The following is a 138,128-nucleotide window of genomic DNA, read 5'->3' as shown; positions in this document are numbered from 1 at the left end:
CCTTTCCTCCTCCTCTTCTTCAGAGTCTCTCACCATAGATGGCTTTCCAATCACTCTAGCAATAGTTTCTTCTTCTTCAATCTCAGGCACTGGGGCCTTGTTCTTTTCTGCAGTAGGTATGTTTCTGGTGCTTCTCTTTGGTGCAGACTTGGAAGCTTGAGCTAGAGCTTTGGGGGCAGTCTTGGACTTTGATGGAGCGGCCCCAGACTTGATGGCATCCCCCATCAGCTTTTGACACTTGGCAGGAGGTGCATCTTGCTTTTCCTCCTCCTCTTCTTCAAAGTCTCTCACCATAGATGGCTTTCCAATCACTCTAGCAATAGTTTTCCTGACCCTTTCCTTTCCTTCCTTTCCACCAGCATCTTCTCTTGTCTCAAGAGTAAACTCCATGGTTTCTTGTGTTGATGCTCTAGCTTTGGACATTGGCACTCTTCTGGCAGGAGCTTTCTTCTTCATGACTGGCTTGGTGTTAGCAGCAGCACCATATTCCTTCTTGAGCACTTTCTTCTTTGAGTTCACCTCCTCAACTTCAAAATCCTCATCCTCTGAATCTGAGGTTTTCTTCTTCCTCTGCCTTGTTGTTGCCTTAGGTAGGTTGCTGGGAGTGCTTCTGCTCCCCTCATCATAGCTGCTAGAGGGACTAGTGCCCTCACTCATGTTGACTTGTTCCTCAGACTTGTTCTGGCTATCACTCTGGTCTGACATGGCTGACACTGCAAGCTGACCTTGTGAATAGTTATAGATGAGGTAGAATGGATGAGCATCACAAAGTGCAGAGTTTTTGCAAAACAATTGAGTCAAAAAATTAGTTTTAGTTTTCTACAGAAAGCATTTCGGAGCTACCAATTTGTGAACTCGGTGACACCGAAGCAACAATCTATGTCTAAACTAGTGATCTCGGTCAGACCGAGGCACAGTTCGGTGACACCGATATTGCTAGGGTTTCACAAAGTTCTGAACTCGGTCACACTGATTTGTAAGTTTCAGTCAGACCGAAAATCACAAGTGCAATGGCCTAAGCCAAATCGGTGAGACCAATTTCTACAACTCGGTTTGTCCGAGATGGGTCCGGCAGAAACCTAACCCTAAATTTTCAAATAAAATATAGACTAAAGGATGTTTGCTGGATAGGATGATCTCAAACGTGTCAAGAACCATGGCATTGTCTGTGTGCTAAGAATCGGACTGAGAAAACACAGAGGGTCGAACTCATACCCTAATTTGGCGATGAGCTCGCTATGAATCGCTCAGACCGAAATGCATAGAGAGGTTTTGGAAGTTTAAGTCTATGACAAAATGGTGACTTCGAGTGCTCCTCACCCAGAGGGTTTGAATCTGACTTGATCAAACTTTGTGGTGTAGCATGAATAGAGTTTGAGACGAGAAAAGCATAGATAGCTAGAGGGAGTTCTTAGGCATTCTTGTCCATCCATTTGGCAAAAGAAAAGAAGCCAAACAATCAAAGCAACAAATGGATGTCCTCGAATGAGAAAAATATGCAATCAACATGCTCACACAATAAAATGGCAAATGAAATATGTGGCAAAGCATGCATAATCACTCTAGCATCTATCAAGCAATTGGCGATGACTAGGTCATCTATATATGAGTATATTAACGTAGGAGTCAAATTAGGACATTTGATCATAGGTCATACTCATCGTTTAAGCACAAGTGGGGTTACCAGTTTTACATAAAGCATCATTGTGTTCACACCATTAGAGTTGCTTTAGCCCAATTTTTAGAGTAAAGCTCCCCCTAGATGTGATATCCCCCCTAAGAGGGATGAACTAACCTTGGGTTTTGTCGATGATGACTTCATGTAGGTGTTGAAGATGTGGATGCTCATTGTTGATGTAGATCATTTGGAGCAATCCATTGGAGTGAGTTGCACTTTCAATACCTACATGGGTTAGTCCCACAAGGAACAAACAAATATATCCATAGACATAGAGTGAATCACACACAAGATGATGTCCATGAAATCATTAGATTACCTTGTCCCTTGTCTTACCAACCAGAGGGTTTGTGACTCCTTGAACTAGTTCAAGATGTGGAAGTTGTTCGCATTTGTCCTTGCCAAAATGAATATGAGTGAAGTATGTTGGCGGAATCACCCTCAAGAACTCTCTAGTTCTTCTTCTTCGGGTTCCATGTCATCTTGGTGGGAATCCTTGGGGTTGTAGGTGTACATGATGAAGTAGAACTTGATGTACACTTGGGAACCCACTTGACCAAGGCCTTTGGAGCATCTTCAAATGCATCAATCTCCTCTTGAAGCTTTTCCTTGGCTTTTAGCTTGTGGTCGTGTGGTGGAAGATCATCTTGAGCTTGTGTCCCCTTGAAGGAAGTAGGATCATACTTCTCTTGTTGAGGAACAAACTTCGTCTTGGGTTATTGATCGTCTTCCCACTCAACTCCATTGGCATTGAACTTTCATTCAAAACCAACACCTTGATTCTTCCGGTGCCTTCCTTGCTTCCGTACAATTTCCTCAAATTGTTTACTTCCGACAAGGCTCTTGTAAACACCTTTCTCTATAATTCCCTTCAATAAGCTATTTTCTTTCTCAAGTGTAACTTGGCTAAGAGAATCATTAGTGGAATCAAGAGAACTACTAGAAGAAACAATATTGGATTTAGCATGATTGTTGTTACTACTAGAAGAAGAATCTTTCTTACTCTTGTTGCTAGATTTTACTTGTGGCATGTAAGTAGACAAGAGTAAACACTTGGCAATATAAGAAGAACCTTTCTTCTGAAGATCATCATTGATGGCTTCTAAGAACCCATGTTCTTGCTCAAGATTGAGCTTCTCGAAGCGTAGCTTCTCATGAGTTTTTAAAAGTTCTCGATGATCTTCTAAAGTAGTTTCATGAGCTAACTTAAGAGTGTTTAGTTATTTAGTTAGATGCTCAATCTCCTTATTATCATTGTCATTCATTTCATCTTGATTAGCATGATTAATAGCATTTTCATCATAGTATTCATCACTAGAGTTGTCAACAAGTAAATCATCATCACCCAGCAAATCATCTTCATCACTATTGAAATCAACATACTCGGGGTGTGATACCTTGGGGCCTTTAGCCATGCAACATCTTCCAATTCCTTCATTTGGTCACTCAAATATGTCATAGGAGTTGGTTGACACAAGTGCTAGACCGGCAACACCTTCATCTTGAGTATATTCGGAGTTGGAGTGATAACTTCTCTCGGAGTGGTGGTCAGAGTCGGAACAGATACCCATTCACCAACATGAGCTTGATGTCTGAGTTTTGTGTAGCTCTTTGATGACGTTTCCTTCCTTTTCGAATGCTCGCTTCTTCGAGAGGTTCTTCGTTCATAGCGATCATCTCTACTCCTTCTCTCTCTTGGTGGTGATTCTTCCCTCTTGCTTCCCCATTTAGGTGAGTCTTCTCTTCTTTTGTAGGGAGCCATACACTCATTGGAGTAGTGTCCGGGCCTTCCACAATTGTAGCAATTTCACTCATGACTAGAAGATCTTTTGTCATTGTAGGACCTTGACTTGGAACTCCTTTCCTTGCTTCTACTCTTGTAGAACTTGTTGAAGTCCTTCACCATTAAGCTCAATTCTTCATTGAAGGCTTGTTTCTCATTTGATGATGTAGGAGCATCACATGAGGCTTTGTAAGCACCACTAGACTTGTTGTGAAGCTCTTCTTTATCCTTGAGTGACATCCCATGCGCAACAATTCTTCCAATGACTTCGGTTGGCTTGAGATCTTTGTAATTTTGCATCATTTGGATCAAAGTGCACATGGTATCATATTTTCCATCCAAGGCTTTTAGGATATTCTTGATGATTAATTTGTCGGTCATCTCTTCACTTCCTAAGTCGGCAATCTCATTTGTGATGAGAGCAAGCCTAGAGTACATTTCACTGACACCTTCACCATCCTTCATTTTGAACTTGTCAAGCTGACTTTGAAGCACATCCAACTTGGATTCCTTGACGGAGTCAGTACCTTCGTGCATATAAATCAAGGTATCCCAAATTTTCTTTGCATTCTCAATAGGGGTGGGCATATAAACCGATGAACCGAACACCGAACCGAAGCCGACACCGAAAAAACCTAATTTCTGGTTTTTAATGCTATCACAGAAAAAATCGGTTTTTAGGTCTGCTAACCGAACTTAATTCTGTCGGTGCAGGAGTTTCTTGTGGTTAACCAAGGACACCAAAATAACCGTGCTCGAGCACTTCTCCCGCCCTCACGCTCACGTGTCGCTAAGCCTGAATTTTTTTCACGCTAGGACCAGGTAGCCTTCGTGCGACAGCGACAGAGACTTTGGCATGGGCCAAGCCAACTACTCCTACATGTGTGTGATGCCCAAGTTACCGTGGGCTTTTGTTTCCAGCGTGTGGCCAGTTTCCAAGTATGTGCACGTACGTACGAGAAGCACCAGAGGGCAGAGGTGCTGGTGGTTGTTGTAGTGCTGGTTTGTTTAGTCCCACCTCGTCCAACCAAAGATAATCGTGTGAGGACCTCAGCTATATAATAGAGAGCACAGGTGGAGGAAACAACGCATCTAAAATTATTTCAACACATACAACAAGTACAGTATAAACCGTATACCGAACCAAATATCTCGGTTAACCGAATTTTCGGTTAGTCATATTTTGAAGTCTTTTTCGGTTTCTAGCTCTATTAACCGAATTTAAAAATTAACCGAATGGTAGAAACCAAAAAATCGGTTTATACCGAATGCCCATGCCTAATTCTCAAGACAACTGATTTTGTTGAATTCTTTGGGGCACAATCCGTTGAAGAGGATATCACAAGCTTGAGCATTGTATTGCAGCATCTTCAATTCTTCCATGGTAGCTTCAGGATTTGGTTCTCTACCATCAAAGAATTCACCTTGCAAACCAATACACACAATGGACCAAACGGCGGGGTTACGTCCAAGATATGCATTTTCATCTTATGTTTCCAACTAACAAAATTAGTACCATCAAAGTAAGGAACTCTACGGTGGTAATTTCCCTCGCTAGACGCCATACTCTCCTAGGTTGTGAAACCAAAGGCTATGATCACCAAAGCTATGGAAATCAAGGCAAATGGAGACCAAAGCTCTGATAACACTTGTAGAATCGAAAGTATGTCTAGAGGGGGGTGATTGGACTACTTGACCAAATAAAAATCTAGCCTTTCCCAATTTTAAGTCTTGGCAGATTTTAGCAACTTAACACTCAAGCAATCAACCTAGACATGCAATTCTAAGAGTATAGCAGCGGAATGTAAATCATTGCATATGAAGGTAAAGGGGAGGAGTTTGGAGGGAGCAAACGCAATGTACACACAGAGATTTTTGGCGTGGTTCCGATAGGTGGTGCTATCATACATCCACGTTGATGGAGACTTCAACCCACGAAGGGTAACGGTTGCGCGAGTCCATGGAGGGCTCCACCCACGAAGGGTCCATGAAGAAGCAACCTGTCCATCCCACCATGGCCATCTCCCACGAAGGACTTGCCTCACTTTGGTAGATCTTCACGAAGTAGGCGATCTCCTTTCCCTTACAAACTCCTTGGTTCAACTCCAAAATCTTGACGGTGGTTCCCAAGTGAAACCTAACCAATCTAGGATACACCACTCTCCAAAAGGTAATATATGGTGTGTTGATGATGAACTCCTTGCTCTTGTGCTTAAAATGATAGTCTCCCCAACACTTAACTTCTCTCACAAATTTGGCTATGGTGGAAAGATGATTTGAGTGGAAAACAACTTGGGGAAGGCTAGAGATCAAGATTCTTGTGGTTGAATTGGAATGTCTTGGCCTCAACACATGAGTAGGCGGTCCTCTCTCAGAAAATGAATGCTGGAAGTGTAGGCACGTTCTGATGTCTCTATCCACAAATGAAGAGTGGGTGGAGGGGTATATATAGCCTCCACACAAAATTTAGCCGTTACACACAGATTCCCAAACTCGGTGAGACCGGATAGTGAAACTCGATCAGACCGATTCAGTTCAAAATGCGAACGTTAGACTTTTTGGTGGGACCGACATGATCAACTCGGTGGGACTGATGTGCTAGGGTTAGGGCATAACTTGATCTCGGTGAGACTGATCACATGAACTCGGTGGGACCGATTTCAGTAATAGGCAAACAGAGAGTTGGTCAGGCAAACTCGATGGGACCAATCGCTCATTTCGGTGAGACCAAAACGTTACGAAGGGAAACAGAGAGTTTGCAATCCCATCTCGGTGAGACCGAGATCCCTATCGGTGAGACCAAAGTGATTAGGGTTTGTGGCAATGGCTATGTCAAAAGAACTCGGTGGTGACGGATAGATCAAATCGGTGGGGCCGAGTTTGACTTTAGGTTTAGGACATATGTGGATATGATAAAGTGGTTGAGTGTTTTTGAAGCATATCACTAAGCATTTTGAGCAAGTAAGCCATTAAGCAACACCTCATCCCCTTTTAATAGTATTGGCTTTCCTATGGACTCAATGTGATCTTGGATCACTTAAATAAAAATGTAGAGTCTTGAGCTTTTTGCCTATATGTGTCCTTTGCATTTTGAGGGGTCCACATCTCTAGTCCATGCCATGCCAATCATTGAACTTTCTGAAATGGTCATCTTGAAAGAGTATTAGTTAAATGAGCTATATGTTGTTCAGAATTACCAAAACTACCCAAGGATTAGTTGCACTTTTAGGGCCTAACCCCTTGGCCTAACCATATCATCCTATATATCCTTTACCTCCGGGCCATTCCGGAGCTCCTCGTCATGTTCATTATCTCATCTAGGACTCTGAACAACATTCGGTCACCAACATACATAAATCATATAATACTATATCATTAACGAACGTTAAGCGTGCGGACCCTACGGGTTCGAGAATGATGTAGACATGACCGAGATGCTTCTCCGGTCAATAACCAATAGCGGTACATGGATGCCCATATTGGTTCCTACATATTCTACGAAGATCTTTATCGGTCGAACCTTTAATTATGACAACATACTTAGATCCCTTCGTTCGTCGGTTTGTTACTTGCCCGAGATTCGATCATCGGTATCTCCATACCTAGTTCAATCTTGTTACTGGCAAGTCTCTTTACTCGTTACGTAATACATCATCCCGTAACTAACTTCTTAGTCACTTTGCTTGCAAGATTCTTGTGATGATGTATTACCGAGAGGGCCCAGAGATACCTCTCCGTCACATGGAGTGAAAAATCCCAGTCTTGATCCATGCCAGCCCAACAAACACCTTCGGAGATACCTGTACCCAGTTATGTTGTGACATTTGATGGCACACAAGGCATTCCTCCAGACCCCAGGAGCTGCATGATCTCATGGTCAAAGAAACATGTATTTGACATTAATAAAGAAGTAGCAATAAACTGAATGATCGTATGCCATGCTAATGGTGGGGCTTTTCCATCACATCATTCTCCTAATGATGTGGTCCCGTTATCAAATGACAACTCATGTCTATGGTTAGGAAACCTTAACCATCTTTTGATCAACGAGCTAGACTAGTAGAGGCTCACTAGGGACACGGTATTTGTTTATATATCCACACATGTATTTAAATTTCTGGTCAATACAATTCAAGCATGAATAATAAACCTTTATCATGAATAAGGAAATATAATAATAACAACTTTATTATTGCCTCTAGGGAATATTTCCATCAACTAGCTGGTAACCCACAAGTAGAGGGGATCGTTTGTAGCCTTCTTTGATAAATAAGAGTGTCGAACCCAACGAGGAGCTAAAGTTAGAACAAATATTCCCTCAAGTTATATCAACCACCGATACAACTCTACGCACACTTGACATTTGCTTTACCTAGAACAAGTATGAAACTATCTTGCAAGAATAAAACTACGAGTACTTTGCGAGAATAAAACTATGAATAAATTGCAAGGTAATAAAAGTGGATAGCTTTTGTCAAAAAGAAAGTCATTTGTCCCTAGGCAATCAATAACAAGTACCGGTAATCATTATTGTAATTTTATATGAGGGAGAGGCATGAGCTAACATACTTTATCTACTTGGATCATATGCACTTATGATTGGAACTCTAGCAAGCATCCGCAACTACTAAAGATCATTAAGGTCGTGAAACCCAACCATAGCATTAAGTATCAAGTCCTCTTTATCCTATATGCAACAACCCACCTACTCGGGTTTAAGCTTCTGTCACTCTCGCAACCCACCATAAGCGAATCATGAACGTATTGCAACACCCTACAGTGGGGGGGCCCTCATGTTTGCGCGAGACGGAGGGCACCGTAGGACAGCACCATAGACAAAATATACAATCATACCAACCAAGATCACGATTAACCCACAGGACAAAACGAATCTAATCAAACATCATAGGATAACCATAGATCATTGGGAAATAATATATGGAGTTGCGCACCATGTTTAAGTAGAGATCACAGCAGGGAGAAGGGGTGTTACACCGCTGCATAGAGGGGGAGAAAGTTGGTATTGACGGTAGCAAGATTGTTGATGTAGATCGCCGTCACGATCCTTACCCCGGTGGCACTCCGGCACCACCGGGAGAGAGGGGGAGAGAGCCCCCTCTTTCTTCTTCTTCCTTGGCCTCCCTCCTAGATGGGAGGAGAATCCCTCCTCTGGTCCATGGCCTCCATGGCGGCGGAGGGGTGGGAGCCCCTCCGAGATTGGATCACCCTCTCTGTTCTCTTCTGTTTCGCGCTCCCCAGATCGGGCCCTTCACGGTTTCTTAAATTCCCGGAGATCCGTAACTCTGTTTGCGCTGAAATTTCTACACAATTTTTTTCCATAAATTATCTTTCTTTTTCCAGAAGAAGGGCTCCAACCGACATTCTAGGAGGGCACGATACACCAGGGCGCGCCTGGGCCCTAGTGGCGTGCCCTGGTGGGTTGTGCTCACTGTGGGCCTCTGTTTGCATTGATTCCACCTCCCAAAAATCACATAAATTCCAAAATAATTCTCCGTAGATTTTTATCGCATTTGGACTTCATTTGATATGAATTATCTATGATACAAAAAACATGCAAAAAAACAGGAACTGGCACTGGGCACTGGATCAATAGGTTAGTCCAATAAATCATATAAAAAGTTGCCAAAAGTATGTGAAAGTTGTATCAAAATTATAGAGGGGGAGAAGGGAGAAGGGGTGTTACACTGCTGCATAGAGGGGGAGAAAGTTGGTATTGACGGTAGCAAAATTATAGATACTACGGAGACGTATCAGCATCCCCAAGCTTGATCATAAACTTGATGTGGAATGCTACCTAACATAAACTTGATCATATATCTAGTCATGGCATGAATATTAAGACATAAGTGATTCAAAGCAATAGTCTATAATTTGACATAAAGACATCAATACTCAGGCATCCCAATAAACAATCATGTCTTTCAAAATATCAATGCTAAAGTAAGTTATCCCCACAAAATCATATAATCTTGTCATGCTCTGTCTTCTTAACACAAAGTATTTATCATGCACAACCCCGATGACAAGCCAAGCAATTGGTTCATACTTTTTAATGCGCTTTAGCTTTTTCAACCCTCACATAATACATGAGCGCAAGCCATGGATATAGCACTACGGGTGGAATAGATTATGATGATAGGGATAAATATAAAGAAGACAAAAAAAGTAAGAAAGTCTCATATCGACGCGGCTAACCAACAGGCTATGGAGATGCCCATCAATTGATATCAACATGAGGAGTAGGGAATGCCATGCAACGAATGCACTAAGAGCTATTAAGGACAGTATAACCACACCTTTTTCGAGCCCTCTCACGCACCGACAAATTTAGGCCGTTGGATTGCTCCTCTCGGCCATCCCTGGCCGTTGATGGCACTTTTTCTCTCGCGTGGGCTCTTACTGGGCCGGTTCGATCTGTCCTGGGGCAGCTATTCCCGTGGACGAATCCAAAGCATCTGGTTCACTAATATTCTCGAACGTTGGATGAAGAACGAATGAATATGATTCTGCTCCGCCCCCTGATAAAAAGATTCTGCTCCGTGTATTCGTAGCCCCACCTAGGCATCCACTTCCCTCACCTTCTCGCACACACCTCGACTCCACACCCTGGATCCCTCAGATGCGCCGCCACTGCCGTCGTCACCAAGAGAGAGAGATGGAGAGAGAGAGAGTGTGTGCTAGCGATGGCAATGGCAGGCCAAACGGATTTCCAAGCACATGCGAAGTGTAGCCGCTGAGATCGCTGCCCTTCTAGATCTCCAAATCTTGCACGAAAGAAGGATCATGGGGATGGCGGCGGTGGCGGCCGGAGTCACTTCCTCCATCATCCACAGGTAACATGTCTATAAACCTCTCCTCCTTCTGTGCATACCCTGTTTTCTATGAATAGCTTACTCGATTTGGTCTCAGAGATGGTCAAATCGAAGAAGAAGAGGAGAGGCTGAGCATGTGCGTCACTGCCGTCCAGGAAGACGATGTATCCGAGCTTGCCATCACCGCCCCATCGCAGGAAGAGGTGCCCTCATAGGTTGTCGAGGCCGAAGGCGACCACAAGACAAACCTCGAGGAGGTGAGGTGAACGACATAGGGCACAGGGGAGGACACCAACCGATTGCGCGTGGAAGACCGGAAGCCAACGTGCAGGTTAATCTCGGCAGCACCCCACCCCTCTATATCCAAGATTTGGTAATGTTAATGACCTTTCTGAACATATGGGTAGGGAGAACGTGAACCTGCAAAACCAAATAAGAAAATGGGCATTGACGCTACTATGATTTGTCATGTGCTAATGAAATTTGCAACCCAAATTTATCAAAGAATGGAGATCTCACTTCATCCATAAGGACGAGTTGGCGACGCTGGGCGGCGATGGCCAAGATGATGTGGATCGGCAACTGGACGCCGGCACTAGGATAGGGCAGATCGACACTCCTTTTCTCTCTCTACTTGTCAGCCTCTCGAATGTCCTGGAAGGAGCTAAGGATTGATATTTTGTTATCGTGCTAGCGATTATCTCTCTCAACCATCGCTCCAACCTTTTTCTGCAGTGAGCAACGGTCGATGACTAGGGTGACATCCACAACAAGGCGGAGCAGGTACAGGAAATTAGCAATCAGGGAAGCTTCCTCGAGAATCTTGTTGTTTAGAAGTTCATGCATGGATCGAGTCATGTAATAGTTAGTTTTGATTAGCATATGTATTACAGTCTGCCATTAGTTCTATTGGTCCTATATTTCTGTCAGTTCAGTGGATGTCTTAGCTTGGTCCTCGTTGCGTACTCGTGGTGTGCTTTCTATGACTGGTTTGACGATGATTTATGCTGAACTATTTTATTCAACTTCATGGATGTGTTTCTTGACCCTGTTCTGAATCTTTCTAATTCTTGGGTGTATGTGTGCATGTATATGTTTTTGGTATTATCTATTAAAATATTCATTTGAAGTAAAATGGCATACTTATAAATTTAATTAATTTTCATATCTTCATTTCTCATTTCTTATGTTGCAAAAATTGGAAGTTATGAGGTAATTCCGTAATTGCGCTACAGCCAACTAGAGGCATAACGTTGTCGGCTGCCACAAGAGCGAAAGTCCGTCAGGCAGTGCCTCTGTGGGGTCTCCCAGCCAATGACGATGAAATGAAGCTACAAGACCAGCCTGCTCCGTCTAGGGATGCGGCAACCATCAACGGAAACAAATTCCTATTCTTGAGCCTTGAGTTCTCTCCTCTCCCAGCTTGCACTCGTGACTGGCCGGAGAGCAACTACTGCGTTCATGGTAGGAGATATTGATTCTTGGTTTGCGTTCTCTGTTTGTCAATCTTGAATTTGATTATTTGGTCATGATGCTCACACTGTTAATTTATTGATCTCCTAGGTTTCATCAAAGTTTCCACCATTCTGATTCTTCTTCTGGTAACTCTGAGTGTTCAATGCAATTATAGAGTGAAGAGGGATTGGTAACTAAATTATTGTTTGTTCTGCAACTCCAGAATATTGTAGCATTGCTGCACTATTTTTGGCATGTCCCTATATTGCCATTGGATGCCAAGCGGAAAGTCTCAGTTATCTAACAAACTAAATAGATACTAGAGGAATTTCTTGTCTCCATAATAATTTTTTAGCTATCCACGGGAACATTTTGGTTGTTGCTCAGATGACTTATAAGTTATTTTTGTAGTTTCTAAACAGTATGTTCATCTAATCTTTACAATGCTTCCAAGTTCTGGTAGCAGTATAAGATGTTTGCTTACATTAAGCAATACTTATAATATACACAATTCTTTCCTCAAAGTTTATCCCAAATATTAGTGATATACATTTTGTTTATATGAAGAATCGATGGAGTTTGCTTTAGAAGGTATTAAAAATGCTTATTAAAAGTTTCTACAACCTATTCTACATCAATATCTGATTTAAATGTTATAGGCTCGGTTTTGCCCGAAGGCATTTCCCCTACTATATATATGAAACAATGCATGTATAATTAATGAGAAGCAGTTACCTGTTATATGACATGTCAGACATGGCGTCTTTGGGAGGTCTGTGAAGATTTCGTTAATGCACTATGTATACAATCTATGATGACAATTTATGTCGATTGATGCATGATTATTTGTGACGCTGCTTATTTTCCATCTCGACAGTACTGATTAGTTATATTTATTTACTAAGTGTAGATTGTTTTGTTGTCATCCAAAGCCACTTAGTGCATCTGAACAGTTTTTTTACTAAATATATATAATATGTATCTCCATTACTAACTAATAAGATACTTATGTTGAAAAAAAATTATGTTTCATGTGTGGGCATCCATATATTTATTGCACAAAAATACGGGTGCGGCAACGCGCACCGTCAATGATCTAGTAAGTATATGAAAGCTCCATATGAAAACTAAGTGGGTGTGCATCTAATCCTATAATGAAATATTCCCACTAGTATATGAAAGTGACAGCATATGAGACTCTCCATATGAAAAACATGGTGCTACTTTGAAGCACAAGTGTGGTAAAGGATACTAACAATGCCCCTTCTCTCTTTCTTTCTTTTTCTTTTTTTTCTTTTTTTTTCTTTTTTTTCTTTTCCCTTTTTTCTCTCATTGTCCAGAGTCTCATCCTGACTTGTGGGGGAATCATAGTCTCCATCATCCTTTCCTCACTGGGGCACTGCTCTAAAAATGATGATCATTACACTTTTATTTACTTATAACTCAAAAGAGATAAAAATTACAACTCGATACCTATAACAAAATATGACTCTATATGAATGCCTCTGGCAGTGTACCAGGATGTGCAATGATCTAGCATAACATGTATAAAATGATGCACGGTGGCTGAGCCACAACTACTATGTTAGCTATACGATCATGCAAAGCAATATGACAATGAATGCTCAAGTCATCAAAACGGAAGCGGTGGAAGTTGCATGGCAATATATCTCGGAATGGTTATGGAAAGGCCATAATAGGTAGCTATGGTGGCTGTTTTGAGGAAGATATAATAAGGCTTATGTGTGATAGAGCATATCATATCACGGGCTTTGGATGCACCTGCGAAGTTTGCACTGACTCTCGAGGTGATAAAGGGCAATGCACGGTACCGTAGAGGCTAGCAAATTGCGGAAAGGTAAGAGTGTGTATAATCCATGGACTCACATTAGTCATAAAGAAATCATATACTTATTGCAAAAGTTTATTAGCCCTCGAAGCAAAGTACTAGTACGCATGCCCCTAGGGGGATAGATTGGTAGGAAAAGACCATCGCTCGTCCCCGACCGCCACTCATAAGGAAGACAATCAATAATAAATCATGATCCAACTTTCGTAGCATAACGAGAGACTATACATGCATGCTTCGGGAATCACAAACCTTAACACTAATATTCTTACTAACCATAACCGTTTACTAGTACCCCCCACATACTCCATCTCTATATCACAAAACTATTGCAAGGAATCAAACATATCATATTCAGTGATCCATAAGTTTTATGTAGGATTTTATGACTAACCATGCAAATGACCAATTCCTGTTGGCTCTCTAAATGGATATAAGTGAAGCATGAGAGTTTAATTCTTTCTACAAAAGATTATGCTCTTACAAATATAATTGAAGCAAAAGAGCATTCTGCGAACATCGGTTTTCTATGTGAAGAGAAATAGGCAATCCAAATTCAAATGATATAAGTGAAGCACATGAAGCATTTTATAAAGCCATGCTCAAAAGATATAAGTGAAGTGCAATGAGCATTCTATAAATCAACCATGAACTATCTCATACCAGCATGGTGCATAAAAGAAAAATGAAAATTAAATGCAAAAGACGCTCCAAGATTTGCACATATCACATGAGCGAAACAAAGACGAAAACATACCGATACTTGTTGAAGAAAGATGGGATGCCTTACGGGGCATCCCCAAGCTTAGACGCTTGAGTCTCCTTGAATATTTACTTGGAGTGCCTTGGGCATCCCCAAGCTTGATCTCTTGCCTCTCCTCCTTCTCCTCATATCGAGACCTCCTAGATCTTTGATCACTTCATCCACACAAAACTCAACAGAAAGTTCGGTAAGATCCGTTAGTACAATAAAGAAAATAACTACTCTAAGTACTGTTGCAAACCAATTCATATTTTGTTTTTTCATTGTAGCTACTGTAATATAACTTTTCCATGGCTCTACCACCAATAAAAATCGATAGTTTCATCAAAACAAGCAAAACAATGCATCAAAAATAGAATCTATCTTAAACAGGACAGTCTATAGTAATATGAACATTCACCATACTTCTGGTACTCCAAAAATTCTGAAAAAACTATGACAAAATAAACAATTTTTATAGCAAGACTGTGCAAAAAGTTTCAGAACCTTTCATCGTTCTAGTAAAAAAATGTAAAATCGCGCTCTACAGCCAAAGTTTCTGTTTTTGCACTCCACATACCAACAAGCAATCTACTCATCCTAAAGGAAAATCTTGGCACATTATTTTCATAATACAATGGAATTGTACAAGGGGATAATTATTTTTGTTGAAAATTTTCTGTAATTCAAGATTCACAAAGTTTCCATGGGCATGAACAAAGTTCAAGGCATGCTCCCGCTTCCACGGTGCTCGTCCTTCTCACTTTCACTTTTTTTTGTGAAGTTTTAAGTTCCCCTCTATATTTTTTGTTTTTAAACTTTATAAAAGAACTCAACAGAAATGAATTACTCTCTAAAACTTCCGGGTTGTCTCCCTAGATGCGCTTTCTTTGAAGCCATTAAGGTAGACATGAAGTGCTCAAGTAATGGATCCACCCGGATCCCAAGGTATATCAAAGACAATTTGAATTAACAATGATTTGGCATTTAGTAGTGAGCACAAAGCAACATATATCAAGCAATGACGAAGTCTAACTCTCTTCCTATGCATCGGCATGTCATACAAGAACAATTCATGCACATCAAGTAAAGGCCAATACATAGCATAAGTAGTTTCTTGCAATTCTCTCGTGTTGAAAACATAGAGATGTGGAGATGTAGTTCCTCTCTCATAATAATTGCAAGTAGGAGCAAGAACATGCATATTATATTCATCAAAATCATCATGTGCAACGGTAAAAGGCAACCCATCAATATAATCCTTAATAAGAACAAACTTCTTCGATATAGTGTAGTTTAGAGAATTCAAAAAGATAATAGGACTATCGTGTATGGGTGCAATAGCAACAATTTCATTCTTAACATAAGGAACTATAGTAAGTTCATCTCCAATAGCATAATTCATATTGGCATCTTGGCCACAAGCATAGCAAGCATCATCAAAAAGGGATATTTCAAACGAATCAATGGGATCATATCAATTATCATAGCATTCATCCTTCGGTAAGAACGAAGGGACATTAACAATGTATGAGTTGAAGAGTTACTCTCATAAGAAGGTGGGCACGGGTGATCAATCCTCTCTTCCTCCTTTTGTTCTTCGCTCGCCTCATCATATTTTTCATCCAACGAGCTCACAGTTTCATCAATTCCTTCTTCCATAGACTCCTGCAAAATATTAGTCTCTTCTTGGAAGCGGATACTTTCTCAATAAACGCATCAATATATTTATAATTATCATAGCAATATTTAAGGATAATAAAATTTTAGGTCTATAAACATCATCATAAAAGCTTCATACTTTAAAAATAAAGATTCAATTTCATAAGCACCCTTAAAAGAAACAAATTCTTCTTTGTTCCACATCATAGTAATCATATATACCATTCGCATAAGAAGCCAAGGTTTCACTATCAATAAATTTGCATGAAAAGGGAAGGTGTGGAGCATTCATCATAGAGCAACAAGTAAAATCATATCTCAAGCATAGATTCCAAGCATACCAATGCAACATATCAATTTGATCCCATAAAAGTGTCCCTTTTGGTGTCAAGTGATAATCCCTAAAGTATTCACGTTGATCCAACGTGTCTCCCATTATCATGTCGAATGGGGTTTTCTCAGGATTATAAAAGTATTGCATAATATGTTTCACATAACGAGCATCAATGGTTTTAGGAGGATCCCCATCTCCATGAGTAGCAACTACCACTAATTTTTTTTGGTGTTTCGTGTTCCGTATCCATAACTAAAGATAGAGAACAACTTAGAACATAAAATAAAAACTACTTAGTGATAAAGCGAACAAGCACACACGAGAATATACACCCCACGCTATTGCTCCCTGGCAACGGCGCCAGAAAAAGGTCTTGATAACCCACAAGTATAGGGGATTGTTTGTAGCCTTCTTTGATAAATAAGAGTCTCGAACCCAACGAGGAGCTAAAGGCAGAACAAATGTTCCCTCAAGTTATATCGACCACCGATACAACTCTACGCACACTTGACATTTGCTTTACCTAGAACAAGTATGAAACTATCTTGCAAGAATAAAACTACGAGAACTTTGCAAGAATAAAACTACAAATAAATTGCAAGGTAATAAAAGTGGATTGTCAACAAGAAAGTCATTTGTCTCTAGGCAATCGATAACAAGTACCGGTAATCATTCTTGTAATTTTATATGAGGGAGAGGCATGAGCTAACATACTTTCTCTACTTGGATCATATGCACTTATGATTGGAACTCTAGCAAGCATCCGCAACTACTAAAGATCATTAAGGTTATGAAACCCAACCATAGCATTAAGTATCAAGTCCTCTTTATCCCATACGCAACAACCCACCTACTCGGGTTTAAGCTTCTGTCACTCTCGCAACCCACCATAAGCGAATCATGAACGTATTGCAACACCCTATAGCGGGGGGCCCTCACATTTGCGCGAGATGGAGGGCACCGTAGGACAGCACCATAAACAAAATATACAATCATACCAACCAAGATCACGATTAACCCACATGATAAAACGAATCTACACAAACATCATAGGATAACCATAGATCATTGGGAAATAGTATATGGAGTTGAGCACCATGTTTAAGTAGAGATTACAGCAGGGAGAAGGGGTGTTACACCGCTGCATAGAGAGAGAGAAAGTTGGTGTTGACGGTAGCAAGATTGTTGATGTAGATTGTCGTCACGATCCTTGCCCCGACGGCACTCTAGCGCCACCGGAAGAGACGGGAGAGAGCCCATCTCTTTGTTCTTCTTCCTTGGCCTCCCCCCCTAGATGGGAGGAGAGTTCCCCCTATGGTCCATGGCCTCCATGGCGGCGGAGGGGCGGGAGCCCCTCCGAGATTTGATCTCCCTCTCTGTTCTCTTCTGTTTCGCGCTCCCCAAATCTGGCCCTTCACAGTTTCTTAAATTCCCGGAGATCTGTAACTCTGATTGCGCTGAAATTTCTATACGGTTTTTTTCCATAAATTATCTTTCTTGTGCCAGAAGAAGGGCTCCAACCGACGTTCGAGGAGGGCACGATACACCAGGGCGCGCCTGGACCCTGGTGGCGCGCCCTAGTGGGTTGTGCTCACCGTGGGCCTCCGTTTGCGTTGATTCCATCTCCCAAAAATCACATAAATTTCAAAATAATTCTTCGTAGATTTTTATCGCGTTCGGACTTCGTTTGATATGGATTTTCTACGATACAAAAAACATGCAAAAAATAGGAACTGGCACTGGGCACTGGATCAATAGGTTAGTCCAATAAATCATATAAAAAGTTGCCAAAAGTATGTGAAAGTTGTATAACATTGGCATGAAACAATAAAAAATTATAGATACGACGGAGACGTATCACTAGCACATGCACATGTGTTGCAATGAGAGAAGTAATTGACATGTCCACTGAAACATCTATCAATGCGACACGACAACATCCGAACGGTGCCACCTGACAGTAGCAGGGAGACGCATGCCGAATTGTGTGCCTGTTCAAATCGACTACCTCCCTTTGTTGGGGTTATCTCAAGAAATACGCAATATTGGTGGACACCAGAAGGATTAAATTAAAATTGTAGGGCCTCTCGCTCATAGCAACAATCCCAAAATATGTTGTTACTCACAATCTCGCTTAATTTGTATTGAAGCAACCAACCATGGAAATCCAAAAAATTATTTAATTATAGCCAATTAGCCATGTTAGCCCACAAATCCATTTGACACCATGTGTGCATGCCACCTCCCTTATTAAGTCTACTCCATAACAATTAGTTAAGTTAATTAAAAGGTTATGCCCAAAAGAGAATTTTAAAGTGGTTAACATGGACAATGAATAGCATGGTTGGAAAATATGCATTTTTCTGGCCTAATTACATACAGAAATTATTTTAATACGAGTTATGGTTGCAAAGTTGTAGCATAATCATGTCTAAAATATTCTCTATAAATATTTTTTGAGACATATTCTCTGTAAATAATAAAAGTCATGAATTTAAACAGGCTAAAAATAGAGTGAACTGGGCCTACTGCAGCTGAACACAGAATAGTAACCAGCGCCCACCGTGCGAGATAACGGCTACTGGAGTTGGGGCCGACACCCAATAGAGAGGGAGGAAGGGGGAAAATATCTGGTGCACCGGAGCTTGTGGTGCTACCGGTGCACCGAACTCATATCGTGCTTTTAAAATGTTCAAGAAAATCTGAAAAACAATTAGGACACTCACACAACATCAATGTAGATTGTCACAAAATTTAAAGTCAAATTCAAAACATCACTCAAAAAATAAAAACAACAAATTCAACACTGAATAGTACATAACATTACTTGGGCATTAGATTTGGCCCATTATCACAATGATGTTAAAATTTCATTTTGTATCTCAACAACCATTTCAAATTTTATACAAAATTTTGTGACATCATAGATTGATGTTGCGTTAACATGCTCCATTTTTTTTCAGATTTTTAAAAGTATTCTATGGCATCCGGTGCACCAGCAGCACCGCAAGTGCGGGTGCACCGGATACATTCCCAAGAGGAAGGAGAGGACACTTAATGCTGAACAACGGGTTAATTAAAGAAAATACCAGGGCGGATGCACCGTGTGAAACTTTTTTTCTGTGAGTTGTAGGTTGCATCGGTGGGTAATATTTTGCAACTCCGAGGACAATTTCCATAACGAACGGGTTGAAGCAATAACCCCCTTAGTATTAGGTACAAATATAGATTCATGACAGCAATCAGCAGGTCCGAATACATGTCCATTTGTAAAACATGTTAAAATTCTTCAGTTGCAACCCATGTGCATTTGTGCTAGTCTCGATCAAAATTTAAGGCAACTTTGGTGAGGCAACAATGATGGGCACAAAACCAAACAGACCCCGCGAAGGGAATTTCTTATTCGACGCTCTCCGCGTCAAACTGTCGAGGTACCGTACACAGCGAGGACAAAAAGTGAACGACTGCACCGGCCTATCTAAGATAGACAAAGAGTAGAACGCATCTGGTTTTGGGAACCTTCTGCACTTGTTTCTACCGGTTTTGTGAACCTTCTAGCAGGTTCCTGAACCAATTTTTTGACTGTTTTTTTGGTTTCTTTTTTGTTTTCTATTTTCTGCTTATTTTTCTTTTTTTTTCTTTTCTTGTTTCTATTACTTTTTTTCGTTTTCTTTTCTTTTATGATTTTGTTTAAATTTTCGTAACTTTTAAAAATTTGTTCAGGATTTGAAAAAAATCGTTTCAAAAATTGTTCACAAATTTCTAAAAAAAATCGCAAATTGTTTGGAAAAAATGTTCGTTTTTCAAATTTTGTTCAGGACTTTAAAAAAAATGTCCCTGTTCAAATCTTTTTCTCAAATTTCAAGAAAATTTTCATATTTAAATTTTACTCGGGAGTTTAAAATACTGGTCGCATTTCATATAATGTTTGTGTAAATTTTGTTTTGGGGTTTAATACTGTTCTTAAATTTTAAAAAATGTTGATGTTTTCAAATTTTGTTCAAGACTTTGAAAAAAAGTTCGTGTATCCAAAAATTGTTTTGGAATATGAAAAATGTTCACGTTTTCAATTTCCTGGGGAGTTCAAAAAAAGTTCCTGTTTTCTAAAATTGTTTGCATTTTTCGAAATATTTGAGTCTTTTCTAATTTTGTTCACAATTTTTAAAAGTGTTCGCAATTTCACAAAACATTCAGGTTTTTTTTTCAGAATTGTTTTGCGTTCAAAATTTTGAAAACGTTCGGATCTGCACTCGGTTTGGTTCTTAAGATTCTGCGCAGCGTTGTACACAATATAGCTCGCCAGTTCAACTGGTAAACAGCATTTTGCTTGAAGCACCCGAGCGCTGCCGAACGCGCCTTTTTTTCAAGCGCAACAGTTTTCCGCTCTGTACTGTTCGCTAGCCACATGGGCCGGCCAAGTCAGGAAAGCCACCTGTGCGTGCGGTCGACGCTCTGCCGCACAGAGCGGCACATAGGATCTCCCCCCGCGAAGCGTTGCGCCGTCGGATGGAAAGTCTCCGCGACCAGGCCTCGTGCGTGCGCCGCCGGGAGTCCACGTATCCGCGGACGGGACACGCCTCCTCGAGGCAAATCAATCTGCGAAGTCGATCCCCTTCTCCGCTCGGCAAACGAATCTGCTAGCAAGTCTGATTTACCGGCGCTCTCCTTGCCGATCGAACAACTTCGTCGAAGGCTCGTCTTGTCAGTTGTTTCCCCGATTCAGTTCGGCTTCAGATCGGACGCACAGATCAGACGGCGTACAGAAAGAAAGAGAGGCATGCCAAGGCGGCCAGCGGGCGGCCGCGCAGCCAAGCGTCCTCGTCGGCGGCGCCTCTACCTTGTCACTGAAGATTGGAAACAGGGATACAGCATCCGCGAGGTAGACTTGGAGGAGGACCACGTTGCCGCCGACTCCGACTCCGACGATCAGGAGCCGCGGCGCCTACCGTCGCCGGTCCTCCGCCTGGAGGCGCCACACAACGGGCCTTGGCACTTTGCGGCGGCCTTTGGCACCAAGATCATGGCCCTGCACCTGACGCCCTGGCGCTACACCCCAATCTTCGACGTCCAGACTCGGTGCCTCACCTTCGGCCCTCCGCCGATAGGGATGGCTACGGCCCCGGTCCATGTGCCTGTCGGCGACAGCCTCTACAAGTTTGGTTTCCGCAAGTTCCACGTGCTCCACCCTCCTCCACCACGAACCGAAGTGCTCTGCTGCAACGTGCCCGAGGAGTGGTCATGGCGCTGCCTCACGCCGCCCTTCGGGGAGCATCAAGTCACCTCCCACGCCGTGCACCCCGACGGACGGACTCTCTTCGCCAGCGTCAGGGTCAAAGGGCGCGACACGGGCGACACCTTCACCTGCGACACGGGGGCGGACGCGGACGACCCCGAGTGGACGGCGCACCGCGGGTGGGAGCTGCCGTTCAAGGGCCCCGGGCACTACGACCCCAGGCTGGACGCCTGGGTCGGGCTCACCGACGACCCGGCCACCGCCGGCCACATCTGCTGCTGCCAGGTGCCGTCCCCCGACGACGTCTGCCCGTCGCCCATGGCGTGGAAGCTCAGCAGGGAGAAGCTCTTCTGCCGCGACCCAGCCGAGGCGCACGCCGGCGCGTCCCTCGTCTACCTAGGGACGGGGCACAGGAGCCGGTTCTGCCTCGTGGAGTGCCTCTCGCGGGGCTTGCGGCGCCATCAGCTTCGATTGACAACCTTCTCCCCCAGGTATCACAGGAACGGCGACCTCGGGATCAGCAAACGCCGTAGGGTTCAGTCCTTTAAGTTGCCCAACACGGGGGGTAAAGACTCTGGATTCTTGAAGAATCCAGTTGCATTCTGGTTGTAAGCGTCCTCCGTTGGTCATTGCATTCTGGTTTTAGGAGCAAGTATAATAATAAGATGATGTAAGCATTCAAGTAATGTATTTTGCTTGAGTTTTAAGAGGAGGGAGAAGATAAGCAGACTATAAGTTCATTGTCACGCAGGCTTCAAGAAACTCTATGAGATTGTGAGATGGGTCATATAATAATTGTTTGCCATTTACAGTTTCATATCCTTGTTACTATACGTTCTACGTGATACAGTTGGTGGCAGTGTTGACATGGCCGCTCTGGTTTGGAGCGTGGTGGTAGCTTTATGTCATTCTCAACAGAATGGCCATGGGCATCAGGTTGTGGATGGCTTCGGCAGTGACTCGGTTGAATGAGTATACCATCTTCGGTGAAGAAGGCCAGTTGATTTCTTTGCTGCAATCGGTTAGTGCTCCTTTCCTTCATCTGTTTCTGCTTCTGTTGGTTAGATCATGTTATAAGACAAATAATTAAGTGCCGATTTAACTGAGTCCAAATTGTTCTCAAATAAGAACTCGCATAGTCGATCTGTATGACCAGAACATTCAGCCTAGTTTTTTTACTGGATCTGGCGTCTTACAGTTGGTTGTAGACTTGTAGTTGATGTTTCTTTGCATCGCCAGCATCCTGTAGTTGTAATCTGCAGCAATCAATTTGCACAGGTATGCTACTGTATCTTGGCCAGTTGAATCCAAGTGCATTACTTGATTGCTTGAACTGATTTACCCTAGTGTGGCATTGATCATTGGTTGCTTGGGTTGCAGAAGCGAAAACATATAAAATGGGAAAGAGCACGCAAAATATAACACTGACATGTTGATTATTTCAGCAGTCATCCGAGTACGGAGTGACAGAGATACAGAGCACAGAACCATGACATGGACTTATGATCTGAACTACATTGACCTTTACCCACAACGTCCACAACCTGGACTAAGAAATACTGAGTGTCATTCTTAGCAGACTGCATCTTTATTCAATCGTTCGAGAAGCCCTTGGTAGCTTTGCTTCGTTTCTTCTTCGGATCTTTTTGACCCTTCGAGGAAAGAGTTCTTTTTGCTAAACAGGATTTTGATAGTAGATCCTCTGATTTCTCGGAAAATTCTATCCCTGATTTTATTTGTCATGTTATTGTAAACGACTTGTCCATCATTTGAGAAATAGAATCTTATTGCTGTAAAAAAAAGAGTTCTTTTTGCTGCTTGCCTGAATGCATGAAAATGGTATCAGTAGAAACTAAAAGCTTCATAATTACTCCCTCTGTATCAAAATATAAGACGCTTTTGCGGTTTAAATTAAACTACAAAAGCGTCGGTAATCCATTTCTGAGCCCGGGCTCAGCTGCACCCACCTCGACGAAAGAAATCAAAACAAATACTAGAAATATTCAAAAAATTCCAATTTTTTTGTGTGGTAGATATTTTGAGGCGTGAGCTTCGCTGCAATTTTCAAATCATTTGAACATCTGAGCAGCTCTCGGCAAAAAAGACAAATTCGGGGTCTGTAAAAATGTTTAACATTGTTCTGACCCGATTTGTCTTTTTTTCTGAGAGCTGCTCAGATGTTCAAATGATCTAAAAATTGAAGCGAATCTCACGCATCAAATTATCTACCACACACAAAAAAAGTGGATTTTTTTTCTAATATTTATTTTGATTTTTTTACTGACCGGGTGCGAATGAGTCTGGGCACCGAAACACTGCACTCCTTATATTTTGACATAGAGGAAGTAGTATCTTTGGAACAATATTCATTTTGAGCTCGAGCTAGCAGGTGGGGGCGTTGCGTTCAAGGCCACTCGTGTATGTCAGCTGACACAGTTCCAGTCTTCCAGAGAAAGAAAACTGGGCATCTTCTTGAGTCACCGAAGAAGTGCCGAGCGGCCAAAAGACCGATGGTGCCATCTTCCGTGAGACCTGGTCTCATAGAATTCAGATGGGGATGGGGTAGATGCTTTGTGATTTATGAATGTCACGTGTCATCTATCAGGATGGGTCTCACCTGCTAACCGTGAGACCTGGTCTCATATAATTTTTTTCTGTAACCCTGGCAGTTTATTTTTTGCCTAACATAGCAGCAAGTTAAGATGGCATGCTGCCTATCTGACTCCTCGTGCAAGCCTATAGAAATTGCGGGTTCTTCCCCACAATAGCTTCACCCTGCTCTCCGAAGATTGCAAATTCTGCTTCTTCGGCACTATAGTGTTCTACATCTAGGGCATGAAGCATAATCATGTATCTGTAACAGTAGATTTACAATTTATAATTGGTATTATATGCCAATTTTGTGGCGTCATAAAAATTAGCGGTTTAGGAATGGAGCATACGGGGCATCCATATAATCATTCTATTATTTTTTTCAGTTTTCCTCAGGCTCAAGCATTCCCACTATTTCAGTAACATGAGTTCTCCGTAGAGAAAAGTTTAAAATAAACTTTAAATTTGTACTCTTAGTCTAAGTTGAATCCTGACCTTATACAATCCCTAAAGCTAGCACCTTGTACTCTCTAATGCCGGTCTATCCCGGATGATTTCTGCTAAATGCTCATTTGTCATGCAGGGGAAATGGATTTTTTTTGGGGAAAGGAGGTTAAACCCCCGACCCCTGCATCAATCGATGCATACAACCATCTTTATTAATTATTCAACAAAAGACTGACAAGAACATACATCAAGCCACCCGAAGCCACCACTCACACCTACAAACTCGATAATGTGGAGTGCTCTCACCCCCATATCTAAAAGCAGTGTCATCGCCGATCCATCCACATAACGTATCGGACCGCTGACCCATCTTAATAATGTGGAGTACAGCAGACCCAAAACGCACTCGCACACCACATGCACACATTTTAGAAGCCTCCATCATCATCGGACTGTTGGCCCATCTTCAAGAGAGAGATGTGCATCATCCTTGAGCAAATTTGCTACTGAAATATGCTCTTTTTGCTTAAGTTATGCTACTGAAATATGCTCCTTTTGCTTTGAAGTGCTATTGTTTGTTACTACTATGTTTTCTTAAATATGCCGGTTTCCCGTGGGTTCCCCGTGGGTTTAGAAAACCCGACGAGTTTAGGGGATGGGCAAAAAAGTAGCGCTGTGCATGGTGACGGTGACAGGGACGGGTTTGAGATTTTCTCGTGAGGATGGGTTTGGACCGGCAAAACCCGATGGGTTTCTTTCATCCCCGTTGCCATCCTTGACTCGTGGCTTGCATCGGGGAACCTGGAGATCCACCCGCAGGGGGGGGGGAGGGGGAGGGGAGCTCCACCACATGTATAGCCAACCGTAGTGCATCCTAAGTTGTGACCCATGGCTTGGAGACGTAGTAGCTCCACCATGTGTGGCTTGAAGGATGTGTTGGAGGAGGGGAGGTAGAGATGAGGCTCGGGGCTAGGCGGTTCGGTCAAGAGGAGGGGGAGAAGAACAAGGTCAGGGCCTTCTGGATCGCTAGGAGGGGGCAGAGAGATTTTTCAGGGGAAATTGGTGCGGGACTGTTGAAATGGGGATGACATAGATTGAGAGAAAGAAGAAGATGAATATGACACATGGACCCGTGTAGTCAGTGACATTAGCATGTGATCTCGCTCAGGATTTTCCTTTTCACTATGCGCCAAACATGTATTTAGCAGAAATCAACAGGAATAGACCAGGATTAAAGAGTATAGGGTGTCAGTTTCAAGGATTTATAGGACAGGGTTTAACTCGGACTGAGAGTACGAATTGAAGGTTTATTTCAGACTTTAGTGGTGCTTGCAATCCTCATGGCAACTAAATTTGCCATCAAAACATTCGCAATTGACATCCCTCCCAGCGAACGCCAGTTGATTATCATTATCGATAAAATAATACATATATGCAGCTAGCTACTATAGATGTCGGCTATTAGCTAACATGGCAATAAGCTACAACCAACGGTTGGATGTATAATTACCCGACGCAGATAAGCTACTAACTAACTACTCTGACGCAGATGCGCAAGGGTCGCGCCATCTACCGCCTTCGGTCCTCAGCCTAAGGGGCTCCACACAATGGACCTTTGCACTTCGCAGTGGTATTTGGCACCAAAATCATGGCCCTACACCTGACGCCCAAGTGCTACGCCTCGGTCTTCGACGTTCACACTTGGTCCCTGACCTTCAGCCCTCGAACAAAAGGGATGGTTGTTGCCTCGGTCTACGTGTGTGTTGGCGGCAGTCTCTTCAAGTTAGATTTTCGCAAGTTTCACATGCTCTTCCCTCCTCAACCAGGAGTCAACTACTCTAGTGCAACATGCCCACGAAGAGGTCATGGCGCTGCCACCTGATCCCACCCTTCTGGAAGAATCCGACTGCATTCTAGTCGTAAGCATCCTGCATCGGTCATTGCATTATGGTTGTAAGCATTTATCCTCTGCATCAGTCATGCAAAAAGGGAAGAGCACACTATCTCGAGGAGGACTTGTCCATAACGCAAAAATACAAGCACTCATGCAACACTGATGCAGCGTGTTGTATGGTGGCAGTCGCCCTTGTGTTACTCAGGACATCTGCATCTCATCGATAATATAAGCATGTAATAATTTCTATTGAGCCATACATGTTGAATAAATATGTGGCAGTTGTGCTTCGTATGTTATTTGGTCCATCTCAATCTCATCAATAAAACCATGTAATGTTTATGGCATGCATCTCATGTGTAAATGCTCTATGGGCAACCAACTAATTCAGATTTGGTGAATACAAGACTGCCTCCCGATTAGCCACACCAATTGCTAGCATCCAGAGCTCTTCAAGAATTTAAGCGAACAGTGGTCCTCACGACCGACGATGGCGGGGTTTGCTTCTTAAAATTCTTGATACCAATGTGGCCAAATAAGTTCATGTCTTTAATGAACATATCTTGTGCACTTTCACCAATGTGCTTTCTCAATTGTTCACTTTTTTCACATCTACTCTATGACATGAAAATTATGATGTCATTGTAAAAAAAACTCTAGCCGAAGATAGAGATGTAGCTCTTCAATCTTAAGGAGTAAGGGTGCTCTGAGAACCGAGTACTAGCTCAATGGCCGGACGCAGTGGCAAAGCCACTTTTTGCCAATGTTTAGGAATAAGGCTGCTGAAGACAATCTGAATAAAAACCCTGAACAAGTACTTCCTCCGTAAACTAATATAAGAGCATTTAGAATACTAAAATAGTGACCTAAATGCGAGAGCGGCGATGTAGCGGATGAGCGCGCTTGCTCCTGCTACGCGTGCCAATCGAACAACGACATGTTGGGTCGCGTATTAAATGTGAACGTGGGACCAGGAGCAGCGTACGTAACATGCAACAGTGGTATAGGCTAACACTGCCGCTTAATGTGACGATGCCGTGACGACGCACCGTCTACATGTTCTGACGGTACATGGCAGGGTGTACCGGTACATAACGAGTGAGCACGTCAAAAGAAAACGGTGAGTTCGGAATGGATAAGCATATGTGGCACCGACGACTTCACCCCACCCCGCAGGAGGCGAAAGCAAGACGAAAGCCATGGCGACGGCGGATGCGGGGGCGACGGCTTGGAGTTTCTATCAGATCTTGTTGACAGCTACCTTCCATATCTCCCACTCATGCAGCGTACTGCTGCCCGCCTCTGATTTCGCCGCCTGAACTTAGTACTCTGCTCCCTTCTTTCGCATAGGTTCCCCTGCCGGATCTTCGCGGCGGCGAGTCCGTACTGGACGCTGAAACCACGCAAAGTCTGGTGTGCACCACCGCTCACTCCAGCATTGGTGATGTAGGCGACATGGCCCTGACAGTGCATTTAGATTTGAACAGCAGTTGCGAAGGGCTGATTATGTCATCCCCCAACTCAGAGCAGTCAGCTGGCAAAGACGATCCACCGGCCCTGGGCTGGACGAAAAGGTATGTATATGCATTTCTCTGCTCATGAATCAAGTATATTGTTTTTTGATTGAATGCATGGCATAACAAAAATGTTGAATCATGAGACTGCTTGCTGCTATGTAGCTACTGTATGCTAAAACTGAGTAATTAGTTAAGAAAATTTTCATTTTGACTGCATGGGAGTGATTTCTTCGGAAATTGCACAGGGTGCATGTTGGGCGAGCACCTCTAGAACAGCCACATTGTGCTGGAAGGGTGAGTGCCCTTGAAAAAACATTGAGATGCTATGCAGAGAAGAAGACTGAAACTATCGTAATTCCTGCCGTCAGAGACAACTTTGATTCACTTGGAGAGGTGCATGACTTTTACAATCTGCATTCCCAGGAAATTGGCTTTCAAATTAGATACGTAAAACTGCGTTCCCGGGAAATTGACTTTGGAATTAGATACAGAAAAACGGATTGAATGTTGAGAGAAGCAAATGTATGCAGGAGATAGCTTGCGGCTGCTCCGTGAGCACTATTTTTTGATTTCCGATTGACATAACAAACCTTGGCTGATGCATCAAAATTAATGATTTATGACCACAACAAAGGAAATCTGACATATAGATGTTTGCTACAAACATTTTGTAGGGGGTGCCGAAAAAAAGAAGAAACACACGGTCCTGCCGTTGTAGGTGCCCAGCCATGATACAATTTGCTCCGGTCGACAAAGGATGGTACATAAGTGAGCATAGAACATTCCACAATCACTCGCTTCCAGATAAATGTGGCGAGAACTGTGGAGTCGGTGGTCACAGGAAGAACACCTGCAATTATCTTAAGGTTGTTCTGCATGTTGTTGAAAATGCAACTTCAGAATGACATGCGATTTACAACTGACTTGGTTACGCTTAGAAATTTGTAGTATGTTGTTGAGGGTTCCGTAGCCATTATGTAGAAGACTAATATATCTAAATAATAAACTGTCGTCGATCAATCTGAACTGTTGTAATTAGTTTGTGTGTCTTAGTTTCCATGTGTCTGATGAACATTTGTGATGTGTGCATGATCGCCTACATTTTGAATGCATTTCCTTTCAATTAAAAAAAAAGAGAATTGTTTACTTCCTTGTCATGAAAAAACAAATCAGTTGGTTTTATTTGTGCGCCTTACTTATCCATCTGTTTCTTCCACACATCTGGGCAGTGGCAGAGCACTTGTCGCCCGAGTCAGATCACGTCGTAGTCTCGTTCTATCTCTTCTACCTCCCACTTATAATCAGACAGGCTGTTAACTAGTGAAGATATCTACCCCTCCTCCCACCGGCAGCTCGGTCGTCCCTGCCTCCTCTGGATGCAGCTCCAATGCACCTTGCGATGGGCGGTGGTCATGGCCACCATCTTCAGAACGTAAGTTGTGACGAGCATGGTGATGTTGTCGCTGCCCACGCAGTTGCTGTTTGCAGCATGTCCTCCTGGTGGTCCAGGTATGATGGTATTTCTTTTTTCATTCTGTTTTTTTCGCGCTCCCCTTGCATAGAGCGCGCCGCGAAAATTGCAGATATATGATTGCCGCTGCTTGCTTGAAGGATTCTGTGGACGACAGAGATGACTGTATATCATCGGAAGACAAAGCTCACGACAGAGAAACTGAAGTTCAGTCCCGTTATTCAGCGCGGGTGGGGAAAGCGGGGTTAAATGCAGTTGGTGGTCCGGGCCCCCTCCCGTCTTCTACCCGCTCCACCCGTTACCATGCCGTTTGCACCTATCACAAACGTTGATACAGTACCAAACCGCCGTCAAACAATGTCCTCAATGTCCGTCTGCATGCCGTGCAAACGTCGCCGCATCCGTCTAGCATACGCATTTAATTTTCGACCGTACACACCCTGTACTACCGCATCCAGCACATCTCTCGTAACCGCTGGACGCCTGGTGATACCGTGACCAGGCGAGCCCGTCCGCGCCATGGAATTTCCGATCTAAACGCTCTTATATTAGTTTAGAGAGGGAGTAGCAGTTTATAATATATCATCTTCGTTCACGTTTACCGGTTAGAGCGCCAATGTTTTGGCTTCAGCCACGAGGCGTATGGATGTCGAAAAACATTTTTTACTGAAAACAGCTCGGCCCAAGAGCAAGGGATGTTCAAAATGATTTTATACACAAAAGTAAATCCGGATAGCAACCCATCAGTAGTTCATTTTCCTTCAGTGGTACCAACCGGAGGGCGAAAATTAGTGCAAAATACCACTCGTATTAATTAAACAAACAGCTTGTTTCCAAATCATTTAAACAAAAATTGTAGAAACCGACCCAAAAATTAAAATTAACGCGCCAGGTAGGGGTCGAACCTACGGCCTTCCGCTTAGGAAACGGACGCTCTATCCACTGAGCTACAGGCGCCTTGTGATGAGAGATGCAATGGAACCATTTTAACACTGCCACCTCGTAGATGCATCTACGGAAGCCTATTTGGACGGAGCACAAACCCTTCCCGAAGCCTACTAGAAACACCGGAAGCGGCGGCGGGGACAGCACAGGGGAGGAAAGAAGCCAAGAGGCGGCGCCGCCGATCCACCCACACCGAGAGCACCTTGGTCCTTGGCCGACGACATGGCGCTGCTGATGGAGCCCGGGTCGGAGCCCCTGACGGAGGACGAGAAGGCCGACCTGGACGGCATCGCCGCCATCAAGGAGTCGGCGGCGCGCGAGTACAGGGAGGAGGGCAACCAGTTCGTCAAGAAGGGCCGGAAGCACTACCCCGACGCCGTCGACTGCTACACCAAGGCCATCGCCCAGATGGGCGCGCCCTCCGCGCCGAACCCCGACGCCTCCGTCCTCTTCGCCAACCGCGCGCACGTCAACCTCCTCCTCGGCAACCACCGCCGCGCCCTCGACGACGCCGAGGAGGCCGTCCGGCTCTCCCCCTCCAACCTCAAGGTCCGCACGCTCGCTCGCTCGCGCGCTCTAGATTACGCCTCTCCTGCTCCAATTTGTCGGATTTGGTGAGGAAGCCGCCGTGTGATGTGTGACCTTCGTGTAGCCAGGCGCACTACCGGGCGGCGAAGGCCGCGCTTGCCCTCGACCTGCTGCCGCAGGCGGCGTCCTTCTGCCGGCGGGGGCTCGAGCAGGACCCCGCCAACGAGGAGCTCAAGAAATTCCTCGCGCAGGTGGAGGCGCAGCAGCGCGAGCGAGATCTTAAAAGGGCCAAGGTTGCACAGGCCATATCCGCAGCAAAGGTCTCTTCTGTTGTGAATTGGGAGTTGAGTATTATTGGCTTAGTGTTTTCCGATGTGTGTGATTGACTGTATTAGATGCATATAGGATCTTGCTGCTGCTATAGAGAAGAGAGGGCTGAGGCTGGGGAAGGCAGCGTACCAGGAGCTGACCGGGGTAAAGAAGCCGAAGCTGGATGAGCAGGGCGTGCTCCACTGGCCGGTTCTTCTGCTCTACCCAGAGGTCATGTCGAGCGACTTTATCGAGGATTTTCCGGAGACTGATATGTTCTCGGAGCACCTTGATCTCATATCCTTGGAAAGTTACATGATACTTTTTCTGATAGTATGTACACGAATATGCATAGATACTTTCATCACAAAAGGAAGAAGGAGGAATGAATAGAACACAGATACATTACTTGGTTTCTTGAATTCCTGTTATTCTTAACTATCAAACATGTTCTCAGAAAGTTCTCCACCTTTGCCATGGGATGAGAACCATGCTTACACAAGGGACGCTATTGAGCTGTATTGTCAGGTTTGTTTACACACTTCGAATTTTAATTGAGGGTTAACCTGTAAGGCTGTACCTTCTGCAAAGTGCTAGCGCCTACAGATGATCAAATTTTCTGTATCTAAATGTCACGAGGCAGGAGTCACAACCTCTTCATACAACATGAAAACAAAACATTGATGCCCCTGTGATGTGTATATACTACACACATTGTAGAATGTCAAGATGGTAACTCTAGCCTTTGTGGCCACATTCTGAAAATTGTAGGTCCTTTTACCAATTTTAGAAGTGGCAGACTCATGTCAGAAAACTAGGAGCTATTGAAAATTCAGATTTCAATGTCATCATTTTGATCATCGTTAGCAGAAACATACAGTCCAGTTTTTGAAGTTATCTTGAAATTTAACAAATCTGTAGGCTGTTTGCTCCTTCATTTACAACTAGTATTATAGTCGACATAACTGTCACTACTTGAGAGTTAACATCTACCTTCTGCAAAGTGCTAGCACCTACAGATGTCAGATTTTCTTTTAAGTGGCATTAGGAACATGCTTCATAGAACAGTAAAACAGAACACTGATGCCTCTGTGATGTGTATATGCTACAGACATTGTCCTTCTGATTTATTTTTCACTGGGCCAAGTTTTTTCGATCCATACCTTTTTGCTACTAAGTTTTGGGGGATGCAATATAAGTTATGTTATTGCTACACTGAAGTAGTTAAGTGTTGTTGGTAAATGGATTATCTGGCAATAGAACATCGAGATGATAACTCTAGCCTCTGTGGCAACATTCTGAAAATTGTAGCATTATCCTTTACCAATTTTAACAGTGTCAGACTCATGTGAGAAAACTAGGAGCTATTGACAATTCAGATTTCAATCCTATCATATTGATCAGCATTAGCATCACTCAGTCCAGTTTTTGAAGTTATCTTGAAATTTCACAAATTTGTAGGATTTTTGCTCTTTCATTCACAACTAGTATTACAGTCAACATACCATTGTCAGTACTTTGACGCAGCTTCAGGATAGAAAAACTTTCTAGTTCCATTTCATTGCTCTGCTGGTTAACTGATTATTCCATTTGATGCACTAGGCTGGTGATGGCACACCGTTTTCCAGAAGTGAATTGTTAAAATATCTTCTGGAAGGCACTGTCGACTCAGGGTCGCTCCCAGAAAGCCTTGATGGGGAAGATGGAGAACATGGTACTGTCAAGGGCAGCACAGCTATATCATCAAGTATGTAGAACATATTCTGTAGGTTTTTTCTCTACATTTACATACAGTACGGTGTGATTCACGGTGCTAGCATTCTCTTTTTCGAAACTTCTAATGATGCTGTGATCCTGTCAATCTCAGCATGTAACATATCCAATATGCTACTAGCTAGCAGAACTACATTTACTGCAACATGCTGGTATAACGTTGCTATGCTGCACTGATAAGAAGTTGTATTCCATTTCAATGTGTGCAGGCCAGGGCTCCTCCAGTAAGTGGATCAAAGTAAGAGAAGGGAAAACTCTTCAGGAAGCGCTGCAGCATAAAGACTACATCATCCCCGCTGTACCTGGTCCGTTCCTTCAACCTGTGCATACTTTCACATTCTTACGTATAGAATGCTTGACAGTTTTCAGTGCAAATAAGAACTCCCATTAATTCCTGCATGCAGTGTTCTTTGTGGTTTCAAGGAAGTCCGCCTTCTATTCGAAGTTCAAGGCTGGGAATTGGTCTTTGCCGTAGAAGCTGCAGTTCAGTAGTTCAGTTCACCATATTCGTTGGAAGAGGCTAAGGGTGCTATGGCCTATGGATATGATCAGGAAAGAGAAGCTGGCAATTGTTAATCGCCGTATGGTCCTAGAAGGTTATACTACTTGAGAGAAGATGAGTTGTGCTTAATTGGCACTTGTGTGTCTCCCAAAGTTCCAACCACTGTTTCGTTGATGGCTCAGGAGGGAGAAACAACCGAATATGCAACTTTTCATGTGTATTTTAGTAGTGGGCATGATTGAACTTTTTGGGATTGTCATGATCATATATATACCTGCTGTTCTGTATGCCCTGAATACTGATTTCGATGCGGTTATGTTGTTCAATTTTAGTTGTGGGCATGATTTAACTTTTTGGTACTGCTCCCCGTGAATCGTGATATTCATCCTGGAAGGTTCATCTTCTCGGTCGGTATCAGTATCACGGCATCCAACCCCACATATAAGAGGGAGGAGACGCTGGTGCGTTGGGACTTGGGGTTGGGGGACGCGCTGGCGCACCGGAACCGGAGGAGCGGCAGGTGTCGCCACCTCGCCTGGAGGCCGCTGCCGTGGACATGGCTGCCACGCGCAACGAAGACAAGATATCTACGCACCGCACCGCACCGCACCGCACCGAGCTACGAGTTGAAACCCGCCGTGCCTATCGCATGTCGTGCCGCCGCCCAACACAGCCAAACGCCGCGTTTATTACCACCCGTTGGTGCTGATATATTTAGGAGCCAAGCCAACAGTCGATGTGCTCGCTCGAGGCTGTGTCACTCACAGTGTCAGTACTGGTCTTACTTCGAGTGAGTGAAGGCATCGTCATGGAGGAGGTGAGCGCCGAGGCCGCGGCCATGGCGACCGGCGCCGGAGCTGGAGGCGCGGAGGGCGCGACGATGAAGGTGGTGGCTGCGGTGGACGCGAGCGAGGAGAGCCTGCACGCGCTGTCGTGGGCGCTCGACAACGTCGTCCGTCCCCACCCCGGCGCGTCCGTCGTCGTCCTCCACGTCCAGCATCACGCCAACCACTTCGCCTACCCCGTCGCCGGGCACGGTACCGCCTGTCCCGTACAACAAGCTAGCTGACTAGCTCACACGCGTACGCATACTATACCCACATGACACGCTCATGCTAACTGACCGAGCTTGTGCATGCGGAAGCAGGCCTACAGTACGTCCCGCCCACGGCGGTGGACTCCGTGAGGAAGACGCACGAGGAGAACTCCCGGCGAGTCGTGTCCGTCGCGCTCGACCTCTGCAGGCAGAAGCAGGCGAGCGCCACGGCGGCGGTGGTGGAGGGCGACGCCAAGGAGGCCATCTGCCGCGCCGTGGAGGACATGCACGCCGACCTCCTCGTCCTCGGCAGCCGCGGCCTCGGCATGATCAAGAGGTACGTGCAAGTTCACGACGCGTGAGCATCTTCGATATCAGATTGTAGTATAGAATAACTACTAAACTGGCAGAACCTAAGATTTACTGACGTTTTCAAACCATGTGGACTGAACTAGCTTAGCTCTTTCTTCAATATGTTAAAGAAACTTGCATTGCAAATTATATTGAATGAACTCCCACAAATTTCAAAATTTTAATTCTTTGATTTGGTTGGGGTGCGCCAGGCCCAGGCAATAGTGCAACACCTGGGCGACACATGAGAGGCCCGGCAGCAAGCTACCATGGTGGACTCTCCCCCATAAAAAATAAATTTAATATCATTGTGGACACTTGGTCCACATATCAGATATTAAACTGATAAGAACAGATACTACACTTGATCTTAGCCAAAAGGCCGAGAAAGGTATGAGTTGTAGTGATGAGCTAGGTCTCATTTTATAGCCATCCTTCCTCTGCGCTGCTTCTCCGTCCGCGATGTGGTACTAAACCTGCTGCTGGCTTCTCTTCTAATATCCCGCAATACCAGCCACCTGACCTGAACCCACTGCTTGCTTGGGCCGAAACTGAGAGCCCGTAGCCGGCCTTACCGAGCCACGTCATGGGCTATTTTATTCCTGTTCCTTTTCCGTTTCCCCTTGCAGCTTGCCTCCTCTTCTGCTTTTCTCTTTGCGCCTTCCCATTTTATCCTGGTAGTATATTGAAATGCATGGCTGAAAGATATGCAATACTAGTAGTTTTTTTCTCAGGATCAAATGGCTAAAAAAATCTAATAAAACACACAGTTGTTTTGTAGTTTTTCATGTTTCTTTGCTATGAGAGCAAACCTTTATTACTGAGACGATAGTGATGTTGCTTATAAGCATATGCATAATACAGTATAAAACCCCATTGATCATCAAGCCACGCCTTGATACTGTGCTGGTGGTGTGTTGCAGGGCGTTGCTGGGCAGCGTGAGCGACTACCTCGCCCACCACGCGTGCTGCACCGTTCTCATCGTGAAGCCGCCCAACAAAGCGCACCACAAGTGAAGCTCCAACTCTGCTGCTGTCGACTAGTAGTTTATGGACTTCTTTTCTGAATGTGTCAAGTGCCTCGTGCTCCCAATAAAGATGTGATCGAGCTCATGTGCAGTGCTCTATGTACATACTAGAAAAGTAGAAAGTAGGGAATAAACTGTTTGTATGGCCGCAGGTACTTGTTGAAAAGTTTAATCTTGGTAAGTGCAGCTGTTCCGATGCATACATTGCCAATTTGCCATGGACGTCCTGTTCCTTGAAATGCAGAGTGCGCTGATGCTGCTGAGAAACAGGCACATCTCCAAGAGTTCGGTTCACCTAATACACGGCCAATGCAAGATCTATTGAAGACAAATGCTCCAGAATTCGCTCTAAAAAACTATTCAGAATTCCTATTCATAATGCAGAGCATGAATGATCGTCGAAGCGTTACTAAGCAAGCATGATTTTTTTCAAACAAGCATGTTTTCTTCTTCGAAATGGCAGGATTCCTGCATTCATTAAGAAGAAAAGAGCTGCTCGATTAATTAGGAAAAATCGGGCGAAAACCAGTTGCCCAGTTAATTCTAGAAAACCGAGCAAAAAACCGTCACAAGCGCTGAGCGGCACACACAATATATCCCATACACACCACTTCAAAAAGGGTCTCGTCGAGACGCCATCGTCATTACTCCTTCCTTAGAGGTGTCACCGTCATCCCTAAACTCTAAGCATGTTTCTTTTTAAATGGATGCAAAAGTTTCGCCTCTGTCTATCTCTACTCCTAATGGAGCAGTTGGTGAATAGTCCGGTTATTTTTCGCTGGTTTTATTTCGTCTCTCCTCCCACTTTCGTCTGGGTTTTTTTCGTCCCTCCTCCCACCTCCCTATCGACGTTAGTTTCTTATTCATCGGTTTTTTCCTCCGCTTTATTTTCATCTCACCTCCCACCACCACCCCACGTTAATTTTTTTCTTCACACTTAAAACCGAATCGTGTCTAATACTTCTTCCATTTATTCTTGCTCGATCTGGCAGGTGTCGATTCAATTTAATCATGTAAATATTTGATAATTAAGAATTCAAAAATAATACCATATACAGAAGATCACCTTCCAAACAAATCACCTCCCTCTCCGATTTATTTCTCCCACCGATCTCCTTCCATACTAATAAAGTACGCAATACATTCCTAACGAAGAGAGAAAATAAAAAAAGAAGCCCCCACCCGCACGACCCCTCCCACGCCTCCAGTGCGCCGCCACCCGCCACCACGTTGCTGCGCGCCACCCCCCACCTCCAGTGCGTCGCCTCCAGTGCCCCACCACCCACCGCCACGCTGCTGCGCACCGCCGGGCGCGGCGACGGCGATCTCCGGCCAGATCCGGCTGAGGAGGCGAGTAGGAGTCGGATCCTGTTTCGGGGACGGTGTGGAGATGATCTAGGAGGCGCGGGAGGAGGTCCAGTGGCGGGGCTTGAACTCCAAGTTCTTGGCGGCGGCGTTCCTCGCCGGTTCCGAGCGAGTGAGCTCCGCCGCGTCTTGCGGCGATGGTCGTGTTATCTCTGCAGTGGCAGTGGCGAGTCGGCGACACACAGCTGGCGCCGCGCTCCGTAGGTCAGATTCTCTCATCCCTCACCCTAGGATACCCTGGTCTCTCTCTCTGTGTGTGTGTGTGTGCAAGGGATCTTAATTAATTGTTTGCTTGGAGTTTAGGATCCAAGTACGCCCCTCTCTGTGGTGTTCACTGATTTCTTGGAGCAACAACGTGTTGTTGGAGTTGCCGAAGCATTAGATCGAAGGAAAGATGACGATGAAGGACACACAGAGGAGTGTGAGCGGTGATGGCAGCAAGGTTACCGGCGGGTATGCATGCATTAACTGACTGTACAGTGTTCCTGTGTGATGCTACTGGTTTTAACATTTGTACTGTGATGCCACTGGCAGTTTAAATAAATCTGCTATCATTTGGGATGTGAGTTGTCACAACTTGCTGTGCTCTGGTGTTCGGCTCAAAATTGCTTTTGGGAATGATTCCTCTGAATAGACTACTTATGCTTGATATTTTACTTTTGTTATTTCTATTTGTAACTCAATTTTGGTATCCTGTCAAATTAACAATATTTTTTCTGGATATGGTAGTTGAGAATAGTTATGGTATATGGCGGAGTTAGCCCATCCTCACCAATGACTCTTCCTCAGGGATTTGCTGAACTAGAGTTAGTAATGGGGGTATTGCAGACTGTTTTGAATTATGGGGCTATTGCAGACTTTAGAAGCTGAATTAATTTTTTGTGCAATTGGAAAAGGTGTATACAACTTGAATTTATTAGGTAGTATAGGAGAGATATGAAATTTTAAAAGTGTAAGTCAGATTTGTGTGTTGTTTTGGGTAGTATTCACGTTTGTTCCATCTTAGAGGCCAATAATGTACATGTGATATTATCTACATTATTCAGTTTATACGGCTTCCCATATTTCAATGGTTGTATTTTGCTAAATTGCCCATCTACTTACTGGAATTCTCACAAATAGAAGTGCAGTCAGAAGGTAAAAAGGATGGTATGATATGTCTCCATTCACATGGTACTGAACTGTGAGTGATGCTTTGTGTTATTCTGCAGACTTGAATTTAGTTTCTATGGTTTTCTCTTTCTATTCATAGACGAGAGTATAGTCTGAAGGGAAAAAATGATATGCTCTCAAGTCTCAAGGGTGTGCAAGAACAGTGAGATTTATATTACTGAGCATATTGTTAACAATTTGTTATTTTGCAGACTTGCTCTCAGTTTTTATTCTTGGCAGGTGATTCTTCATGATATTTTTTCGTAGAGGAACATTTTTGGTAAGTGTATTGTAATATTGACTCCCACCTTTTTATTTACATGTAAAGATAACCAATTGGAAATTTTAAATTTTGAATGTACATTTAACTTATTTTGTGAAATAATATCATGTCGTTCAGATAATTTGATTTCCCTCTATGATATTCTTTGGCTTTAGTATATCTTAGGACAAAGTTGTCAGAAGTTCTATGCTTCATAACCAAAACATAATCTTCTTTTTGTTATTTGATTTGCATCATGATGTGTGCCCATATGTTCCCCTGTCGCTTAAAAAAAATTAACGCCCGATGCAACACACGTGCATATACCTATCATGACAAATAAACCTCATCATGAAAGCATTTATGTACCTATTTAATTTGCGATGGCAGGGTGGCGCCGGGAACGGGGATCGGTAGTGCCGGTGTCGGTGTTGCGGTACAAGGCAGGATGCAGGACAGGACGGCCATCCGTGTGAGGCAGTCGGCGGCGAGGGTTTGTGGCATCAGGAGGAGCGCCCGCGACACCTCCAGATTCAAGGTGTTGGCCCAAGACCACCGAAGAGGGAAGATATGTGGTTAGTATTTCCAGAGGGGAAAAAAGAGAAGAAGAACAAGAACGACGACCATCTCGGGTTCCAGGTACGATGGAGCCGGCAGCGAAGCGCATGGCGCTTGCAAACATGATACTGTGATAGTGGATGACGCCGATACCCTCAACTGCGACATCTGCTACCTCCCTCTCAAGCCACCAGTCTTCCAAGTGCGTACGCTCGTCGTTCATGCTAGGCCGATCCATCACAAGTTTGTGTACCAATAACACTGGAACGTCATTTCTGCTCGGGTGCAGTGTGGCTTCGGTCATACCATATGCTCGCGGTGCCGTGACAAGATGATGGCTGCAAGGAGGTGCCATGTGTATCACGTCCGGTTGACCAGCGGCTATAACTGGAACATCGCACTGGAGAGGCTAATGGAGTCCATCCGGGTGCCGTGCGCCAACGCCGCCCACTGGTGCACCGCCACGTCGGCCTACTACAACCACCCCCCTCCACCACCACCTCAAGGCGTCCCCTCAGGATGTCGTGCTACTGCCCGCAGGCGGACTGCGGTTTCGCTTGCTCCACGGCGGCGCTCCTGGACCACTTCGCCGATGTGCACGGGTGGTCGTGCACGATTGAGCTTCGGGCCTGGGTGTGCGTCGAGGTCCAGCTCTGTGACGGCTTCAAAGCCTTCTCGACCCGTGCCAAAGGCCGGTAGTACCTGTTCCTGCTGAACGTGGCGTTGAACCCGTTTGGCAGAGCGGTCTCCATGCTCTCACTGCATCCTTGGATGTTGTCGACGGCGCCATGTTCTTTGAATTTTGAAGCCAGACTCAGGTACTGCTGCAATATCAACCACCGCGGCGACATGTGCCTCGGCCATAACCACGAAACTACGTTTAAAGTAGGGTGTACTGTTCTCTCCGGTGGGTTGTCGAGCTCTGAGTACTCTTCCTAGTTATTCCTGGACAAATACGTCCATCCACATGACATCTGTACTATCATGGCCAGTTTCGACGTAGTACGTGTTTCCAAAGAACTATCATTATGTCGTATTAACAAATCTGACTTTCTTTCTTTTTCATATTGTGCAGGATTCAGATTTATGACGAGGACACAAGCAAATTTATAGCATCCGTTGTGATGATACAAGAGAAGTAAGCATAGATGCGTATTTTGTTCAATGTGATGATACATGGGAGAGCTCGGCCTATGCTGCCAACTGATCTGCGCGGCGCAGAAGGAGATTTCAAAAGCAGGGCAAGCGAGAGTGACTGTTCTATTGATGGTGAGAGGGAGGGCTTGGCAAGAGAGATTGAGGGAGCTCTACTACCTCGATCTTGGCATAGAACCTGATGGCATCATGCCCAAATAAGATTCTTCTATGTTCCAACTCTGGCACTCGTTGGTCTTTTACTATCAGAGCTTACAAAATCTTAGATGCTGCCTACAAAAGGCTGAGACATAATATTTTGATTGCAGATTGTATATTCTTCACTAATATGCAAAGACTAAGTGAGAGACACAATGTTTTGATTGCAGTCTTGCAGACAATATCTTGTTCAACAAGTAGATGCCTTCATATGCATGTATATCCTGACTGGATTGTAAGCCATTATCGAAATTTACTGGTATTGAAACAGAAGGGCATATGCTCTTAATCTCCCTTTAATCTCAAAATCTACCAGTAGGTTATAACATAAATCTTAGAGATTTTAATGATATGTATTGACCTGCAAGTCTTAACTTTTAATGATATTTTTTAGTACATTGTTCACCTTTTAGTCAACTTCCTTATGGATGTATTTCAAATACAACTTTCCATGTAGTCAACCTTAAATATTAATTTATTGGAACCATTTAGATTAATTACAAGAAGTAGTCATTATATTTCTACATAGGTTGAAGTGAAGCAAATAAACAAGGGTTATTTAAATCTATGCCCCTTGTCACTTAGTTGTGCTCACTTTTCCCCATTCGTTAACTTTTTACTCACTTTTCCCCATGACTCAAAAATTTTGCCTTCACATTTTCCTCACTTTTGCCCCTGAAAAGTTGCTCAAAACCAAGGCAAAATGAGCGAGTGGGGAAAACTGAGCACAACTAAGGAATTGAGGGCATAGATGGAATAATCTCAATAAACAATTATCCTGTTTAATTCATGTAAAGTTCATATTTGTCATTACTAATGGAGGTGGCACCTTCAAACATGAGAAATTATGCAGTATATCCATTTTATTTTGTATCTAGCATTGGTGCTTACAGTGTAGGTTTTTTTGGGGTCTTATGTGGATGTATGATTTATTGCAGTATAGTAAACATAACTGGATGTGTGATTTATATTCACTTTTCTTCCTTCATGCTTTCCGTTTCTTCTCTCTCTCTCTGTGTGTGTGTGTGTGTGTTTGTGTTATGCTAGATGGCTCATCCTCATCGTTTGGATTTCTCAAATTGATGCCTTATTTTGTATCTCTTAGTTCAGGGACACACCTATTTTGAAGTACAACAGGTGAATTTAATTTTGAGAAATATCAAGAAAAAATAATACACGCTCCTGAGTTTACCCATGCAATTTAGGGTGCGTTTGGAAGCCAAAGTATTTTTGTGGTTTTTTAGAAATACTGTGGTTTTTGAGAAAACTTTGGTATTCAATACTTTGAGTCGTTTGGATGAAAAAAATACTGCAGTTCGACAAACCATGGTATCTCTAAAACTGTGGTAATTTTGTTGTATATAAAAAAGAGGCCATGCCCTCTTTTTTTAAAACCAAGAAAGTGCTGGTTGCTTGGTCTCTCTTGTGTCCAACTTCTGGCCATCAACCAGTGATGCATAAATCGATAGCTAGCTGGACGTACACATACACGAGCTGCAAACGTCGACCTTCAGTGCATGTGTTATCACGGTCTTTGATGGATCACAAGAGATAACTGTACTACATATCCTAGCATCTAGGAGAACATGCTCGTGCAAGGTTGAGTACAAAGCTGATCCCTGAGTGTAGCTGAATATGCATGCAACAACGTAACAGTCGATGCAAATCAAAGAAATCTGAGAAAAACAGTCACTTGCCAAACACCTCGGCAGTTTTATCAAAACTGAGAAAAACTATGACTTTTAGAAACTGAAGTATTTATTGCCCATGTATTGAAATACTTAGGTTTTGGAATACCATGGTTTTGAAAAGACGTCGTTGCCAAACTAGGCCGCATTATTTAAAACCTACAATGTCCATTTCCTCTAATTATTTCACAGATCTTACGTTAGTATCTTAGGCTCTGGCTTGAGGTTCGTGTTGGTATGTGGAACAAATTGGTTGCCAACCTGGGATATGAGGAAAATTGCTTTTGTAGACAGGACCAGTGAGATGGATGGCTTATTTACTGATTTTGTGCTTTGATCTGCTTTGGATTTCCTCCCCTGACTTGCTCTTCCTGTGTAGCTCAAAGCTGCATCGATCGGTTCGTTTGCTTGCTTCCTTTGCTTGGCTCAGGGAGGAGAAGGTCAGGACTAGCGACAAGAACCTAAGGGTCTTGCGTCACGGCCTTTGCCCAGAAGGCGAAGAACCAAAACTAAATTCTTTGTTTTTAACTTCCAAAAAATTACATGGTACATAACTATTATTAGACTTTAGATCTCAACCATTGTAATATAGATCAATTGATCTTTGCCAAGCTTTTTTTGATATGTATACTACAAATCTATTTTCCAATCTAAGTACACAAAGTTTTCTTTTAAAGAGCTGAGTAAGTTATAAGAAAGAAGCAGGAGTCTGACTTCTCTTTTTGGTATTGAACATAATCACATGTGTTTTGATTGGACTCTTCCTTAGGGTCTTCTTTTTTTATTTGGGTTCTTTTTTTAGTCTACCATAAGATGGTTACCGAAAACCTTGTGGTTGTCGTATTACGCAGCTAAGTTTTTTAATAGAAAGGCATTGATCTATCTGTAATTTTTTCAGAATGATATGTGACATGTTAAACTATTTATACATGGTAATATTTATAAGTAACGCTACCTTTTTAAATTTCATATGTTAATATGTGAAATTTATGGTTCAGATATTTTAATCTATGTGGTCAAACGTGATGGCTTGTTTGCCTTTTGTTTGAAGTATTTAACACTCCAAATATATGACATGTTAAACTATTTGCTCCGTATGTAGTCCGCGTTAGAATCTCGAAAAAGACTTATATTTAGGAATGGAGGGAGTAGATAGCACCTGTATAAAAACGCTTTCAGGTGTTATCTATCATTTGTGATGCAGTGCAAAACTGTTGTATATTCTTAAACCACTTTATTTTTTTTGTGCATCAGATGAGTCAGTATAGGTCATTGAATTACATTTTTTTATCTAAATACATTGCAATTAAAGTGGAATTCAATTTTTCTACACACCTGAAATTTGACATGCATTATGTTTATATACGCAATAAGTAAGTTTTTAAAAAGCCCGTGCCAATTGAGTAAGTCTTATTGGCGGGGAAAATAGGCTATGTGTGTGTGTTAGAGAGAGAGGGAGAGAGAGTGAGAAAGAGGGAGGGGGGGGGAGTGTGTGTGAGGATTTGATGGTAAAAAGGTCGCCAATGTCGTAATATTGAACTCTTAAAGTTAATGTGGCCCCGTTGCAATGCACGGGCGTTCTTCTAGTTTAGTTAAGAAGAGGGTAGAGCCTTGTATTACAAGGCCGTGAGGCCCACCCACAATGAGCGTGGAATTACTCTCCCGATACAATGTTTCCTAACTTTTTTTGCATCTGCCGAGACCCAAAGCTTGGTCCAGTCTTTGATGGCCTTGAGCAAGATGGTCGCCGACTTGCCCTAGTGTCGGAACACATGAGCATCTCTCTCGTTTCAAATGATCCAACTAACGAGCATTGTGAGCGACGCCATTGCTTTACGGTTGAGGATGTTGTTGCTGGAAGATTGACCCACCAATCTTTGTTGGAGCTCCCAAGGCGCCAAGAGGAGGTGTCAAAGTTTTCTAAGTGTAGCCATTCGTTAGCCAGGTTCGAAAGACGGAGGTTTTCTTGGCACTTGAAGAAGAGGTGCGGCCCGAATTCATGATTTCTCTTGTAAAGAGGGCAAAGACCGCAATTTGGCCACCCATGCTTGGCCAAGTAGTTGTTGGTCCAAAATTTATCTTGATGGACCAACCAAGCAAATAATTTGACTTTGGACGAAGCACACCTTCCAAACCGTGTGATCCATAGGTGAGTACAAGGTTCCCATAAATTGCGCATAGTAAGCGGTGGCCACCACGTATTCACCAAGATGGAAATCGTCGACGCCGATCTGAGGGCCATAGCCACTTAAACGATGCTCCTCATGACGCACACGGTGGAGGAAGAGGGTGTCGTCATCGATGCTCCGACTGTGCTTCCCTTGCCTTGCCCCAAAGCAAGGGGAGAAAACCCTCCTGGGGGGGGGGGGGTTTAAAAAACCTGGCGACCACGACCGCCGTCTTCGGCGGGCTTTCCTCCGCCGATGCACCCCAAATGATTACCTCCGAAGCAGGAGCCGCATTGACTGGTGGGTCAATGGCCACTGCTTGCGGCTCTCTGCAGATGGGGGACGACACCTAGATTGCCGACATCAGGTCAATGCCGGACCGGGCGAGACAGACCACCCACCGGTCTTGGATGGCGTTGCTGCTGATGAGGATGGGGGTGGATGATAGCACAACTCTGAGTCTGTAATCAGAGATCACGAAGGGATGATGCGAGAGAGATGTGTAAATGGGAGTGGGAGGTGACTTGAAAGGGGGGGAATTATGAGCCTGGGTCGCGAAAAACGGTCGATTCGGTCGTCCCCCCTTCCTGCCAGACCCGGAATTGCTTTAAGTTTCGCGTGGGTCAAAAAACAGATGCAACTCACCCAACCAAACGTCCTATTTTTGCATCGCACTAGTCTAAGGTCCAGTTAGAATGGATGCAGCCTATTAAACACGCTACTAGTGATACAGTAGATGACGTTACAATTTGATTTGTCACCGAGCAAGTGACACCGACCCTGTTGGTAAACCTGGGCATTCATCGGGCCGGGCTTTGTAAAGCCCGACCTCAAAATCTCAAGCCTAAGCCCGAGCCCAGCCCGGCACGAAACACATGAAGAGTGCCTTTTAATTAAAATAATGTTTTTAGGATATTTAAAAAAATAATTACACATATTTCTTTTTTTAGGGGGAATTACACATATTTCTTATATAAAATAATGATCTATGCCCTGTTCGGGCTTATTTTCGGGCTTTGGGGCCGGCCTTTGGACAGAAAAGCTGAGCCCAGCTTGGATTTCGGGCTTTTGGGCCGGGCTGACCATGCGCGGGTCTGTTGTCATGGCACGCGCAACGGCCGAAGGAAGCCAAGATACACCGCCCGGCTGCCGGACGCAAGCAGGAGTTGACGAACGCACAGCGGTAGCTATGGACCAAAAGCCACCGCGTCCCCCTCGTCTCTATCTATCTATCTATCTCGGGACGTCCACATCCAAAAGCTAGCGGCGCCGACCGTGCGTGCGTGCGCGCGCATATATACGACAGGTGATGTGGCCATCGAGGCAGTGATCGCTAGGCACGAAGCCGGCCTTGGCATAACCGCAAGCGAGCGCGTCGTCATGGAGGAGAGCACCGAGGCCTCGCCCAGCACCGCGTCGACCGCTCCGCCTATGGTACCACACAATCCCACGCGCACTCACTGTATGAACTCGGCCCGCGCGCGGCCGCGCTCGCTGACGCTCAAGGCTGACACGTTTGCTGCGTGCGGCGTCGTATCGCAGCAGGCCTGGCCTACGTCCCGCCCACGGCGATGGACGCCATGAGGAGGACGCAGGCGGAGAACTCCAGGAACGTGGTGGCCCGCGCGCTCGACGTGTGCAGGCAGAAGCAGGCGAGCGTCACGGCGGCGGTGGTGGAGGGCGACGCCAAGGATGCGATCTGCCAGGCCGTGGAGGACATGCGCGCCGACTTGCTCGTCCTCGGCAGCCGCGGCCTGGGCATGATCAAGAGGTACGTACCAGTTGCCAGAGCCAGAGGTACACACCTGAGCATCTTCGACAGTAGATTTTGATTCAGAATCTGACCCTGTGCGCGTGGTATTGGCAGGGCGTTTTTGGGCAGCGTGAGCGACTACCTCGCCCATCACGCGCGCTGCCCCGTTCTCATCGTCAAGCCGCCCAACAAAGCCCGCCATGAGTGAGGCTCTCCCTCTACTTCTGTCAACTAGCACTAGCTCTGAACTTCTGTTTTTGTAATAATGTCTCAAGTGACTCGTGTTTACCTGTTGAGGTGAATACACGTATGGATTTTTTTAAAGCAAGGTTATTATGGCAGGAAAATGATAAAAAGAAAAAAAATACCATTTAGTTAAATGGTCTGAGGTCTGCAGACCTAAAGACATGGATGGGTTGGGGATTCAAAACCTTGCCCACATGAATAAAGCCTTACTCTACAAGTGGTGGTGGAAAATTTATAACACAGAAGGGCTATGGCAAGAGATTATCTTGAAAAAATACCAGGGAAATAAAACACTGGGTAATATTTCTGCTAAACAAGGAGACTCTCAATTTTGAAGGGAGCTATTGAAACACAGAGATCATTTTACTCTCTGTGTAGTAAATTCATAGTAGGAAATGGGGAAAACGTAAGATTCTGAGAGGATTAGTGGATTGTATTTGCACCTTTGAGTAAAAACTTCCCTAGGTTGTATAATATTTGTTTTGATAAGAAGAAAACGGTCAAGGAGATCATTGAAGGGGGGATTGACAACATGCATTTTAGAAGAACTTTGACAGGGTCGCAAGGGAATTATGGGAACACTTAAAAGAAGTATGTAGCTCGATGGTCCTGAGTGAGAACAAAGATAAGGTGAAGTGGACACTGACTAAAAAAGGGGTCTGTACTGTAAAGTCATTCTATACACACTTGATAAAAAATGGGATCAAATACCTGTTGGGGAACGTTGCAGAAAATTAAATTTTTTCCTACGGTTTCACCAAGATCCATCTATGAGTTCATCTAAGCAACGAGTCTAGGGAGAGAGTTTGCATCTACATACCACTTGTAGATCGCGTGCGGAAGCTTGCAAGGTGATGATGTAGTCGTACTCGACGTGATTCAAATCACCGATGACCTGCGCCGAACGGACGGCACCTCCGCGTTCAACACACGTACGGAACAGCCACGTCTCCTCCTTCTTGATCCAGCAAGGAAGGGAGGAGAGGTTGAGGGAGATGGCACCAGCAGCAGCACGACGGCGTGGTGTTGGTGGAGCTGCAGTACTCCGGCAGAGCTTCGCTAAGCGCTATGGAGTTGGAGGAGGTGTTGGGGAGGGAGAAGGAGGCAACCAAAGGCCAGGGCACAAGGTATGAAGTCCCTCCTCTCCCCCCGCTATATATAGGGGTGCCAAGGGGGGTGGCCGGCCCTAGGAGATCAAATCTCCTAGGGGGTGCGGCGGCCAAGGGGGGATTCCCTCCCCCCCAAGGCACCTAGGAGGTGCCTTCCACTAGTAGGACTCCTCCCCCTTGGAAACCCTAGGCGCATGGGCCTTGTGGGGCTGGTGCCCTTGGCCCATGTAGGCCAAGGCGCACCCCCTACAGCCCATGTGGCCCCCGGGGATGGGTGGCCCCACCCGGTGGGCCCCCGGGACCCCTCCGGTGGTCCCGGTACAATACCGATAACCCCGAAACTTGTCCCGATGCCCGAAACAGGACTTCCCATATATAAATCTTTACCTCCGGACCATTCCGGAACTCCTCGTGACGTCCGGGATCTCATCCGGGACTCCGAAAAACATTCGGGTTACTGCATATACATATCCCTACAACCCTAGCGTGACTGAACCTTAAGTGTGTAGACCCTACGGGTTCGGGAGACATGTAGACATGACCGAGACTCTCTTAGTCAATAACCATCAGCGGGATCTGGATACCCATGATGGCTCCCACATGCTCCTCGATGTTGTCATCGGATGAACCACTATGTCGAGGATTCGATCAAACCCTGTATACAATTCCCTTTGCCAATCGGTACGTTACTTGCCCGAGACTTGATCGTCGGTATCCCAATACCTTGTTCAGTCTCGTTACCGGCAAGTCACTTTACTCGTACCGTAATGCATGATCCCGTGTCCAACACTTTGGTCACTTTGAGCTCATTATGATGATGCATTACCGAGTGGGCCCAGAGATACCTCTCCGTCATACGGAGTGACAAATCCCAGTCTCGATCCGTGTCAACCCAACAGCTACTTTCGGAGATACCTGTAATGCACCTTTATAGTCACCCAGTTACGTTGTGACGTTTGGCACACCCAAGGCATTCTTACGGTATCCGGGAGTTACACGATCTCATGGTCGAAGGAAGAGATACTTGACACTTGCAAAGCTCTAGCAAAACGAACTACACGATCTTTTATGCTATGCTTAGGATTGGGTCTTGTCCATCACATCATTCTCCTAATGATGTGATCCCGTTATCAATGACATCCAATGTCCATAGTCAGGAAACCATGACTATCTGTTGATCACAACGGGCTGGTCAACTAGAGGCTTACCAGGGACATAGTGTGGTCTAAGTATTCACACGTGTATTACGATTTCCGGATAATACAGTTATAGCATGAATACAAGACAATTATCATGAACAATGAAATATAATAATACTTTTATTATTGCCTCTAGGGCATATTTCCAACAGTCTCCCACTTGCACTAGAGTCACTAATCTAGTTACATTGTGATGAATCGAACACCCATAGAGTTCTGGTGTTGATCATGTTTTGCACGCGAGAGAGGTTTAGTCAGCGGATCTGCGACATTCAGATCCGTGTGTACTTTGCAAATCTCTATGTCTCCATCTTGAACATTTTCACGGATGGAGTTGAAACGACGCTTGATGTGCCTGGTCTTCTTGTGAAACCTGGGCTCCTTTGCGAGGGCAATAGCTCCAGTGTTGTCACAGAAGAGTTTGATCGGCCCCGACGCATTGGGTATGACTCCTAGGTCGGTGATGAACTCCTTCACCCAAATCGCTTCATGTGCTGCCTCCGAGGCTGCCATGTACTCCGCTTCACACGTAGATCCCGCCACGACGCTCTGCTTGCAGCTGCACCAGCTTACTGCTCCACCATTCAACATATACACGTATCCGGTTTGTGACTTAGAGTCATCCGGATCTGAGTCAAAGCTAGCGTCGACGTAACCCTTTACGACGAGCTCTTCGTCTCCTCCATAAACGAGAAACATGTCCTTTGTCCTTTTCAGGTACTTCAGGATATTCTTGACCGCTGTCCAGTGTTCCTTGCCGGGATTACTTTGGTATCTTGCTACCAAACTTACGGCAAGGTTTACATCGGGTCTGGTACACAGCATGGCATACATAATAGATCCTATGGCTGAAGCATAGGGGATGACACTCATCTCTTCTTTATCTTTTGCCGTGGTCGGTGACTGAGCTGAGCTCAGTCTCATACCTTGTAACATAGGCAAGAACCCCTTCTTGGACTGATCCATTCTGAATCTCTTCAAAATCTTATCAAGGTATGTACTTTGTGAAAGACCTATGAGGCGTCTCGATCTATCTCTATAGATCTTGATGCCTAATATATAAGCAGCTTCTCCAAGGTCCTTCATTGAAAAACACTTATTCAAGTAGGCCTTAATGCTGTCCAGAAATTCTATATTATTTCCCATCAGGAGTATGTCATCTACATATAATATGAGAAATGCTACAGAGCTCCCACTCACTTTCTTGTAAACGCAGGCTTCTCCATAAGTTTGCATAAACCCAAACGCTTTGATCATCTCATCAAAGCGAATGTTCCAACTCCGAGATGCTTGCACCAGTCCATAAATGGATCGCTGGAGCTTGCATACTTTGTTAGCGTTCTGAGGATCGACAAAACCTTCCGGCTGCATCATATACAGTTCTTCCTTAAGATGCCCGTTAAGGAATGCTGTTTTGACGTCCATCTGCCATATCTCATAATCATAGTATGCGGCAATTGCTAACATGATTCGGACGGACTTTAGCTTCGCTACGGGAGAGAATGTCTCGTCGTAGTCAATCCCTTGAACCTGTCGATAACCCTTAGCGACAAGTCGAGCTTTATAGATGGTAACATTACCATCCGCGTCCGTCTTCTTCTTAAAGATCCATTTGTTTTCTATCGCTCGCCGATCATCGGGCAAGTCTGTCAAAGTCCATACTTTGTTTTCATACATGGATTCTATCTCGGATTTCATGGCTTCAAGCCATTTGTTGGAATCCGGGCCCGTCATTGCTTCTTCATAGTTCGAAGGTTCATTGTTGTCTAACAACATGATTTCCAGGACAGGGTTGCCGTACCACTCTGGTGCGGAACGTGTCCTTGTGGACCTACGAAGTTCAGCAGTAACTTGATCCGAAGTACCTTGATCATCATCATGGTTTTCCTCTTCAGTTGGTGTGGGCATCACAGGAATGGTTTCCTGTGCTGCGTCACTATCCCGCTCAAGAGGTAGTACTTCATCGAGTTCTACTTTCCTCCCACTTACTTCTTTCGAGAGAAACTCTTTCTCCAGAAAGCATCCGTTCTTGGCAACAAAGATCTTGCCTTCGGATCTTAAGTAGAAGGTATACCCTATAGTTTCCTTAGGGTATCCTATGAATACGCATTTTTCCGACTTTGGTTCGAGCTTTTCAGGTTGAAGTTTCTTGACATAAGCTTCGCATCCCCAAACTTTTAGAAACGACAGCTTAGGTTTCTTTCCAAACCATAATTCATACGGTGTCGTCTCAACGGATTTAGACGGTGCCCTATTTAAAGTGAATGTAGCTGTCTCTAGAGCGTATCCCCAAAATGATAGCGGTAAATCGGTAAGAGACATCATAGACCGCACCATATCCAATAGAGTGCGATTACGACGTTCGGACACACCGTTTCGCTGAGGTGTTCCAGGCGGCGTGAGCTGTGAAACGATTCCACATTTCTTTAAGTGTGTACCAAATTCGTGACTTAAGTATTCTCCTCCACGATCTGATCGTAAGAATTTTATCTTTCGGTCACGTTGATTCTCCACCTCATTCTGAAATTCCTTGAACTTTTCAAAGGTCTCAGACTTGTGTTTCATTAAGTAGACATACCCATATCTATTCAAGTCATCTGTGAGAGTGAGAACATAACGATATCCTCCGCGAGCCTCAACGCTCATTGGACCGCACACATCGGTATGTATGATTTCCAACAAGTTGGTTGCTCGCTCCATTGTTCCGGAGAACGGAGTCTTGGTCATTTTACCTAAGAGGCAGGGTTCGCACGTGTCAAATGATTCATAATCAAGAGACTCTAAAAGTCCATCAGCATGGAGCTTCTTCATGCGCTTGACACCAATGTGACCAAGGCGGCAGTGCCACAAGTATGTGGGACTATCGTTATCAACTTTAAATCTTTTGGCATCTACACTATGAACATGTGTAATATTACGCTCGAGATTCATTAAGAATAAACCATTGACCATCGGAGCATGACCATAAAATATATCTCTCATATAAATCGAACAACCATTATTCTCAGACTTAAATGAGTAGCCATCTCGTATTAAACGAGATCCAGATACAATGTTCATGCTCAAACTTGGCACTAAATAACAATTATTGAGGTTCAAAACTAATCCCGTAGGTAAATGTAGAGGCAGCGTGCCGACGGCGATCACATCGACTTTGGAACCATTCCCGACGCGCATCGTCACCTCATCCTTTGCCAGTCTCCGTTTATTCCGTAGCTCCTGCTGTGAGTTACAAATATGAGCAACGGCACCGGTATCAAATACCCAGGAGTTACTACGATTACTGGTAAGGTACACATCAATCACATGTATATCAAATATACCTTTGGTGTTGCCGGCCTTCTTATCCGCTAAGTATTTGGGGCAGTTCCGCTTCCAGTGACCCTTCCCCTTGCAATAAAAGCACTCAGTCTCAGGCTTGGGTCCATTCTTTGACTTCTTCCCGGTAACTGGCTTACCAGGCGCGGCAACATCTTTGCCGTCCTTCTTGAAGTTCTTCTTACCCTTGCCCTTCTTGAACTTAGTGGTCTTATTGACCATCAACACTTGATGTTCTTTCTTGATTTCAGCCTCTGCTGACTTCAGCATCGAGAACAATTCAGGAATGGTCTTTTCCATTCCTTGCATGTTGTAGTTCATCACAAAGCTCTTGTAGCTTGGTGGGAGCGACTGGAGGATTCTGTCAATGACCGCCTCATCTGGGAGGTTAATGTTTAGCTGGGTCATACGGTTGTGCAACCCAGACATCTTCAGGATGTGCTCACTGACAGAACTGTTTTCCTCCATCTTACAACTGTAGAACTTGTCGGAGACATCATATCTCTCGACCCGGGCATGAGCTTGAAAAACTAGTTTCAGCTCTTCGAACATCTCATATGCTCCGTGATGCTCAAAACGCTTTTGGAGCCCCGGTTCTAAGCTGTAAAGCATGCCGCACTGAACGAGGGAGTAATCATCAGCGCGAGTTTGCCAAGCATTCATAATGTCTTGGTTCTCTAGGACGGGAGCATCACCTAGCGGTCCTTCTAGGACATATTGTTTCCTGGCAGCTATGAGGATGATCCTCAGGTTCCGGACCCAGTCCGTATAGTTGCTGCCATCATCTTTCAGCTTGGTTTTCTCTAGGAACGCGTTGAAGTTCATGTTGACATTAGCGTTGGCCATTGATCTACAAGACATATTTGCAAAGGTTTTAGACTATGTTCATGATAATAAAGTTCTAATCAAATTATGAACTCCCACTTAGATTAGACATCCCTTTAGTCATCTAAGTGTTACACGATCCGAGTCGACCAGCCCGTGTCCGATCATCACGTGAGACGGACTAGTCATCGTCGGTGAACATTTTCATGTTGATCGTATCTTCCATACGACTCGTGTTCGACCTTTCGGTCTCCGTGTTCCGAGGCCATGTCTGTACATGCTAGGCTCGTCAAGTTAACCCTAAGTGTTTTCGCTGTGTAAAACTGTCTTACACCCGTTGTATGTGAACGTAAGAATCCATCACACCCGATCATCACGTGGTGCTTAGAAACGACGAACTGTAGCAACGGTGCACAGTTAGGGGAGAACACTTCTTGAAATTTTATAAGGGATCATCTTATTTACTACCGTCGTTCTAAGTAAACAAGATGCATAATACATAATAAACATCACATGCAATTATATAGTTGTGACATGATATGGCCAATATCATATAGCTCCATTGATCTTCATCTTCGGGGCTCCATGATCATCTTGTCACCGGCTTGACACCATGATCTCCATCATCATGATCTCCATCATCGTGTCTTCATGAAGTTGTCACGCCAACGACTACTTCTACTTCTATGACTAACGTTTAGCAATAAAGTAAAGTAGTTTACATGACGTTATTCAATGACACGCAGGTCATACAAAAAATAATGACAACTCCTATGGCTCCTGCCGGTTGTCATACTCATCGACATGCAAGTCGTGAATCCTATTACAAAGAACATGATCTCATACATCACAATTCATCATTCATCACAACTTCTGGCCATATCACATCACATGATCAATCGCTGCAAAAACAAGTTAGACGTCCTCTAATTGTTGTTGCATCTTTTACGTGGCTGCAATTGGGTTCTAGCAAGAACGTTTTCTTACCTACGAATCACCACAACGTGATTTTGTCAACTTCTATTTACCCTTCATAAGGGCCCTGTTCATCGATTCCGCTCCAACTAAGGTGGGAGAGACAGACACCCGCCAGCCACCTTATGCAACTTGTGCATGTCAGTCGGTGGAACCGGTCTCACGTAAGCGTACGTGTAAGGTTGGTCCGGGCCGCTTCATCCCACAATACCGTTGAGCAAGAAAAGACTAGTAGAGGCAAGTAAGATGACAAAATCCACGCCCACAACAAAGTTGTGTTCTACTCGTGCAAAGAGAACTACGCATAGACCTAGCTCATGATGCCACTGTTGGGGAACGTTGCAGAAAATTAAAATTTTTCCTACGATTTCACCAAGATCCATCTATGAGTTCATCTAAGCAACGAGTCTAGGGAGAGAGTTTGCATCTACATACCACTTGTAGATCGCGTGCGGAAGCTTGCAAGGTGATGATGTAGTCGTACTCGACGTGATTCAAATCACCGATGACCTGCGCCGAACGGACGGCACCTCCGCGTTCAACACACATACGGAACAGCCACGTCTCCTCCTTCTTGATCCAGCAAGGAAGGGAGGAGAGGTTGAGGGAGATGGCACCAGCAGCAGCACGACGGCGTGGTGTTGGTGGAGCTGCAGTACTCCGGCAGAGCTTCGCTAAGCGCTATGGAGTTGGAGGAGGTGTTGGGGAGGGAGAAGGAGGCAACCAAAGGCCAGGGCACAAGGTATGAAGTCCCTCCTCTCCCCCCACTATATATAGGGGTGCCAAGGGGGGTGGCCGGCCCTAGGAGATCAAATCTCCTAGGGGGTGCGGCGGCCAAGGGGGGATTCCCTCCCCCCCAAGGCACCTAGGAGGTGCCTTCCACTAGTAGGACTCCTCCCCCTTGGAAACCCTAGGCGCATGGGCCTTGTGGGGCTGGTGCCCTTGGCCCATGTAGGCCAAGGCGCACCCCCTACAGCCCATGTGGCCCCCGGGGATGGGTGGCCCCACCCGGTGGGCCCCCGGGACCCCTCCGGTGGTCCCGGTACAATACCGATAACCCCGAAACTTGTCCCGATGCCCGAAACAGGACTTCCCATATATAAATCTTTACCTCCGGACCATTCCGGAACTCCTCGTGACGTCCGGGATCTCATCCGGGACTCCGAAAAACATTCGGGTTACTGCATATACATATCCCTACAACCCTAGCGTGACTGAACCTTAAGTGTGTAGACCCTACGGGTTCGGGAGACATGTAGACATGACCGAGACTCTCTTAGTCAATAACCATCAGCGGGATCTGGATACCCATGATGGCTCCCACATGCTCCTCGATGTTGTCATCGGATGAACCACTATGTCGAGGATTCGATCAAACCCTGTATACAATTCCCTTTGCCAATCGGTACGTTACTTGCCCGAGACTTGATCGTCGGTATCCCAATACCTTGTTCAGTCTCGTTACCGGCAAGTCACTTTACTCGTACCGTAATGCATGATCCCGTGTCCAACACTTTGGTCACTTTGAGCTCATTATGATGATGCATTACCGAGTGGGCCCAGAGATACCTCTCCGTCATACGGAGTGACAAATCCCAGTCTCGATCCGTGTCAACCCAACAGCTACTTTCGGAGATACCTGTAATGCACCTTTATAGTCACCCAGTTACGTTGTGACGTTTGGCACACCCAAGGCATTCTTACGGTATCCGGGAGTTACACGATCTCATGGTCGAAGGAAGAGATACTTGACACTTGCAAAGCTCTAGCAAAACGAACTACACGATCTTTTATGCTATGCTTAGGATTGGGTCTTGTCCATCACATCATTCTCCTAATGATGTGATCCCGTTATCAATGACATCCAATGTCCATAGTCAGGAAACCATGACTATCTGTTGATCACAACGGGCTGGTCAACTAGAGGCTTACCAGGGACATAGTGTGGTCTAAGTATTCACACGTGTATTACGATTTCCGGATAATACAGTTATAGCATGAATACAAGACAATTATCATGAACAATGAAATATAATAATACTTTTATTATTGCCTCTAGGGCATATTTCCAACAATACCCACATCTTTATATGTGGAAAATCAAAATGCCATCTGGAGTCAAGGTCTTTATGTGGCTGGCTCTTAGGAATAACATCCTCACATCTGCTATGTAGGGGGTGGAAAGGAGATGAGAAATGCCCATTTTGTGAGCGTGAAGAAAGTATAAACCATCTCTTTATATCCTGCTCTGTAGCTAGGTATTATGGAATATTTTAAAATGTGCTTTCAGTTTAACTGACATTCCAGATGTCTCGATCTGGTGATGAGAACTTGGGTCAAGACCTTTGGAAGAGAAGAGAGGGGCTTAGTTATGATAGGGATTTCGGCTATATGTTGGACTATTTAGAAACTGAGAAATAGTGTTGTTTTTGAAAATAACAGGGTGAATGATCCCTGCATACCTGTTAATCTGTTGCTTCAAAAATTTACATGATTGGAACATTTTGCAGAAAAACCCCACAAGAAGTGACATGATGAAGGCAGGAGTGAAGCAGGTTGGTGAAGTGGCTGAAGAAGTGTTTAGAGCAGCACATGGGTGGCGCCTGGAGACTAGAAGAATCATGGGATGACCAAAAAGTTCAAGTCTTTCCCAGGACCGTGCTGCTGCGACAGATGCTTAAAGAGGCTTCAAGATCATCATGTTCTCTGCTTCTCCTTCTATCTTCTGGTTTCTCCTTGGGGAGCAATAAATTTCTGTATGATAAGCAGTTTGTATGCCGCTCTAGATACTTTTATGTCGTTACAACTGTGTTGAAAATTCTGGTGCTGGGACTTGCTGTTGAGCTCAGGCCTTAGATCTCTCCGGGTGTGCTGCTTTGGGGGGGGGGGGGGGTGGCTCCCCCTCTTCCTTAATAGCCAGTGGTTCGCCGGGGAGATAGCTACGGTAGCTCTTGTATTTTCTTTTTCTTTGTTGTAAGACTTGGTGATTTCTGTTAATGGAAATCAGAGAGAGAGAGAGAGAGAGAGCTCTTTTATAAAAAAAAAGTGACTCGTGTCTATTTAAGGATGTGATCCCGTGTAGTGGCATGTATGAAGAAATTAGGGAGTGAACTGTTGTATGGCTGCAAGCGCTTGTTCAAAAGTTTAATCTTGATTAGTGCACTTGTCCCAGTGCAAACGTTGTCATGGACGTAGTGTCCCTTGAAGTACGGTGATGCTGGTGAAAAACAGGTACAGTACATCTCCAAGAGTTCGGTTCACCTAATACATGACCAATACGAGATCTATTTATTGAACAAAAATATTCCAAAGTTCCTATCCATCACATGTAATGAACGGCATGCCATTGCCATGAACAAATTAGTGTTCAGAAGAGATGCCATGATATAACTTCCTTCATGTCCAGAATTTCATACGTACTTCAAAGAGTCAGGGATTTTTAGATATTTTTTGTGCCTTCGAAAAGGATGCGTATGGTCATTTTTGTTAAATTTGATGCAAAGCAACCATCAACAAATTGAGTACAAGACTTGAATAACTACGAGAGACACATGATATGAAATCAGCACCTTCGACTAAGTCGACTTCTTCGGCAATAACGCCTTCAAGAAGGGATATCCGCCCTCGCGCCATTATCACCATATCCAAGCAGATACAACAAGGATAAGGATTTTCATCATGATTGTGGAGACCAACCAATGAAGGACACTACGACAACAAGTAGACAACACCTTCAACAAGGTAACACGCAGTTTGCTGCCGCAGAACCTAAACAATGAAGGTCAGAACAAGAGTTTTTACCCTAGGGAGGAAGTTGTACTCCAATCACCGCCTTGAAAATGGATCTTTCACTAGTTTCGTCAGCCAACACTCCAGGTTAGACATTAAGCAACGATCGTCAGGAGGCCACTCATGATGGAAGCGCGAAACTGACTAACACCACTTCACACCGTTGTGAACCGACCAACATCGGATGTTGCCGCTGACATCCTAAAAGCTTGACTTATTGCAAAGTGTTTTTGACAAGTTCAATGAGTTGACTACGATGAAATAATTAATCACAACGTAGCAATGCTTGAGCTAATTTGGGTTATTCTAGCAATCGTTGGATATTTCAACTTTGATATATGGTAGATGGGCGTCAAAACAAACTTTTCTAAACGGAATACTAAATATGAACGTGTATATGGTACATCACAAGGGTTTGTCGATCCAAGGGATGCTTGAATAATGTGCAAAACTTCAGAGATCCATTTTATGCAAGCACAAAGGAACTGGAATCTTCATCTCGATGAAATGGTCAAAGAGTTTGATTTCATCAAGAATGGCGAAGATCCTTGTGTTTGCAAGAAATTAAATGGGAGTCCAATAACATTTCTTATACTTTATGGGGAAACCATATTGTTAATTGTAAATGATGTAAATTTCTTGACATGAATTAGAACATCAATAAAAATAATTTTTCAAAGAAGGACTTGGCTAGACAACATGTATACTAGGCATAAATATCAATAGAGATAGATCATAGCGTCTAATAGGGCGAAGCCAAAATACATATTGACAAAATATTAAAGTGGTTTAGTATGAAAAACACAAAGAGGTTCTAACTAAGGTCACACGAAAAATGTTTCAGGAAAAACCCAGTACCCTAAGACGGTTGATGAGCAAGAACACATGAGTGAGATTCCATACACTCTGCGTTTGGATTTATCATGTACTCCATGGTATGTACATAACCATATATGCCATATGCTCCAAAGAATTGCGAGCAAGATACCGGAGTGATTAATGTGTTGATCATGGGCCAATAGTGAAAAAATCCTTAAATATCTAACTAGGGCTAAGGACATGTTTCACATATATGGAGGTGATGAAAAGTTATTTGCAAAGGCTTACATCGATGCAAAATCGTTGTAAGTGGTTACATCGATGCAATCTTTATCATTGATCCAGTTGATTTTCATTTTCAGTCGGGATTTGTGAATACAGTGAACGGTGGCACAGTAACCTGGAATTGCTCCAAGTAGAACACTCTGGCGGATTCTACAACAAAGGCAAAGTATATTGCCGCTTTGGAAGCGACGATGGAGGGTATGGGTGGGTATTTGGATCAAAGAGTTCTTGAACTTGGTAGGGTTCCAAGTATGTTGGAGCCAGTGAAACACTATTGAGGATAGTGCCGCCATAGCCCATGCTAAGGAACCAAGGTCCTACCAGCTATTCAAACATATATGAAGCAAACTCCACATAATTTGTGAATTTTGTGGAACATGGAGACATATAAAGATGTGCAATATACACACGGACTTGAATGTGTCAGATGTTAGGAAACACAGTAGAAAAAAAAATTGTCCTACGGATACTCCCGAATCACTATGAAGATGCATACAAGGTTCGATCGGATCATTACCAATTTCAGTTGCAGCGGAAGAAGAGTTGGCGTAGATTGTTGATAAAGCCCCTTGAACCGTTCACGAAACATTCGAAGTGCGGACAAGAGGCACTTGAGTGAGTGCCTCGTGGAATTCTTGGATTTCTTTCCAGGCCTCTGTTAGGTTGTGAATGGTGGGACGGTGACACACACGGCGTAATGTGTGCGAACAACATGTTCAATGGGCTATACCCCTTCATTTTTAAGTGGGCTTCTGCGGGAAGCACCTCTCCCCTAGTTCTCATTGTGAAGAAAAGAGCGGTGAAAATAAGTTAAGCCCCCATCCCAAAACTAAGCTGCTAGAAGCCTCAAAAGAATCGGCCCTTAGAATTTCATGGTAAAATTTTCACGGCTAGTAGCAACCTGTCACTGAACAGGAATGGGTTTAGTAGCACAGTATATGCGTGCAATAGATAAAACAATAAAAAAGTAAATGTTAACTGTTCTATGCGACACTGATAAACAAAACATTTGCTAAAACAAACTGATAAACAAAGCAAGTGACGCCGAACACTGTTGACATGGCAATGATAAACAGAGCATTCGTGATCTCCATTGGTTTTGACGCGGCCCTTGATACTGTCAAATAATTGTTCGATGTTGTTATGAAAAGAAATCCTCCTACGAGGTATCCAAGTTGTAGGTTTTCGGGTTTATACCTAAAAAAGGACCCTCTTAGTCGGCGAACATTCGCCGTGGAGGATGATAATCATGAACGCTTTCATGACAGTTTCAGTTGTAGAGTTGACAGTTTCTTCAGACTAGCATAGTAGCAATCTGTGGTAGAGACTAGAGAGGGCAATTTATTGAAAAACTGCTGGTTGCGACTGTGTTCGCTGGCAGTTTCTTCCCGGCGAACGTTGGTTAGTTAGCACTAAAAGAAAAATCTTTACGTTTGCGGTGGCCTGACAAGGCTTCTTCTGGGCACTTGCGCGAATCCCGGGGCAGACCGCTAGCAGGGGACGCGCCAAGCTCAACAGCCCGACGAAGCCAAGATACACCGCCCGACCGCCGGACCGGACGCGAGCGGGGGTTGACGAACGCACGGCGGGAGGCACGGACCAAAAGCCACAGCGCCTCGCTCCCCGTCCATATCCATCTATCTATCTCGTGCCGTCCACATCCAAAAGCTAGCGTGCGGCGCCGACCGCGCGCGCGCGCATATATACACGAACACGGCAGGCGATGTGGTCGATCGAGGCAGTGATCGCCAGGCACGAAGCCGGTCTTGGCATAACCGCAAGCGAGCGCGAGCGCGTCATCATGGAGGAGAGCACCGAGGCCGCGGCGACGGCGAGCGGCGTGGCGCCTGTAGCCGGAGGCGCGGAGGCCGCCCGGGCGGCGGGCGCGACGATGAAGGTGGTGGTGGCGGTGGACGCGAGCGAGGAGAGCCTGCAGGCGCTGTCGTGGGCGCTCGACCACGTCGTCCGGCTCCACCCCGGCGCGTCCGTCGTCGTCGTCCACGCCCAGCACCGCGTCGACCACTTCGCCTACCCCGTCGCCGCCCACGGTACGGTGCACAATCTCGCGCGCGCGCACCAACCGCGTGAACTCCTCCCTGACACACCTTTTTGTGCGTGGCGCGATCGTGCCGTAGCAGGCCTGGCCTACGCCCCGCCCACGGCGTTGGACTCCATGAGGAGGGCGCAGGAGGAGAACTCCCGGAAGGCGGTGGCCCGCGCGCTGGACGTCTGCAGGCAGAAGCAGGCGAGCGCCACGGCGGCGGTGGTGGAGGGCGACCCCAAGGAGGCCATCTGCCAGGCCGTGGAGGACATGCGCGCCGACCTGCTCGTCCTCGGCAGCCGCGGCCTCGGCATGGTCAAGAGGTACGTACGCGCCCATCGCCATGGCCTTCCACATCGAGCTATCACTACCGACTGACGTGAGCGGCTGTGCTAAATCAATCGTGTTTTTGTGACTCTGTGCAGGGCGTTGCTAGGCAGCGTGAGCGACTACCTCGCCCATCACGCGTGTTGCCCCGTTCTCATCGTCAAGCCACCCAACAAGGCGCACCACAAGTGAAGAAGCTCTACACAGGCTACGTTTTTGGCTCGTTTGTCAACTACTCCCTCCGTTCGGAATTACTTGTCGCGGAAATAGATGTATCTAAACGTATTTTAGATCTAGATACATCCATTTTCGAGACAAGTAATTCCGAACGGACGGAGTAGTACTAGTAGCACTGGCTTGTTAGCGACTTGTGCTTCCAATAAAGATGTAGCGATGGAGCTCCCGTGTATAGCCGTGTAGTATGTTCGGTAGGCTCCATCATGTGTATGTAGCATGTTCAGAAGTTCAATCTCAATCGTGTAGTTGTCCCAGGAAAGTGGTAACGTTGTGACGAACCGTGGTGCCCCTTCAAGGCAATGGGGGCTCAAAACAGGTAGATTACAATTGCGAAGAATCTGGTTCACCTAATACGTGAGAGTACACATACACATATGTATCAAACAAAAATGTTACGTGCTAAATTCGTGTTTACCAGACTGAAAGATGCATCATGCGAGAGTATCCATAGGACGAACATCGCTGTCCCATCTCGACAAGCGCCACAGGCAGCCTCCTCAGAAGGCTAAATGGAGGCGCCATCGCTCCGATCCCAGCCACCAAGTCTGTCCACCGGGTCATAGTTCGTGAACAGCCGGAACACATTCCCCAGTTTGTTCGAGTGCTGGGGCTTGAAACCGCAGGGGCGCACGTTTAGGAGCTCCAGCGCGTGGTCCTTCTGAACTTCGCCTGGCAGAAGAAGTTGAAGTCATATGCATTAGAGAACAAACGAATTATTCGGAAAGACAAATTTCGGTACACATTGTTATCTCACAGAACAACACTAGTAATGTTCCCAGCAAAGTTACAATCACGCTTACGAGGCATCACGGGTTCTTAAATTGTAAACTAGTGAGGATTACACATTCTGATGCTAACACACGTAAGTATACGATTGCATACAATTTTTAAGAGAGACCATTTGCATACAAGAAGAGGCACATCATGTAAGGTTTCGAAAGATGAAAATAAACTGCTGAAGTTGTGCTAAAATGCCACAGTACTTGCAAGTTGCAACTACACTCGATCTACCGAGATGTAATACGGACTGTTCAAGCTTTTTTCCCCATGAATACACAAAAGCTTTGTGTATCATTGCATTGATAAAGAGGAGTTTCACATAGGTCGTGTTACAAAGCAAAGTGGGTTTGGTTTGTTGACAACCACACCCCCAGCCTACGAACGCCTATGGCTATTCTCCTGGTACGCCGAATGTTAAAAGTCTTGTGAGAAGTAATAGCATGGATTGTTGATAGTAATAGGTGATACCCGAAATCATACTGTTTTCCATTGATTGCAAAACAAAATCCAACCCGGAAGCACATACAATCGGCACCCCTTTTACAATGCCATGAAGTACTATCAAGCAAGAACAGATGCATCGGATTCTAGTTAGATCCAAGACGACGCTGATCCAAGGGTTCAGTTGACTTGAATTACCTGTGAGTAACAGCAGGAATGAGCCTTCAGGCTGCGCGAGGAAGGAGACCGTCTTGGCAACCTTCTCCAAGCACTCCTGACTCTGCACCAACAACGAATCACCACAATTCAATCAAATCTGGATTTCTGTGCTCAAGAACGAAGTATAAATCAAAGGAGGCAATCTATGGTGGAAAGCATACCAGGTAAGGAGGGTCCGCGACGACGATGCTGAAGGCGTGCTTCATGGCGGGCGGCAGCGCCTCCGGCTGGTTGTAGTCGTAGAAGGCGAAGTCGTCGCCGTACTGCCCGAACCGCTCGTCGTACTCGAGCAGCCGCGCGGGCACATCCGGGCTGCTCTTCCGGAGGTAGGCGTAGAGCGTGGGGCAGGCGACGCAGGCCACGGCGGCACCGGCGCCGCCGGCAGGCAGGCCGGAGGCGAGGCGGGCGACCTCCTCGGCCAGCCCCCGCGCGGTGCCCTCGTCGTACCAGAACTGGCTCAGCCGCCAGTCCTCCGCGACCAGCTCCACCCCTTCTCCTTCCCCCTTTTCCCCTTCGTCCCGCTCCTGCCGTCGCTGCTCCTCCAGGAACTCCCGCAGCGCCCCCGCCGCCGCCGCGCTCAGCTGCGGCCGCTCGTCGTCGTCTTCCTCCTCCTCCTCCCCGGCCTCCCGCCCCGGTCTCCCCTCCTCCTCCGCGCCGCCCGCCATAGTTTTCTCTGCTCTCTTGCCGAGCTGGAGAGGAGGCGGCGCGCCAGGGAAGCTCTCACGGAGCAAACACAGTCGGCTCAGGGCCGGTTTCTGGGCCTCGGTGGACGCGGGCCGAGACGTCTGGGCCTCGGTGGACGCGGGCCGAGACGTCGGGGCCTCGGTTGATGCGGGCCGAGACGTCGGGGCCCAGTGGAGCGGGAGCAGGGGAAAATAAAAGCAGAGAGTGGCAATGGAATCGCAGGGGGGGACTGTGAGGGAAGCGAGGGGGGAGGTGGTGCGCCTGCCTGCGCCTCCGTTCCCGGTCGGGCGAGCTGCGAAACCCCAATCGCCTCCGCATCTCCCGTCCTCCTCCCGGCGGCGCCGTCCTCAGTGCGCGCCGCGGCGGCCAGCGAGCCACCGGGCCGAGGGAGGAGAAGGGCGGCGGTTGCTGCGTTGGCCGCTCGCTTCCCGAGGTAGCATTCGCGCTCGCCCTCCGCTCGCCGGCTCCCGTCCCGCGCGCGACCACGGCAGATCGACCCGCGAGCTCGCCTTGGACGCGCCTGCTCCGTGCGGTGAGGAGGGGGCGCTGACCGGCGCGGCGGTTGCTTCTCGTGGAAGCTTCGGGGGGCGCGGCACGGCCCGATCCGGTTTGGTCTGAGAGCAGGCGGCGGCAATGTCGGCCGCGGGGGAGGACATAGTGCAGCACCTCTCGTCGAATTCCAACCCGTCCTCGTCCAAGCTCGCCAAGCTCGAGGCGCGCATGGCCGGCAAGGCCGTCTCGGTGCCGCCCCCGTCGCCGCCGCACCACCCGGTGGTCTCCGCCGCCTCGGCCCCCACCTTCATGGACCAGGAGGAGCTGCCCGAGTCCTCCTCCTCTTCGGATGATGATGTCAGCCCTAAACCTCCTACTCCCTCTGTTCTTTCTCCTCCCCTTTTACTGCTCTAGTATTACATAAACATAATGTTTATCTACCTTCGATTACCTTGCCTGTATATTACCTATGCTGCTGCAATCATCCTGGTTAGAACTATTTGTAATGTCTCTATTGGTAAACCTGTATTGTAGCTAATTACAGGTTACTGATATTCCCATTCCTAATTTCATTTCATCTAACCTAGACTAATGTTTGCTGTATTTGCTCACCAGAATGGCGAGGAGTTCTTGATACAGAAGAACACACTGAAGCGTCCGAGATCCCCGGACGATGACCACGGCCTAGCTCTTGGAAATTTTGAGGTGTGATCTTCTAACATTAATTGACTAGAATTAAACACGGACAGTTCTATTCTGCACTTGCTTTCCGTTCCTTGTAGTAAAAATTCTGTCTGGTGCACTCTTTCATGATTGTGAATTCCAGGGATCAGCTAATGCGGCAGCAAAAGTATTAGATGTCGCGGACGCACGACTGCCTTCGGAAAACCCAAGCAGAAAAAAGCAAGGCCGTGGAAGGGGACGTGGTGGAACAGGCCGAGGGCGTGGCTCAAAGACGGTTGATCAAACACGCCATACTTCGGCTTCCTCAGTAACTGCATCAAATGGTCAACATGACAAATTAAACAACATGGTATGCTGTGCAATTTTATTCTCAAGATCTTGACCGATCTTCTAGCTTTTAACCCATCAACGGGCAGTGGTGGGTAATGACTATCTTGCACTTGAATAGATCACGTCATTGCCTGCGCTCTTCTGGAAGAACCCTTTTAAGGCCATTGATCGATGCAAAAAATAATTATCACAGTGTAGAAATTCCTACAGCTTAGTTTGGTATTGATCAAATTATTAGATGTATTAACATTGTTGAGGAAATCCATAACTGGTAGCTGCTTGGTTGGCTGGCGAGTAGGGGATTAATAGACTAATCAGCAGGTTAGTCGGCAAGTTAATCAATTAATCAGCTACTCGGTGACCCTAGGAGTAGGGATTAATCGGCAAATTAACTGGTTAATCGGATGAATTCTTGAACAGGGTGTATCAATGATAAAGAACAACTAGCTTCTCCGATGCGGATAAAATATATCAATTGGAGAATGTTGAAATAGAGCCATTATATTTTTGCTCAGTTGGGGTGCGAATTGCTGAAATAGGCCACATCGCACAATAAGCACTTCAGCAATTGAGTTTTACTAACTGATGCAACTTATATTGACAAATAAGGTTCATGTTGCATAACATATTAAAATTCCACATTAGGGCATCACTCCATCATCACTTCACCAGGGATCTGGTAATCTTGTAGACTGGAATAAAATTGATCAAATGGCTGCAATCCTTGGCTCTATGATAATCTCCTAAAGGACTGTACATTCCGTGATCAAGTGATACAAGGCTTGGCGATATCGACGCATTTGAGGGCTTCATTTGTTGTAATCTCATACACATATGTATACAATACCAGTACGCTATTTCCTTATCTGCTAAATTACCAGCTTACATACCATTTACTCCACAGGATTCCCGAACAAGTGTTCTACCTGGGAATGATGACAGGACTGCTTTACACGTAAGACTTATTTATTTGCACCACTTCCAATGAGATGCACACATCTTGGTTTGATAATGCTAATGCATCCTTTTATTTTCCTTACATACCATTTCCTGCCTGCTTCCGAATGTGTGTGGGCTTAGCTTGTACATACACTTGAAAATACTTCTGAGGGTGTTCGTACATGCATCCAGGACCTTTCCTTCAAGAAAAAGTGTCTCTGTTAGTTCAATACTTCCACTTGAGTTTAGCATCTAAGCATCTTAACTAAATAAGTAATATTTTTTATGGCTTTCATATATGCATCCAGGCCCTTTCCTTCACGGAAAAGTGTTTCTGTTTGGTTCAGTACTTCTGCCCGAGTCTAGCACCTATAGGCAACTTAACTACATAAAGTAATATGATGTCGTTAAGATATCGTTGTGAAAGCATGTGCAGCTTTGGTGAATACTGTACTGGACAAGCCATATCTCACAGGGAATCAGTCAATCTGAGATACGAAGTATAGTGTACCATACAAACATGTTCTAGGATACTTTCTTTCATTTTCAAATTTACATCTTAAGCACTCCCAATTGAATAGGAAGAATTATCACTGTTACGTGGTAAAGTTGCATTTTTGGAGGAGGAGCTTAACAAATCGCGTCAAGAAGCAACGGAGCATCGCCAACTTAGTGATAGGTTAGCTAAGGTAAGGATATACTCACTGCAAGCTTTCTTTGATCCCGACTTCCCTAGGTCACTGACTTGTTGCCTTTGCATTATTCTGCCAGGAATTGAAGGATTTCAAGGATCAAGATCAACAAAAGAAATCAAAGGTGTCATTTAGAAACCATTTTTTATTACCAACCATATGTTTTAGCTACCCTTCATTGTTATTTATAGATTGGACCATTTTTGTTCTGAAGGTTTGGAACTTACCACTTAAGCCTATCATTATTGACAAATGAAGGAAACAACTCGCTTCTTGTATATGCAGAGATCCTGAAGTAATAGCCATTATTATAATTATGCAGCATATATGCTTACGTGTCTATTCTCATTGATACAGCAAATGAAGGTCCTGTCTGATCTGCTCATAGCAGTATCAAAAGCAGAAAGGCAAGAAGCACGGATGAAGTTAAAGCAGGAATCTTTCAGACTCGGGAACATTGGTGTTATGAGGTAATCTCTCAATGATCCGAGTTTCAAACACTTAATGAGGAATAAAGGAAGGATATGTCTGGATTTCCTATTACCTAAAGAATAATACTTTGTATATGGGTCGTTGTTATACTGGCATGTATGCTGCGATATTGTCTTCCAGAAATAGGCTTAGTGGCATGACCTGTCAGTTACTTCATATATTCAGTATGCTTTCTAGTATTGGCAACTTCTCTGCAGTTTGGATGTTTTTCTCACTTCTATTTCCTGTTTTGGGTATGGACCATTTATTGCAACCTTTTCTCTGACTGTTCTTTGTCATAACTCAGAGCTGGGACTGTCATATCTGAAACATGGGAGGATGGCCAGGCAATAAAGGACCTTAATGCGCATCTTGTGAGTTTCTGCCGCTCCGTAGATCTGTTTATTTCAATAGACTATTAGGCATAGTATATTCCATTGTAAAAGCTGATCATAATGTTAAGAACTTACTGTGGAATTGTGATCTGGGTGACCTGTCCAGTTGCTGATACCCAACCATTAACAGCTTTACTTCAGAAGGCATACCTGATGCTCTTATTAGACAACTTCTATTTCATTTTGTCTTGTTCGCGATTTTGATGATATATGTGCAGGTCACCCAGATCTTGTTTTTTTTACCTGATGCTCTTAAGTCATTACCATCCTAGCATCTTATAGGACATCTTGATCTTGTTTAGTTGAGCATCATGTTCAAAAGGGAAACTTTGTTGTTCATACTTTATTTTTATTGATCTGGCTTGGCTTGGACATGTAGTTTACATTTCATAAGCTTTGTCTATTAAGGCACATTGCGTAACTTGCAGCTCTGGTCTTTTACATGTTTTGCTCTCATCTATATAATTCCAGTTCTTGACAGTCACATTAACATACCATCCCTTTGTTGAATTGCTCATGTATGTTGGACCTCTATGTAGAAATCATTGCTGGAAACTAAAGAGGCTGTTGAAAGACATCGTAAGTCTCTAAAGAAAAGACAATCATCTGGTAAGAGCTACTCTTTAGAAACAAATATTGTGCTAGCTCAAAAACAAATATTGTGCTAACTCAAATTCTTTATAAGTTGCTGATTGAACTATCTTGCACATTGAAGAAGATTTGATGTATGGGTATATAACTTAAGTTCATTATTTTATACGAGGAAAAACTCTTTCACACAAGCAAGAGATAAACAAACACACATGATACTTTTGTTGTCACTGTTCTACACTCACTGCTTGATGGTCTGCTATTGTGTAGATAAGGGTGACGGGAGTGATGCTGAAAATAGCATGTCCGAGGAAGATTTCCTCTTACAGGATGAGATATGTAAATCTCGGTTAACAAGTATCAAGCGGGTGAGTGGTTTCCTTTACTTGGTTATTAAATACACCCTCTTCCCCTCTTAACCTACTTTCCACAATTGAATTGCAGGAGGAAGAACAGTATCTGCGAGAAAGAGATCGATATGAATTGGAAAAGGGTAGGCTTATACGTGAAATGAAGCGTCTCAGAGATGAGGATGGATCCCGCTTTAATAACTTTCAAATTCTTCACCATCGATATGCTCTGTTAAATCTTCTTGGAAAGGGAGGGTTTAGTGAGGTGTACAAGGTATATTCTTTCTTCAGTTATATATTTCTTTTTAAAAGGAGGCTCTGAACCATTGTTTATCGATAATCCATCTTGAAATACAAATGCATTCTGCGTTAATAAGGTAAAAGAGGTGCTCAACGTTACCATCATTATTTTAGATTTGTCTCTATATATGCTCCTATCAATAGCTTCATTTTGGGTGGACAGGAAGGCTGGGATCCTGGCCTATCCAAAATGGGCTTAAAAGGATAAGAAAGAAGTATGCAAACCTGGTATTTAAATAGTACTCCCTCTGTTCACAAATATAAGATGTTTTGGATATTTTAATATAAACTACTACTTCTGTAAAGAAATATAAGAGCGTTTAGATCACTACTTTAGTGATGTAGATGCTCTTATATTTCTTTACGGGGAGTACATACAAACTGAAATGAATGAACAAACACACTAAAATGCTTCTATATACATCCGAATCAGAAAAAAGTTAGAACATCTTTTAATAGTGAGCGGAGGGAGTAGGTGAATCTATATGGAAACATTGGAGCAACACATCTGGCATTGAATGTTCTTTGGCTTATGTTACATGGGGAAGTCAGTACACCAGGTGCAATGTGGCAGGAGCCAGTGCAAGTGGCTGAGAACTGGATTCAGTTTCCAGCTGCCTATCAGGTCCTAGTCTGTAGTTGGTTAGGGAAGGAATAATTTAGGTAGGTTAATTCAATTAGGGAAGGGAAGAATTAGGTGAGTTAAGATGAGTCTGATTCTTTTTAGGAAGTTGTTAGTTGGCCCAGTCTGTGTATCAGGCAATGCTATAAAAGCATGCCAACAATGAGATATTTCTCTAATTTCTACACTCTTTTCTATCTCCTCCCTATCCATCGACCTCCTACTGAGCTGCTATTTACTCTACTGAAATTCTATCACGGTGCCGTCCAAGCCTTGCAAAGGTGCTTCGTACCACAACTATAACCTTCATTTTCTGATCCTTGCCTGTGGCAACTTAGGCCTTGTTCGGATCTAAGGGAGGAGAACCAAAGGATTGGGAGGAAATGAGGGAAAAGAAAAGGAAACACGGGGTCAAACACAGGAATACATAGACCATGTAGGAACGGCGTAGGTGTTCGGAATGCAGGAAAATGGAGTACAGGGAATCTAGATAAGTTGGTCACACCCGATGATTTTTTCTATGTAAAAAAACTAACATGCTGGTTGAGAGTTTAGGTTAATGGGCCCCACCATGCACTTATCCATCTCATTCTGAACTTGATGTTGGTCCCAATGTGTATGGTTGAGGTGCTCTGCCTTGGGCCAAAGCAGAAAAAAAGATCTGGGAGTGGATTCTTGGTTTTCTTCAAAAGTACAGGCCTAGAAAACTTTACAAAGGATTGGAAAGCAGCGATTCCTGTGCTCTGAACACAGCTACAGTGAAAAAACCTGTAGGAAACGATTCCTTTCAAGTTTCCTAAACTTTTCCCGTGAAGCGCACAGGTCCTTATGTTCCTCTTATGTTGAAAAATGTAAGGTGTTGTGTTATAAATAAATGCAGGGTATACCATCTTGTACCAGCTTCGATGTTGTATTAATTTTGTTGCCAGAATATTACCTAGTTTTTAGCCTTCCTTTTGTGACGTCATTTCAATGTGTTTTGATATAGCATTCACATCTGATCTGTAGAAATTTGGAGTTTGGTGACACCACAAATAGTAACATGCAACTGTTCCTCTGTGCAGGCTTTTGACTTGGTGGAATACAAGTACGTGGCCTGTAAGCTTCATGGTTTGAATGCTCAGTGGAGTGAGGAGAAAAAGCAAAGCTACATACGGCATGCGATTCGTGAATATAATATCCATAAGACTCTGGTGCATACAAACATTGTCAGGCTATGGGACATATTCGAGATTGATCACAACACATTCTGCACTGTCCTAGAATATTGCAGCGGTATAATGATTTCTTAAATTTCTTTGACATTTTGACTGTCTAAATTTGGTTCTGTCATTTTTGTTTTGCTTGGAGTCTTATGTCACCCTGATGATGCCCATTGCCTCATGTTTCCTTTAGTTTTGTACTCCCTCCGTTCCTAAATATAAGATGTTTTAGTTTTTCTCTATTGTCTCAGATTCGTATGCGTCTAGACACGTTTTAGTGTGTATATTCGCTCATTTTAATCTGTATGTACTTCATATTGCAATATCTAAAACATCTTAATTAGAAACGGAGGGAGTAATACAGAAAATGCTAGTTAGGTTTTGTGCCAGGCATGCATGGTGTAACCCAGATACATATATCTATGATGAACTCTTACGTCATTAAACTTATTCCAGTTTTTACTATTTAGTCATAGTTGCCTCTAGGTGTCCTGGAGTAGACAGCGATATAAGGAACTAAAAGGGACATCTAAACCATGCTTCCAGTGATTTGGTCATGGTTTCTTACAGTTACAGTCCACATTGCCATTTATAATCTTGTAACATATGGATCACCCATACCACATTATGAGCTTAAGAGGTATGGAAAACTGTCATATTTGATCACTGCGCAAAAAGAATACATAATGCTTTGATGATGCCATGGAATTTGAGCTAGATTATTAGCAATTCTAGTGATATCTAATGGAGGCTGAAGTGGTCATTTGTAGTTGCTGAGCATGGCATTGACCCAATGACCTTGGCTTCAGTGCATAGATATCGAAACATGATAGATCATGTCTCATATAGTAGATTGAAGTTTCTATCTCTTCTCGGTAGGCGCACAGTCCATTCTAGTTTTACAGTAGTTATTCATAATGATTTTACTACTGAAATCTAGAACTCTCATATTAGGAGGTTGTGGCATCTAATAATGTTATCTCCTTGCTCATCTTTTACCTAGGCAAGGATCTCGATGCAGTCCTTAAAGCAACGCCAATTCTTCCAGAAAAGGAAGCAAGAATCATAATTGTTCAAGTATTTCAGGGCCTTGTTTATCTTAACAAAAAGGCTCAAAAGATCATCCACTATGACCTCAAACCAGGCAACGTCCTCTTCGACGAAGTTGGTGTTACGAAAGTCACAGACTTTGGCCTTAGCAAGATAGTGGAGGATGACGTTGGGTCTCAGGGAATGGAACTCACTTCTCAGGGAGCTGGAACCTATTGGTGAGCGACTGAGTGCATTCACTTTCCCAGTTGATTTTTACGAGGCCAGATCATGTTTCTGTGGAATGTTTTAGTTGCCGCCATTGATTTGCTGTACCTGTGTACAATTGTATAACCTTCAAAATAAATGCTCCCTCAGATCCATATTACTTGTCGCTCAAACGGATGTATCTAGTGCGTCTATCCGTTTGAGCGACAAGTAATATGGATCGGAGGGAGTACACTATGTAAGCAGGTTGGATTATACATTTAATTCTTGTTCATGTTATTGTGTCTGCTGCACCAATGTTATTTCTTAATGACAGATATTTCTGTTTTAAAAATTCTTTCTTCCTTTTCTGCTTTAATTTTTTTCTTCCTTCTCCAGGTATCTGCCACCAGAATGCTTTGATCTCAGCAGAACACCATTTATTTCATCTAAGGTACTGATATTTGCCAGCATGTTTTACCTTCTAATGTACTCCCGCCATCCCAAAATAAAGTTAGTGCAAAGTTGAGTCACCAGGGATATATTTGCTTTAAATATGCCCTCAGCTGCCAGGGATGCATGTTCACCTGCTACATATTTTAGAACGTCCTTCCTGATACAAGTGTTTGCATCTTGCGTTTTGCACAAGAATGGGAGAAAACTTTGGATTTGGAGTGAGCAAGAGTCCACTAGAGAGAGAGGGCGCTGCTGGCGTGGCCGATTTGCTTGCAGACAGAGGAGACGCAGACGGGGCAGTTGCTGGAGCTTGCCGAAGCTCACTGATTTGGGGGTTGCTGAATCTCCACACGGCAGCTGGACCGGCGGTAGGGGTGGGGTTGGTTGTTGGGAAAAAGAAGGCAGATAGGGGTGACATGGTAGGAACATATAAGGGGAGAGATCTAGCTAGGTGGCACCGTACAAGGGAGCTGGGTGGGAGAGGCTGTGAGTGATGATTTAGAGCTGCTAGGGTTTCTGTTGGGTCATATAGGCCAGGCTGTTGGACCTAATGGGCTGGCTCAGGGATTCCTGTTGGTCCTAATTGGCACATAAGGTTGGAATTTGATGCCGGGGCATAATTTTCTGCCATATAAATATTGTCTATTCTTATTTTCCCTCAAAGCCTATTTGTCGCCATGACGGGTGCTATGTCGACATAGGGCCCTGGGATCGAACTCGACTCAGCGACATGGAATCTTTGGCTGTTGGGAGGCTGGGTAATTGGGTCACCAGACGTGATGAGGATACTGGTCTGCTGGCGGTCAGTGGATTGATATGCCGATTGTCAGTGATAGAGTTAGCTGGGGGTTGCTGCGGAGGGCGGGGTTGCGGAGTATGGCTCCGGCAAACAGTGGTGGAGGTGCCCATCCATGGGTGGTCCGTGGGAGGATGCAACAGTAGGTCTGAACTGGGAAGTGAAAGGTGACACTGAGAGGGGGAAGTGGTCGGGCAGATATGCATTTTTGGACAAAATTGGGGACATGATCCCTAGTTAACCCTCTTCAAGTTTTTAGCTTCCCAAACTTCTGATTTAAATACCCAGTTATGGTAACTGTAGCTTCATTCTGATTGGTGTGTAAACTTGTTGTTGCATTTATGCAGGTGGATGTTTGGTCAGCCGGTGTGATGTTTTATCAGATGCTATATGGGAGGCGTCCTTTTGGCCATGACCAGACCCAAGAGAGAATACTTCGAGAAGATACAATTATCAACGCACGCAAGGTGGAATTCCCTTCGAAGCCAACTGTATCAAACGAAGCGAAGGTATGCTTCCTGTTTGTTCATATGGCATATTTCACCTTCTGAGCCATCACTTGTAGTTCTAGTTATTCCCTTGCTAGATTATGTACATGTGACAGGAGACCACGAGTTTGGTTTCAAGTTTGTTCTGTAGATTGCCATGAGTTGTGCAAGGGAATGTTGCTAGTTTGGAAATATTTTGATCTTGGAATACAAATAACCACACATCAAACTTCTGTTGTATTAATGCGAAGCATTATTGCTCCCATCTCTTGTGAGTCAATTTGTGACCTTTTACTTCCAACTTATGCAGGAACTGATACGCCGTTGCTTGACATACAATCAATCGGAGAGGCCAGACGTTCTGTCAATAGCTCAAGATCCTTATCTCTCTTATGCAAAGAGGTAGACACTGCACGTCTGGGCATGACTACACTACAAGACGAAGGATTTTTTGGAGGTTGGGCAGCCACTCCCAAATGGTGTAACTGTACATATTGTACATTTCGGGTTGGTCTCGTAAACTGCGATGACCCAATGTCTGCTCTTTTCAGTTTAGAGGAAGTAGGGCATCGGTTTTGAGGGGCATGCACTTCTCTTGATGCTCTTGTGCCGCCCCTCCTTGCGTAATGGGATGTTTGTTTTTGCTAGCGACCCTGCTGATGGTTCCTTTAAAGGCTGTATTTATTCGTACGGTCCACTAGGGACTGGGCTCTGCCAAACACACATTCATCAGAGATGGGAACCGTCGATGTTCACAAAAACCTTTGTGATGCACTATGTCCGCCCGGATATGTTCGTTCTATCTCGGTTGTCTAAATTGGGTGTGGTCAGTTGAAAGCTTTGATCAACAACTGCTTCCTCAGTTAGGGTTTATTGGACCTCCTTATTCCGGTCAAAGTCCAACCATTAACTGAAGGGTTTTTATCATTTATATGTCACTGGTTATGTCCCACTAAGTTTTGCCACTAGGAATTCGAACTGCTCAAAAATGCCAGCGCTTCAGCTTGAATCTCGTTTGCCATGTTACTGACCAAAATACCTATGGACCAACACAGCTGCTCTCCCTTTATCTCACTATAATAAAGCATGGGTTTCACTTGATCCCAACAGGGTTTTTATTTTCCTCTAAAATCATTCGCTCGCTTACTCTTGACAAGTGGGACTCACACTTATTATTGTGAGATAGAGAAAGTTGACATGTGGGTTCAGGGGTATTTTATAATACATGGTCAATGGGTTTGACCTGACAATAACGATGTCTAATGGCATTTTTGAGCAAACATCTAATGAAAAGATGACATTTTTGAGCTATTTAATGGCATTTATGAGCAAGCATCTCACTTAACGATAACATTTTTGAGCAGTTGTAACTTTTAATGGCAAAGCCGAGTAGTGGGACACAACTAGTGGCATAAATGATAAAAACCCTTAATTTAACTAATGAAATATAAATTATGTGTCACAAGTGGAAATCCTTTTTTGAATACAAATACAAATTCAATAGTATAATTTTCATAGCATATACCTTATATTTCATTAGTCATATAGATAATCAAAGTTTGACCAAAAAATATGAGGGACTTGATAAACATGGATGGAGGAAGTAACTAAATAAGAGTGGTTCATTTGATACTCCATCCGTCCCAAAATAAGTGTCTCAACCAAGTTGAGACACTTATTTTGGGACGGAGGGAGTATACAGTTAGTGTTATTACGTATGTATTTCACCTTTATATGGTTTCGATTTTGCAGCTATTAACAAAATATTTTAGAAGAGACTTATGTGGTTACATTGTTTTATAATGGCCTTGATGCGTAATGTCAACCTAATAATCTCTAATAATCCTAGGGCATGATTATCGGAAAAAAAATCCTAGGGCATGAGGAATACTGCGGCTGGAATGCATGTAGAAGGTATTTTATATATGCGCGAAACTGAGTTTCCTTTAGTTCAAATTAAATGTTTCAACTCTTAAACTTTGAATGTATTTTATGATATATCTTCACATTTAGTTTAGTTTTGTGATGAGCTTTAAAACTGCATCCTATATAGACAACTTCGAGTGATTTCTGTTTTCTGAAATGTTACTAGAATATCACTTAATATACCATATGTAGGTTGGTTTAAGAAATCAATGGATGCGTTTTGTTTTAGCTGTATTCATAGTGGAGTCTTCAGTCTGTGTGTACATGTGTAAGAACTAATTGCATGAAAACACTAGCATGGACACGGCTAAACCTTGTCTTATAACTGAAGTTACCACCATGATGGAGATCTCATTACCATACTGTTAGAGCATCTCTAGCGGCTCATATACATGATCCTCTAAAAAAACGTGCTCCCATATAGTATAAATCAGCCTTGACATATCACATGGCCCATTTGGTAAGCAACCTCAAAACAAATAGATAAATCAACGTTGACATCGTTGAAATCTAGACGATGCATCCACATCGTCCAAACGCCAATTCCCTTTCCTCCCGTCACCATTCGGAGCAGGTGGAGCACTGAGATGACGCCACATCACTCCGTGCGACTCTGGACAGAAGGGGAGGGGAGAAGCATGGGGCTGGCGCGGAGACGAGGAGGGGGAGTAGGGGGCATTGATCCGCGCTGTCGGGGAGGGAAAGAGGAAGAGGCATATGAGCTGGCAAGGTGGGAGCAAGGACATCAACGGTGCGGGGCGAGCAGGACCTAGGGCGGAGGATCGTCGCCACCGGCTATAGCCAAAGATACATGATGACTGCGTTCAGTATGCTTATATATGGACCATATCACCATTAAAAGAAGAAGGGGTTCCAAAAGAAAAATCTCAGAGATTCATTGATAATCTTGCCAATCCATTGTAGAAGCCTCATTTTCTCTAAATAAAGATACCACTATGTGTATAAAGTTCTCGTTGATGGGTCGTGTGGGGGCAGTAAGGAGCATTGTGGGACATGAGGGAAATCGAGTGTAACGTTGAGTTTGACCAATCAGCACTGGAGGCAAAGAGGGCGGTACCCAGCCGTTGTTAGAGGATCTTCAAATGAACCATCAAAACCTTCCTATATGTCCGAGCAAACAGGTCGGATAGTGTAAGGACAAAACAACCTCTTCAACAGAGGCCACCCAAATCCCCTCCATTTATCTGGATTGCTAGTTGTTACGAAGTACTCCCTCTGTAAAAAAGAATACAAGAACATTTAGATCACTACTTTAGTGATTTAAATGTTTTTATGTTTCTTTACGAAGGAAGTAGATTGAACTCAACCTCATGTAAGTTGATCCATTTGATTTTCATAAAAAAAAGGTTGATCCATTTGATAGCTACACATGTCGGCCTGGCGTCTTGTTCAATTTATTGTATAAAATGTTTGTGCCGAACAAGGATGATATTGAAATGGTAGTTACAAAATATTATTGAAACAATAGAGAGAATATAAAGGTGAATGAGATATTGACCCGGAATCTTTCCAGACCACTTTCTATATAAAAATTTGGACAACCAAATATGAACAAGCTGCTCTTAGCATTAGTACCATGACGCTCTCATTTGCACTTGACGATCTGATAACAGTTACAACTGCAGTAGTACTGTGCTTACTAACACTCAATAGCAGCTTTTGGATACGAGCTCTATTTTTTTAAAGAAGGATACCTGCATCGATCGATGCACACAACCATCATTATTGCATTATTTAACAAGATCTTACAAAATAAATACACAAATCAACCAAAGCCATCTTTCTAACGAAAATTGTCATCCTACCCACAAGGTTGATTATATGTCTTGACCTTGCGTCAACGCACACCATGAAATTCAGTGGCCTCACCAAGCCGCCTGCCGGCTAGCCGGGAGCACCAACTAGTCTAGCAGATTCTCAGCGTACACCGCAAGTGCACGTTATAGAATCCGTCGCTGCCATCTTCCGTCATCCCATCTTCAGGAGTAATCACTGCATTGACTTTGTTAGACCCTTTTTGCCGTCGACGCCACCACGACGTCAGACAACATCACTGACCACCCTCATGCACCTTGCCGCCAAGACTCGCCGCTGTCGATACTGTAGATGGCACACCGCTCCACCTTGGTCACCACACGAGAAGCATGCAGAGACCTGCGCCTAGCCATCGAAGCCAAACACTTGTCCCTCCAGCCGATGTACAACCCCAAAGATGATGCCCCCATAGGGGTGAGGGCAGAGGAACCTCACCTTCGTCCGATCTGGAATTCGAATCTGGGGTTTCCCCCAGGGCACACAGGAACGCAAAATCGCCCCACAACACCTCCAACAAGATAACGAGGCCCACGGGTGTCGCCGTCGACAGTTACGGCTGAGCCTGAATCAAGCTTTCACTGGCAACCTCGCGCCCATCACCGGTTGGTCCACCAGATTCTCCACCACTTTCATCCAGCACGCCCCATGGGGACGTCCCTACCGCCAGAAACCGCCCACGACCGGAGTCGCAGCGGTGTCACCACCCGAAACCACCGCTCCGGCTGGGTGAGCCATCGATGGCGGAAGAATCCGCATCGTTGCGCCACCGACGCCAGACGACACACACGTCGAAGCAGGACACCTGTGCGGATCCACCGCGACTGCGTCCCGGAGCCACGGCAGAGGCAGGGACGGATTACGGGGGCGAGGATTAGGTTTTTCTTTTTTTTCTAGGGTAATAAATGGGGAGGGAGGGGGGGGGGGGGGGGGCGACGATTGTGTCGTCCCTTGACATCGATCACATATTCGCTACTCTTTTTTACCTGCGTACGTGTCTGCAGCCTGGTTCGCCCCCTATCCCCATCAGCCTTTGTTTAGCCCATGTACAAGTACAACTAGCATTCGTAAGAGATAGAGAGAATCAATTCATATAATCGTTGCCCGGACATAAAAATAAACATTTGTCGTTTTCATTTGCGGGTCAGCTTTCAAGATGCACTACATGAAAAATTGCCTTTTGCATTTACTTTATGGCAACTTTAGTGAAAATTGAATTGTTCAGAGTCGCCACTTGTTTTCTTTCTTTGATGAAATTTACTTTTGTTAACCTAGGCTATTGTCTACTCGTTTTTTTTCTCGGCCAACCACTACACTATAAGAAAAATCTCGCCTCCCTATGTTTGAATCCTGGCTCCGCCCCTGGGCGGAGGAAGACCCCCCAGCCGCCATCATCCGCTGCCTGGCTTTGCCCCGTGTCGCTACGGCGGCGACTAGGAGAGGGGCCGCGGCGGCCGAAGCCCTACGGGTCAAGAGGGAGGGAGGAGATGGAGCTTGTTTTTTGAAAAATTTGAAAAACTTTTAAGTGTCAAGAAATTCTGAAAAAAAGCATACACGTTCATATTGATGTGTTTTACATATGTGTAAAGTCTGATGATGGAATATATTATCGTGAGAGTTGCACAAAAAAGACAAGTTCATGCATTTTCATAGCAAACAGTGCATGTACTGTTCATCATTTGAAAATCATGATTTTCCTTTTTTTAGCTCCGACCATAATGTATATCATCTTCTAATTTTGCACACATGTACTATACATCTGTATGAATTTGTGTGATCTTTCTAGATTTTTTTGGAAATTTTTTTTAGAAAAGGAGGATGACCCCGGCCTCTGCATCTGGGAGATGCATACGGCCACTTTATTGATTATTCTCGAGGACCTTATAAAGTATTACAACAATATGTCTGAATCCGCCATCTTGGTAACATATGTCACTACTCCTATCCATATGATGAAGGGGTGCTACCTGGGCCAAATACCCGGACCACTCACCTAAGCCTATCATCAAAAGCTAGAAGCCCCAGCCGAGCCACATACCGGGTCTGGGGCATAAACTGGTCTGACGCACTCACATGTGTCGTCGATGCTATCTTCCACATGTCCGTCTTCAGAGCAGATATTGAGGCTTCTACCTTGTCAGACCACTCTGCCATCGACGCCACCATGACGCCAGACAACTGCCTCCTCCTACGCGAGTCCATCACCGTGCATCGGGCGCCGAGTCTCCACTGCACCACGCCGCCGAGATCCGCCGTCATCAATGTGTAGGATGAAGCACCGCTCCACCAAAAGAGCCGCCCACTGGTCTCTCGATCCCGTGTACACCTTCAAGAATGACGCTCCCAAGAAGGAAACGACACCAACGCGCCGCCGTCATCCGATCTACTGATCTAGGGTTTCTCCCGGAGGTAGCAGATAGAGGTCTGGAGCTTCTCCATGGCGATGCCTTCAAGAAGGTAATGACACAAAAGAGTGCCGCCAACACCGGTGTTGGCATCAAGCCGAGCACGAGGTTTTCACCCGGATCCGCTCGAAGAACCTCCATCAAGCATCGTGTGCACGGGTCGCTGCCGATCTGAGTCGCCACATATCGAGCAGGCCGCACCGGCCAGATCAGATCTGTCCGAAGGGCTCACCACGCATGGTGCCGACCCAACCCCCAGGCCCTCCATGCCGCCACCGTCGATCCGAGGTCAGATGGTCTGTCGCCACAGACCCGGCCGCCGCCGCCGAACGCCGCCAAGGCCGCTGCCCGAAGCAGGGTCGGCCGCCGCACCCGCCACCATCGCCGCCCAAGGTCGAGGCAGCCGCCGCGCCGCCGCCGGAAGGCGGGCCCGCCGTGCCACCAAGGCCAGATCGACCGTGCCACCCACGCCACGGGGCTCCGCACCGCTCCTATGGCGCAGGAAAAAGGGAAGGCCCCCGCCACCGCCGTCAGCCCCCGGGCTATAGGCCGGCGGCATCCTTCGGCGGGAAATAAAGGGCTCCATGGAACTCGTCCTCCATTTAGCATTTTTCACTTGTAACAATATAGGATCGTAAGTTTTATCATTGTGGTAATTTTTTTTGCGGGAATGGTAGTACTAACTAATTGTCATGATTTTTAGTATCATCTTACTACTAGCAATGAGGATACATTTACCATAGCTTCTGTATATTTTAGTATATCATAATAGTGAGGATACATTTGCCACAGCTTGCGTATGTTTTAGTACCATCATATAATAGTGAGGATACATTTACCACACCGCTCCGTCTGGTGAAAAGTACCACCATGGTGTGCTGATGAATAATATTACCACCATGGTAACTTGTTCTATAAAGAATGGTAACTCGCGCAGTGCCACGGTAGAGCCATGGCGCGCAGGAAGCAAGGTCCACGGTTCATGCCTCCATGTCCATGTGCAAGCTTCTTTACCGCCATCACATGCTGCTGTCCAGCGCTACCCCGTCCTCGTGCGAGGTCCCCTCGGTGGTGAGGCCGTAGCCGAGCGGGAAGAGCGGGTCGTAGTGCGCGTCGCCCACGTTCATCGGCAGCTGGTCCACCGACTTGAACCACGTCCGCGCCAGCCTCCCGGTGAACCCGTAGTCGCCGAACAGCGCGTCGGTGACGCCCTGCCCCTCCGAGCCGGGGAGCCACGCCGCCACCAGCGCGTCCGCGGCGGCCAGGAGCGGCTGCGCCACCACGGGCCGCCCGCTGATGAGCACCGTCGCGCACCGCACCGCGCCGCACACCGCCTGCACGGTGCTCAGCCCGGGCTCCGGGATGGTCAGGTTCAGGTTGTCGCCGGCTGTCTCCGTGTACGGGTGCTCGCCCACCGCCACGATCGCGTAGGAGAAGTTGCCCTTCTTGACGAACTCCGCGTCCGGGTTCTCCGCGAACACCACGGTGGTCGACGGGTCCACGGCCGCCCTCACGGCGTCGAGGATGGTCGTGCCCACGGTGATGCGCCCGCTGTCGCCCTGCCACTCGATCGTCCAGCCGCCGCACTGGTAGCCCAGGTTGTCGGCGTGGCTGCCGGCGACGAGGATCTTGGGCGCCTTCTTGGACAACGGCAGCATTGGCCCGTCGCTCGTGTCGCCATTCTTCAGGAGCACCAGCGACTTCCTCACCGCCTCCCTCGCCAAATCTCTGTGCTCCTGCATACCATAAATTCAGAATTTCTGAATCCGGTAGCAAATCATAAATGAAACCAGATTTCAGAGCTCGGCATCAGAGTTTGTTCTTCCGTACCTGCTTGCCTAGCTGCTCGGTCAGGGCGGGATCGGCGTAAGGGTTCTCGAACAGGCCCATGGCGAACTTGACGCGGAGGATCCGGGTGACGGCGTCGTCGATCCTGCTCATCGGGACTACTCCGCTGTTGACGTAGCCAGTCAGGATGCTGATGAACTGCGTGTAGTTCTTAGGCACCATGATCTGCAACATCACGAAAAGAATCGATCTCAGCAAGCAGCACTGCATTCACAGAGAAGAAAGTCTTCCTTCCTCCACAGAGAAGAAAGTCTTGCTTACCATGTCAAGGCCGGCAAGAACAGAAGCCTTGACCGAGTAGGGGTAGTCCGCCCCATAAGGGGTGGTGAGCTTGTCAATGCCCATCCAATCTGAGATCACGAAGCCCTGCAGTTAAGATGGATCAAACACAATGAACATCTGAAGACTAAAAACAAGAATCCAACTGAAGAAGAACACCTGAATCTGAGCGTGCGATTGTTTTCCACTCTTTTTTACCTGGAATTTGAGCGTGTCCTTGAGGTATCCGGTGACCAGATCCTGGTTGGCGTGCATCTTGACCCCGTTCCAGCTGGAGTAGGAGATCATGACGGTGGAGACACCCTTGGCGAGAGCGTCGAAGTAGGCCGGCATGTGGATGTTCATCAGGCCCTCGCGGTTGATGACCGTGTTGTCCTCGTTGATGCCCTTCACCGTGCCGCCGTCGCCGACGAAGTGCTTCGCGCAGGCCACCACCTTGTTCCTGCAGTTCCCAAAAGTATCTGTATTGAATTCTTTCTACATAGTTTGATAGTGGCAGTTCTAATGTGTTCGTGGACTGGATCTTACTTTCCGGCGACGAAAGGCATGCCGCTGGTGAAGTTCTTGGGGACGTCGCCCTGCAGGCCCGGGATGAGCTCCGTCATGGACTGCACGATCCGGCGGTCCTCGCTGTAGCTCTCGTAGCACCGCCCCCACCTCGGATCTCTGCACACCTGTTCACGACAAGGGAAGCAGCACAGCAGATGAGTGAGTGAGTGAGTGATGGTGTCGGCAAACGCGATTCAAAAATTCTGAAAGTGTTGCTCAGAGATCTAGTTTACCGCGATGCACGGCGCGAAGGCGTACTGGATGCCGGTGGCTCTGACTTCGAGCGCCGTGGCCTCGCCGATCCTCTTCACCAGGTCGGGGTCCCGGGTGGCGCCGAGGCCGACGTTGTGGGGGAAGATGGTGGCGCCGTAGACGTTGTTGTTGCCGTGCACGGCGTCGATGCCGTAGATCATGGGGATGCCGAGCCGCGTCGACATGCAGGCCCTCTGGAAGCCGTCCACCATGTCCGCCCACTCCTTGGCCGTGGCCCCCTTCCTCGGCACGCTCCCGCCGCCGCTCAGTAGGCTGCCGATGAAGTTGTCCCTCAGCACCTCCGGCGTGGCGACCAGCCGCTCGATCTGCGTCATCTGCCCGATCTTCTCCGCGAGCGTCATCCGCCCCAGGAGGTCGGCGACGCGCGCCTCCACGGGCTGCGCGGCGTCCTTGTACAGAGCGTGGTCGGCCTCAGCGCCGAGCACGGCCCAGAAGAGCAGGAGCGCGGCGAGCGCAACGCCGGGGTGGCCGCCGTCTGCCATGGCGTGTGATGGAGGCAGGACGCGGTCGGCGGCGAGAGGAGCCGAGGACGGTGCAACAATTTATAGAGAGGAGCGGGGCATGTGACGGCGAGAGGAGCCATGGCCGTCGTGCGTCGCGTGCCGTTCTCCGCGTTCGAGAAATGCGTGATTTTTTTGGATCAAGTTGCATGAATTATTGCAAACGGCATGTCTGTGGGGTCAGATTAGATTTTTAAACATATCTATGCACGTGCGGGACCCGGCAGCCGCTACTTTGGGTAACCCATGCCGCACAAGCAAGCAACACCCAAACAAAAATAATGGAGTGCTCATGCTATGTGCCAAGGTCGTGCTACCGACCCCCGAGGGGAAATTTTCTTTTCTCTTCTTCTATCCAATTCTCGGATGTGAATAAAGAGCACCTCCAAGTGCGCGTTCGGTTGGAAATCAATCTGTGGTTGGATGGTTAAAAGGAAAGTGGTATCCCCACTGCACCATGGTTCAAATTCTGATGCTCGCATTATTTCCATATATTTATTTCAGGATTTTTGGTGATGCGCTTTCAGTGGGAGAAGGCATTCCCATCGATGACGAGACGCCTATGGTGACTTTGTAAATCATCAAGATGATATGCCGGCTCAGTCACTCGAAGGTGCTCATAGGGGTAGGATGTGTGTGTGCGCATTCATAGGGGTGAGTGTATGCGCGTATGTATGAGCGCTTGCGTCTGTACTGTGTTAAAAAAAGGTATGTTCGATTCACAATTCTGTGTTAGGCCATTTTGCGTACTTGTTTTGGTTGGACCTGTTTGAACTAATGCATGCTAGAAAACAACATATGCATGTTGTTTGGTTGTCTGCGTCACTGTTGTTAGACAAACAACACATTGTTTGGTTGTAAATAGCTAAAAATGTGATCACCATTTCTCACAAATGGTGACTGTCGGTGTCAAAACCGGCGGATCTCGGGTAGGGGGTCCCGAACTGTGTGTCTAAGGCTAATGGTAACAGGAGGCGGGGGACACAATGTTTACCCAAGTTTGGTCCGTCTCGATGGAGGTAATACCCTACTTCCTGCTTGATTGATCTTGATGATATGAGTATTACAAGAATTGATCTACCACGAGATCGTAGAGGCTAAACCCTAGAAGCTAACCTATGATTATGATTGTTGCTGTCCTACGGACTAAACCCTCCGGTTTATATAGACATCGGAGGGGGCTAGGGTTACACAAAGTCGGTTACAGAGAAAGGAATCTTCACATCCGAATCGCCAAGCTTGCCTTCCACGCAAACGAGAGTCCCATCCGGACACGGGACGAAGTCTTCTATCTTGTATCTTCATAGCCCAACAGTCCGGCATACGCATATAGTCCGGCTGTCCGAGGACCCCTTAATCCAGGACTCCCTCAGTAGCCCCGAACCAGGCTTCAATAACGATGAGTCTGGCACGCAGATTGTCTTCGACATTGCAAGGCGGGTTCCTTCTCCAAACTCTTCAAAGTACCTGTTGTAAATAGCAGTGCCCGGTTCCCCATTTAATGTTATGCTCATCGGCTTCTGCACCTTAACAGTCTGAGCTTCCACGTGTCGAGCGAATGCAAGAAGTCGGGGCATTTTTACATTTGCCACCCTCACCATGTAAATAAATTGTCTATTAAAGAGACGGGGATCTTCAGATCCAATCCACACCATCTGCCCCAAGCGAGGAATCATCAGAGCGTGCCCGAAAAAACCACTCCAATATGGCCGGCGCTCGCAGCTCTTCCTCCCGCTCTCGCAACACCAAGCCGGGCGATTGGGAGAAGTGTACCGTATCCCATGGCAGATTAGTGAAGTTGCAGACCCAAGGGTTTCTACCTCCTGCATATCTAGTCCTCGTTCGAGCCAGATCGGCTTCCTTCGATGGTGGGGAGCAAGCGGAGAACTTTCCCAACCCATCCAGGGGAAGCGAGTATGCCTTGTTTCCTTTTACTGAGGGGCGTCGGATTTCCAATCCATCCGTTCCTCCATGGGCTTCTGGAGTTCTACGGCCTCCAAATGCACAACTTCACACATGCCTCCATCCTGCACATCGCAGGTTACGTCGCTCTTTGCGAGCTATTTCTGGGCTGCGAAGCCCATTTTGAGCTATGGAAGAAGCTGTTCTGCCTCGTCCCCCGCAATCAAGGGGGATCAATATTCCAAGTAGGCGGAGCCGAGATATGGCGCATCGCCGGGACCGGATACCTATCCGTCACACCGAAGAAGGCACCCGAAGAGTGGCCCTCCAAGTGGTTTTATATTGAGGACGTCTCCCTCCCCGACCCAATCAGAATGGGTCTTCCTGAGTTTACAAACGTTCCGCTGAGAAAACGCCTTAATTGGCGTCCCCCGAGCCCCAAAGAGGAAGATAGCAGGGAGGTCCTTCAATTGACGAGCAAGATAAGAATACTTGCTCAGTCTGGATTATCAATGGTCGAGGTTATGGCGATATCCATAGTGCGGGGGGTTCAGCCACTCCAATACCGAGGGCATCCATGTGGCACTTCAATGGAGAAGACGACGCCACCCGCTGCGGTCGAAAGGGTCCGGACTCCACCACCGCTTTGGTGGAAATACTGTCCAATTTATACAAGGGGGAAAGAGAGGAGTTCGTCCGCATTAAGCCACGGGATGGATTTTCCATGTACAACCCTCCCAGCTGGGTGAGTTGCCATCCATTACTCTACTCTATTCATTCCCTGAGCCTTTGTTTTCATAAATATTTACTCCGTCTACTTATAACAGGAATGGCGGAAAATAACCAGGGAGTTCCATAGCCCGGCAACACAGCCAGAGGGCCGTAACCGGGCCCTTGACCCCGGATTCGAAGAGGGATCCAGATATATTCGTGGAGCTCGTGGAAGGGGTGTTTCACCAGGCGAGCTGTGATGGCACAGAGGTGGCCATCATTGCTGACTATCCCGGTCTCCTCCCTGTATCGCATGTAAGTAAACAAGAGACTTATCTTCCAGGAAAGATTCACTCCTTCCGTCTTACCCACCACACAATTCTTATGCTCTAAAGGTAAGACGATCAGCGCGCCAAGCCGAACCCGAGGCGACTCGTCAACAAAGGGCGCCCGTTCCGGGTAGGCCTTCAAAAAGAAAGGCGAACAGAAACATGGCGGAGCCGTCGTCAAGGAGGTATGGCTTTAAACGAGCCCCGCAGTTGTCATCTTAAAGTATGACACCATCCGTTGTGTTTTAGCAGAAAGAACATCCGCCGGACTATGTCCGGGGATCCTACCAACCATACCTCTACTAGCTGGATTCCAGACCCGGTCTTGAGGACGGAGGCCAACACGGAAGCGACATCGGACTATCCTCATACAGAGGATTCAGATAGAATGTCCGTTACAAATTCTGAAGTGGAGAGCGCCATGAATCATCAGCGCCGGCGGGCCGCACTCCATGACCCTGGTTTTTCAGAAGAGGCTTTTAATGCCTTCAACTCGGGTGATGCATACATCCGAGCCGCTCAGGATGGTCTTGCTAGAGCCACAGACCAGTATTTGAAAGATATACGGGTAAGTATAAAAATCTGATAATTATGTATATCAGTAGCTCCTGAGACTTGAAGCAGTTGGTACAACTGATTTAAGGATCATTGTACTAAGAGCTTCTCTCGGAGAAAAACAACCTGTTGTATCAAGAGGTGGAAGAGTGTCAAACCCAGCTAACGGCCGCTATGGCCAAGCTGTCAAGATCCGAAGAGGCATCGACTGGTATGTATTCCCGAATTGAGAAAAAAAACAATATTGTGTTTATAAACCAGTAACGCTAACAATATATGATGACCAAAATCCTCAGATAATTCGGAACAGAATCCGGGAATCCCACAAGAGGGTGAACAAGAAGCACAAAGACAAGCAGCTGCTGGCGAGTGTGTACTTACACGAGTCATACAGAAGAAAAACAAGCTCCAAGATGCTAATACCCAGCTGGGTGAAGAATTGAAAGATGTTCGGGCCCAGCTGGCTGACACTGTGAAGGAAAATAGGAGGCTTCAGCGCGGCATTTTTAGTATGTTCTCAAACAAACATTTATATAGTTCGGCAAAGATAGGAACTAACAGAGTTATGTCCATATGTATGCTGACTGGCCGTCTCGAAGAGGAGATGCCCGGATCCTTAGGCAATCTGCTACAAGAGCTTTCGCAACTGCACGAACAAGTTCGGCAGGTCATGCGGAGTGTCGCCAAGGCCTTATGGCCATCCGCGTCCCTGCCAGGAAGTATGGGGGAGCTTGCATAACTTTTCAAGGGAGCGCGGCGGCATTTCCGATTATGGAAGATATCTGCCTATCGAGAAGGAGCGAGAGAGGCTTGGGCCATGGTGAAAACACAGTATACCAAGCTCGATCCGAATCATATGGCCCGGGTCGGACCTGTAGGGTCATATGGGAAAGAAGTTCCCGTTAGTCTGGTATATGAACAGGTAGGATTAGTGATACGTCTCCAACGTATCTATAATTTTTGATTGCTCCATGCTACTTTATCTATTGTTTTAGGCAATATTAGGCTTTGTTATCCACTTCTAGGGACTAACCTATTAACCGGAGGCCCAGCCCAGATTTGTTGTTTTATTCCTATTTCAGTGTTTCGAGGAAAAGGAATATCAGACGGAGTCAAAACGGAACGAAATCAACTAGAGAAATTAATTTTGGAAGGAAACCCACCTGATAGACTTGGAGTGCATGTCAAGGGAGTCCCGGGCTGCCCACAAGGGTGCCCCCCCCAGGGCGCGCCCCCTGCCTCGTGAGCACCCCGGAGGTCCACCGACGTTCCCCTTGCACCCATATATACCTACGTACCCTAAAACTTCCAGAACAGAAGATAGACCGGGAGTTCCGCCGCCGCAAGACTTTGTAGCCACCAAAAACCTCTCGGGAGTCCTTCCCGGCACCCTGCCGGAGGGGGGATCCTTCACCGGTGGCCATCTTCATCATCCCGGTGCTATCCATGACGAGGAGGGAGTAGTTCACCCTCGGGGCTGAGGGTATGTACCAGTAGCTATGTGTTTGATCTCTCTCTCTCTCTCGTGTTCTCTCTCGTGTTCCCTCTATGGCACGATCTTGATGTATCCCGAGCTTTGCTATTGTAGTTGGATCTTATGATGTTTCTCCCCCTCTACTCCCTTGTGATGAATTGAGTTTCCCCTTTGAAGTTATTTTATTGGATTGCGTCTTTTATGAGAACACTTGATGTATGTCTTGGTGATCAACTTGCGGGTTTCGTGACATTGGGAACCTATGCATAGGGGTTGGCACACGTTCTTGACCCTCCGGTAGTAGCTTTGGGGCACTCTTTGAAGTACTTTTATGTTGGTTGGATGAATATGAGATTGTGTGACGCATATCGTATAATCATGCCCACGGATACTTGAGGTGACAATGGAGTATCTAGGTGACATTAGGGTTTTGGTTGATTTGTGTCTTAAGGTGTTATTCTAGTACGAACTCTTTTATAGATCGATCCGAAAGAATAACTTTGAGGTGGTTTCGTACTCTACCATAATATCTACGTTTGTTCTCCGCTATTAGTGGCTTTGGAGTGACTCTTTGTTGCATGTTGAGGGCTTGTTATATGATCTATCTATGTTATTATTGTTGAGAGAACTTGCACTAGTGAAAGTATGAACCCTAGGCCTTGTTTCCTATCATTGCAATACCGTTTACGCTCACTTTTATCATTAGTTACCTTGCTGTTTTTATTATTTCAGATTACAAAAACCTATATCTACTATCTATTTTGCACTTGTATCTTCATCTCTTCGCCGAACTAGTGCACCTATACAAATTACCATTGTATTGGGTGTGTTAGGGACACAAGAGACTCTTTGTTATTTGGTTGCAGGGTTGTTTGAGAGAGACCATCTTCATCCTATGCCTCCTACGGATTGATAAACCTTAGGTCATCCACTTGAGGGAAATTTGCTACTGTCCTACAAACCTGTGGACTTGCAGGCCCAACAACGTCTACAAGAAGAAGGTTGTGTAGTAGACATCAATTAGCCGCAAAATATTCCCAACAGGATTGTAGGCTAGACAACCTGTTGGATGGCATAGAAGAAGAAGCATTTGAGTCTAAATGACTATGTACTTCAATTGACATATTTGTCCCTAGTCGGATTGTAAAACATTTGTCATGGCGGACCTTTTCGCTTCAGCCTCTGGACCCGACAGTCCGGAGGGTTTCCGAATACCCGCTCGGTAATATAAACCGGGGTATGCGTGGAAACCAGGCGTAGGGGTCATAATTGCTTGAACAGACAAGTACCCAACTAGCTATGTTATATCACATGGTTAGCAAGAAACATCTTCCAGAGAGAATAGTTCCGTTAAGGGTTCCTTTCCCTGGGTGTGCATGCATTAATGTGCATGTCCGAATTGTGATCAAAATGCGCAGTATATGTAACATCTGGGGGTTTATATTGTGACAGGTAAAAAACATCTTTAGTCCACCGACCGAATATTCCCTTAAGAACGCTAGCTTTCGGCTTCACCTAGTCTGAGGTACACGTCCGGAGTACCAAGCAGTAGCAATCACAGAGGTGCTCCCTTTATGCCCTAGCCAAACTAATGGGAACGTAGGGCATAAGCACAGGAGCCAGGCAACCCAGCTTGGCCAAAACTTAAGTCATATCGATGCATATAATGGTGAAGAAAAGGTACATATGGAAAAAGGACACATATGCAGTGGGCTTGATGCCTGGATAATTATATTAAGCTTCTGTATAAGAAGCCCCCAGGTATAATGAGCGCGCACACTTAAAGATTGGTGCGTCACAAGTGTGTATTCTAGCCACACTAAAGCTTTAGAGCTTTTCAAAAGAAAAGGCGAGAAGAGTGCTGAAAAGTAAATAAATAGGAACGGAGGGAAGGAGACAAATAGGGAGTTCGGTGCTAGGCATAGAATCTTCGGAGTCTGGCTTCGTTCCATGGGTTCGGCTCGAGGCGATGATTAGATGCATCACGCAGTCGGTACGCTCCTCCGGTGAGAACTTTGTCAATAATGAAGGGACCCTCCCACTTGGGCTTAAGTTTGTCCTTTTTCTTCTCCGGTAGGCGTAGAACGAGTTCGCCAATATTATATGTCTTGGCCCGTACTTCTCTTCTTTGATACCTGCAAGCTTGTTGTTGATAGAATGCGGAACGGGCTTTTGCGATGTCGCGCTCCTCTTCCAGGGCATCTAAACTGTCCTGCCGATCAAGCTCGGCCTCTCTCTATTCGTACATGCGCACTCGAGGTGAGTCATGAATAATATCGCAGGGCAGCACAACCTCTGCACCGTACACCATGAAGAAGGGTGTGTATCCGGTAGTGCGATTTGGCATGGTCCGCAGCCCCCAGAGTACAGAGTCAAGCTCCTCAACCCAACGCGTGTCTAATTCTTTTGAGGATCGCACTAGTCTATGTCTAATGCCGCTCATAATAAGACCATTGGCTCATTCTACTTGACCATTTGTTTGAGGGTGATAGACGGAGGCGTAATCGAGATTAATGCCCATGTTGTTGCAAAAAGTTTTCACCTCATCGGCTGTGAAATTGGAGCCGTTGTCAGTGATGATGCTATGGGGGACACCATAACGGTGTACAACACCCAATATGAAGTCTATCACGGGTCCGGATTTGACCGTTTTAATTGGTTTGGCTTCTATCCATTTGGTGAATTTATCCACCATGACCAACATGTATTTTTTCTTATGGCTTCCTCCTTGAAGGGGTCCGACCATATCAAGCCCCCAGACCGCGAAAGGCCAAGTTATGGGGATTGTTTGTAGGGCGGTGGGTGGCACATGGCTTTGGTTGGTGAAAAGATGGCATCCAACGCAATGTTGGACAAGGTCTTGTGCGTCTGCTCGGGCCGTCGGCCAATAAAAACCTGTACAGAAGGCCTTGCTTACAAGGGCCCGAGCTGCGGCGTGGTGACCGCCGAGGACGGCATGAATTTCAGCCAAGAGCTGTCGCCCTTCTTCCTCGGAGATACATCTTTGAAGTACCCCGGTAGCGCTTTTCTTATAAAGCTCTCCCTCATGGACTTTGTAGGCTTTAGAGCGCCGCACAATGTAGCGTGCCTCATTTTGATCCTCGAGGAGTTCGTGCCTATTAAGGTAGGCCAAGAAGGGTTCGGTCCATGGTGCGATAAGAACCATGATGAGATGGGCCGAGGGTGTTATTTCGATGGCAGAGCCCCTGATTATGTCAGTGTGTTCGGATTCTGGTGTTGTGGTCGGATTCGGACTGATGTTGCCAGTCTCCCCTTGCCACACCACGGATGGCTTGAAAAGCTTTTCCAGAAAGATATTAGGTGGGACGGGGTCGCGCTTAGCGCCGATGCGGGCGATGACATCCGCCGCTTGATTGTTTTCTCGAACCACATGATGAAATTCGAGCCTCGAACCGAGCTGACATCTTAAGAACGACATTATGATATGCCGCCATTTTCGGATCTTTGGCATCAAAGTCTCCATTTATTTGATATATTGCGAGGTTTGAATCTCCACGCACTTCTAGGTGTTGAATGACCATGGAGACGGCCATCCGAAGACCATGCAACAGAGCCTCGTATTCGCTGCATTGTTGGAGTCTGTGTATAATATTTGGAGTATGTATTGGACTGTATCTCCAGTGGGGGATGTGAGGACGATGCCTGCTCCCAGACCTGCCAGCATTTTAGAGCCGTCGAAGTGCATGATCCAGTTGGAGTATGTGTCGTACTCTTTAGGGAGTTCGACCTTTGTCCATTCGGTGACTAAGTCCGCCAGTACTTGGGATTTAATGGCTCGCCGTGGTTTATATGTGATGTCGAAGGGGAGGAGCTCTATGGCCCACTTGGCAATCCGGCCCGTGGCATCGCGGTTGTTCATTATGTCATTAAGTGGTACTTCAGAGGCCACCATGATTGAACACTCTTGAAAGTAGTGTCGTAGTTTCCGGGATGCCATGAAGACCGTGTATGCTATTTTTTTGGTAATGTGGGTACCGGGATTTGCATGGTGTGAGGACAGTAGATACGTAGTGTACCGGCTTTTGAACCGGAAATTTGTGTCCGTCCTCTCGTTCGACGACGAGCACCGCAGTCACAACTTGGTGTGTTGCGGCTATGTATAACAACATGGGTTCGCCAACGTTCAGCGCAGCCAGGATTGGGTTGCTTGCTAAAAGGGCCTTTATTTCCTCCAGTCCGACCATCGCCGCGTTCGTCCACTCAAAGTTTTCGGTTCATCGAAGAAGGCGATAAAGTGGCAATGCCTTTTCTCCCAATCTGGAGATCAAGCGGCTTAAAGCTGCCACACATCTAGTTAGTTTCTAGATTTGTTTGAGATCTATTGGGGTAGAAACTGTGACAAAGCTCGGATTTTTAGCTGGGTTTGCTTCAATTCCTCTATTGGAAATGATGAAGCCCCGCAGCTTTCCGGCGGGAACGCCGAATAACACATTTTTCCGGATTCAGCTTAATGTCATATCTTCGGAGGTTATAGAATGTGAGCCTTAGATCGTCTATTAAAGACTCGGCATGTCTGGTCTTGATGACTACGTCGTCGACGTATGCTTCAACTGTTTTGTCGATTTGTTTCTCTAGGCATGTTTGAATCATGCATTGGTAGGTGGCACTAGCGTTTTTGAGCCCAAAAGGCATAGTGTTGAAGCAGAAAGGCCCGTATGGGGTGATAAATGACGGCACGGCTTGATCGGGCTTCGCCATCTTGATTTGATGGTATCCGGAGTATGTGTCGAGGAAACACAATGAGTCGTGTCCCGTGGTAGCATCAATAATCTGATCAATGCACGGGAGAGGGAAGGGATCCTTAGGGCAAGCCTTGTTGAGGTCTTTGAAATCGACACATAGGCGCCAGGATTTATCCTTCTTTGGTACCATCACTAGGTTTGCTAGCCAATCCGGGTGTTTTATTTCTCTGATGAATCCGGCCTCGAGTAACTTGGCTAGTTCCTCTCCCATAGCTTGTTGTTTGGGTTCTGAAAAGTGCCGTAGTGTTTGCTTGACCGGCTTGTATCCCTTCAGTATGTTAAGGTTGTGTTCAGCCAGCCTGCGTGGGATCCCCGACATATCAGAAGGGTGCCAGGCAAAGATATCCCAATTCTCGCATAGAAACGCCCATAGTCCAGCGTCAATTGTGGGGTCCAGCTATGCCCCGATGGATGCTGTCTTTGAGGAGTCCATTGGGTAGACTTGGAATTTGACTATTTCGTCTGCTTGTTTGAAGGAGGTGGACTTGGATCGCTTATCGAGTATCACGTCATCCCTATCCACTGTGGAGCGTAATGCTGTTAATTCTTCAGCCGCGAGGGCTTCAGACAATGCTTCGAGGGCCAAGGCGGCTGTTTTATTTTCGGCACGGAGTGCTGTGTCCGGATCACCGGCAAGAGTGATAATTCCATTGGGCCCAGGCATCTTGAGCTTCATGTACCCATAATGGGGTATGGCTTGGAAGCTCGCAAACGCATCCCGCCCTAACAAGGCGTGATATCCACTAGAGAAAGGGGCCACCTGAAAGGTTATCTCTTCAGACTAATAATTCTCCAGCGTGCCGAATACCACATCGAGTGTGATTTTTCCCGCACATCGTGCCTCCCGGCTGGGAATAATTCCTCGAAAGGTTGTGTTGCTTTGCTCAATGAGGCTCCTGTCTATTTCCATTTTGATGAGAGTTTCCTCGTAAATGAGGTTTAGTCCGCTGCCGCCGTCCATGAGTACTTTGGTAAGCCGGAAGCCATCCATGATTGGACTGAGGACGAAAGCAGCTGGTGCCTGGACTATTTTGAATTGTGGTTCATCATTGGCACTGAAAATTATGGCCGTGTCATTCCAGGGGTTTATTGCTGCGACTTGGCAGACTTCAGTGAGGCCGCAGAGTGCTCTCTTGCACCTATTACCCGAGGCGAAAGTCTCGAAGACTGTCAATACTGTAGTGTTGTGTTTTGTGGGATGTTGCTCTGAGGTGTTTTTATGAGGAGATCCTTGCCGCTCTTGGCCACCTGCCAAAGTATCCAACATGCTCTAAGGCTATGTGTTGGTATGGTATCCGGTGTGGTGTGTATTTTGCATGGCCTATCGAGCCACCCCTCTAGAACAGTTGAACGCCCTGCAGTGGGCTTCAATTTCTTCGTGATTGGATCGGGCGACCTATGAGGGTACACCCTTTTAGTTCGGATGAGGGGTTTAGCGAGAGCCAGTGGATCCCAAAAGGCCGCCTGAGTTTTCCAGGCGCTTTCCATCACATAGTACTTCTGTACTATGATCGCCAAGTCATTGAAGCGTGATATGTGACGGTGATTTATGGCGTTAAGGAGTCCCTTGTCCGTGCAATTTTTGCAGAATAATGAGATTGCGTCTTCATCACAACAGTCTTTGACCTTGTCCTTGCCAATGAGGAATCTGGCCCAAGAGTGATGTACCGTCTCTTGGGACTGTTGTCTGATGCGGGAAAGATCGCTTGAGTCTTGGTGGGTGGGTGGATTTAAGTCCAAACCCAGATCCGATTCGTGACCCAGAGCTTGAGGAGTTTCCGAGCTTAATAGTTTGGACTTCGGGATGTAAACCAATTTTTCTGGCCCATAGTCCGATTTTAAGTTCAGAGTTCGGGGCACATCTTCCCGCGGGCATGTATCCGGCTTGGTGAGCTCGGAAGTCCGGACATATTTCATCCTCAATATGGGGGAAAAGTTGTTGCATTGCTCCTCCACCACCGCTATCTAATGGGTGATCGGCGGAGATTCAATCTCTCTCTGATCGGGTTTAAGCCCAATCCGACCATAGTTCGAAGCGACTCCTAGAGCGGCAATGCGATCCATGAGCCTATTTAGAGACGATAACTCCGTTGGATCCATCTGCTCGGCGTTCCCCGAGCTAACATGGAGACGATTTTCGATGACCTGAGAAGTCATGGTCGACCCGACGGCCGAACGGGCGGTCAAGACGAAGCGGCCCAGCCGGAGGGTTTGGCCTGAGGTCAGAGCTCCCCCGGAGGTGATGTTGTCCATGATAACAAGGCGAGCCATCAACCCTATCTTTGACATCACAGTGGAACTCTCAATGAAAGCACCAATGTCGGTGTCAAAACCGGCGGATCTCGGGTATGGGGTCCCGAACTGTGCGTCTAAGGCTAATGGTAACAGGAGGTGGGGGACACAATGTTTACCCAGGTTCGGGCCCTCTCGATGGAGGTAATACTCTACTTCCTGCTTGATTGATCTCGATGATATGAGTATTACAAGAGTTGATCTACCACGAGATCGTAGAGGGTAAACCCTAGAAGCTAGCCTATTATTATGATTGTTGTTGTCCAACAAACTAAACCCTCCGGTTTATATAGACACCGGAGGGGGCTAGGGTTACACAGAGTCGGTTACAGAGAAAGGAATCTTCACATCTGAATCGCCAAGCTTGCCTTCCACGTAAAGGAGAGTCCCATCCGGACACGAGACAATGTCTTCTATCTTCATAGCCCAATAGTCCGGCATACGCATATAGTCCGGCTGTCCGAGGACAGCTTAATCCAGGACTCCCTCAGTGACCTCATCACACGCACACTAAACATTGTCTTGTCCTAGCTAGGAAACAAATGTCAGTTTATCCTAATTACTCCCTCCGTCCCAAAATTCTTGTCTTAAATTTGTCTAGATACGGATGAATCTAATAGTAAGACATGACTTGATACATCCGTATTTAGACAAATCTAAGACAAGAATTTTGGGACGGAGGGAGCACTAGCAAATGTCAGTCAAGTTATTAAGATATAATATGGTTGAATTTTGGGACGGAGGGAACTTTCAAGTTATTAAGATCTAATATGGTTGAATAGGGGAAAGTTCATCATCATCATCATCATCATCATCATCTTCTTCTTCTTCTTCTTCTTCTTCTTATTCTTCATCATCATCATCATCATCTTCTTCTTCTTCTTCTTCTTCTTCTTCTTCTTCTTCTTCTTCTTCTTCTTCTTCTTCTTCTTCTTCTTCTTCAGATCCTTGTCCGACCTCTGTTATCGCACATTGTCTGCCCACTCCAACTTTTTATTCCTCCATGCTTCGTCAAATGCCTCCGCACCATGGCTGGAGTTGATCACCTCACCAGGAGTCGCCTCTTCCTCCTCCGACACGAGTTCATCAATTCCCCACCGCAGGGTCCAGTTGTGAATGATGTAACATGCAAGAACAAGCTTGACCTGGGTAGGGTAAGGGTAGAATGGCTTTTGATCCAGGATCTTAAACCTATTCTTCAGAGCTCCAAATGCCCTTTCAACCATTACCCTAAGGCTGGAGTGTCTGAGGTTGAACAGTTCCCGAGGAGTCCTAGGATAGTTCCTACCAGAGAACTTGTTCAGATGGTACCTGGTTTTCCTAAAGGGTGGAAGAACACCTGGCTGACATGCATAACCAGCATATCCTAGGTAGAACTTGCCATCGGGGATATTGATGCCATCATGACGACCTATGTTATCACTGAGAGTGTTAGCATTATGTGCCGATCCTTCCCATCCAGCTAGCACACATGTGAACTTCAGATCAAAGTCAACAACAACAAGCACATTCTGACTTGTGTAGTGCTTCCTCCCTCTATATGCTGCAGCTTGTGACCTCGGCATATTGGCAGTGACATGAGTACCATCTATTACACCAATGCAATCCTAGAATGGCACTACAAGACGGTATTATGGCTACAACAGAACAATAACAACACATAAATGCATGAACTACATACTGTTAGTGCTCACCTTGAAGTATGGATACCATCTTGGGCTAGTGCGAATCTTGGTAGGAGTCTGGCTGGTTGGTGACACAATCATCTCTCCTCTGAGTTCCCCGATAGCATACAACACTTGCTTGAAGTACTTGGAGATGGTCTCTATTGATCTCCTGAAGGTGTTGTGTACAACCCTGAACCTTTGTTTATGACCAACAACATGGAGGAACATGGCTACTTGTTCTTCCATAGTGGTGTGGATACTATCATCTAGAAGTCCCATGCTCCTGAACGTCTGCACAAGCCTGGCAAAAGGTGCTCTTTTCATTCAAAGTATCCACAGAGCCTCAGTGTTGTTGCAATTGTAGATGTACTTCAGATTGGCTATCCTCTCCCGATCCTGAATTAACATTGGACCATACCAGATGAGAGGTTTATTACTCCGACGAACAGCTCTCTTATGGACCAACATGATCCATGCCTGAACCACAGCTATCAGCGCTGCTCCATGAACTAGAAGTTTTGTCTGTTCATCCACAACCTAAGCGACATCCATGATACGGTGAGCAATGTCGCAGCCAAATCTAAACGCTCTTTCTGGACGACCTAATAGAGGAGGAGGGGGTAGCTTACCAGCTTCGGGGTCGGGGGAGACATGGCCGAGACGAGGATGGCTGGACGGAGTCGAAGAAGAAGGGGATAAGCAGCTGTTATTGCTGGGGAGTGCTGATGCCGCCACCAACGCCGCCACCACCGTTGCAGTTGCAGATCCGAGTCGTCGCCGCGCTGGTGCCAATAACAAAGGAGGGATTGTCCTAGAACCATGGGTGAGCGAGTAAAAGGGATGGTGGGAGTATATTTCGCGCCATCCCGCCTCCACCAGTTTCCCCCTCCCGACATCTCCGACCGAATCCCCCCGCATCACGCCGCGTCTTCCTTTTGCGCACGAGTCAGCCTGGCTCTCTGGAAACGGCCGATTCGAGCGTTCCTAGCGGGCCAGGCTCTGGGGTGCTTTAAGTTTCGTGCCAATGCGAGCCATGCCTACTTGCACGCAACCAAACATCCTATTTTCATTCGGCCCGGGCTGGTTGGGCTGTATGGAGCCTACCAAACGCATCCCAAGCAATTCCCTTTCCCTAATTTTTTTGCCGGTATAGAGTGAGTTAGATAAAAGAATAATTCTCCAGCAATACTTTTTCTTGAAAAAAGGGCATCGGTGTGCGAGAGTGTCCTTCATGCCTGTCATTGTGTGTGTGCTTCCCACCAATGCCTCCTTGGCATGCTATGCACCATCTGATCTTTGCGGCTGCTCCGCATTCGGTCGGTTTAACTCTAGGGTCCATGACGCATGGACCGCGAGCATGACCCGGGGCTACCCCTTTGCAAGGCTTTGCGTCACTCTCGCGTGTCGTCTCATGTGCTACTCCGTGCGCACCAGGTAAGCCCGAGTCGGCCTGTCCACATCGTTCGTGTCCTGCCGGGCTGCTTCATTAGCACGAGCTGAAGGAAATATGCCCTAGAGGCAATAATAAAATTGTTATTTTATATTTCCTTATTCATGATAAAGGTTTATTATTCATGCTAGAATTGTATTGATTGGAAACTTAAATACATGTTTGAATACATGTATAAATACCATGTCCTAGTAAGCCTCTACTAGACTAGCTCGTTGATCAAAGATGGTTAAGGTTTCCTAACCATGGACATGAGTTGTCATTTGATAACGAGATCACATTATTAGGAGAATGATGTGATGGACAAGACCCATCCGTTAACTTGGCATAATGATCGTTTAGTTTTATTGCTATTGCTTTCTTCATGTCAAATACATATTCCTTCAACAATGAGATTATGCCACTCCCGGATACCGGAGGAATACCTTGTGTGCTATCAAACGTCACAACGTAACTAGGTGATCATAAAGATGCTCTATAGGTATCTTCGAAGGTGTTTGTTGAGTTGGCATAGATCAAGATTAGGATTTGTCACTCGGAGTATCGGAGAGATATCTCTGGGCCCTCTCAGTAATACACATCAGAAGCTTGCAAGCAAATGACTAAGGAGTTGGCCGCGAGGTAATGTATTACAGAACGAGTAAAGAGACTTGCCAGTAACAAGATTGAACTAGTTATGAAGAGTTACATGGAAAACAAAAAAAAATCTACGCACATGAAAGATCTATCAAGGAGATGCATAGCAACGAGAGGGGGAGAATGTTTCTATGTACCCTCATAGACCATAAGCGGAAGCGTTTTACAACGCGGGTGATGTAGTCGAACTTTCCTCGCGCTCCAACCGATCTAATACCGAACGCATGGCACCCCCACGTTCTGCACACGTTCTGTTCGATGACGTCCTCGGCCTTCTTGATTTAACAAGACGGTGAGGTAGTAGATGAGTTTTGGCAGGACGACGCCATGGTGACGGCGATGGTGAATTTATCTTCGCAGGGCTTCGCCTAAGCACTACGAATATATGACCAGGGTGTAAACGGTGGAGTGGGGTGCCACACATGGCTAGGCAATTGTCTGTTGTGTGCTAGGCGCCCCCCTCCCCCCCCCACATATATATATAGGGTGGGTCTATTATGATAACACCCCTTAAGACCTTATTCTGCACACCAAAAAAGCTTATTCTGCTAACACTGCGTCGAGACAAACAAAAACAAAACCCGACCCCTCCCCGCACCTTATCCACCCCACACCCCCACCTTTCCTGCCAGATCCCCACGCCGCCTCACCTCCACCTTCTTCCCCACTCCCCCCGCCGCCCCATGTCCCTCTCGGCCGAGGCCAACTCCAATGGCGCGCCTCACCGGCTACCTCCCCGTGCCGCCCCACCCCGCAGGCCCGCGCTAGCGGCTAGCCATGGCCGCTGTGCCTCCTCTCCATCCCGGCCGGTGCACCTCCCTTTCCCCAACCCATTGCGCCGCCACTCCCCCAGCCAAGATGACGGCCGCCGTGCACCACCGTGCCCAGGCACCTAGACCCGCCCCCTTCCATCACGCTCCCGCCGGATCCATGAGTCTCGCCGCCGCCCATGCTCCGACTCTCGACTCCCCGACGCCCCTCCCCAAGCCCAGTGATGCGTAGGTCCCCGATGCCCCTTGGCTCCCGATGCGGACCTCCCTGGCGGCCCCCCCTAGCGTGCTCACCTCCCGCCTCGGGGGCCACCGGATCCCGACAAGATCCAAGCGAGCACTGCTCGCCACAAGCGGCGGCGATGCGCCAGTGGGCCTTCCAAGCAGGAGCCTTCCAAATAGCACCGACGACGGGCGCCTCTCCCTGTCATCGACGGGCGCCTCACACCTACCTCGCCTCCACATCCCGACCACGCCGGAACCTGACACACCGCGGATGAGTTCTCCACCACCAGATCTAGGCGCGACCATCAGCATCGGGATGCAGCCACTGCGGGCGCCGCCGCCGGAGTCCTGCGCCTCCCCTTATTCTCTTCCTTGCTTGCGTCCAGGCGTGACCATCAGCATCAGTGCGCTGCGAACGATGCTGCAGCTCGGCTCGCATGGGCGAGGAGTTCGTCCCACGGGACAGTGCAGTACTAGTGTGGGCTCCAAGTACTGGAGTATTTTTTGTTGATCGTTTTTCCTCCGCAGGCTCCCAGACGACGGTGGCACACTTGGTTCAATTTCTTGTGTTTTTTTGGATTTTGTTTTGCAAGTTCAGTGCAGTTCGCGTGGAATTACCCCTAGTGCAGTTTCAGACGGCGACAAAGAGCGCAGCTCGCCGAGCGGCATGAAGCAGTGATGTGCGGGCGTGCGGCTCGGCCAGCTCGTTTGTGCAGTTTGCTTGATGCGTGTGTGATGCAGTACTGGATTTCTCTTTGTAAAGTAGTAGTCTTCTGTAAAAAGATTACATGGTCCTATTTGTGCAATGCTTGCGGTTTGCGCCGCTCGTGTGTGTGAAATTCACTAATGTTCACAGTGTAGTTTCAGACGTGTTTAAAAAAAGGTTAGGAAAACGACAAAAAATGGCATGCAGTTCGCTTCAATTTGTGAAGGGCAATCGTTCCATGTGGTATTGTGTGTTCAAAATCAGTAAAAAATGCATCGACGCCTGCAGTGCACTTTGTCATTGTGTGAAGTTCCCTGTGTCGCTATTGCAGTGCGGTTGCCCGTATTTTCAGAAGAAGTTTGTTTCTTTTTAGATGAAGTCCACTAGTTTGTGTCCTGCGATTCACTTTCACCAACCGAAACAATCCAGTTCTCTAGTCTGGGCCACACAGTGCACTAACTTTGACCATGAAGTTCACAAATAAGCGTAAAAAAGTTTGAAAAAAGAGAAAACTTACGGGGTTCACTTGCCCGTCCAATGCAGTGCGGTTTTCATTCAGAAGCAGTGCGGCCGGCTGTGTGATGTTGTTCATCCCGTAAGTGCAAAAAAAATGTTACAGAAACGAAAAAAAGTAATGCGGTTCAGTTCTTGATAGTGTTGTGGTTCATTTACACCCGATGTGAAGTGCACTCTACTTTCTCGTCTTTGAAAAAATTACGTTTAAATAAAAGAAATCACGCAGTCCTCTTACCCGTGTGATGCAGTGCAGTTTTTCGTCCGTTGCAGTGCGGTTTTCAGTCGGATGAAGTACCCACGTCGATTTGGGTGTCGCGAAAAACAGAGTGTTCGCATTTCGGTAAATTCGAAATTCCTCTTAAACCGTAAAGACATAGAGAAAGTGTTCTACATGAAAGAGTTGCGTATCGTCGATATCTTTCAAACAACATATCGTTTGAATCATTCCGACCAGCGGTTTGCAAAAAATTCGCAAAAAACTGCCGCTGCCACTCGTTGTCCGCTGCACGATTTTCAAAATTAACTTAAAACCGTAAGGAATCTCAAAAACATTTCAACATATGAAAGTTGCGCCTCGTTCGTAGATTTCCAACGGCGTATCACATGCCTCGTTTCGACAAACAGTTCAAAAACAGGAGTGAAAACAGTACCGAAAATTTGAATTTTTTTTAAAAACAGAATCCCGCGATTTAGTAAATTTGAAACTGCTCTTAAACCGTAAGGAATTAGAGAAACATTTATATATGAAAAAGATGCGCCTCGATGATATCTACCCAACGGCGTATCATTTTCTTCATTCCGACAAGTAGTTTAGAAAAAAACGCGAAAAAACGCTCGCTGCCACTCGTCATCCGCCACACCATTTTCAAAACTGCTCTTAAACCGTGTGCAATCTCGAAAGCTGTTCAACATGTCGAAGTTGTGCCTAATCCATAGCTTTTTAACGGTATATTATACGCCTCATTACGATAAACAGTTAAAAAATTAGAGCAAAAACAGTACCGAAAAAATAACGCGTGCAGTTTTTTCCGACGAGAAGTTCACTAGTCTATATTGCAGTGCTCGTCGTCAAGAAGATGCAGTGCACTTGCGTTCAGCATGCAGTGCGAAAATGGTGTGCAGAATAGTTATTCTGCTAATATTAGCAGAATAGACCAAGAACTATGTAGACATGACCGAGACACCTCTCCGGTCAGTAACCAATAGCAGAACCTGGATGCCTATATTGGCTCCTACATGTTCTACGAAGATCTTTATCAGTCAAACCGTTATGACAACATACGTAATTCCCTTTGTCCACCGGTATGTTACTTGCCTGAGATTCGATCGTCGGTATCTTCATACGTAGTTCAATCTCTTTACCGGCAAGTCTCTTTACTCGTTTTGTAATACATCACCTCGCGACCAACTCCTTAGTCATTTTCTTGCAAGCTTATGATGTGTATTACCGAGAGGGCCCAGAGATACCTCTCCGATACTCGGAGTGACAAATCCTAATCTCGATCTATGCCAACTCAACAAACACCTTCGGAGATACTTGTAGAGCATCTTTATGATCACCCAATTACGTTGTGACGTTTGATAGCACACAAGGTATTCCTCCGGTATCCGGGAGTTGCATAATCTCATAGTCAAAGGAATATGTATTTGACATGAAGAAAGCAATAGCAATAAACTAAACGATCAATATGCTAAGCTAACAGATGGTTCTTGTCCATCACATCATTCTCCTAATGATGTGATCCCGTTATCAAATGACAACACATGTCCATGGTTAGGAAACCTTAACCATCTTTGATCAATGAGCTAGTCTAGTAGAGGCTTACTAGGGACTCGGTATTTGTTATTCACACATGTATTTAAGTTTCCGATCAATACAATTCTAGCATGAATAATAAACCTTTATCGTGAATAAGGAAATATAAAACAACAACTTTATTATTGCCTCTAGTGCATATTTCCTTCAGTCTCCCACTTGCACTAGAATCAATAATCTAGTTCACATCGCCATGTGATTTAACACCAATAGTTCACATCGTCATGTGATTAACACCCATAGTTCACATTGCCATGTGACCAACACCCAAAGGGTTTACTAGAGTCAATAATCTAGTTCACATCGCCATGTGATTAACACCCAAAGAGTACTAAGGTGTGATCATGTTTTGCTTGTGAGAGAAGTTTAGTCAACAGGTCTGTCACATTCACATCCGTATGTATATTTCCAAATTTCTATGTCTACAATGCTCTGCATGGTGCTACTCTACCTAATTGCTCCCACTATCAATATGTATCCAGATTGAGACTTTGAGTCATCTGAATTGGTGTCAAAGCTTGCATTGACGTTACCCTTTATTACGAACTCTTTATCACCTCCATAACCGAGAAATATTTCCTTAGTCCTCTTAGGTAACTATGGATAAATTTTGACCGCTGTCTAGTGATCTACTCCTGGATCACTATTGTACCCCTTTGCCAAACTCATGGCAATGTACACAATAGGTATGGTACACAGCATGGCATACTTTATAGAAGCTATGGCTGAGGCATAGGGAATGCCTTTCATTCTCTCTCTATCTTCTGCCGTGGTTAGAATATGAGTCTTACTCAACTTCACACCTTGCAACATGATGACCCACAAGTATAGGGGATATATCGTAGTCCTTTCGATAAGTAAGAGTGTCGAACCCAACGAGGAGCAGAAGAAAATGACAAGCGGTTTTCAGCAAGGTATTCTCTGCAAGCACTGAAATTATCGGTAATAGATAATTTTGTGATAAGATAATTCGTTACGGGTAACAAGTAACAAAGGTGCAGCAAGGTGGCCCAATCTATTTTGTAGCGAAGGACAAGCCTGGACAAACTCTTATATAACCAAAGTGCTCCCGAGGACACATGTGAATTATTGTCAAGTTAGGTTTCATCATGCTCATCTGATTCGCGTTCGTTACTTTGATAATTTGATATGTGGGTGGACCGGTGCTTGGGTGCTGTCCTTACTTGGACAAGCCTCCCACTTATGATTAACCCCTCTCACAAGCATCTGCAACTACGAAATAAGAATTAAGGTAAACCTAACCATAGCATGAAACATATGGATCCAAATCAGCCCCTTACGAAGCAACGCATAAACTAGGGTTCAAGCTTCTGTCACTCTAGCAGCCCATCGTCTACTTATTACTTCCCAATGCCTTCCCCTAGGCCCAAATCATGGTGAAGTGTCATGTAGTCGACGTCCACATAACACCACTAGAGGAGAGATAACATACATCTCATCAAAATATCAAACGAATACCAAATTCACATGATTACTTATAACAAGACTTCTCCCATGTCCTCAGGAACAAACGTAACTACTCACAAAGCATATTCATGTTCATAATCAGAGGGGTATTAATAAGCATTAAGGATCGGAACATATGATCTTCCATTGAATAAACTAACTAGCATCAACTACAAGGAGTAATCAACACTACTAGCAACCCACAGGTACCAATATGAGGTTTTGAGACAAAGATCAGATACAAGAGATGAACTAGGATTTGAGAGGAGATGGTGCTGGTGAAGATGTTGATGGAGATTGACCCCCTCTCGATGAGAGGATCGATGGTGATGATGATGGCGATTATTTCCCCCTCCCAGAGGGATGTTTCCCCAGCAGAACAGCTCCACCGGAGCCCTAGATTGGTCCTGCCCAGGTTCAGCCTCAAGACGGCGGCGCTTCGTCCAGAAAGCTTCTCTCTAAGTTTTTCCCGGGCAAAAGACACCATATAGTAGAAGATGGACGTCGGGGGCCTGCCAGGGGGCCCACGAGGTAGGGGCACACCCAAGGGGGTAGGGCGCGCCCTCCACCCTCGCGGCTGACTGGTGGCCCCCTCTAGTGCTTTTTTTGCCCAATATTTTTATATATTACAAAACTGATCTCCGTGAAGTTTCATGACTTTTGGAGTTGTGCATAATAAGTCTCTAATATTTGCTCCTTTTCCAGTCCAGAATTCCAGCTGTCGGCATTCTCCCTCTTCCTGTAAACCTTATAAAATAAGAGAGAAAAGGCATACATATTATGATATAACGTGTAATAACAACCCATAATGCAATAAATATTGATATAAAAGCATGATGCAAAATGGACGTATAAACTCCCCCAAGCTTGGACCTCGCTTGTCCTCAAGCGAAAGCCAATATCAAAAAATATGTCCACATGTTTTAGAGATAGAGGTGTCGATAAAATAAAATACGGACATGAGGGCATCATGATCATCTTTAGAACAACAACATATATTGTCATATGATTTCTTATGCTATAGTAATAATCTGTTCACAAGGTAAAGTATGAATCAGAAACTTCATTGAAAACTAACAAACTATGATCTCGGTCATTGAAGCAATTGCAATTTATCATAACATCGGAAACAGTCAACATAAGAGCTTTTCAGCAAGTCCACATACTCAACTATCATTTAGTCTTTCCTAATTGCTAATACTCACGCGATACTTATGGGTACAAAGTTTCAATCGGACATAGAGAAAGATAGGGGCTTATAGTTTTGCCTCCCAACTCTTTACCTCAAGGGTAATGTCAGCAATAATACTTTATGAAAACCTACATCTGAGTGGATATATATGTCTCTTTCTTTGGAGGTGGTGATCTGATATTCTTGGCAATGATGCCCTTTAGGATATGATTCTCTTCCTCGAGCTTATTAACTTGCTGCTTAAGATCCATTATTTCCACACGGAGTTTACCAGTGACGGTTGAAGCTCCATTCACCCATGGATGTTTCATAGCTGTGGGAGAAAAGGCAACACTCTTTTTCATATTTTCGTAAGAGAGAAATCTAGCATTAGGAGGGATGACCGAATTTGGAATTGCTGAGCTCTAAAGTTCCTCCAACATGAATCTGGCTTGGAGACGAGAGGTAACTTCTTGATCCTCCTCCATGGCATCCATACTTTTCAAGTTGGCCACCATCTCCTCCTCTATTGATGGCCCAAAGTGGTCACATTCGCTGTTTGCTCTTGGCCCCTGTGTCAGGTGAGATACGCGACTCTCCCCGACTGACTCTTGAGAAGACATCTGGCTCTAAATCTGCTGCAGAAAAAGCTTAAAACAAAAACAAAGGATTTTGTCGTGGTACGGTGGTCAAAACCTTTGGGAGATTATATAATGAATTTTTACCGACCAAAAGAAGTATCGTGTAAGAAAACGGAGTCCGGTGGGCACATGAGGTGGCCATGAGGCAGGGGGCGCGCCCAGGGGGTAGGGCGCGCCCTCCACTCTCGTGGATGCCTCGTGTCTCTTTTGGACTACTTTTAATTTTCCTATTTTTTTAAATATTCCAAAAATGGTGAAAAAATGCTATTAGAACCGTTTTGGAGTCGGTTTACTTACCGTACCTCATACCTATTCCTTTTTGGAGTCTGAAACGTTCTAGAAAGTGTCCCTTATATACTCCCCTTATGGTTTTTTTGACTGAAAGACTGTAAGGGAACCCCCTATAGTATAATTGGTGCAACAAACCAAAATTGCAAGTACCATGCCTTGAACCTGGGTGGGTGGGAAGGCATCAGCCCCTTCCCCCCACTAGGCTATGCCTTAGTCTGCTACTCCGGTGTTACGGTGTCAATTATATTGGTTTAAACACTTAGGGGATTACCTGAGATATAATGTTTGATTCTTTGACCGTTAACCACCTTCGAATTTGTGCCTTCGACGTTGTTGATTTTGATGGCACCGGAATGATAGACCTCCTCGATAATATAAGGACCTTCCCATTTAGAGAGAAGTTTTCCTGCAAAAAATATTAACTGAGAGTTGTATAGCAAAACATAATCACCTACATTAAACTCACGCTTTTGTATCTTTTTGTCATGCCATCTTTTAACCTTTTCTTTAAACAACTTGGCATTCTCATAGGCTTCGGTTCTCCATTCATCAAGCGAGCTAATGTCAAATAACCTCTTCTCACCGGCAAGTTTGAAATCATAATTGATCTCTTTAATAGCTCAATATGCCTTATATTCTAGTTCGAGAGGTAAGTGACATGCCTTTCCATAAACCATTTATACGAAGACATACCCATAGGATTTTTTTAAGCAGTTCTACAAGCCCATAATGCATCATCAAGCTTCTTGGACCAATTCTTTCTAGATCTATTAATAGTATTTTGCAAAATCAATTTAATCTCTCTATTACTCAATTCTACTTGACCACTAGACTGAGGATGATATGGAGATGCAATTCTATGATTAACATCATACTTAGCAAGCATTTTACGAAAAGCACCATGAATAAAATTTGAACCACCATCAGTCATTAAATATCTAGGGACTTCAAACCTCGGAAAAATAACTTCTTTAAGCATCTTAATAGAAGTGTTATGATCAGCACCACTAGTTGGAATAGCTTCTACCCACTTAGTAACGTAATCAACAACAACTAAAATATGTTTATACCCATTAGAGGAAGGAAAAGGTCCCGTATAACCAAAGCCCGAAACATCAAATGGTTCAATAACAAGTGAATAATTCATAGGCATTTCTTGACGTCTACTAATATTACCAATTCTTTGGCATTCATCACAAGACAAGACAAACTTACGAGCATCTTTGAAAAGAGTAGGCCAATAAAAACCAGATTGCAATACCTTATGTGCAGTTCTATCTCCAGCGTGGTGTCCTCCGTAAGCCTCAAAGTGACACTTGCGTATGATCTGTTCCTGTTCATGCTCAGGTACACAACGTCTAATAACACCATCTACTCCTTCTTTATAAAGGTGTGGGTCATCCCAAAAGTAATGTCTTAAATCATAGAAAACCTTTTTCTTTTGCTGGAATGTGAAACTAGGTGGTATAAATTTAGCAACAATGTAATTAGGATAATCACCATACCATGGAGCAGTACAAGAAGCATTTATGACAGCTAATTTTTCATCAAGAAAGCTATCATCAATAGGTAGTGGGTCATCAAGAACATTTTCTAACCTAGACAAGTTATCTGCAACGGGGTTCTCAGCTCCCTTTCTATCAATAATGTGCAAATCAAATTCTTGTAACAAGAGAACCCATCTAACAAGTCTAGGTTTATCATCTTTCTTTTCCATAAGATATTTAATAGCAACATGATCAATGTGAACAGTTACTTTGGAAACAACAATATAAGGTCTGAACTTATCACAAGCAAATACATCTGCTAAAAATTCCTTTTCAGTAGTAGCATAATTTCTCTAGGCACTGTCTAGAGTTTTACTAGCATATTGGATAACATTTAATTTCTTATCAACTCTTTGTCCTAGAACAACACCAACAGGATAATCACTAGCATCACACAAAATTTCAAAGGGTAAATTCCAATCAGGTGGCTGAACAATAGGTGTAGAAATCAAGGCTTTCTTAAGTATTTCAAATGCTTCTACACAATCATCATCAAAAACAAAAGGAACATCTTTTTGCAAGAGATTAGTGAGAGGCCTAGAAATTTTAGAGAAGTCTTTAATAAACCTCCTATAGAAACCATCATGACCATGGAAACTTCTTATACCTTTGATATCTTTAGGACACAGCATCTTTTCTATAGCATCTACTTTAGCTTTATCAACCTTGATACCTCTTTCAGGAATTTTATCCCTAAGACAATACCTTCATTAACCATAAAGTGGCACTTCTCCTGATCCAAGACAAGATTAGTTTCTTTGCATCTCTGCAAAACTCGATCAAGGTTGCTTAAGCAATCATCAAAAGAAGTTCCGTAAATAGATAAATCATCCATGAAAACCTCAACAATATTTTCACAGAAGTCAGAGAATATAGAAGTCATACATCTTTGAAAGGTAGCAGGTGCATTGCATAAACCAAAAGGCATACGTCTATAAGCAAAAGTACCGAAAGGGTAAGTCAAAGTGGTCTTTTCCTGATCCTCTATTGACATAGGTATTTGAGAGAACCAGAGTAACCATCTAGAAAGAAAAAATGTGTATGTTTGGATAGTCTTTCTAGCATTTGATCAATAAAAGGTAGATGGTAATGATATTTTCTAGTAGCTTTATTTAATTTGATGAAATCAATTACCATTCTATAACCTGTAACAATTCTTTGTGGGATCAATTCATTCTTACCATTAGGAACAATAGTAATACCTCCCTTCTTAGGGACACAATGAACGGGACTTACCCACTAACTATCAGCAATAGGATAAATTATACCTGCCTCCAGAAGCTTTAGTATTTCGTTTCTTACCACTTCTTACATCTTAGGATTTAACCATCATTGATGATCAACAACTAGTTTAGCATCTTTCTCCAATTTTATTTTGTGCTGGCATAGAGTGGGACTAATGCCCTTAAGATCATCGAGAGTATATCCAATAGTAGCACGATGCTTCTTTAGAGTTTTCAATAATTTCTCTTCTTCATGCTCTGAAAGGTTAGCACTAATAATAACATGATATATCTTCTTTTCATCAAGATAAGCATATTTAAGAGTATCATGTAATCGTTTAAGCTCAAACACAGGATCTCCCTTGGGCGGAGGAGGATCTCCGAGGATTTCAACAGGAAAGTTGTGTTTCAAAATAGGTCCTTGCTTAAAGAACACTTCATCTATTTCCCTTCTTTCATTCATAAACATGTCATTTTCATGGTCTAGCAAATATTTTTCTAAAGGATCATTAGGAGGCACGGCAATAGAAGCAAGACAAATAATTTCATCCTTACTAGGAAATTCTTTATCATGGGGTTGTCTATGGAATTTGGAGAAGTTAAAATCATGAGACATATCCCCTAAACCAACAGTAACAATATCCTTTTCGCACTCTATCTTAGCATTAACAGTATTCAAGAAGGGTCTACCAAATATAATGGGACAAAAGTCATCTTGTGGGGAACCAAGAACAAGAAAATCAGTAGGGTATTTTATTTTCCAAGGCAACATTTCTAACAATCCCAACTGGTGAAATAGTATCTCTATTGGCAAGCTTAATAGTAACATCAATACCTTCTATCTCAACAGGTGCAATATCATGCATAATTTCTTTCTATAAGGAATGAGGAATTGCACTCACACTAGCACCCATATCTCACATAATCCATGATAACAATGATCTCCTATTTTAACAAAAATATCAGGCATGCCAACAACATGTCTATGTTTATCTTTAGTATCGGGCTTAGCAATTCTAGCAGCTTCATCACAGAACTGAATAACATGCCCATCAATATTATCGACCAAGAGATATTTAACCATAGCAATACTAGGTTCAACTTTAATTTATTCAGGGGGTGTAGGTGTTCTAGTATAACTCTTACGAACCACAGTTGAAGCTTTAGCATGATCCTTTATTCTAACAGGGAAAGGTGGTTTCTCAATATAAGCAGTAGGAACAATAGAATCAACATTATAAGTAATAGTTTCTTCTTCAACTTTAATAGGTTCTACTATTTTAACTTCAATGGGAGGATGATATTTAAACCATTTCTCCTTAGGGAGATCAACATGAGTAGCAAATGATTCATAGAAAGAAGCTACTATCTTAGAGTCAAGTCCATATTTAGTGCTAAATTCATGAAAAGCATCGGTATCCATAAAAGATTTAACACAATCAAACTTAGGGGTTATACCTGACTCCTTACCTTCATCGAGTTCCCAATCTTCAGAGTTGCGTTTAATTCTTTCCAATAAATCCCATTTGAATTAAATAGTCTTCATCATAGAAGAACCAGTACAAGAAGTATCGAGCATGGAACGATCATTATGAGAAAGCTGAGCATAAAAGTTTTGAATAATAATTTCTATTGAGATATCATGATTGGGGCATGAATATAACATTTACTTAAGCCTCCCCAAGCTTGAGCGATAATTTCTCCTTCACGAGGCCAAAAATTATATATATAATTCCGATCACGATGAACCAGATGCATAGGATAAAACTTCTGATGAAATTCCAATTTCAATCGGTTGCAGTTCCATGATCCAATATCATCACATAGCCCATACCATGTCAATACCTTTCCCTTAAAAGATAAAGGGAAGACCTTCTTCTTGACAACGTCCTCGGGCATACCTACAAGCTTAAATAATCCACAAACTTCATCCACATAGATTACGTGCATATCAAGATGTAATGTTCCATCTCCTGTATAGGGATTAGCTAGTAGTTTCTCTATCATACCCGAAAGAATTTCAAAGTAAATATTTTTTCAGTAGGTTCAGTAGGTTGAGGAGCAACTCTTTGCTCTTTTGGTCGGGGTGAAGATACCCCGAACAAGCCCCTCAAAGGATTATTTTCCATAGTAAAAAGTGATAGTAAATTTCAGCACACTATAAAAATGTTTCCTTACCAAATTCCACTTGCCAAAGGCGCTTCACTCCCCGGCAACGGCGCCAGAAAAGACTCTTGATGACCCACAAGTATAGGGGATCTATCGTAGTCCTCTCAATAAGTAAGAGTGTCAAACCCAATGAGGAGCAGCAGGAAATGACAAGGGGTTTTCAGTAAGGTATTCTCTGCAAGCATTGAAATTATCGGTAACAGATAGTTTTGTGATTAGATAATTTGTAACGGGTAACAAGTAACAAAGGTAACTAAGGTGCATCAAGGTGGCCCAATCCACTTTGTAGAAAAGGACAAGCCTGGACGAACTCTTATATAAAGCAAAGTGCTCCCGAGGACACATGGGAATTATTGTCAAGCTAGTTTTCATCATGCTCATATGATTCACGTTCGTTACTTTGATAATTTGATATGTGGGTGGACCGGTGCTTGGGTGCTGTCCTTGCTTGGTCAAGCCTCCCACTTATGATTAACCCCTCTTGCAGGCATCCGCAACTATGAAAGAAGAATTAGGGTAAACCTAACCATAGCATGAAACATATGGATCCAAATCAGCCCCTTACGAAGCAACACATAAACTAGGGTTTAAGATTCTGTCACTCTGGCAAGTCATCATCTACTTATTACTTATCAATGCCTCCCCCTAGTCCCAAATCATGGTGAAGTGTCATGTAGTCAACATTCACATAACACCACTAGAGGAGAGACACCATACATCTCATCAAAATATCAAACGAATACCAAATTCACATGATTACTTATAACAAGGCTTCTCCCATGTCCTCAGGAACAAACGTAACTACTCACAAAGGATATTCACGTTCATAATCAGAGGGGTATTAATAAGCATTAAGGATCTGAACATATGACCTTCCACCGAATAAACCAACTAGCATCAATTACAAGGAGTAATCGACACTACTAGCAACCCACATGTACCAATCTGAGGATTTGAGACAAAGATCGGATACAAGAGATGAAATAGGGTTTGAGAGGAGATGGTGCTTGTCGGGGGGATGAATCCCGGGTAGGTAACGGAACCCGAATCCTTTTCAAAAATAGCAGGGCCCGCATCGCCCCGCAAACCGGCACGTGCCTGGCCGAGTCGCTCGACCCGGCAAGGCCCGCGACCCGGCCAAACTCTCCGACCCGGCAAGGTACATTGAACCGACCGCAACAACTAGCGCAAGACAACTCAACCCGGTGCAACCATGGCTTCCCTAGCAAGCCAACCCACCCATGGCGTCCACGGCAACCCAGCCATGGGTCAGCTCCCGTCCCGTCCAGGCCGTACGATGAGACGAGACCTCAACCACCGATGACCAAGACAAAAGTGTTCCCACCCATGCCTATGGTCAGTCGGAGCGTGGCAACAGTGCCCCTTACCTACCCGCTAACCAGGGCTGGCATGGCTACGGTGCTCCCGCCCTCACCGCTGACGACAGCAAGCAGCAGCCTGACGGAGAGCATTGTACACGACTCGACTCGGCCACGCCCTGACAATCGACAAGACGGCGCACAGTCCCCCTAGTCACGTGGGGCCCACACCTAGGGGAACCCGACGAACCACAAGCCCACAAGCGGGACCCAGCCCGGTACCCCGGACACCGACAATATGGACCCACCGACTCGGCATATTACCATTGTAACCCTGGGTGGGTTGATCTATAAAACCCCCCAGGAACCTACGCCTACAGGGGCATGAAGTAGAGAGCAAGGCACATGTAAGAGACACCAGAGAAACATAAGCAAGCATAGGACTAGCCACCCAACGACGACACCGGGGAGAAGGAGCAGCCCGAGCCTTGGCTAGCTTCCTTCCTCCTCCATACAGCTCCAGGAGCAACATTGTACTATCGATCATCCAACTAAAGTCGGCAGGACTAGGGGTGTTATCTCTCCGGAGAGCCCCGAACCTGGGTATGTCCAGCGTCCCGCGCCCGCGCATGCCAACCTCGCCTCTGGAGCCCACCAGCGCCCTCGAGCCTCCTCCTCTCTTTAGCCATCCCTTGGCATCTGCCGTGCGCCCACCATGACAGTGCTGGTGAAGATGTTGATGGAGATTGACCCCCTCTCGATGAGAGGATCGATGGCGATGATTTCCCCCTCCCGGAGGGATGTTTCCCTGGTAGAACAGCTCCGCCGGAGCCCTAGATTGGTCCTGCCCAGGTTCCGCCTCAAGACGGCGGCGCTTCTTCCTGAAAGCTTCTCTCTGATTTTTTCACGGGCAAAAGACACCATATAGCAGAAGATGGACATCGGGGGTGCCAGGGGGCCCACGAGGTTGGGAGCGCACCCAGTGGGTAGGGCACGCCGTCCACCCTCTTGGCTGACTGGTGGGCCCCCTCTAGTGCTTTCTTCACCCAATATTTTATATATATTCCAAAAGTGATCTCCATGAAGTTTCAGGAATTTTGGAGTTGTGCATAATAGGTCTCTAATATTTGCTCCTTTTCCAGTCCAGAATTCCAGCTGTCTGCATTCTCCCTCTTCATGTAAACCTTATAAAATAAGAGATATAGGTCATAAGTATTGTGATATAACGTGTAATAACAACCCATAATGCAATAAATATTGATTTAAAACCATGATGCAAAATGGATGTATCACAACACAGACAAGAACCCTTTCTTTGACTGATCTATTTTGAATTTCTTCAAAATTTTGCGAAGGTATATACTTTGTGAAAGTCTTATTAAGCATCTCGATCTATCCCTATAGATCTTGATGCCCAACATGTCAGTAGCTGATATGTCTCCAACGTATCTATAATTTTTGATTGTTCCATGTTGTTATATTATCATTCTTGGATGTTTACAATCATTTTATACCATTTTTTGGTACTAACCTATTGACATAGTGCCCAGTGCTAGTTGCTGTTTTCTGCATGTTTTTTTACATCGCAGGAAATCAATACCAAACGGAGTCCAAACGTAGCGAAACTTTTTGTGGATTTTTTTGGACCAGAAGACATCCAGTGGGCCAAGAAAGTAACCGAGGGGAGCTCCAAGGGGAGCACAACCCACCAGGGCGCGCCTGGAGGCCCAGGCACGCCCAAGGGGGTTGTGCCCACCTTAGTGGCCTCCCGCACCACCTCTTTGCTCTATAAATACCCCAATCTTCGAGAAACCCTAGGGGAGTCAATGAAAATCAATTCCACCCGCCGCAAGTTCCAGAACCACCAGATCCAATCTAGACACCATCTCGGAGGGGTTCATCATGTCCATTGGTGCCTCTACAATGATGCGTGAGTAGTTCTCTGTAGACCTACGGGTCCATAGTTAGTAGCTAGATGGCTTCCTCTCTCTCTCCCTCTTTCTCTCTTGATTCTCAATACAATGGTTCTTGGAGATCCATATGATGTATGTCTTTTTGTGGTGTGTTTGTTGGGATCCGATGAACTTTGAGTTTATGATCAGATCTATGTTTTTATCGATGAAAGTTATTTGATTCTTCTTTGATCTCTTATATGCATGATTGATTATAGCCTCGTTTTTCTTTTCTGATATTTGGGTTTGGTTTGGCCAACTTGATCTATTTATCTTGCGATGGAAGAGGTGCTTTCTGATGGGTTTGATCTTACGGTGCTTGATCCAAGTGACAGAAGGGGAAACGACACGTATGTATCATTGCTATTAAGGATAACAAGATGGGGTCTATTTCTACATAAATAGATCTTGTCTACATCATGTCATCATTCTTATTGCATTGCTCCATTTTCCCATGAACTTAATACACTAGATGGATGCTGGATAGCGGTCGATGTGTGGAGTAATAGTAGTAGATGCAGGCAGGAGTCGGTCTACTAATCTTGGACGTGATGCCTATATAATGATCATTGCATGGATATCGTCATGATTTGAAGTTCTATCAATTGCTCAACAGTAATTGTTTTCCCACCATTTGCTATTTTTCTCGAGAGAAGCCACTAGTGAAGCCTACGACCCCCGGGTCTCTTCTCATCATATTTGCCTTTGCGATCTATTTTTATTTGCTTTTATTTTTAGATCTATTAAACCAAAAATACAAAAATACCTTGCCGCACTTTATTTATTTTGTGACCTATTTATCCTATCTATCACAACTTTATCACATCTTCTCGCCAATTTGAGGTATCATTACCCAAAAGGGATTGACAACCCCTTTAACACGTCGGGTTGCGAGTATTTGTTATTTGTGTGCAGGGGCTGTTTACATTTGTAGCTTGGTTCTCCTAATGGTTTGATAACCTTGGTCTCATCACTGAGGGAAATACCTACCATCGCTGTGCTGCATCATCCCTTCCTCTTTGGGGAAATACCGACGTAGTATAAGCAGGCATCAAAAGGAATTTCTGGCGCCATTGCCGGGAAGGATCTTCAACATCAACCAGGTTCCTAATCACAAATCACATCTCCTCGAAATTTACATTATTTGCTATTTGCCTCTTGTTTTCCTCTCCCCCACTTCACAAAAAATTGCCGTTTTATTCGCCCTCTTTTTCGTTTGCTATTTTCTCGTCAGATCTATTTTTGTGTGCAATCTTGTTTACCACTTTTTGTCGTTATGGATAGTTCTTCCTCTATTTCGTACACCCCCGAGAACGAGGTTCTTAACTTTAAACAAAGGGGAGGGGATAATTTAAGATATGCTTGGTATAGGATTTGCAATGCTCATAATATATCTATCCGTAAGCAATCTATCTTGTTCTTCTTTGCTATTTTTATGTGGGCATCACCACTTTGTATAGATTCGTCCTTGATACGATTACCGGTGGAAATTTCTGGATGTGTCCTTCTCTTGATGCTTTTAATGCTTACCGAAGAACATACTGAACAATTGTTACCCTCGAGCATGTTATGGAAAGACTAGATGCTATTGAAAAGAAAATGCTTACCGAAGAACATACTAAAAACTTGGATAGAAAAATGCAAAGTTATGCTACTAGAATTGGGTCAAAAGCGGGAGAAGTTTTTAAGTTGCTAAAAGAAAAGGGGACTATAATTCATGAAAGAATCGAAGAAAGCCCGTCTAGGATTGATGAACTGGAAGATTTTTTTCTAATCTAAGTATGTCTTTTTCTTCTGCTAAAACTCCCGTAAAAATTAGTAAGACTACTCAAGTTACTAAAAACAAGGGTGCAACTTCTAGCAACGATAAAGGGGATCTTAAGATGATTAGTATCCATCCCAATTTTATTGAAGTTATAAGAGACCCTCTTTGCAAAAATGAATTTTTCAATCTTGTGCCTAGACATATTATAGTTGAAAATTTATATGAAACGTCCTTGAAAAACTCTAAGTGTTCGATCGAAGAGTTGGAGGATAAGGATGGCAAAACTTAGATCCTACGCGTTATGCCTAGCTAGGGGCGTAAAACGATAGCGCTCGTTGGGAGGCAACCCAACTTGTATCTTTTTGCTTTTTGGTTTTCTTGTTATTTTCAATAAAATACATAATTATGCCTATGATTAAATGTGTTTTTGTGGTTTAAATTAGTGTTTGTGCCAAGCAAGGCCTTTGGGATGTTTTGGGTGAGAGTTGATTTGATCTTGCTAAAAAACGGAAACTTTTACGCTCACGAATTTATTTTTAATTTTTATCAGAAGAGTGCTTTTGAGTTTATTCGTTTTGCAGAAGATTAATAAAAAAATTATCCACATCTTCCTAATTTTTCAAAAAATTTGGAGTTACAGAAGTATTCGAAGTAGTCAGATTACTACAGGCTGTTCTGTTTTTGGCAGATTCTGTTTTCTTTGTGTTGTGTGCTTGTTTTGATGATTCTATGATTTTTTAAAGAGTTTTTGCCATGGAAAAGTTGGAATACAGTAGATATAATGCAAAAATAAAATGTGAATGGGTTTGCAACAATACTTATAGTAGTGGTTTGCTTTCTTATACTAACGGATCTCACGAAGGTTTTGTTGAGTTTTGTGTGATTGAAGTTTTGAAGTTTTGGGTGATCTTACAATGGATGAAGGAATAAGGATTAGCAAAAGTCTAAGCTTGGAGATGCCCGAGGCACCCCAAGATAATATTCAAGAAGTATCAAGCAATTAAGCTTGGGGATGCCCCCGAGTGGCATCCCCTCTTTCTTCTAACAACCATCGGTATTTTACTTGAAGCTATATTTTTATTCGTCACATATTATGAGTTTTGCTTGGAGCGTCTTGTATGATCTGAGTCTTTGCTTGTTTTGCTTTGTGTTTCAAGTCTTGAATCCTTGCTGGACACATATTTTTTGAGAGAGCCAAAAATTATGTTATGGTTGGTCCTATGCTTCAATTAAAATTTTAGAGCCATGGAATTGCTCTAGTGCTTCACTTATATCTTTTTGAGCAGGATATGCTTTGTTATTTTTGAAGAAATGCTCTCATGCTTCACTTAGATTTATTTGGGAGTTAGTAATTTTTTAAGAAATTCTCTCTTGCTTCACTTATATTATTTTGAGAGAAAGAAAAAAATTATGCTCATGTTCTTCACTTATATTTGTTTGAGCTTATCAAAAGCAACATATGAAAATAGTTCCAAAGTGATAGATATCCAAGGAGGATATAATAAAAACTTTCATGAAGATCATTGGAAAAAATAAACTTGATTCTTAGTAATGTTTTGAGATATGATGATATGATATGTGAGTTATGTTGATGAGTAATTATGCTTTAGTAAGAATACTGATGTTAAGGTTTGTGATTCCCTATGCAAGCACGGAAGTCAATAGTTATGCAATGAAATTTATATCCTACTTGTGGTGCATTATTCGGTGTTACTTATGCTTAATGCTTGGGTACCAGATTTTTTGTTTCTTGGTTGGTCGCTTCTCAATCTTTTTGCTAGCCTTCATTTTGCACTAAGTATGATCACTACATGTGCATCCAAAACCCTTTAAACCAGTTTTGCCATATGAGTCCACTATACCTACCTATATGTTGTATTTACGTGCCGTTCTAAGAAAATTTGCATGTGCCATCTCTAATTTTCAAAATAAATTTCTCTTTTGTGTGCTTGTACCGCTCGTGAGGCGGTGAGGGGTGGCAAATATTTTCCGTGCTAGATGTGTTATTCTCATGATGAGTGTTTATTCACTTGTCATTGCACGAGAGTACACTACAAAAAAATACACTTCCATGATGATACGTGTTTGTCACAGTAGGTCGCGTTTTTTGTCATGCATGTACATCCATGACGATTTTATGACAGAATCAATATAGACATACATGTGTTGTCGTAGAAGTGTTCCATGACATCACCAAAATTATCATCACGGAAGTGTGCACTTCCACGACGATAAATTGCGCGTCACAGAAGTGCTTTCGTCAAGGGTGACCGACACGTGGCATCCACCATAATGGAACGCTGTTAAGCTATCGGGTCGGGTTTGGATCCGATAACCCGTTAACAGCCCCGACCAATGGGGATTTTCCACGTGTAAAATCATCATTGGCTGGAGGAAACATGTGTCGGCTCACCGTTGGGACAGATGTCATCCGCTCATTGGACAGAAGGCGCCTATGATACGGCAACACGTGGCACGGCCCAATAGAGGCCCATTCCTGTGAAAAGGCCGGCCTGTTTGACTTGGTCAAAAGGTGGCAGGCCGGCCCACAGAAAGCCTATTAACGACCTGTTTGCATATAGCCCATTTACAGCCCGTTACGCCCTATCCGAATTAGGCCCAGTAGCGTCATCTGGGCCGTCCAATATGATTCCAGCCCATTTTAACTTTAGGCCCATGTGTGGCCCATGACTTCTTTCGGCCCATATGAGGCCCTTTGTAACTCTTGGCCCATTAACGGCCCGTGGTGAAACTGGCCCATAATGAATAATGTATCACTTTATACCCATTAACGGCCCGTTATTCCATTGGGCTGTTTCCAGCCCAAGTTATCTTTCGGCCTTCTTAGGGCCCATTGATTCTTGGGCTCATTTGCAGTATTCAGTTACATACGGCCCGTTATTGTCATTTTCTGCTTGTGGGCCAAATTCAGCCCGTCGTTACAGTCGGCCCGTTTGCGGACCGTTAATACGTTGGGCCATTTTCATGTCAAAAAACCCGTCGGGCTATTTTCATAGAGTTATCAAATACGACATATTAACGGCCCGTTATGGTCCACGAATAGTACGACCCATGATTGGCGAAATGATGATACGCCCCGTAGAAGGCCCATGGATCCTACGGCCCGTATGAGGCCCATGAATTGTAAGGCCCGTAGAAGGCCCATGGATCATATGGCCTGTAGAAGGCCCATGGACCCTACGGCCCGTAGAAGGCCCATGGACCCTACGGCCTGTAGAAGGCCCATGGACCCTACGGCCTGTAGAAGGCCCATGAATCCTAAGGCCCGTATAGAAGGCCAATGGATCCTACGGCCCGTATAGAAGGCCAATGGATCCTACGGCCGGAAGAAGGCCCATGGATCATACGGCCTGCAGGAGGCCCATGGTTACAACAGTCCGTGTGTTGCCATGATTATTTTGGCCTAGTTACCAAAAATAGGCTATTGTGGCCACTATAAAAACACAGAAAAAGAACTGCAGTGACTACAAGCAAACAACTAAACAAGACAATAAGGAAATAAATAAGCAAGCAATTAACGCTAGCCTATTACCGCTATTACACATATTACATCCACTGGGCATCAAAGTTCGCCACCAGTGCAAATATAGGGAACAAAGCAGCATATTACATACACTGGCCGTCAAAATTGGCCACCAGTGCAAATAAATGCGGCAGCAAAACAAGAGCATAACTGAAACAACTTCAGAAGAGCTCAAGAAACGTTATCCTGGGTATCCATCATGCTGGCAATAAGCTTAGCAAGCTTATCAGCTCTGTCCTGTTTGGCGCTAAAATCCTCCAATGCTTGCTGTTGCACCAGAAAGTATGCATCTGAATGCTCCAGGGACTTCCGTAGTCCATCTGCTTCTTGTCGCAGCACAGCTAATCGATGTCTTTCAGCTTGTATTTGAGACTCAAGAAACCAAACTGATTCAGACAGTGAGTTTGAATAGCTTGTGCAAGCGGTAGTGGCCAGTAACTCGAACACTAAACCAAGACAGGACTTTGGGGTTGTCTCGCTGTCTTCAAGATAGTCTTCCTTAGCTATTTTATCAGCTTTGTTGGAGACCAACAAGGATGTGTCACTATCCTGAACCTTATCTGCATTACTTCCTTTACCATTGCTTAATAAGGCACTCTTCCCCAATATTCTGTCAGCATTCTAAAAGAAGAAACAAGCAGACACATAACAAGTTTAGCATGTACTAGTATATGAAACTCATTTCGGTGAACCAGTTCATTAGTAAGGTGGACAAGATTAAACTACCAAGTCTTCTATTGCCAAGTACTAGTACATAATAAAAGCATCAAACAAACATATATCTATGTCCTATGGTCAGTGCGTTGTCTTGCCAAATCAAAATAGAGACACGGTTCAAATCATATCAGTTCAAGACAAAGCAGCAGTGAAAGAATACAAAGCGTGGGAAACTACACGGCACAACATGATTTTAGATGGGTACCATGGGTCTACATGTACAACAACACTATTGGCTCTGTTGTGATGCTAGTAATGTGCATGATATGAAAGTCAACGGTATACACAATTGAAATTGAAATCAACAGAGCTATTGATAAGAGCAAACCTGTTAAAGAAACATGCGTGAACATACCTGCTGTGCCATTGGAGTTTCGATTGGATCCTTCAATTTAAAAATAAGTTTGTATGAGTAAATACAGTGATACAAGAGAAAAGCAATCATAGTTAAAAAAGGCGCGCTTAAGCGAGTGCTTAAGTGCGCCTAGGCTCTAGGCGTTGGCAAAACGCATTGCGCATATGTCAGGACCCCGACTCAATGCCACATCGATCTAGCATGTAACACCTCATATCACTTTGCGGCCTCACGCACGGTATTCCCACGGGTGTCGCCTTACCTTTGCCCGGGACCGTTTGCGTCTTTTGGCACACGTATATGATAGTGTCGCTAGCATCCATATGATAAGGAGCCCGGGCTGACATGGCTAGTCATAAACCCAAAGTGGCACAAACTTACAGGGACAGGCATCCATGACCCAACATCGAACGTGTCGGTCATCAGCGAGTGAATCCAGGCTGTAGCACTGGGCTAGCAGGACTCCGGTGAACCGGGCTGTAGCGGGCTAACAGGACTCCGGTATTCATCGCGTGACATTTCCCCGAAGGGACAGACACAGGAACGAAGAAGGACACATGCCGGCCAGCCTAAGTGTTCCGGAGCAGTAGCAAGCTACCATGGCTCGGTGGAAACACTAGGAGACATTTCCCGGTAAGAGAGGCTACTAAAGGTAAACAACTAGATAGTCAGATCCCACACATACCAAGCATTTCAATAACATACACACAATATGCTCGATATGTGCAAATACAACATGGCATCACAACATGACTCTACAACTCAAGTATTTATTCATTAGGCTCCGAGGAGCGAGATATTACAAACAGGGGTCTCACGACCCAACATTCAGAGCATACAAGTCAAAGCACAAGCGGAAGCTATCATGTCTGAGTACAGACATCTATAAATGAAAAAGGCTGAGAAGCCTGACTATCTACCAGATCCTGCCGAGGGCACAAGATCGTAGCTGAGGTAACAAGCTAAACGTCGAAGTCCACGTGGAACTACTAGTGAGACTGAAGTCTCTCTGCAAAAACATAAAATAGGCAAACGTGAGTACAAATGTACCCAGCAAGACTTACATCAGAACTAACTACATATGCATCATTATCAGCAAAGGGATGGTGGGGTTTAACTGCAGCAAGCCAGCTTTGACTCGGTGGCTAACCTAAACTACGACTGCAAGTAACTCTTTTGAGGTGGCGCACACGAGTCCACATATTCACCATATCAATACACCACTATGGATCCACTCCCGTCTCCCTACGAGAACGCCAACCATAGCACTCACGCTTATCTTGCGTATTTTAGGGTATCCACTTTCACTTGTCTATGAACTGATATAAGCAACCCAGAAGTCCTTTTCCGCGGACACGGCTATTCGAATAGATGATGTTAACCCTGCAGGGGTGTACTTCTTCACACACGCTCTCACCACTTACCGCCGTTTACACGACATGTACTCGGCAACCTTCAAGCGGAAGCCCAACGTGGGTGTCGGCCACGGCCTACCTAAACACTCAAGTCTCTAGTCCAGGTTTATCGCCTATTCGGGTTCCATCCATGAGGAGATCCGGCCGGAGTTTCGCTCACAGCCCCAAAAGATGTGAACAGGGTTCCCGAGACACCAAACGGGCGCCCGGTACACCGTGCCACGTGCCTACCGCATCACAGCCCACCCCTCCGGTCAGTGCTGCCCACGGCCTCCAGCATACTACAAACACCAGAAACTACTTGCAACTCCTGGACAGAGGACAAGGGTGATTAAGAAGCCGAGAGGGTCCATTGGTTTCGGGCCCAATGCGTGGTAGTAGCTGAATCATGGATCACAAACACAGAACTCAGTTCCTGAGGACGGCTTCAATGAGACAACCCACCATGTACTCCTACATGGCCTCTCACCGCTACCTTTACCAAATCGTATTCACACACTTAGCTCACACACAGTAGGACATGTTCACACACCTCTGATTCATCCCCGATGAATCAGACCTGACTCAACTCTAAGCAGTAGCAGGCATGACAAACAAACATGAATGAGTAGGCACAACAGGCTCAAACAACTCCTACTCATGCTAGTGGGTTTCATCTATTTACTGTGGCAATGACAGGTCATGCAGAGGATAAAGGGGTTCAGCTACCGCAGCAAGTAACAGATGAATCGGTGTTGTCCTAATGCATTAAAAGAGAGCAGGGGCGAGAGAGTAGGATTGTATCGGAATGAACAAGGGGGTTTTGCTTGCCTGGCACTTCTGAAGATAACATTGAGTCTTCATCAGTGTCAACGATCACAACGTCGGAACATCGTCTATCGGAGGGGAACAGATACCGGCAATAAAGAAGAAATACAATCAATGCAATGCACAATATGATGCATGCTCTGACATGGCAATATGAATGTGTTTTGAGCTAATGCACCTAACTATGATTTAAATGAAGTTGGTTTGAATACAAGATTCAAATTCAAACTCCATATGTGATTATTCAAATGCCATTTAATTGATTTGTGCTAAACAGCAGCTATAAGTTGTTCTAACATGCATGAAAATGGTACAGATGGATTCCTTGAATTTTTCTGATAATTTTTCATATATAAATTATTTAATTTGGAGTTACGGTTGAATTTCTATGATTTATTGAAGTTTAGGGCATTTTCTGAATATTAATCATTAAGATTTATTAAATCCAGAAAGGAATTATTGCGTCAGCATGACCTCATAGTGACGTCAGCAGGTCAACAGGTCACTGTCCGGTCAAACCTGACAGTGGGTCCCGCGTGTCAGTGTAATTAGTCTAACTAATTTTTAGTTAACACTAATCCTAACCTAATTAACAGGCCGGCCCCACCTGTCATGGACACAGGGGGGGGGTCCCGCCGTGGTCAACGTGGGTCAAACCCACCGGCGGCTTGACGCCGGCGAGGCCAGCCGCGGTGGCGAGCCTCGGGTTTTGCCCACAGGCCTCAGTTTGGCGTGCGGAGCACAGCTTCGTGATGCGGACGCTCGTCCGCATCCAACTATGGTGGTGGCGCGGCCGGGGAGTGGCCGGAGTGGTGCCGGCGACGAGCTCGGCGGCGGCCGAAGCTCGGGTGCAAGTGGGGATGGGGCTGCGGTGTGCAACCAAGCGCGGCGAAGTGCCACGGAGGCTCTACGCGATGCGGGGAGCGCGTTGGGCGCATGCCCGGGACCAAATGGTCACCGGAGCATCACCGGCGACGAGTGCGGGCGGCGGCGAAGGTTCGGCCATGGTGGAGACGACAGCTAGAGGGCGAGCGCGACTAAGCGGGGAGGGGGAAACGACGGAGGAGCTCACGTGGATCCCGAAGAGATGGACGGCGAGCTCGGGGAAGGCCGAACAACGACGAATTTGACGACGGCGATCCTCGGTGGCCGAGGAGGGGAACGGCCGAGCTAGCGGCATCCAGGGGCTTCCAGCGCCTTTTGTCTGGGTGAGGATGAAGAGGGAGACGAGGCGGAGCTTTCCGGAGCATCTGCGAGGCGTGGGGTGGCCGGTAGGCGTGGCTACGGCGAGCGGCGGCGACGAGGTCCGTTTGGTCGCGGGAGGGAGAGGGAGCAGAGGGGGATAGGGACGGAGGGAGAGACACGGGAGAGTGAGAGAGGGTCGAGGGCGAGTGCGTGGCGCTCGGGAGACGTCCAGGGGGAGGAGGAGGCAGCCAGGCAGGGAGGAGGTGGCCGGGGCGCGTGGCCGCGCGCGCCGGGCGCGTGCCCGTCCTCCTGGCAGGGAGGAAGACGACAGGGGAGGAGGCGGCGGTGGGCTGGGCCGGCTGGAGGAGCTGGGCCAGGTGGGCTGAGGTGAGCGCCAGGTAGTCCTCTGCTCTTTCTATTTCTGTTTTTATTTATCTATTTTGTTCTGTGTTGTTTTAGTTTAATAAAATACTAAACCATTTTATAAAATCCTGAAAATAGTCATGTGGCTAGAGCTAAAATATACCAAACCACATAAAAATGTTCCAGTATTATTGGACAAATATTATTTATATATCAAATATATATCCAATGCAAATAGTTATTGAATTAATTCAAAGGCCCCAAAATAAATGTTTCAGTCACTCCAAAAATATTGGTTTGCATTTTATTCTTGCCAATATTTTTCAAAGCTGAAAAGGAACATTTCCTTGGAAACATTTGAAGCAATTTTTAATGTTGATCATTTTTAGAAGGTTTCTGAGGCTTTGAAAATCCCTCAATTCAAATTTCATTAGAATTAAAACATGATGCTCACATGAGGTCTGGCCTAGTGCATAACAGGACCAGGGATGTGACAACTCACCCCCACTAAACAAAAATCTCGTCCCGAGATTCAAGCGTAGGGTAGGGTGAAGGGAAAACACAAACTAGTATAATCTTCACAATCCAGGGTGCACTTCATAAAAGCGTTGATTCGATCACCATCATTGTCTCGAAGTCTTTCTCTGAGAACTCCAACTAACATGACAAGAAGAGGGAAGGAAAACTCTAGAAGAATTAATCTTCTCAAGGATCGAACAACTCAGGATTAACTCACGGAATGGGACATAGCAACATCTCTCGAGCTGAGAGACGAAGCACACCTCTAGAGGAATGGAGTGGAACAGATGACGAAGGTTCACTAGGTAGACAACGATTCCACACCTAAGAAGGTGGTAAACGATTGTCAACGTAGCGAGGAGTTGAGTTGCCATGATACCACAACGAGGCACCTTAGGGATGGTGACTCGTAGAAATATCCCCTTAAGTGGCAAAAAGAATTACCTTTGATATAGAGATCATTGAGACTCTCTATATCAGCCTAAGGCAAATCACAACAATCGATTGGCGGGGGTCGGTAGAATGGCATACTCGGACTTGAATGATGTGGATTACCTTGTTGAAGACAACGTAATGGATGAATTTGCTTATCACCGGAAATGGAAGAGACCCATGGTAGAATGGCCCATTGGCGGTGCAAGCTGGGAACAAAATGCAAATGCTGGGAATGATTCTAGTAACTGGGGAGAGGCTCAACAATAGAGAGTTATTCCACTATTGGAATGGTTATAGCATAACCGAGGAAATCTGGGGCAATCCCAGTTAGTACCGATGATAACACGTAGCGCTTTTGCGTGCTCTCAAGAACTTGAGCATTTCCATAATCATCAAGGTTTCACCAACATCCATGTCAAAGGTGCTGACCACACAACATACTACCATGATGAATAGCGATGGACGATGCAGATGCAAAGGAGGATAACACTTTCTCGGATTTCACCTTAGCGAAGCCAAGGGAACGAAATCTAGATGATCGACTGAGAGACATTTAGCACTCCGCTTCTAATGTTCTCATTGATGTGCTAGCGTAATCCACCCATAGATACGGTTTGATATCTAGAACATCAAGTAAAAAGGTCGGACTTCGGGAGCACAAAAATCCATAAGGAACAACTACTAGAATAAGTCCTACGAGATCCTTATGGGGAGGTGGCCAACTTCCTCAATCAAGATATTATAATAACAGGTCTTCCGGCTGGGTGTGTTGGCCACGACATCCACTTTACCGGTTTCCGAGGGACCGATATTATAGTTTTTGGGAAATGTTCCAAACCATCATATCTGCCTGAGATTCAGATCTGGTTGGTGTCAGGATATTCCAGACTCATCGAGTCTGGGAAGAAAAACGAAAGTTTGCAACACAAATCGACGAGATGACGTTGCGAGATTCTCGGGAAATGAACTACGATAGTAAGCTCCAAAACATGAGCTGGTTCTGCTACAAACATGTGAACACGTTGTCCCAGACAAGCATGACCACGTGGTAGTCTTATAATAAAACACTACCGAGTTCAGGTGGGGAAACCATCAACAAGGATATCGAAGTCCTTGCATAAGGCATGCTCTTAAGAAGGAACTTCTTCCCCTTGAACAAATCAATCGGTGGCTTGGTGTGCTCGGGACACATATGGAATGAAGGTTGCAAGTCTCCAGACCACAGAATACTTTGCACGTGTGCATGACTGATTTGGGATGATTCCAAGGAAACAAAACAATCTTCCTCGAATTCATGGCGGCAACTTGCATCAGATGCACATGAATTAGGGGAAGTCACTACTTTCATCCAAACATATGCTTCATGAACGAAACACGAGAAATGCTTACACAAGTTTTCAACACTAGGTTGATGTTCAACATGATTCATGGGGGGAGACAAAATGCTACTGATGGGCTCAACAGCAACTCATCGGAATTTCCATATCACTGGACTTCCACCATCATGTGAACACGGTGATAGCATTGGTCAGACCAAAGATGTAATGGTGTATGCTCGAGGGATCAACCACGAGTAAGACAACATTACGAGCATCGTTGGTACTGATTTGATTTGACGATAGCCCACACTCAAATCAAGGGATTGATAAAACAATAGGTCCATCAACTGATCACATGGACCAATCGATGAAGATATCATCTTTCTTCAACACACACTACACAAGAATATCCCTTTGGAACGAACTAAGTCAGGCAAGCTTTTATCTTCCAACTCTCCAAGTTGTCGTCTAGCTTAACCAACTAGCTCAGGGGTATCCAACACGGATTCTTGGAGAAAGGGTGGTTTACAATAAACCATCTTGATCACGAAATCAACATAGCGGTCAGGTGACAACCTGGTAATACTTCCGAGAAGATATTCGAAAAAATCACAAACCACCAATATGTTACTAAGCTCGAGAACAATCTTGCTTTTCAGGGCAAGACAATATGATCAAAGAGCGAGGGATTTGGAATAATCCTAACTCATCGATCAAGGAGTGCACCAGGAAAAGGACTAGGTAGCATGATCAACCTTAGAATGATGATTCAAAAACCAACACGCTAAGAATGAAATTATTGTCCATTAACTACCAAGCAACAAGGTTGCTAGGAGTATTGAATTCACACATCACGATTCACTTGTCGACATTCCGGTTGCGACAACACGGAACCGAGGGATGAATAATGATGGCGAGAAGTATCACTGTACCAAGAGTTCATAGGATGGTGTGCAATTCCTACGATAATCCCGATATAAAAGATGGTAATACTCCAAGGTAGAACAGAATCAAAAGCTGGGCTGGCATTTGATCTGTGGAATACAACTGCTTTGACCCAATCCTGGATATGGAAGAGGTATTGGAGTTTGTTTCTCCAAGTCATTTAGGACAGAATGGCTTGACGGGCCACAAGAGTAATAGGCATCGATAAATGAACGCACACATACTCTTGACTATCAATTGATAGAGAAGGTCAGCAGACAACTAAAGAGGGACAACTCAAAGGAACATACGATTTTCTGAGTTGTGGATGCATGGTTTAGCATGTCGAACGAAGTTCAACATATTTCTTCCGGATAACCCATGCAAAAAGGTAGAACTGACAGAGTCACAATATAGCATGGAGAACTCATCAAGAGCACTCTGGTTGTGATCATTCAGTTCAACGAGGAACTTCTTCCATAAGTAGTTCATGGTATTTGGAAGAAGAAGATACCACGGACTTCAAGGACTATCGCAAAGGTTACTAATATCCTAAAGGAACGAGCAGAAACTATCAACATGAAGCAAGTAGGGTGAATCTTGGTTCGAAAACCCAAGGAGTAGAATACCTACTACTAAGTAGCATCACGGGATGCTTCCGAGAATAAAGGCCAGAATCATCACACTGGGAACACAGATCATGGCTAGACCACTAGATGATCCCCTAAGCACTTAGGGTCATAATAATAATTCCAAAATATATGTCGAGGCAATAATTACCTCAACACACCGGTTAGTGTGCTTATTCTGACCATAAGGGACATCGGGAACAGAAAGAAAGGATTTGCAAATGCATCAGACTATTTAGAAACCTGGGATGACTCGGACAACATAACGGCTGTAAATGCTCAGAAAAGATTTGAGACATTCACAAAAATGGTGGCATAACCACTCAGAAGCACAATATCAAGGTTTCGAGATCAACAATTAACATACGGAAGTAATAGGAACTGAAACGAGGCTTAAGGCCAACAATCTTACAAGTCTACAGATTAGTAACACGTGATCCTGATAGAAAGAAGAGATAGCCTAGTTCTTAATCCCCGTAGGAAAGATAAGATGGCTCAGATCAGAAGGGCATGAGGTAAAGGAGTAAAAAGAGCCTTACGTTCCATCCCACAATCAATTCCCTTATATAACTAAAGAATTTCTAGACTCAACTTCGACCAGTTTGGCTTGGAGAACCTACAGGCAGTCAAGCTCTGATACCAACGCTGTCAGGACCCCGACTCAATGCCACATCGATCTAGCATGTAACACCTCATATCACTTTGCGGCCTCACGCACGGTATTCCCACGGGTGTCGCCTTACCTTTGCCCGGGACCGTTTGCGTCTTTTGGCACACGTATATGATAGTGTCGCTAGCATCCATATGATAAGGAGCCCGGGCTGACATGGCTAGTCGTAAACCCAAAGTGGCACAAACTTACAGGGACAGGCATCCATGACCCAACATCAAACGTGTCGGTCATCAGCGAGTGAATCCAGGCTGTAGCACTGGGCTAGCAGGACTCTGGTGAACCGGGCTGTAGCGGGCTAACAGGACTCCGGTATTCATCGCGTGACATTTCCCCGAAGGGACAGACACAGGAATGAAGAAGGACACATGCCGGCCAGCCTAAGTGTTCCGGAGCAGTAGCAAGCTACCATGGCTCGGTGGAAATACTAGGAGACATTTTCCGGTAAGAGAGGCTACTAAAGGTAAACAACTAGATAGTCAGATCCCACACATACCAAGCATTTCAATAACATACACACAATATGCTCGATATGTGCAAATACAACATGGCATCACAACATGACTCTACAACTCAAGTATTTATTCATTAGGCTCCGAGGAGCGAGATATTACAAACAGGGGTCTCACGACCCAACATTCAGAGCATACAAGTCAAAGCACAAGCGGAAGCTATCATGCCTGAGTACAGACATCTATAAATGAAAAAGGCTGAGAAGCCTGACTATCTATCAGATCCTGCCGAGGGCACAAGATCGTAGCTGAGGTAACAAGCTAAACGTCGAAGTCCACGTGGAACTACTAGTGAGACTGAAGTCTCTCTGCAAAAACATAAAATAGGCAAACGTGAGTACAAATGTACCCAGCAAGACTTACATCAGAACTAACTACATATGCATCATTATCAGCAAAGGGATGGTGGGGTTTAACTGCAGCAAGCCAGCTTTGACTCGGTGGCTAACCTAAACTACGACTGTAAGTAACTCTTTTGAGGTGGCGCACACGAGTCCACATATTCACCATATCAATACACCACTATGGATCCACTCCCGTCTCCCTACGAGAACGCCAACCATAGCACTCACGCTTATCTTGCGTATTTTAGGGTATCCACTTTCACTTGTCTATGAACTGATATAAGCAACCCAGAAGTCCTTTTCTGCGGACACGACTATTCGAATAGATGATGTTAACCCTGCAGGGGTGTACTTCTTCACACACGCTCTCACCACTTACCGCCGTTTACACGACATGTACTCGACAACCTTCAAGCGGAAGCCCAACGTGGGTGTCGGCCACGGCCTACCTAAACACTCAAGTCTCTAGTCCAGGTTTATCGCCTATTCGGGTTCCATCCATGAGGAGATCCGGCCGGAGTTTCGCTCACAGCCCCAAAAGATGTGAACAGGGTTCCCGAGACACCAAACGGGCGCCCGGTACACCGTGCCACGTGCCTACCGCATCACAGCCCACCCCTCCGGTCAGCGCTGCCCACGGCCTCCAGCATACTACAAACACTAGAAACTACTTGCAACTCCTGGACAGAGGACAAGGGTGATTAAGAAGCCGAGAGGGTCCATTGGTTTCGGGCCCAATGCGTGGTAGTAGCTGAATCATGGATCACAAACACAGAACTCAGTTCCTGAGGACGGCTTCAATGAGACAACCCACCATGTACTCCTACATGGCCTCTCACCGCTACCTTTACCAAATCGTATTCACACACTTAGCTCACACACAGTAGGACATGTTCACACACCTCTGATTCATCCCCGATGAATCAGACCTGACTCAACTCTAAGCAGTAGCAGGCATGACAAACAAACATGAATGAGTAGGCACAACAGGCTCAAACAACTCCTACTCATGCTAGTGGGTTTCATCTATTTACTGTGGCAATGACAGGTCATGCAGAGGATAAAGGGGTTCAGCTACCGCAGCAAGTAACAGATGAATCGGTGTTGTCCTAATGCATTAAAAGAGAGCAGGGGCGAGAGAGTAGGATTGTATCAGAATGAACAAGGGGGTTTTGCTTGCCTGGCACTTCTGAAGATAACATTGAGTCTTCATCAGTGTCAACGATCACAACGTCGGAACATCGTCTACCGGGAGGGAACAGATACCGGCAATAAAGAAGAAATACAATCAATGCAATGCACAATATGATGCATGCTCTGACATGGCAATATGAATGTGTTTTGAGCTAATGCACCTAACTATGATTTAAATGAAGTTGGTTTGAATAGAAGATTCAAATTCAAACTCCATATGTGATTATTCAAATGCCATTTAATTGATTTGTGCTAAAAAGCAGCTATAAGTTGTTCTAACATGCATGAAAATGGTACAGATGGATTCCTTGAATTTTTCTGATAATTTTTCATATATAAATTATTTAATTTGGAGTTACGGTTGAATTTCTATGATTTATTGAAGTTTAGGGCATTTTCTGAAATATTAAATCATTTAAGATTTATTTAAATTCCAGAAAGGAATTATTGCGTCAGCATGACCTCATAGTGACGTCAGCAGGTCAACAGGTCACTGTCCGGTCAAACCTGACAGTGGGTCCCGCGTGTCAGTGTAATTAGTCTAACTAATTTTTAGTTAACACTAATCCTAACCTAATTAACAGGCCGGCCCCACCTGTCATGGACACAGGGGGGGGGGGTCCCGCCGTGGTCAACGTGGGTCAAACCCACCGGCGGCTTGACGCCGGCGAGGCCAGCCGCGGTGGCGAGCCTCGGGTTTTGCCCACAGGCCTCAGTTTGGCATGCGGAGCACAGCTTCGTGATGTGGACGCTCGTCCGCATCCAACTATGGTGGTGGCGCGGCCGGGGAGTGGCCGGAGTGGTGCCGGCGACGAGCTCGGCGGCGGCCGAAGCTCGGGTGCAAGTGGGGATGGGGCTGTGGTGCGCAACCAAGCGCGGCGATGTGCCACGGAGGCTCTACGCGATGCGGGGAGCGCGTTGGGCGCATGCCCGGGACCAAATGGTCACCGGAGCATCACCGGCGACGAGTGCGGGCGGCGGCGAAGGTTCGGCCATGGTGGAGACGACAGCTAGAGGGCGAGCGCGACTAAGCGGGGAGGGGGAAACGACGGAGGAGCTCACGTGGATCCCGAAGAGATGGACGGCGAGCTCGGGGAAGGCCGAACGGCGACGAATTTGACGACGGCGATCCTCGGTGGCCGAGGAGGGGAACGGTGGAGCTAGCGGCATCCAGGGGCTTCTGGCACCTTTTGTCTGGGTGAGGATGAAGAGGGAGACGAGGCAGAGCTTTCCGGAGCATCTGCGAGGCGTGGGGTGGCCGGTAGGCGTGGCTACGGCGAGCGGCGGCGACGAGCTCCATTCGGTCGCGAGAGGGAGAGGGAGCAGAGGGGGATAGGGACGGAGGGAGAGACACGGGAGAGTGAGAGAGGGTCGAGGGCGAGTGCGTGGCGCTCGGGAGACGTCCAGGGGGAGGAGGAGGCAGCCAGGCAGGGAGGAGGTGGCCGGGGCGCGTGCCCGTCCTCCTGGCAGGGAGGAAGACGACAGGGGAGGAGCCCCTGGTGGGCTGGGCCGCTGGAGGAGCTGGGCCAGGTGGGCTGAGAGGTGAGCGCCAGGTAAGTTTTCTCTCCTCTCTGCTTTTATTTCTATTTAATTCTGTTTTCTATTTTCTGTAGGTTGTTTTGATTTAGTTTTAGACACTAAATCATTTTAATAAATTCTGTAGGTTTTTATGTGGCTTGCTAAAATATATACAAAGCCACTCACAAACTTCCAGAATTAATTGGAGTCATATTTAATATATATTAAATATAAATCCAAAGCAAATAGTTATTGGATTAATTCAAATGGCCCAAAATAATTAACTCTGAGATACCAAAAATATTGTTTTGAGTTTTACCTCTTTGCAATATTTTCAGAGACTAAGAGGAACATTTTCTTGGACTTCTTTGAGAAGATTTTAATGTTGATCATTTTTAGAAGTTTTCTGAGGCTTTGAAAATCCCTCAATTCAAATTTCGTTTGAATTAAAACATGATGCTCACATGAGGCCTAGCCTAGTGCATAACAGGACCAGGGATGTGACAGCATAACTACGCTTAATCTGTGCATAACTGTGCATAAGCATGCGCTTTGGTCAGTAAAGCGCAAGGCGGTGGCAAAACGCACAATTAATGCCTAGCGCTATTTTGAACTATGATAGCAATGGAATCTTAAATTAGAACAGTTGTTCTTCATGTTTAGGCACTTGTTCTACATGAACAGAGTATAGTAAGACGCAAGAATATAATACTTAAAAATAGAAAATGAGCTCATAGACCTCACCACATTCTTGGTTCGGGACCATTACAGAACAAGGCGTTCCCAGTCATCGTCCAGTAAATGTGTCTCAGGAGAACGTAAGGGAATTTGATGAGTTTCTTTGTTGGTGAAGTACGTTTTCTTCAGGTAATTCTGATACTGCCACCAAGCATTCTTGAAGATAGAAGAGGTATTAGCACAGGTTACCTCATCCTGAGTTTCCAAATTTGGTCCTTCTCTATAGAGAAAAATGTGAAAATTTGCTGTATTATAGCCATCATGGAGGTAGGATGTATGGGATGAAGCAAAGTAATTGCCATGAATAACATTACTTACACATAACTGCTGGACAAACACCTGCAATTGGCATTTTCCTTCATCTTCAGTATAATATTTCCAAGATGGGAAGATATGCACATACGATTTAACAACATCAAATGCGATAGATGCTAAACTATGACTAGCTGGTTGTGCTTCCTCCACAGGAATAGGCATACTAACTGGTGGAGTTGGGGTTCGCCGTGATAGTTCTGGCCCTTTGGGCACTGGAGCTGCCTTACTAACTACTCTTGTTTGGGAGCTCTGTGGTGGAGATGGTGTTGTGTCAACAGGAACTGGGTTACTATCGGCTGGGGTTGGGGTTAGATTAGGTGAAGCTGGTTCTCTGTCCATCGCAGTAGGGGTACAATCTGCGAGAGTTTGGGTTATGTGTGGTAGGGCTGGTTCTTGTGCATGTACAACCGGGGTGCTATCTCCACCAAGACGTAGCACTGTTTTATTTAAAGACCGTGTTTTTAGTCCGCTAGATACTGGCATCACCCGCTCCAATTCAAATGGCTGATAAACATGAAACATAGTTGAATGTACAAACATTGTATGAGAGATAGATGCAATAGATAGTGTGGAAAAAAGAGGGCATGAAATAGTTGACATGTATATTGTTTAACTAAAACGGATAGCATGCCATAATTTCACATATATGATGTCTATCTAAACTGGATAGCATAGCATAACATAATTCAAAGATATGATGAATAACTAAACATGATCGCATGACATAATTCACCTACATGTTATCTAAGTAATCAGGATCGCATCATTTAATTCACATATGTGATTTATATGCTAAACAGAGGGCATTCGATATGATGTCTGAACTAAGAACATGGTGTTGAATATTGTGTATATGATGTCTAAACTATGCAATGCAAGACACCATATGCATGATATGAGCAGTATAACTGTGCCAAGTTAGAGCATACACCTCAGTGGGGGAATAGGACCGGTCATCTGTCTCTGAATACATCTCCGAGGAGCTATCGGGACCCAACAAGAGATCTGCTTCGACAGGTAGCATTGTCTGCTCTGAAGGCCTTGTTTTCACTCCAGATTTTTCCATCCTCGACCCAAATGGCTGATTCACAGGAAGAGTAGTTTAATGTACAAACATTGTCAATGGGCAAGATATCATTCAAATATATGATGCCTTGTTAAACAGGATGGCATTGCACATTTCACATATATTATGGCTGGCTAAAAGACATGAGACTGCATAATTCCAATATATGATATAGAAACTAAACACGTGGCATTATAGAACATGTCTAAACTAAGCAGATGACATATATGATGTCAAAAGTAGGCACTGCAAGGCAACATATGCATGATATGACTAACATCATCATGCCAAGGTAGAGCAAACACCTTGGGGGGTAAATAGGAGTGGTCAGCGACGTCTGAATCCGCCTCCGAACAGATATCTTCCTTTGGATTACAATCTAGAGAGGGGTTGGGAGGGTTTGCCATTGAACCCACCATGGAGCGATGTCTGCATGACATTGTATTGCCGCGCGAAACTCTTCTCTTTTTCTCTACATGTTCAGCATGACTGTGTACAATATCTGACATGCATACGAAAAAAATATGGTGAGATTATGTAAGGAGAGCATGCAGAAATTTACAGTGATGGTATCAACCAGTGGATGGATCCAAAAATAATGATAGTAGGCTGATGATTGCTTTAAATTAATAAAAAGACAGATGATGATTGCATTGCTATTTGTTTCCCACCCAAGATGAACAACATAGGCATACCCTAGGTGAACCAGATATAAGACATACATACTATTCAGTGCTGCCTCGATATGTGCCCCACAACTAATTTAGAACTCAAGTTTGAACATTAATTTGGACCTGACTTGGGAGTCCAAGAGCTGAACATGACGATAAAGTAGCAGGTAAGTTTAAGCAATGCATAACATAAGCAGAAACAAAAGAGTGCGACCTCTCTTGTGGACCCGTGTACTCCTCAGGTTCATCTGCTGAGTCGATGATGGTGATGCCGTTGCGGTGGGTGCCGGCGGTGGGGAAGGAGATCTGAGGCGGCGAAAGACGGCCAGGAGTCATGATGTCTAGTTTGGTGGATGCTTCTGTCGATGGAGCAGCTCAAGTGAGGTGGACGACATCGCGGCAGGAGCAGGACAAACCACACAAAGTTCCCTTCAACACGTACCTGTAACTGAAGTAATTCTGTAAGGGCTCATTTGGCTTGCATGAGTTTTAAAACACAGGGATAGGAAAAACACCGGAATAGGATAGGAAAATGCACATGGTAAACAGAGCATTTGTAAACACATGATTTCTATCAACTTGGATGTTTAGTTTATAGGAATTGGAAGAACAGAGGAATGCAAAGAAACATGGCCAAAATAAAGTGAAATCATATGAAAGCGTGTATAGTTAGAATGTTATTCTGGCACTAAAGCACTTGGTCTTGTTTTCATGCATAGGATTTTGAAAAGTAGGTCCAGGTGGATGTTTTGCTTCATTCCTTTCAAAAAAATGGATGAATAATTGAATACTAGAGTGCCATTGGAAAATTCCTTATTGCTATGTTTTTCCGTTGAACCAAAATAGCCCTAATGGATTGACGTGAATGTATAGTAATAAGTGATGCAACAAGTCTACAACCTCTTTGCCATAACCGTGTCGACCTCAGCATCATTGGGTTGGTCGCTGAAGCAGTTGAGGTAGAGGTGGCTGTCAAAGGTGTGGAGGAAGATCTGAGGAATCTGTAGACGACGTCCAGGGCACTGCTCTGTTGTGATGGATCATTCTGTCGTTGTTGCAGCTCCGGTGAGCCGTAAGACGTCAAGGCTGAAGCAGCACAAGATAGACATCGTCAATCTCAAGTGGGATTCTAATAGCATCCCCAATAGATGATGTAAAATATTTGTAAAATTTACATCACCAAAAACCACCTGACTACAACAGATGAGGTAAAAACTGTTGACTCTGAACTTAACTGTCGAAACTAAAATTTACTGTGGAATCTGAATACTACCGTCGAAACTGAATGCAATGGTAGCAGAGAGGCGCTTGACATGTAGTTTAGGGAGGGCCTGCAGTTCATCTTCAACCTACACCCCCCTGAGCCGCCAGCCACCACCGGCCGAACCGCCGGCCCCAGCGTCGCCTCGCTGCCCCGAAACAACTCCCCACCGCCGCCCCGGCCAGCCCTCTAGGCCCCCCGCCCCCACCCTGAACCCTAAGATAGATAGCGGGGTACCTCTCCAGTGAGCCCCCGTCCCCGCTGTGGGTGGTTCTTCCTTAACTCCGGCGAGCCCCCCCAACCCCTGAAAATCGACTGACCCAAAAGTCGATTCGGTCGACTGAAGTGTGGCTAAATCGGAGCAGAGCAGCAGCACGAGCAAGGGGGAGAGCAACAGCAGCAGCTGGGCGAGCGAGTGATCGAGCGAGAGCCGGAGCAGCAGCAGCAGCGCGAGCGAGCGAGCGAGAGCCAAAGCAGCAGCAGCAGATCCGTCTGGTATGGACGCCGCCGCCGAAGGGGCCTCGCACTGGGGGAGAGCCGCCGTGGAGATGTCGCCCGTGGCGCCGTCTTCAAGGTAGCAGCTCCATGGGCGTGCGGGATGGAGCACCGTCGGCGCCGAGAGGTCGAGTTAAGGAGAAGGTGCGATGCGATGAGTGTACAACCTCTTTGGTGGCGCCGAGTAGGCCTCAACTTTGTCCGAGGAGTCAGTGAGGATGCTGCAGTTCCGGTGGAGCAGGTTAAGGCGGCGCTGTGGGGATGGAGCAGCCGTGATAGACGAGGCGATCATCGGAGCAGCTCCTTGGAGGCGGAGGACGAGGCGGCTGAACCGGTAGGACGGTGAGATGGACGATGAATCCTCATCCGGGGAGGTGGACGAGGGACATCGAGCTGTTGTGGTGGACGACGTTGTCGGGGAAGAGGCTTCGGCTGGGCAGCGGTGACGTGGCGGACGGAGGAGGATGGGGTTTCACAGCTGGAGCGGAGAGGTTATGGCGGCCTGGGATTTTGAATGGCGAAAAGGAGGCGTTGGGAGGGGGCGAAGCATGACTTAGGGACGC

General features: G+C 45.2%; 7 protein-coding genes, 1 long non-coding RNA gene and 2 other non-coding genes across 12 annotated transcripts; 6 read left to right on the top strand and 4 right to left on the bottom strand.

The window, feature by feature from the left end:
- The first annotated feature begins 27,624 nt into the window (after positions 1-27,624).
- Positions 27,625-30,476, top strand: LOC123113333 (uncharacterized). Its single transcript, XR_006455989.1, has 3 exons — positions 27,625-28,076; positions 28,694-29,528; positions 29,631-30,476. It is a non-coding gene; the product is annotated as an uncharacterized lncRNA (long non-coding RNA).
- On the bottom strand, positions 30,375-30,447 carry TRNAR-CCU (transfer RNA arginine (anticodon CCU)). The gene has a single exon. It is a non-coding gene; the product is annotated as a tRNA-Arg (tRNA).
- A 77-nt stretch (positions 30,477-30,553) lies between the features above and the next one.
- On the top strand, positions 30,554-33,873 carry LOC123113332 (tetratricopeptide repeat protein 4 homolog). Its single transcript, XM_044534545.1, has 7 exons — positions 30,554-30,984; positions 31,092-31,283; positions 31,369-31,569; positions 31,720-31,800; positions 32,875-33,019; positions 33,255-33,350; positions 33,450-33,873. The coding sequence occupies exons 1-7, from the start codon at positions 30,658-30,660 to the stop codon at positions 33,518-33,520; spliced, it is 1,113 nt and encodes a 370-aa protein (XP_044390480.1). The 5' UTR covers positions 30,554-30,657; the 3' UTR covers positions 33,521-33,873.
- A 395-nt stretch (positions 33,874-34,268) lies between these two features.
- Positions 34,269-36,143, top strand: LOC123116982 (universal stress protein PHOS34). The gene is made up of 3 exons (XM_044537843.1): positions 34,269-34,584; positions 34,695-34,920; positions 35,858-36,143. The coding sequence occupies exons 1-3, from the start codon at positions 34,284-34,286 to the stop codon at positions 35,949-35,951; spliced, it is 621 nt and encodes a 206-aa protein (XP_044393778.1). The 5' UTR covers positions 34,269-34,283; the 3' UTR covers positions 35,952-36,143.
- LOC123117962 (U2 spliceosomal RNA) lies at positions 35,133-35,329 on the bottom strand. The gene has a single exon (XR_006457590.1). It is a non-coding gene; the product is annotated as a U2 spliceosomal RNA (small nuclear RNA).
- A 9,620-nt stretch (positions 36,144-45,763) lies between the features above and the next one.
- Positions 45,764-56,751, top strand: LOC123116983 (universal stress protein A-like protein). Of its 2 annotated transcripts, XM_044537844.1 has the most exons (5): positions 45,764-45,942; positions 46,051-46,279; positions 46,376-46,465; positions 56,108-56,154; positions 56,444-56,751. In XM_044537844.1, exons 2-5 carry the CDS (start codon positions 46,080-46,082, stop codon positions 56,461-56,463), a joined length of 357 nt encoding a protein of 118 aa, XP_044393779.1. In that variant the 5' UTR covers positions 45,764-45,942; positions 46,051-46,079; the 3' UTR covers positions 56,464-56,751. The 2 variants fall into 2 exon arrangements, with proteins under 2 accessions (XP_044393779.1, XP_044393780.1); XM_044537845.1 differs by lacking the exon at positions 56,108-56,154 and having other exon boundaries at positions 45,765-45,942.
- Positions 56,752-60,323: 3,572 nt separating this feature from the next.
- LOC123113331 (universal stress protein A-like protein) lies at positions 60,324-61,685 on the top strand. Of its 2 annotated transcripts, none has more exons than XM_044534543.1 (3): positions 60,324-60,874; positions 60,962-61,190; positions 61,293-61,685. In XM_044534543.1, exons 1-3 carry the CDS (start codon positions 60,550-60,552, stop codon positions 61,384-61,386), a joined length of 648 nt encoding a protein of 215 aa, XP_044390478.1. In that variant the 5' UTR covers positions 60,324-60,549; the 3' UTR covers positions 61,387-61,685. The 2 variants fall into 2 exon arrangements, with proteins under 2 accessions (XP_044390478.1, XP_044390479.1); XM_044534544.1 differs by having other exon boundaries at positions 60,336-60,874; positions 60,965-61,190.
- Positions 61,686-61,748: 63 nt separating this feature from the next.
- On the bottom strand, positions 61,749-63,568 carry LOC123113330 (EEF1A lysine methyltransferase 1). Its single transcript, XM_044534542.1, has 3 exons — positions 63,033-63,568; positions 62,851-62,932; positions 61,749-62,100 (listed from the first exon to the last, which is right to left on the bottom strand). Exons 1-3 carry the CDS (start codon positions 63,534-63,536, stop codon positions 61,937-61,939), a joined length of 750 nt encoding a protein of 249 aa, XP_044390477.1. The 5' UTR covers positions 63,537-63,568; the 3' UTR covers positions 61,749-61,936.
- A 193-nt stretch (positions 63,569-63,761) lies between these two features.
- On the top strand, positions 63,762-74,416 carry LOC123113329 (serine/threonine-protein kinase TOUSLED). Its single transcript, XM_044534540.1, has 16 exons — positions 63,762-64,404; positions 64,663-64,752; positions 64,874-65,080; positions 65,966-66,016; positions 66,582-66,689; positions 66,772-66,816; positions 67,050-67,162; positions 67,471-67,537; positions 68,098-68,167; positions 68,420-68,517; positions 68,594-68,773; positions 70,486-70,696; positions 71,627-71,891; positions 72,259-72,313; positions 73,459-73,620; positions 73,910-74,416. Exons 1-16 carry the CDS (start codon positions 64,189-64,191, stop codon positions 74,003-74,005), a joined length of 2,034 nt encoding a protein of 677 aa, XP_044390475.1. The 5' UTR covers positions 63,762-64,188; the 3' UTR covers positions 74,006-74,416.
- A 6,076-nt stretch (positions 74,417-80,492) lies between these two features.
- Positions 80,493-83,269, bottom strand: LOC123113328 (beta-glucosidase BoGH3B). Its single transcript, XM_044534539.1, has 6 exons — positions 82,673-83,269; positions 82,419-82,564; positions 82,089-82,332; positions 81,873-81,977; positions 81,594-81,776; positions 80,493-81,499 (listed from the first exon to the last, which is right to left on the bottom strand). The coding sequence occupies exons 1-6, from the start codon at positions 83,192-83,194 to the stop codon at positions 80,783-80,785; spliced, it is 1,917 nt and encodes a 638-aa protein (XP_044390474.1). The 5' UTR covers positions 83,195-83,269; the 3' UTR covers positions 80,493-80,782.
- Positions 83,270-138,128: the final 54,859 nt, after the last annotated feature.

Source organism: Triticum aestivum, chromosome 5B, assembly GCF_018294505.1.
Source record: "Triticum aestivum cultivar Chinese Spring chromosome 5B, IWGSC CS RefSeq v2.1, whole genome shotgun sequence".
Taxonomy (NCBI): Eukaryota; Viridiplantae; Streptophyta; class Magnoliopsida; order Poales; family Poaceae; genus Triticum; species Triticum aestivum.
The sequence above is the reverse complement of the archived record's forward strand: the minus strand, read 5'-3'. Positions and strand labels throughout refer to the sequence as shown.

Excerpts from the sequence above, each read along its gene's own strand:
- LOC123113332 (XM_044534545.1), top strand. The coding sequence starts at position 30,658 with ATGGCGCTGCTGATGGAGCCCGGGTCGGAGCCCCTGACGGAGGACGAG. Across the intron at positions 31,801-32,874 it reads CTATTGAGCTGTATTGTCAG|GCTGGTGATGGCACACCGTT; the intron begins GTTTGTTTACAC and ends TTGATGCACTAG. Across the intron at positions 33,020-33,254 it reads CAGCACAGCTATATCATCAA|GCCAGGGCTCCTCCAGTAAG; the intron begins GTATGTAGAACA and ends CAATGTGTGCAG.
- LOC123116982 (XM_044537843.1), top strand. The coding sequence starts at position 34,284 with ATGTGCTCGCTCGAGGCTGTGTCACTCACAGTGTCAGTACTGGTCTTA. Across the intron at positions 34,585-34,694 it reads CTACCCCGTCGCCGGGCACG|GCCTACAGTACGTCCCGCCC; the intron begins GTACCGCCTGTC and ends ATGCGGAAGCAG. Across the intron at positions 34,921-35,857 it reads GGCCTCGGCATGATCAAGAG|GGCGTTGCTGGGCAGCGTGA; the intron begins GTACGTGCAAGT and ends GGTGTGTTGCAG.
- LOC123116983 (XM_044537844.1), top strand. The coding sequence starts at position 46,080 with ATGGACGCCATGAGGAGGACGCAGGCGGAGAACTCCAGGAACGTGGTG. Across the intron at positions 46,280-46,375 it reads GGCCTGGGCATGATCAAGAG|GGCGTTTTTGGGCAGCGTGA; the intron begins GTACGTACCAGT and ends TGGTATTGGCAG. Across the intron at positions 46,466-56,107 it reads CCCAACAAAGCCCGCCATGA|GGGGTGGAAAGGAGATGAGA; the intron begins GTGAGGCTCTCC and ends TCTGCTATGTAG.
- LOC123113331 (XM_044534543.1), top strand. The coding sequence starts at position 60,550 with ATGTGGTCGATCGAGGCAGTGATCGCCAGGCACGAAGCCGGTCTTGGC. Across the intron at positions 60,875-60,961 it reads CTACCCCGTCGCCGCCCACG|CAGGCCTGGCCTACGCCCCG; the intron begins GTACGGTGCACA and ends ATCGTGCCGTAG. Across the intron at positions 61,191-61,292 it reads GGCCTCGGCATGGTCAAGAG|GGCGTTGCTAGGCAGCGTGA; the intron begins GTACGTACGCGC and ends GACTCTGTGCAG.
- LOC123113330 (XM_044534542.1), bottom strand. The coding sequence starts at position 63,536 with ATGGCGGGCGGCGCGGAGGAGGAGGGGAGACCGGGGCGGGAGGCCGGG. Across the intron at positions 62,933-63,032 it reads TCGCGGACCCTCCTTACCTG|AGTCAGGAGTGCTTGGAGAA; the intron begins GTATGCTTTCCA and ends TTGTTGGTGCAG. Across the intron at positions 62,101-62,850 it reads ATTCCTGCTGTTACTCACAG|GCGAAGTTCAGAAGGACCAC; the intron begins GTAATTCAAGTC and ends TTCTTCTGCCAG.
- LOC123113329 (XM_044534540.1), top strand. The coding sequence starts at position 64,189 with ATGTCGGCCGCGGGGGAGGACATAGTGCAGCACCTCTCGTCGAATTCC. Across the intron at positions 67,163-67,470 it reads GGGAACATTGGTGTTATGAG|AGCTGGGACTGTCATATCTG; the intron begins GTAATCTCTCAA and ends GTCATAACTCAG. Across the intron at positions 68,774-70,485 it reads GGTTTAGTGAGGTGTACAAG|GCTTTTGACTTGGTGGAATA; the intron begins GTATATTCTTTC and ends TCCTCTGTGCAG.
- LOC123113328 (XM_044534539.1), bottom strand. The coding sequence starts at position 83,194 with ATGGCAGACGGCGGCCACCCCGGCGTTGCGCTCGCCGCGCTCCTGCTC. Across the intron at positions 82,565-82,672 it reads CCTTCGCGCCGTGCATCGCG|GTGTGCAGAGATCCGAGGTG; the intron begins GTAAACTAGATC and ends TGTCGTGAACAG. Across the intron at positions 81,777-81,872 it reads TTCTTGCCGGCCTTGACATG|ATCATGGTGCCTAAGAACTA; the intron begins GTAAGCAAGACT and ends GTGATGTTGCAG.